We start from the raw sequence: 115,699 nt of genomic DNA, 5'->3' as shown, positions 1-115,699 counted from the left end.
ATATGAATTTTATTTGGTTTCAGCCTGAAGGCAAACTCTTACAAGAGTTTTTATCGTGTTTTTAATAATCTGTTGGGAGTCGCCCAGAGTGGCTGGGGAAAACCCAGCCAGATGGGCGAGGTATAAATAACAAATTATTATTATTATTATTATTATTATTATTATTATTATTATTATTATTATTATTATGGTCTCCACTGCGGGACTTTCAGCAATAGATATACAGTGTATTGAATGGGGTAAGCAGAGAGAAAGGACTTCCCCAACCATCTGTCCATGTTGTGGCCATATGGATAAAAGATATAGAAAATACTATCTATCTCAAACTACAGATAAATAGATATAGTGTAACAGGTAGAGTGTAATATTTACTAGATATTACTAGATATATAACAGACCTGGGCGGGGGGAAAGCAACCTCCCCTCCCTCCCATTTTGTGGCCATTTCTCCTGAGAGGCCTAGCTCGCTGCGCCCGCCCAACTCCCAGGCGCAGGAACGGGCTTCTCAGGGACGCCTCCCGGACCAGTACTTCCGCCCACTCGAGCCACAGAGAATGCCCCAGCGGCCTAGAGCGGGCAGCGCCGGAGCTACGTCTACACCTGCGCGATCCCTCCTCCGAACTCGGTGGAGAGCGAGGGGGGCGGTGGGGGGGAGGGAAACCAACAAGAACTCTATGGTGATTTTGCGGGCTTCGGAGCTGCTCTGGTCTCGCGCTCAGCTGCTGCTGCAACGGCGGCGCCTGCGGCAGGAGCAGCATCCCCGCGTCCACCCCGAAGGCGGCGGCGGCGGAAGCTGCAGCAGCAGAAGCAACGGCATGGACTCTCGCCCGGCCCCGCTGCCTCGCGCTACCCCCTGGCGCTCCCTGCCTTGCCCGCGCGCCCAACTCCGCCTCGACCTGGTGCTCTGTGGCGGGCAGACCTTCCGGTTAGTGCGCCCCCTGGCGGCTCCCGAGCGCAGAATGGGAGCCTGCTAGAAAGGGTGTCCCGTCCACCCCCCACCCCGCCAATCTCTTGCTCCCTCCCTTGTATTCCAAGGTGCCCCTCTCTTGCTGCCCCCCCCCAATGCCTGCTCGCCCTCCCTTGGGTTGCCGCCTTCTCTCTCTCCTCTTTCTGCAAGGCTCTTGTGCAGTGCAGCTTTTCCTCGTTGGCATGGAGATGGAGATGGAGATGAAGCTGCGCGTCCGAAAGGCACAAAAAAAGCCTCCATATATAAATATGGCCAACTCTGCCCTCTTGCCGATTGCTCTGCATTGCGCTTTCAGCAAAGCACCATTGTGTTTCCCCCACGGAACCTCAAGATCACCTGCCCGCCGCCTGCAAATTCTTTGCATCCTGGCCACAGGCTTGCAAAGGATGGGTTGCTTACTTATTATGGCAACTGCTCTCTTTTTTAATTATTCGGAAGGGGAGAGAGAATCCGCTTTGAAAAAGTGGACACTTATATAGACTGGTGGGCTACTGCACAATTCTAACCAGGGCTGTTTTTTTCTAGAAAAAGGTGCTGGAACTCACCATGAACACCTTTCTTAGAACAGCAATGGCAGCCACCTGAGAGGTGCTGGAACTGAGCTCCTGTGAGTCCCCCCTGGGGGAAAAGCCCTGATTCTAACAGTGTCTACTCAGAAGTACGTCCTATTGAATTCAGTGGGGCTTACTCCCGGATAGGTGAAGTTAGGATTGCAGCTTTAACTCCACTTCTCTCCTGCTCCCCACAACCATCTGCGGAAAGCAGCTGTGATCAGCGTTAGAACCTCATACAGCCGTACCTTGGTTTTCGAACAGAATGTGTTCCGGAAGTCCGTTCGATTAGTTTCCAATTGTGCAGGTGCGCCAGAAATGATAGTGGAAGCCTTATCAGATGTTCGGCTTCCGAAAAAATGTTCAGAAACCGAAACACTCACTTTCTGTTTTCAGTCGTTTAGGAACTGAAACGTATGAGTACCAAGGTGTTCGACAACCAAGGTACGACTATGTTGTTGTTTAGTCGTTTAGTCGTGTCCGACTCTTCGTGACCCCATGGACCATAGCACGCCAGGCACTCCTCTCTTGCACTGCCTCCCGCAGTTTGGTCAAACTCATGTTCGTAGCTTCGAGAACACTGTCCAACCATCTTGTCCTCTGTCGTCCCCTTCTCCTAGTGCCCTCAATCTTTCCCAACATCAGGGTCTTCTTCAAGGATTCTTCTCTTCTCATGAGGTGGCCAAAGTATTGGAGCCTCAGCTTCACGATCTGTCCTTCCAGGGAGCACTCAGGGCTGATTTCCTTAAGAATGGATAGGTTTGATCTTCTTGCAGTCCATGGGACTCTCAAGAGTCTCCTCCAGCACCATAATTCAAAAGCATCAATTCTTCAGCGATCAGCCTTCTTTATGGTCCAGCTCTCACTTCCATACATCGCTACTGGGAAAACCATAGCTTTAACTATACGGACCTTTGTCGGCAAGGTGATGTCTCTGCTTTTTAAGATGCTGTCTAGGTTTGTCATTGCTTTTCTCCCAAGAAGTAGGCGTCTTTTAATTTCGTGACTGCTGTCACCATCTGCAGTGATCAAGGAGCCCAAGAAAGTAAAATCTCTCACTGCCTCCATTTCTTCCCCTTCTATTTGCCAGGAGGTGATGGGACCAGTGGCCATGATCTTGGTTTTTTTGATGTTGAGCTTCAGACCATATTTTGCGCTCTCCTCTTTCACCCTCATTAAAAGATTCTTTAATTCCTCCTCGCTTTCTGCCATCAAGGTTGTGTCATCTGCATATCTGAGGTTGTTGATATTTCTTCCGGCAATCTTAATTCCGGCTTGGGATTCATCTAGTCCAGCCTTTCGCATGATGAATTCTGCATATAAGTTAAATAAGCAGGGAGACAATATACAACCTTGTCGTACTCCTTTCCCAATTTTGAACCAATCAGTTGTTCCATATCCAGTTCTAACTGTAGCTTCTTGTCCCACATAGAGATTTCTCAGGAGACAGATGAGGTGATCAGGCACTCCCATTTCTTTAAGAACTTGCCAAAGTTTGCTGTGGTCGACACAGTCAAAGGCTTTTGCATAGTCAATGAAGCAGAAGTAGACGTTTTTCTGGAACTCTCTAGCTTTCTCCATAATCCAGCGCATGTTTGCTATTTGGTCTCTGGTTCCTCTGCCCTTTCAAAATCCAGCTTGCACTTCTGGGAGTTCTCGGTCCACATACTGCCTAAGCCTGCCTTGTAGAATTTTAAGCATAACCTTGCTAGCGTGTGAAATGAGCGCAATTGTGCGGTAGTTGGAGCATTCTTTGGCACTGCCCTTCTTTGGAATTGGGATGTAGACTGATCTTCTCCAATCCTCTGGCCATTGCTGAGTTTTCCAAACTTGCTGGCATATTGGGTGTAGCACCTTAACAGCATCATCTTTTAAAATTTTAAATAGTTCAGCTGGAATATCATCACTTCCACTGGCCTTGTTATTAGCAGTGCTTTCTAAGGCCCATTTGACTTCACTCTCCAAGATGTCTGGCTCAAGGTCAGCAACCACACTACCTGGGGTGTACGAGACTTCCATATCTTTCTGGTATAATTCCTCTGTGTATTCTTGCCACCTCTTCTTGATGTCTTCTGCTTCTGTTAGGTCCTTACCACTTTTGTCCTTGATTATGGTATTCTTTGTACGAAATGTTCCTTTCATATCTCCAATTTTCTTGAACAGATCTCTGGTTTTCCCCATTCTATTGTTTTCCTCTATTTCTTTGCATTGCTCATTTAAGAAGACCCTCTTGTCTCTCCTTGCTGTTTTTTGGAAATCTGCATTCAGTTTCCTGTATCTTTCCCTATTTCCCTTGCATTTTGCTTGCCTCCTCTCCTCCGCTATTTGTAAGGCCTCGTTGGACAGCCATTTTGCTTTCTTGCATTTCCTTTTCCTTGGGATGGTTTTCGTTGCTGCCTCCTGTATAATGTTACGAGCCTCCATCCATAGTTCTTCAGGCACTCTGTCCACCAAATCTAAATCCTTAAACCTGTTCCTCACTTCCACTGTGTATTCATAAGGGATTTGATTCAGATTGTATGGCCCAGTGGTTTTTCCTACTTTCTTCAGTTTAAGCTGGAATTTTGCTATAAGAAGCTGATGATCTGAGTTACAGTCAGCTCCAGGTCTTGTTTTTGCTGACTGTATAGAGCTTCTCCATCTTTGGCTGCAGAGAATATAATCAATATAATCAATCTGATTTCGATGCTGCCCATTTGGTGATATCCATGTGTAGAGTCGTCTCTTGTGTTGTTGGAAGAGAGTGTTTGTGATGACCAGCTTGTTCTCTTGACAGAACTCTATTAGCCTTTGCCCTGCTTCATTTTGAACTCCAAGGCCAAACTTGCCAGTTGTTCCTTTTATCTCTTGATTCCCTTTTATCTCTTGATTCCCATCCAGCTTACCTCCATTCATGGTTCTTACATTCCAGGTTCCTATGCAATATTTTTCTTTACAGCATCGGACTTTCATCAGCTCTGAATCTACTTGTACTTGTCCTCCGCTCTTCCTCAGTAGCATGTTGGACGCCTTCCGACCTGAGGGGCTCATCTTCCAGCGTCATAACTTTTATATGCCTGTTGTCTTTGTCCATGGAGTTTTCTTGGCAGGGATACTGGAGTGGCTTGCCAGTTCCTTCTCCAGGTGGATCACGTTTAGTCAAAACTCTCCACTATGACCTGTCCATCTTGGGTGGCCCTGCATGGCATAGCTCATAGCTTCTCTGAGTTATTCAAGCCCCTTCGCCACGACAAGGCATTGATCCATGAAGGGGAGTTGTTGGGAATCACAAGTAGGAACAGTGCTCTTGTGCTAGGGACCTGCTTGTGGGCTTCCAGTGGACCTCTGGCTGTTAGTGGCAGCCCCACAACTTGAATGACTTGAAAGAGGATTAGAGAAATGCATGGAGTATAGGGCTATCGGCGGCTACTAGCTACAGTGGAAATGTTCCTCCTCCACTGCCAGGCAGTAATGCTTCTGAACACCAGTTGGTGGAAACCACAGGAGGGGAGAGTGCTTTTGCACTCAGGTCCTGCTTCCCTATTTCCCCCCAGGCATCTGCTTGGCCACTGTGTGAACAGGATGCTGGACTAGATGGGCCTTTGGCCTGATCCAACAGGCCTCTTGGTATGTTTTTATCCTCCAGCATCTCCAGGTAGGAGCTGGAAAAGGCTTTATTTGTGAATCTATGGGAAGCTACTGCCTACCACTACAGAGCCAGGTGGTCTGAGTACATAGCTTCCAAAAGTCTGCATTATTGATCAATAGTGTTTTGATTCAGTTCTTTTAAAAAAACCGCAAACCATAGAATCATAGAATCATAGAGTTGGAAGAGACCACAAGGGCCATCCAGTCCAACCCCCTGCCGAGCAGGAAACACCATCAAAGCATTCTTGACATATGCCTGTCAAGCCTCTGCTTAAAGACCTCCAAAGAAGGAGACTCCACCACACTCCTTGGTAGCAAATTCCACTGCCGAACAGCTCTTACTGTCAGGGAGTTCTTTCTAATGTTTAGGTGGAATCTTCTTTCTTGTAGTTTGAATCCATTGCTCCGTGTCCACTTCTCTGGAGCAGCAGAAAACAAATGTCCTGCTTCTAATCAAATACAGGTCTTCATGAAGTAGAATAAGCAAATCTTTCTCAGTTATTTGAATTCCTTTGTGAAGGATCACAGGACCCCAGAACATCACCTGCCTAGGATGTTATTATCCCTTTGGGCTGCTACAGAACTCGGAGGATACAATGCTGAATAGAAAGTTAATAAAGGAGCCATTTTTTGCAGCTTGGGGGGACGCATTTGGTGTCAGAAGAGTGTGCGTGTGAAACAAGGCACCGTGTAGTTGGCGGAAATGTACTGTAGGATAGCGTAGCATGGCTCTCTGATTCTGTGGCTGTGAGGTGGTGACGGGCCTTGTGACTCCAAAGACCCAGGTCTTGCCACCTTCTGGAGCGTGAAGGGAAAGGCGGAGGAAGGGCTGGGTTAGCTTCTCCAAACTGTAGTCGGTCTGTCCCTGCTGCTAACTAGCCTTGCGTTCCTCTCAGGTGGTCCGAAACCAGCCCTGGCTACTGGACTGGTGTGCTGGCAGGACGTGTCTGGACCCTCACCCAGTCCGAAGAACAGCTCTGGTACACGGTTCATGAAGAGGAGAAGGAGGACGGAAGCAGAGAAGAAGACAGCCTCTCTGAGCCACCGCTGAAGAAAGGCAGGAAGCAAGCGCAGCCCGAAGCCATCCGTGCTGGTACCAGCGAGCGCCCGGGCGGCCATTTGTCAGGAGAGCTGGTCCGGGGGACGGACGGGCTGACTCCCTCACAAATCCTCCAGGATTATTTCCAGCTGCATGTCAACTTGTCTGCGTTGTACCAGGGCTGGTCCTATGTGGACTCTCATTTCCGAGAAGTGGCCATCAAGTTCCCAGGTAGGTGAGGTTCAGGGTGCCATTGCAACTCGATTAACTGTGATGGCACGAGTGAAGGATAACTTACGTGATGGGGGAGAGAGAGAGAGGAGTGGGTGCGGTTTTCCCCAGTTAGTTAGTTCACCAGCACATCTCAGGAGACGGAGGCAGGTGGCCTTGGTCTTTTTGGTGTTTCCTTTACCTGGGACTACTAGAGCTACGTCAGGAGTGCATCGCACAATCCCAAATGCACACATTTTCACACAGAAGCAGGTGTGAGACTTGGACTCCCAATCATTTTAAGTTCATTTCCCCCTTCTTATTTTAAGGGAATAACATGCCTTGTCCTTCTGGCTGCAGCAAGGTCTTTGGATACATGCAGACAAGCAATGCTAAAGAAGGAGTCTATTGTTCTGATCGCTATATGTAGCCCTAGTGTTTGCAACGACGACTTTCTACTGCCACATTTGAAAAGTCCAGAAATCTGCTGCAAAGTCACCTCTATCCAGCACCAACAATAAGTTAAATCTCATTACAGTACTTGTATAAATAATGCCAACTAGGTACATTTGCTCAGTTTGCTAATTTTTGCTAATTTTTGCTAAAAGTCTTCTGCTTTTAATGGAAGATTTTGAGGAGGTCCTGGATTCCCCTTTCAGGCCAACAAACCACAAGCCTACTTGGCCTCTTCTTCCCTCTCCGCAAGGAATATGCTTCTTGTATTTCACAATCCAGGTGAAACTCGGGAAATTAGAATATCGCCGAAAAGTGCATTTATTTCAGTAATGCAACTTATTTTTTTCTCTCTTTTAATTTTTACAAATGCTTTCTTCTGGAAATTCCACAGTAATAAAACAAATAGTTACAAGAATACAAAAAGTAAACATCGCTATTACATTTCATTTATCATTGACCCGCCTAACGACAAATAATTACAATTACAAATAAAGGCTTGACATATCTTGCTTTGCATGTCATGCATCTACTGTATCTCATATATTGGTTTCACCTTTTAAGTTGCATTACTGAAATAAATGCACTTTTCGAAGATATTCTAATTTTCTGAGTTTCACCTGTATGTTGCCTACGTGTCTTCAACCCTGGTTTGCTGCCTCAGGGACTAGAAACTTTGTTTTTTTTTTGGGGGGGGGGTGTTTAAAACGCCCTGTACCTGATAATGAATGGCCCTTAGCCAGTGGCACTTAGCCACTGAGAGTCATCAATCTGGGGGCACTCTTTTCAGCTTATTTGAAAAGTGTGTGTGTGTGTGTGTTTCGAGCTCTATCAGTTAGGTGGGTGTTTGTTGCCTCCCTCCCACCCTCTTGTCAGCAAGAGTCAGCGTAGTGTGGTGGTTAAGAGCGGTGGGGCGGGGGGGGGAATGGTGGGAGGGTGCTGTATTGTATTATATTTTTTGTTTGTATTTCTTTGAAATATAGTGTATTTTCTTTGAAATCAATGTACAAGATGGATTGTATGGATTGTTTTAATCTAATAAAATTTTCTTTTCTATAATAATAATAATAATAATAATAATAGCGGTAGACTCGTAATCTGGGGAACTGGGTTCGCTTCCCTGCTCCTCCACATGCAGCTGCTGGATGACCTTGGGCTAGTCACACTTCTCTGAAGTCTCTCAGCCCCACTCGCCTCACAGAGTGTTTGTTGTGGGGGAGGAAGGGAAAGGAAAATGTTAGCCGCTTTGAGACTCCTTGGGTAGTGATAAAGAGGGATATCCAATCCAAACTCTTCTTCTTCTTGTCTTCTCAGGGGTACGGGTGCTGCGACAGGACCCCGTAGAATGCCTCTTCTCCTTCATCTGCACCTCCAACAACCATTTGTCGCGCATCACCAACATGATCCAGCATCTGTGCCAGGTCTTTGGGCGCCGCCTCTGTCAGCTGGACACCAAGACGTACCACGCATTCCCCTCGCTGCAGGCAATGGCAGGTAAGGATGCTCTTCCTGGGTGACCCAAGAGGAATCTGGACTCAAACTGCAGGGAGGTTACTGTCCCTTAACAACTGTGCATGGAATATGGCGACGTCCTATGAAATCTTTGCCTTGAGTAGCTTTTACCTGCTGCCTTTGTTGGCGCTGCTTCTCGAGTAAAGACGGCAAATTTATTGACCGTTGCAGAAACTGAGATCGCTGATGTATGGAATTATCCAAAGGGGCCTCCTGTGGAGGATTGGCTGACATTCTTTTGAGAGACTAAAAAGGGAGCGAGTGGCGCTATGGTCTAAACCACTGAGCCTCTTGGGCTTGCCGGTCTGAAGATTGGCAGTTCGAATCCTCATGACTGGGTGAGCTCCCGTTGCTCTGTCCGAGCTCCTGCCAGCCTAGCAGTTTGAAAGCACGCCAGTGCAAGTAGATAAATGGGTACTGCTGCGGCAGGAAGGAAGCAAGACAAGCACCACACCCATAGCTGCCAAGTACCCCGTTTTCCCCGGGAAACCCCCGTATTTTCTTACCGTTTCCCGCAGGTGTCCTGAATGGCAAAATACCCCGTATTCCCCCGGATTACGGAGCTCCTGCCAGCGGCCATGTTCTTCAGGTGCCGCGCCGGCACCAGAAGTCGCTTCTACGCACTTCCGGACATGCGTAGAAGTGACTTCCGATGCCGCTGTGCCCATTTCCAAAATGTTTGCAGCGCCAGAAGTCGCTTCTACACATGTCTGGAAGTACGTAGAAGCGACTTCTGGCACTGCGGACATTTTGGAAATGGGCACAGTGGCATCGGAAGTAGCTTCTACACATGTCCAGTGCGTAGAAGCTACTTCCGGTGCCGCGGCGCTGCTGATCCCAGATTTTTCAATCCTGAATTTGGCACCTATGACCACACCCCTAGTCGCCTTTGACTGGACATAACCGTCCAGGGGTCCTTTGCCTTTTTGCCTTAATGTTGGTTTAAGCAGGGTAAATCTCCCGAGGCTTAGGAAAGGATAGCCTATAACAAATTCCATTTGGATACACGGAATTAATTTTGTTTGTTTATTTGTGTTTTATTGAGAGTATTGCAGTGAGTTAAATTAAATAAGAAAGAGAAGAGAAAAAGAAAAAAAACATTAAAAGCATTAAAAAACAGGAAAACAATAACAAAATAACAAAAATATATAATTAAGGTTGCAGAACTATGTAGTACATATGTAAATAGATAAACTTATTTTCCCCCCCTCAAGTATACTTGGTTCATCAGTCATTATGGTGTCGATGAATAGGTTCCACATAGATACATGGGATTAATATATTTGTTTTTTGGCATGTGGAGCATGCGTGTTACAGTGGCATTGCTTCGTAGCTGACCTGCAAGCTGTGCGTTCTTCTTTTCTTTTAGAGGACTGGTTAATTGACCAATGTTGTGTTAGCCATTTCTTTTAGGAAATAATAATGGCTGCCAGACATACGTCTTAGAGTCTAGACGGCCGTAGCGTTTCTTCAAAAGGGTGCCATCCTTCTTTGGGTGTCCTGTTGCAGGAGCAGACACAGAAGCCCGGCTGCGGGACCTTGGTTTCGGATATCGGGCGAGGTTTGTTAGCGAGAGTGCCCGCGCTGTTCTGAAGACGCTTGGTGGTGCTGCCGGATTGCAGCAATTGAGAGCTGTTCCTTATGAACAGGCTCGACATGCCTTGTGTACGCTGCCTGGAGTGGGAGCCAAGGTGAGTACAAATTAGGTGCCTTATCCCTCTGTTATTGTTGCCCACCTGGCGCCTCTGTTAACATCTTTTGGGTGCCAGGTAAAGACTTGGGGTTGATGCTGTTTAGTTACTAAGCGTGCTACCCAACGTTCCTGTGGCTTTTACAGGGCTTGTTTCATTCTGCTTCTACGGCGTATTGTATTTTATGTTTTCAATGCGTTGAAAGTCAATTGGAGACCTTCATGTAACAAGCAAACTAACAAGTTTGAAGATGGTGTTGATAATTTTAACAATAGTTGTATTTTATTTTATTGTTCTTTCCGGGCTGAATGTTGTTCCTGATTTGTGTTATAGTAGGGTAGGAGGGGGGGGGACCACACATCTTGCAACCAATGTGCCCCTTTGATTTCACATAATACATGGGTAAAGGTAAAGGCGCCCTTGACCATCAGGTCCAGTCGTGTCCGACTCTGGGGTTGCGGCGCTCATCTTGCTCTATAGGCCGAGGGAGCCGATGTTTGTCCACAGACAGCTTCCGGGTCATGTGGCCAGCATGACAAAGCTGCTTCTGGCGAACCAGAGCAGCGCACAGAAACGCCATTTACCTTCCCGCCGGAGCGGTACCTATTTATCTACTTGCACTTTGATGTGCTTTCGAACTGCTAGGTGGGCAGGAGCTGGGACCGAGCAACGGGAGCTCACCCCATTGCAGGTATTCGAACCGCCAACCTTCTGATCAGCAAGCCCTAGACTCTGTGGTTTAACCCACAGCGCCACCTGGGTCCCTGGGTAGACAAGTCTAAAAAGCCCAGGACGCAAATTTTCACAGCCCTCTAACAGCTAAGGGGGCTCATTTACCAGAAGTAAATGGGACCCAGGTGGTGCTGTGGTTAAATCACTGAGCCTAGGGTTTGCTGATCAGAAGGTCGGCGGTTCGAATCCTTGTGACGGGGTGAGCTCCCGTTGCTTGGTCCCAGCTCCTGCCAACCTAGCAGTTCGAAAGCACGTCAAAATGCAATTAGATAAGAACCGCTACAGCGGGAAGGTAAACGGCGTTTCCATGTGCTGCTCTGGTTTGCCAGAAGCGGCTTTGTCATGCTGGCCACTTGACCTGGAAGCTATACGCCGGCTCCCTCGGCCAATAATGTGAGATGAGCGCGCAACCCCAGAGTCGGTCACGACTGGACCTAATGGTCAGGGGTCCCTTTACCTTTACCTTTAATGTATTTAGCGTTAATTCTGGAAGTGTATACTCAATTCTGACCAAATTAAGCCCCCCAGAGTTGAATATTAATGTATTTGAAATTTGCTTCTCATTCTTGTACTGATATATTAAAATGATAGTTAGGCCTTAAGGATGCCTCATTTCGCTGATTAAAGGGGAAGAGAATTAAGGTTTTATGGCCATATTTGGGCGAGTCGTACAGATGTATATTTTGGCATTGGTTGCCAGGTGTGAAATATGAAATATATTGGCATTATCTTCAAGCTCTCCTACCCCACTTAATACTGCTGGTTCTTGCTATGTGCTAATGTTGTTACATGGTTTTCAATTTATTATGAATGACACATTGTGAATTTATACGCTGGGAAACACCTCGGGCGGGTTTGATCCTAAAAGGCAGCTTACTACATTTTGAAGGAAATGAATGAATGAATACATAAATAAATAAATAAATATGGCACAAGGGCTGTAGTTGTGCTTTGAGAGAAGGGGGTGGTAGGGGAGGGGACTGTTTGAACTTTGACACATGGCTGCCTGTCTGTAGCTGTGTGTCCTCCAGCAATGGCAAACAAAGGCCGCTATCGTGGTGCAACTGTCTTCGCTTCCCTTCGCAGGTGGCCGACTGTGTGTGCCTCATGTCTCTGGACAAGGCGGAGGCCGTGCCGGTGGACACCCATATATGGCAGGTTGCCAAGCGGTACTACGGCCAAGAGCTCGGCATGGGGGCCCGCAGTGTGACCGAGCGGGTGCACAGAGAGATCGGTGAGGGCCAGTGGGGTCAGGAGCCTGCCTCTTGTGAACCAGAGCTGAGCACAGCCCCAACCCCTTCCTGGATTTCGGTTCAGAATGCAGCCTCAGACTTGCATTACACATTGGGACCCTTGCCACAGCGGGTGGCGCTGTGGTCTAAACCAGTGGTCCTCAACCTTGGGCCTCCAGCTGTTTTCGGACTACAATTCCCATCATCCCTGACCACTGATCTGCTAGCTAGGGAACATGGGAGTTGTAGGCCAAAAACATCTGGAGGCCCAAGGTTGAGGACCACTGGTCTAAACCACTGAGCCTCTTGGGCTTGCTGATCGGAAGGTTTGAATCCTCACGACGGAGTGAGCTCCCGTTGCTCTGTCTTAGCTCCTGCCAACCTAGCAGTTCGAAAGCACTCCAGTGCAAGTGGATAAACAGGTACCGCTGCGGCGGGAAGCTAAACAGCATTTCTGTGCGCTTTGGCTTCCATCACGGTGTCTCATTGCACCAGAAGCAGTTTAGTGCTTCTGGCCACATGACTCGGAAAGCTGTCTGTGGACAAATGCCGGCTCCCTCGGCCTGAAAAGCGAGATGAGTGCCGCAACCCCATAGTCTCCTTTGACTGGACTTAACCGTCCAGGGGTCCTTTAGGTCCCACTGCTTGCTGCTGTATACTGCCGGCATAACTTTAAAACAAGGTGACGATGACAAAGTGGGCAGCAATGCCCACTCCTTCAGAAAAGCGCCAGAAAATACACAGTTCATTTGCTTGAGGCTTCATCAAATAGGGGGGTTGATGGTTTGCTGAGATGCCACTCAACTGTGGCTGCTCAGTTGCAGCTTCTCAAACTCGCTCTCGCCTTCCTCCCAAAAAGCAGGGGGCAGCAGAGCCCTTTCAGTTATGGAACAAGTTAGAACCAGTCATTGCCAATTGCTGCAAGTGATTTGTCAGGGACCTCCTCTCCTAAATATCAAGAGATTAGGGCTCTAATCTCCAGAACGGGGGTGGGAACATCTGTGTAGGTAGATAGGAAGCATTCTGGCCAATGCAAGCCAAGGAAGAGACATCGCCATGTTTTGGCGGTAAAACACCTTCTTTGAGTACAGAAAGTCCCATGTTTTATCCAGTCCTGGAGAGGCAGGGCAGACAGTACACAGCTAGATGGACCCAACGGGTCTTGCTTGGTATAAGGGATCTTCCTTTGAAGAATTGGTTGTGTCAATCCACTCACTTGTCAAGGCAGCTTGTTGCCTTCCAGCTCACTAAGGCTGCCCTCTCGACTGCTCTGCCTTCAGGGAACTTCTTCCGGAGCCTGTGGGGGCCATATGCTGGATGGGCACAAGCGGTGAGTAAATGAGTGAAAAATCCTCTTCTTTTTTTCTTCTGCGGCTTTGTGCAAGGCCATGCGTAAGAAGGGAACGCACAAGAACAGCTAGATCGTCCAACTGCAGGAATTGGCTTGAGGGTAAAGTAATTCAGAATTGTAAGAATCTTAGCTTTCATTGATTTTGTTTTAAGGGCATCAGAGTGAATGGTCAGTGTCTGAGGATTATCTCAGAAGCAGAAACAAGTAAATCTGATCCAGCTTTTCTTGCCACAGCGACTTGTAGGGGAATATTTACTTCGTCTAGGCCAGACATAGGCAACCTTGGCTCTCCAGATGTTTTGGAACTACAACTCCCATGAACACTGGCCCTGTTAGCTAGGGATCATGGGAGTTGTAGTTCCAAAACACCTGGAGAGCCAAGGTTGCCTATGCCTGGTCTAGGCTATGTTAAAACGTAACAAGAGACCTGCTGGACCAGACCCAAAGCTCACCCGGTTTAGCATCTTCCTTCCCATAATGGCCAGCCAGGTGCTCCCAGGAAGCTCGCAAGCAGGGCTTGGAGGCGATAGCTCTCCCCACTCCTCCCCAGCACTGGCGGAGGAAGAGGGGTGCGGGGGGAGCGCACCGCCCCGGCAGCGTGATCCCGGTGGGGTGCCATTGCGGCTGCCCCCCGGCCGTGCTGGGCGCCACGCCCCCAGGACGCACGCCAGCTCCGTCCCTGCCTGCTCTCTACCCCCCCCCCCCGGTGCTGGAGCATGCTCCCCAGTCATTGGTATTTTTGTGGAATACTGTACTTCCTCTGAACATTAGCGCCAACGTGGAGAACAGCCTCAGTGTAAAATTGCCAATTTGTGTAGAATTGGCATTTGCTTCTTCTGACACAGCTGGCAAAACTCTACCTGGCTCACACAGAAACCTACTTCCTCCTCTCTAGGGGGCCTATTTCCAAACCACCTCTCGTGAAAACGTTTTGTTTCCCCCCGCAATTCTGACTCTCTGCCCTCCTTCGCCAGGTTCTTTTTTGCGCCGATCTACGAAAGTACCAGGAATCTTCCGATCCGGATGCCAAGCACCGCTGTGTCAAAGTTGCCAGGAGCACCCTGCCTACCTTGACATCGTAACCTCTCCCACAGCCTCCTGTTTTGTGTGCCTGGCTTGGGCAAGTAAGAAAAACCATTTCCTCTACAGGGCTGGAGATGCATAGAAACATCCACACCAAGGCTGCCAGAGAGAGGCAGACAGGTGTGCTGTGGAGCTCTCCCCTTAGTTAAACTGCTGTTGTTTTTCCACCAGGGGTCCCTTGTGGTGGTTGTAAGCTTGATGTGTAACCGCAATGTATTATAGAATAGAATCCTCTCTTTTTTTTCTTGTTTCTGTGGCTTTGGTCATTTGCTTTGGCTTTGGGGCACAGTATTAAGTGTCGCGTAGGCCAGTTTCTCTGTTCCGGGCATTGGGGGGGGGGGGTGTGGTTCAGTCCCTCCTTATCAGAACCAGGGTCTTGGTTCTGTCGACCTAGACCTAGGAGTTACCTCACTTCAATAAGTATTTCTACACATAATGGATGTGTGATAGGTAGACTTGAAGGCCAGCTGCTGAGGGCTGGAGCCTCATCGATATAGGCAATTTTGGTGGGCCCTATTAAACTTTAATCTAGGTGTGGTTTAAAAGTTAGGCTAGAATGTCCTTTGAAATGAGAAGATTTTAAGTCGTGTGTGTGTACAAGGGAGCAGAGGTCACGCTTTTAACTCCACGGCGCTCTCATTTTGTACGTAACTTGTAAATGTACATGTTTGTATATACATACAACGGTGTCTTTGTGCATGTGCTCTGCAACGGCAAAACCCTCGCCGCTGGTTGGATTAAGGAATCCCCACTGCTTGCCAGGCATCAGTTTGTGCAGCAAAATACACTTTCACCCTGCTGGGCCTGAGGAACAAGTTCGTAATTAACTCAAGTCCCCTTACTTTCAGAGGGACCAAGGCTGAAATTGCAGGCATGCTTACCCAGGAGTAAGCCCCATTGAACCCAGTGGGATTTACTTCTGAGTAGAATTGTGTGGCTTATCAGGACCACTTTTAATTGAACTTGGGTTATTGTGTTTTGCTGGTGATCAGTTTTCTCGGGAGAGAACTAGCCATCCGCTGTCAAGGTGGGGATAGTGGAGAACGCCAAGTTGTTTGCTGGTAGTCCAGACACTAAAAATGGCTGCCATTTGAGCTGAAGCCCATCCCAAGAAGTTCCCCTCTTGCCTCCCTCCTGGCTTGATATTATATTCCCTGTTCCAACCACTGAAGAAGTACCTTCTGGCCTTGACAAGCAGGCCGCCTTCCCCCTCCCAACCTATATGCATCCATAAACACCTACCAACACATTCTAATCATGGCTCACCCCTCTGGCTTTTGCATCAACATAGTCTCCATCTGAAGGTACGCTCGTCTTGTTCTTGACGGGCCCAAGTTGAGTTTTCTTGCTTTATTGTAGTCTGGGCTTTTAATTCACCTCATTTTTTTTTCTGCTCAGTGAACCTAAAACATCTTATTCTATTAAACATTATCATCCCTTTTCTCGTCCTTCTTCCACTAATATGGAAAGTTGTTCCTGAATACATTCACTGTAGCTCAATATGTTATCTCTTTTATCATCTTTGTTTTTCTTTCACAAGTGTCCTTTCCCCTCATTTTTCTTTTCTTTTCTTTCTTTCTGTCTTTCTTGGTAAAACATCCTCCATTTCTATAGTGGAATTTAAAATTATATTTTGTAACCTGTACCGTGAGAATGCTCTATGGTCAGAGCTAAGCCCTTTAAAATCCTGCTGATTTCAGTGGGAGAGACTTAAGCGTGCTTGTTTCTTCCCCATCAAAATCCATAGGATTTAAAAAGCTGGCTCACGGACCTGTGTGTTTTTTGTTTTTTTTAAATCATCCGGCGATTTGACCTACCGTTCCCTATACCCACCCCTGCCTTTTTTGTCTTGACTATTTCTAGATTGTAAGCTGCTTTGGGCAGAGACCTATTTATTTCTACCCTTTTATAAAGTGCTTAGCTGACTTCGAGGTGCTGTAACAATAACAATAAACAAGTTGTGTCCTCCTGAAACTTTCTTCTTCTAGCCTTCTTTCACCTTTAGAAACAGATCTAGACTCTACTGGGTGTATGCAGTGCCCCCCCCCTCGGTTGGTTGCTGGGGGGCATCAGTGGCAGCTTTTCTCCCACCCCTTTGCCCACAGATAGGGTAGATGAAGACATGTGCGCTTTCTTCCTTTTTAATACAAGAACAAGCAACAAAATAGAAACTTCCAAGTTAGAAAGTCCTCTTGGACCAAGAGAGTGCAGAGACAGAGAGAACATGGGCGCAAAATGTGGAGCTGTGAGCATCAAGAGCAGGCAGGAGAGCAAGAGGGGAGGGGGCCAAGCCAGTCTTCTCCAACCTGGTGCGCCTCCAAACGTCGTTGGCCCGTCAACCAGAACTCCCATGACCCCCTAAACATTGGCTGTGTTGGATGGGAGTTGTCGTCCAAAACATCTGGAAGGCCCCAGGTTGGGGAAGGCTAGACTCTTTACACATAGAATCATAGACTCAGAGTTGGAAGAGACCACAAGGGCCATCCAGTCCAACCCCCTGCCAAGCAGGAAACACCAAAACAGTGGGAAGTATCCTGGTTCTGCCAGTTGGGTGGTGCAAAGGCCAGCTTGGATGAAGACGGACCCAGCGCTTTAAGGGCTGCCTCAGTGGGAGCGTCATCTATGGTGTGAACTTCCCTTTTTTTTGCAACTGGCGTTGCAAACGCACCGGCCCAACATCAGCGAGTTGCTTCCCGTGCCGAAACGATGTTTCAACAACCACTCAATCTTGCCTTCCCCCCCTTCTACTCCAGACAGGCCGCCCCAACGTTCAACGTTGTTTCAGGAAAAACAAGAGGCGTACGTGTACTTCTGCAAGTGCGTTCCTTCTTCCCTGACCCCCTGCAAAAAGAAAAATGCAAAACACAAAAGCATTTTAAAAAACAGCTGCAGGATTGCTCTGGAGGCCGATGGTATGGTATGGTATGGGCCATGGGCAGTAACTGACAACGCACCCAAATACAGTTCCCTTTTCCCCATACAGTGGTACCTCGGTTTATGAACACAATTGGTTCCAGAAGTCTGTTCATAAACTGAAGCGTTCATAAACTGAAGCGAACTTTCCCATTGAAAGTAATGGAAAGTGAATTAATCCGTTCCAGGTGGGTCCGCGGCGTTCGTAAACCGAAAATCCGTAAACCGAGGTGTTCCTAAACCGAGGTTCCACTGTAGTTCAACCAGAGCCATACGGAAAATCAGCTAAACTGTTTCTCTCCCACCTCCGCCTATATACACACATATATATTTTAAAATGTACATCTGTGTCAAGGGTAGCTGTGGTTCTATCAAACCACCACTCTTAAAAAAAAATAACATGTCCTCGCCCATAGACAGCCAAATGACACCAGAAGATTGAAACAGCCTTTCAATCTAGCTTTATGTTTCTTGACAGTGGAAATGCATTCCCTCCTTTATCAGGAGGCGCCATCTCAAGATCTAATTGCAAAGGGTCCACAAGCAGCTTTCGTTATCGTTTGTGACATGATTAGGGCGATCTAGAGTTATAAGCGCTGCAGGCTCACTGTTTGTGAACCTGCTTGTTGGGGCTGGAGGTGCATGATTTGAGTGGGGGACTTGGTCAGGGTTTTTTTATTGGGTGGGGGGCTTAGGCATCCCCGAGCTCCACAGCTGGAGACCAACCTCCCCAACCTCCACCTTGACAGCTGCTGCAAAGGGCCTGAGCAGGCCATTGTGTGGTCTTTCGTAGACAACTCCACACGATTGGGCAAGGAGGAGGACGACATTGTCAGCTTGGGTGTGGGGGTCAGCACAGGGCACAGGTAGAGAGAAGAAGAAGAAAGAAGAAAGAAGAAAGAAGAAAGAAGAAAGAAGAAAGAAGAAAGAAGAAAGAAGAAAGAAGAAGAAGAAGAAGAAGAAGAAGAAGAAGAAGAAGAAGAAGAAGAAGAAGAAGAAGAAGAAGAAGAAGAAGAATCTCCAGGGAAGTGTGTGGCTCATGAAGGATCAGGCCCCATGTCCAGGTTCAGGAGGGCGTGGCTTAACAAGGGAAGTGTTCCCTGCGGTGGGGCTCAGCCACACTTCATTGGGAGGGGTGTGGGGGCAGTCCCAGACCCTCCCCTGGCTCCACTTGTGGTAGCACAGCAGAGTGGGGCTTTGGGCTGCCCACCCCACAATGGGTTGATCCTGACACCGCCATCCGTGTCCTCTGTCCACTGGGGAACGTTCAGTCCCGCGTCTGACGGTGAGAACCATTCCCCAAGGATTCCTCGCTGCTACTGGATGCTGAGCCTGCAGAAGAGAGAAGGGACTGTCATGACCGGGTTAACTGGTACTACAAACACAACACTATAGCACAAAGTCAGCGAGGCGAAGCTGCCTAGCTGCTATCTTCTGGTTAGCATACTATATAAAACAGGGGTCAGCAAACTTTTTCAGCAGGGGGCTGGTCCACCGTCCCTCAGACCTTGTGGGGGGCCAGACTATATTTTTTCGGGGAAAATGAGCGAATTCCTATGCCCCACAAATAACCAAGAGATGCATTTTAAATAAAAGGACACATTCTACTCATGTAAAAACACCAGGCAGGCCCCACAAATAACCCAGAGATGCATTTTAAATAAAAGGACACATTCTACTCATGTAAAAACATGCTGATTCCCGGACTGTCTGCGGGCCGTATTTAGAAGGCGATTGGGCCGCATCCAGCCCCCGGGCCTTAGTTTGGGGACCCTGATATAAAAGATAGGCTTTTGCACTAGGATATATATAGCACCTTAATACTTTTGTGTTTACACGGAATCCCAGCTGTGAGCAAAACCTCATTTTTTCAGCGATCGTAAAGGGAATCCCTAACAGACCATGCCTAAGTTGCTATTGCCATGCCACCCATATGGCTTCTCATTGACTCTGGCCAAACTGCAAGGTGAAGCAAGGGAGGGGGAACTGCCCCCAAAGGTCAATCAATATACCCAATTTAAGTGTGTGCATAGTGTTCAAAGCATGTAAACTTTTTTTTTTTAATAAAAAGAAGAAGTCTGTTTAGTTTTGATATAAAACGAACACACACAGGGGAAAATAACAGTTTAGTTTCAAAACAAGCTGTAACATCCTCCTTCACCCACATTCTACTCCCAAATCTCCCCCCGCCCATTCCTGGGATTGGGGTCAAAGGGGTACAAGTTTTCGTGTGTACAGGTGAAACTCGGAAAATTAGAATATAGTCGAAAAGTGCATTTGTTTCAGTAATGCAACTTACTACTTTTTATTTTAATTTTAATTTTTACAAACGCTTTCTTTTGGAAATTCCACAGTAATAAAACAAATAGTTACAATAATACAAAAATAAGCATCGCTGTTACATTTCATTAATTACATTCCATTTATAATTGACCCACCTAACGACAAATAATTACAATTACAACAAATAAAGGCTGGACATATCTTGCTGGAGAGCCAGCCTGGTGTAGTGGTTAAGAGCGGTAGACCTGTAATCTGGGGGACTGGGTTCGTGTCTCCGCTCCTCCACATGCAGCTGCTGGGCGACCTTGGGCTAGTCACACTTCTCTGAAGTCTCTCAGCCCCACTCACCTCACAGAGTGTTTGTTGTGGGGGAGGAAGGGAAAGGAGAATGTTAGCCGCTTTGAGACTCCTTAGGGTAGTGATAAAGCCGGATATCAAATCCAAACTCCTCTTCTTCTTCTTCTTCTTCTTCGTCTTCGTCTTCTTCTTCTTTGCATGTCATGCATCTATCTCCTATATTGGTTTCACCTTTTAAGTTGCATTACTGGAATAAATGCACTTTTTGACGATATTCTAATTTTCCAAGTTTCACCTGTATTTAATTCGACATCCCTCACTGCTTTCAATTTAGCCATCCAGGTTCCAAATGCAGAATGTCAAACCACACGTTCAACACTGAGGTGAAATGTTACCTCAGGATTTGTCAGTGTCTCCGGGGGGTGGGCTGGGGAATCAAATAGTAAGATCAAACCTTGGCAGATACCAAACACAAATATAAACACCAGCCAAGATTCACCGACGAGGGTCTTCAGGAGAAAATCTGTTTTGGCTCTCTACTGGTGTCACCACAGTACACAGAGGGGGATACCCTGTGGCACCAAAGGCCATTCCCAGCCTCTCACCATTGCTCTCCTGCATGGCTTGACCAGGTCCATCTTGGCTGGTTCCAAGCTGTAGCTTCCTCATATGCCTGACCACAGCAGTTGCATTGAAGGCTTGCTGTGTAGGACAAAAAGAAAAGCAGATTGCTGTCAAAGAGGTGGGAGATGCTGGCTGTGTACACCCTGTTCCCTTAAAGCAGCGGTTCCCAACCTTGGGCCGCCAGCTGTTTTTGGACTACAACTCCCATCATCCCTAGCTAGCAAGACCAGTGGTCAGGAATGATGGGAATTGTAGTCTGAAAACAGCTGGGGGCCCAAGGTTGGGAAACACTGCCTTAAAGCACATCATTTCCCCCCAAGAATCCTGGGAACTGTAGTTTACTGCTGCTGGAATTTGTAGCTCTGCGTGGGATAAAATTATGCACTTCCCAGAATTATTGGGGTGGGAGGAGTCATGTCTTTAAATGTATGGTGTGAATGCAGCCTGTGTGGCAAATGAGACAAACAAAACGAAAGCCTTTTTTTCTTTTCCCTAGCTGTTGGCACCAAGGAAACTCAATACTGCAAATATCTATTCTCAGCTGTGTCACTATAAAAGTATACCTGCACCATGGACCTAAACTAGTTCAATAAGTTGCTTCCTTCCTCCGGGGCATTCCTGGGATGGGGATAGCTAGGAATCTCAAAACAAAATTCTAAAGAGCTCCGAGTTCCTTGGAGACTTTGAGGGAGGTTACCATTCCCATCTGCTTAATTTGTATGCCACTTCCCCACAAAATTGTGCCAAAGTGGTTCACAACATAACAAATGATTCCATCTCTGCCGCATCAAGCAGTTGGTCCTTTACCTCTCTCGCCCCGATCTGGCCACTGTGATCCATGCGACGATCACCTCCAGGCTTGACTATTGTAACTCGCTCTACGCAGGGTTGCCCTTAAAGCTGACCCAGAAACTCCAGCGGGTGCAGAATGCCGCGGCGAGGCTCCTTACAGGGTCCCGGCCGCGGGATCACATTCATCCAGTGCTTTACCAGCTGCACTGGCTCCCGGTGGAGTACAGGATCAGGTTTAAGGTGCTGGTTTTGACCTTTAAAGCCCTATGCGACTTGGGACCCTCGTACCTACGGGACCGCCTCTCCTGGTATGCCCCACGGAGGACCTTAAGGTCCACAAATAATAATATTCTGGAGATCCCGAGTCATAAGATGGCTAGATTGGCCTCTACTAGAGCCAGGGCCTTTTCAGTACTGGCCCCAACCTGGTGGAACGCTCTTTCCCAGGAGACCAGGGCCCTGCGGGATCTGTCATCTTTCCGCAGGGCCTGCAAGACAGAGCTTTTCCGCCTGGCCTTTGGGTTAGACTCAGCCTGACCCCTGTGTTTTCCTCCCTCATGGCTTGGATTTATGGCCTACTTGAAATGAGGCTGCACTTTAAATTTTAATACTGTATTTTAATCTGTATTTTAATTAATTGTTTTTATGTTTTATTGTAATTCTGTTGGTGTCAGCCGCCCTGAGCCCGGTTTTTGACTGGGGAGGGCGAGGTATAAATAAAAATTTATTATTATTATTATTATTAACAGTAAGTATAATGATTTCCCCCCAAAAAAACTTAGCAGGAACAGTTAGCACTAATCATAAAATCAGTAATACAAAAAAAAATCAATCCATACAACTGTATATTAAATACAAAAAATAGGCAAGAGACACTTACATGCCACAAGTAAAGGTTATACTAAGGCAGGCATAGGCAACCTTGGCTCTCCAGATGTTTTGGAACTACAACTCCCATGATCCCTAGCTAACAGGGCCAGTGGTCAGGCATCATGGGAGTTGTAGTTTCAAAACATCTGGAGAGCCAAGGTTGCCTATGCCTGTACTAAGGCAAAGAACAAACATATATTCTGGCGGACAAAGGCTTTGCATTCACATCACAGTCTGATTTGAGCAGGGACAGATTTAAGGCACCCACCTACTGCTTCTCTGCAGGACATGCCCTTACCTTCCACTTGCTCTTGGCAAAATTCTTTTTGATCTGCTCGCTGACTGACTGGTGGATGTTCTTATCTAGTGCGGTGTCTCCGGCAATCCTGGGAGGAAGAGCAGATTGGTTCTTATTAACATGCCCCATAGGAGTGCTTTTGGCCTTTAAAGCCTTCCATGGTCCGGGACCCCTATACACCATATGAACCCACCAGGACCCCAAGATCAACATCTATACAAGGCATCTATACAACGCATTGAAATACCAATACCGGTAGATGCCTCCACCATTCCAAGCGATGCAAGTTGCTAAGAAGAAACAGGACCTAAGGGAGTTACAGGTGGGTAGCCAGCCGTGTTGGTCTGACGTAGTCGAAACAAAATAAAAAAATTCCTTCCAGCAGCACCTTAAAGACCAACTAAGTTTTTATTTTGGTATGAGCTTTCGTGTGCATGCACACTTCTTCAGTTAAAGACCAACTAAGTTTTTATTTTGGTATGAGCTTTCGTGTGCATGCACACTTCTTCAGTGTATCTGAAGAAGTGTGCATGCACACGAAAGCTCATACCAAAATAAAAACTTAGTTGGTCTTTAAGGTGCTCCTGGAAGGACCTAAGGGAATTCCTGTTCCAATCCAGTTCACCTTGTGCCAACTTTGAAAGCCTACAGGCCAACCTTCTCCAAACCAATGCCATCCAGATATCTGGGGCTACAACTCTCATCAGGGACGATGGGAGTACAGTGGTACTTTGGTTTACGAACTTAATCCGTTCCGGAAGTCCGTTCTTAAACCAAAGCATTCTTAAAGCAAGGCGTGCTTTCCCATAGCAGCGGGGGACTCGGTTTACAAATGGAACACACTCAACAGGAAGCAGAACATGTTCTTATTCCAAGGCAAAGTTCACAAACCAAAACACCTACTTCCGGCTTTGCAGCGTTCTTAATCCAAGTTGTTCATAAACTAAGCTGTTCTTAAACCAAGGTACCACTGTACAATGAGAGGCTTAGTCTCAAGTGGGTGCAAGATCACAGCAATATATTCCCGCTTTCTTCCAGTGTGTGTGTGTGTGTGTGTGTGTGTGTGTGTGTTTTTTTAATGCCACTTTTCATAGACAATTATCGTCTCCCATCAATAAGGAGGGGGAAAGAGAAGGCCTACCATCAGGCTTGCAAACTGAAAAGGAAGGAAAGGCGAGAGGAGGGAAAAGGCAGAGGGGAGAGATCGGTTCTGCAACGCTGGAATAAAATGGCGAGCTGCATTTACATCCAGTTCAGACCAGGCTCATCTTCCACGACTGGTGTTCCTGCTCAAATAGCAATTGGCATCCTTTGTTCCTTTGGCCAATGAATGGTGGCCAACGTGCCCTTGCTTCTTGCTTCTGCAGTCCTAGGGCACCAGACAGCTGGGGCTTTATGATCTTTCGGAGAGGGAGGAGGAAAGAAAAAGCAAACTTCCTGCAGCCGCTCCTTCTCTGGCCAGGCTGGTCTCCCCCTGACTTGCCTTTTACAACTGGACAACAGGAGCCAAGAGACCCCCGGCTTGCTCAAAGCCAGCCAAATGGATGATGGGGTGTGGATTCCTTGCCAGAGTGATGCATGCTCTAGTTATCTCCCACTTGGACTACTGCAATGCACTCTACATGGGGCTACCTTTGAAGGTGACCTGGAAACTACAACTAATACAGAATGTGGCAGCTAGACTTGTGACTGGGGGTGGCAAGACCTACATTGGCTCCCAGTACGTTTCCAAGCACAATTCAAAGTGTTGGTGTTGAGCTTTAAAGCCCTAAATGGCCTCGGCCTGGTATACCTGAAGGAGCGTCTCCACCCCCATCGTTCTGCCCGGACATTGAGGTCCAGTGCCAAGGGCCTTCTGGCGGTTCCCTCATGGTGAGAAGTGAGGTTACAGGGAACCAGGCAGAGGGCCTTCTCGGTGGTGGCACCCACCCCTGTGGAACGCCCTCCCATCAGATGTCAAGGAGATAAATAACTATCTGATATTTAGAAAACATCTGAAGGCAGCCCTGTTCAGGGAAGTTTTTAATGTGTGACATTTTAATGTATTTTTAATCTCTGTTGGAAGCCGCCGAGTGGCTGGGGAAACCCAGCCAGATGGGCGGGGTACAAATAATAAATTCTTCTTCTTATAAATTATTACTTACCACGGGTGTTGTAATGCCTGCTCACAGGTGAAGCGTTTCTTAGGATCTCTCTCCATTAAATGCTGGATGAAATCTTTGGCTGAGAGGAGAAAGGAAGTGAATGACGGCCTGACTTAGCAAGCCAGCCAGTGAGCGGTGCCACTGGCCTCCCACAGCACAGATCCATTTGATCCCGTTTATTATTATTTTTAATTAATGGGATATCGACCAATTTATTAATTTTTTAAAAAGCGCACTAAGCTGTTTAGATAAAGCGATCTAAAATATCTGCAAGGAAATACTGATAAAAAACCAAGCAATAAATTTCATCACATCAGCAGCAGTTGTTTTTTTAAAAAATATATACCGTGCATAATATATGCCTTGGTTCTAGCATTTGGCATTTAGAGAAGACACCATTTCCTTTCCTCACCTGATTCTGAAATGTCGTCCCAGTAAGGGGAGTCAAATTCATATTCGGCCTTCAGGATCTGCTCAAAGAGCTTCGTGTCGTTCTCATCGTAGAAGGGGGGATAGCCACACAGTCTGAGGGGAGAAAGTGGGGACGGCATGTGTGACACTCAGAAGGCATGTCGATATACAAACGGGGAGAGTCGGAAATAAATGCATAGGCTGGGAACGAGCAAAAGAGTGTGGGGGAACTGAGGTAAATGGACTGGAAAGTGAGGGGAGAGAAGAAGAAAAAAGACAGAAGGTTACTTCCCTTCTATTGAATGACACATTGCAAATTCCTTTTGTGTAATTGTTCTATATTTCTGGTGATGTTATTGCTGATTTCCTTTTGTTTGGAATTATGATATTCTGCATTGCTGGCTTTTTGCTGTAATAAAAATTGAACTTGAACTTCCTGACCAGGGGATTAGAGGGGTAGAATCGCTGTCAGGGCCGGCCCACCTATGAGGCAAGGTGAGGCGGCAACCACCTCAGGTGGCAAGGTTCACCTGGGCAGCAGAGCCCAAAGTTGATCTTTTCTTCCCCTCCATCTTCCTGAAGTTGACCTCCCCTGACCCCTTGTTCACTGGCGGGGAGAGGGGGAGCCATTTCTGGGTCCGCCTCAGGTGCCGAAATGTCTTTGCCTGGCCCCGATAACAGCAGTCGGACTGTTTTTGTTTGTTTTACGATGGCATCTCTCTTTGGGGGGGGGGCTTTTCTATTGTAAACCACCCTGCAATCTTCGGATGAAGGGTGGAACAGAAATTTAATAAATAAATAATAGTTGCAGAAAGAGAGAGGGGCGGGCTGCGTGATGCCCCTCACTGGCCAATTTTCTTACACAGTAGCAATGGGCAAACCAGTTTATTTTCATGTCATTTGCCTGTGTGTTTACCCGTAAGTCCACTCCAGCCCATTACCAACCGGCTTTTTAAAATGAAAAGTCTGCACGCAAATGTGTACATTTAAATATGTATTTTAAATGTGTCTTCTTTCAAAAAGCTCATTTATAAACCTAAGTTGATGATGATATCATCATCATCATTAATAATAAATTATATACCAGCCTTCATCTGAGGATCACGTTATTTGAGATGAGGAGATTCAGGAAGTGTAGAAGCAGGTGTACAACTTGAGTTCGAATCCTCTCAGTTTAAGTAGGAAATGTAGATACCTCCCGGAATTGGCAAAAAGCCAGTCCCCTCAAGCATCCCTTCCTCACAGTAGCACTACAGTTAAAGAAGCAGCACTTGGTGAACTACTCCTAACCTCATTTTTAATTAAAGATGCAGAAATGTACAGTCACACCTCTAGATACGAATGCTGTGGGTTGCGTACAACACAGGTTACGAACATGCCGAACCCGGAAGTAACAGAACGGGTTACTTCCAGGTTCGGCAATTCGCGCAGGCGCACCGAATGACGTCATGCACATGCGCAGATTCGGCGCTTCAGATTGAGTACTGCTCTGGATGCGTACGGGGCTCCGGAACGGATCCCATTGGCATCCAGAGGTACCACTGTATTTGGTGGCTGGAAGGAAGTAGTAATCCCTAAGAAATGACATACCATCTCTGTGGGTGTAAAGGCTTAGAGGTGGCTCTGATAGTTGAGTTGTAGGCCTTGGTGGGGGGCAATATTATAAAACTTTTCAAGCTGTCCGTAAAGGAGAAATGAGAGGCCCATAAATGAATGGGCAAAAGTAGCTGCGTGGCGTGCTGCGGAAGGAGAAGAGTGGAAGGCAGTGTCCAGCGTTTAGCTGAATAGGACTCCCTTTGCATATGTACATTCAGGAGCGATGGGAGGGAGGGCATCTGGGTCCAGGGCCCACTGCCATCTCAATTCAACTCAATACGTACAAAATGTAAGCGATGACTCCAATAGACCAGCAATCCACCGCTTTGCTGTAAGGCTTCTGTGCCAACACCTCAGGAGCTGGACCAGACCCAAGGGGGAAAAGAAAGAGGAAGAAAGCGACCATTAAAGATGGAAATTCCCTGTTGCCCAAATGTCGTTTGGGGGCAGAAGGGGAAATACAACCCTTGTACTAGGGATCCCAAAAGGGACGCGGGTGGCGCTGTGGGTTAAACCACTGAGCCTAGGGCTTGCTGATCAGAAGGTCGGCGGTTCGAATCCCCACAATGGGGTGAGCTCCCGTTGCTCGGTCCCAGCTCCTGCCAACCTAGCAGTTCGAAAGCACGTCAAAGTGCAAGTACAGTGGTAACTCTACTTACGAATGTTTCTGCTTACGAATGGAGCTCCGTCCGCCATCTTGGATGCAGTTTAGATAGGATTTTTTCTACTTACGTATTTTTAGATAGGGTTGCTTCGACTTACAATTTTTTTCTCCCAATGCATTCCTATGGGATTCGACTTACAATTTTTTTCGACTTACGAATGTGCGTTCGGAACACATTAAATTCGTAAGTAGAGGTACCACTGTAGATAAATAGGCACCGCTACAGCGGGAAGATAAACGGTGTTTCCGTGTGCTGCTCTGGTTCGCCAGAAGCGGCTTTGTCATGCTGGCCACATGACCTGGAAGCTGTACGCCGGCTCCCTCAGCCAATAACACGAGATGAGCGCCACAACCCCAGAGTCGGTCACGACTGGACCTAATGGTCAGGGGTCCCTTTTCCTTTACTAGGGATCACCTTCTAAAGACTTGCTCTCCCGGGAATTTCTATGCACAAACACACGCCATGCCAGCCATCTCTCCCTTGTAAATATTTCCCCCTTCCACAACCCCGACTTGTAAGCCTCCTCCAAACTTATTTCATCCCTAAGTGACATTCTCGCCAAAGTAGCTAAGTTACAGTCCAGGTTGATCCAATATACAACAGCATGGGCAACAAAACATTGGTGAAACAATTGACAATCGAGCCTTTCGCCACATGCTTGTTTCTTGTATTGTTAAAAAGAGGGCTGCCAGAGGAACTTTTCAGTGTATAGATGCAGAGCTGCAAACTCTCTCTCTCTCACACACACACACCCTTGGAATATGATATGGCAAGGGACAATCCTGATGGCGTAACTTTGAATTCCTGGCTGAGCTATCAGAAATTAGCTCCAAATGAAATAGGTAGCCCTCTCCCGAGAATCAAAATATATGCTAACACCGTTGAATGGGTTCCCACTGATAAGAGGAATGGAAGCTTTTTTTAAAGACGAAATTGGGTACCTGGACAAAGTGGAAATGACAAGCACAGAGCCTTAAAGGAACTGGAGCTAAAACTGATGTCATGGAACAAAGAAGGTTGGCGTTCAAAGCAGAATAATAAACAGCTATTTTTGAGCAATTTGGTATTATTCTGCTGCAAGAAACATGGCACAATGACTCTGTAATGCTTAACGCAGGCATCCCCAAACTGCGGCCCTCCAGATGTTTTGGCCTACAATTCCCATGATCCCTAGCTAACAGGACCAGTGGTCAGGGATGATGGGAATTGTAGTCCAAAACATCTGGAGGGCCGAAGTTTGGGGATGCCTGGCTTAACGGATACAAACGTCCAGTGTTTTTTTTTTCTTTTAAAAAAATGTTTAGGGGTACTCCCATTTTGACTCAAGAAAACCACCATTTTATAGTTCAAATCGGGGGGGAAATAAATACAGTAAATGGACAAAAGTACAAATATACACAAAATGTTTAGGGGTATGTGTACCCCTGCATCCCACCCCAGAAAAAAGCACTGCAAATGTCACTCACTGACAGCCACTCCCTCAATGAAAAATGGTAGGGCCATTGGGGTCTAGCATGTTTCATCTCTGCAAAGTTGAATGCAACTTATTTCATCCCACTCCAGGCTGCCATTCTGCCTATGAAATCCCCTGTCCTGTCAAGTCCCAGCAAAGGACTGTTTCAGATATTTCAGTTTATTATGTAACTAGTACATAAAGCATCAAATCCAAGAGTAGATCCTCGTGCATTTATTTTAAACATCCATCTATCTATTTAATCTGAATTTGCAACTATAACAGGAGTGGGGAAAGATATAAATATCTCCCTCTGACGTATGAAAATACTCCACCAATAGTAATTTAAACATATACATTAACGTAAGCAGTCCATATACAGTACAGTAGATCATGTACAATGAATGTACATGTTGGGAGGTTGTGGCCAATCATAATTGCACGTGGTGAAACACGTGAATAGTGCCCCTCTTACAACGTACAGTGGATTTACACTGAAGTGCTATCCATATTTAGAAAGCACTTAATACGCCCCTCCTATCAGGCAAGCTGGAGGCAAACCTCCTCATAAAAAACCCCTCATGGCACAGAGTGATTTTCTTTGCCAGCCAAATCCACTCTTCTCAATTGGGGTGGGGGGGTGGGGAATAAGAAACCTCTGCAGCTCACCCACATAACCTGGAGTCCCACATGCCGTAGACATGACACTTCCCGAGCCTTCAATCTTTGACAGCCCAAAGTCGCTAATCATGATCTTGGAATCTTCATCCAGACTGTAATAGAGCAGGTTCTCAGGCTAACAAGGGCGGAGAGCAGGGGGGAAAGAGGGAGATAAATTCTGTCAGACCAGAGCTCCAAGTAACAATTTATTTAAAGCATTTTTTTTAAAAAAAATCCCGTACTTCAGCACACACACACACACACACACAGCTCCTAGTGTGGCTTACAGAACAGTAAAAAACAAGACAGCTACTGCCCTCTATGCTTACAGTCTAAAAGGCACAACACAAAAGGGGAAAGGGATGAGGAGGGTAGAGGAAAACAACCAAACTCAGGCACCAGTTGTTAAAGTGCTCTTCTTATAATGACCACCAATTGGGACAATTCAGGTAGCATGGTGGAATGCACAAATAAATTATCCAGGCAGTAGGGGGGAAAAGACCATCCTAAGCATCTAAGAAAGAACCCCACACAAAACCAAATAATCAAGACAAGCTTGGTCCAAAAAAGAACATGGAACTGTCCTCCATTGGAGGTTTTTAAGCAGTGGTTGGATGGCCACCTGTCATGGATACTTTAGTTGAGATTCCTGCATTGCAGGGGGGGTTGGACTAGATGACCCTCATGGTCCCTTCCAACTCTACAATTCTATTATTCTATAGACATACAGTGGTACCTCGACTTACGAATGTAATCCGTTCCGAACGGACCTTCGTAAGTCGAAAAATCCGTAAGTAGAAGCCTATGGGAAATTTTTTATAAAAAATTCGTAAGTCGAAGCAACCCCTATTAAAAATTTGTAAGTCGAAAAAATCCTATTCGTGCCACATCCAAAATGGCGGACAGAGCTCTGTTCGTAACTTGAAACATTTGTACGTCGAGTCATTCGTAAGTCGAGGTACCACTGTAAGTAAATTAAATGTGCATAAGAAATGCATGGATTGATCTGTTAAACTTATTTCTAAGAGCTGATTAAACGTAGCCTAGTCTCAATAAGATAAACATATTTTTTTGGGGGGGGGGCGGACATTACACAATACATTATTTAAGATACCAATTCTTTTTCTCCTGGAGCTCATTAGCCCCTCACAGAACTAAAGTTCCCTAAGGGAAGAGGTCAAGCTTCAATAGTTAAATTGTAAGTGTGTAATGTTAAATGCCTGCCAACCATGAGACTTGAGATTCTTGAAATCTTACTGCTCATAATGGAATTAGCAATTATGATGTAAAGCGAAGGGGGAGGGGAAACCTCAGAGGTTAGGCCAAGCAACGGAAACATCAAAATGCCAAAACTAGATGTTTCTACCTTATTGCCTGAAAGCTTTTATCACTCTTAAAAGAAGCAGCTAAGAAAACACCGTTTCTACAAGAGAGAGCTGGAACAGTCCACACTCTCAAGTTATGTAAAATAATCCCAGACTAATTGCTCTGATCTGACGCCACTTGGCATCCACGACAATGACAAAGACTTCAGAGAAATCCTGAACTGGATTTCAAAACAGACTGCTAAACTTGGTGCATTCAAAGCTCAATGCAAAATAATAAAGAAGCCAATAGCAATTATTTCTGAAAAGAACACACAAGTAATTCTTTCTTTCTTTTATTATTTTACCACAACAGGGTGCGTATTTCCGTGGACAGCAAAAAAAATCTAAGAGAGCAAAAATTATATAGATGCATAACCAGAGACACACCCAAGTGATCCATTTACTCTTTGATCCCTCAGCATATACAGCAGGGGAGAGGAACTGGAAGTTTCCAACCCCCTGCGGTAAACTTGGACAGGCAAAGCCACACACCTGTCAGTCACCTGACATCATATGGTATCAGGCGACTGAAACTTCCACCCCTGGAAAGGAAGTATCAGGAGGGCATTCGTAAGTGTGCTTCTTATTCTTCCTCTGCAGATTTCAGCTTAAATTCTCACACTTGAAATTATCTGATGTTCAAAGAATTTACATATTTCTCAGAGCCAAAAAAATTGGCAAGTAGGATTGATGCTATCTGGACATCGAAAGAATTATCAGGAAGGATAGAGGAGGTAACAATTTTACCAAAGACGATCTCGGACCACAACCCAGTTTCGCTGAAAATAAAACCAAATTGGACAACCGGAATACGTAGATGGAAATTAAATGAATCACTATTAAAAGATAATAGAAGGGGGGGAAGGTATTAAAAGAGTATTTCGAATTGAATAATGGGAAACAAACAGATATTAAGACAATATGGGATGCGGGAAAAGCGGTCATTAGAGGCTATTTTATAAAACAAAATGCGATAGTGAAAAGCGTAAATGGAAATGGAAAAATTAAATTGCTAGAGGAAATGAGGAAAAAAGAAAAGGAATTAAACAAATAACCAACAAATGGAAAAATTAAAGAAGAAATCAAATTACTACGATCAGAATACACAACGAAGATAGAGCAAGAAATAGAAAGAAATATGAGATTGCATAAGCAAAACGATTTCGAATTTGCAAACAAACCAGGAAGGCATCCTCAAACTGTAGCCCTCCAGATGTTTTGGCCTACAACTCCCATGATCCCTAGCTAACAGGACCAGAGTTCGGGGAAGATGGGAATTGTAGTCCAAAACGTCTGGAGGGCCGAAGTTTGGGGGTGCCTGGTATATGGCATGGCAATTAAAAAGAAGATCTGGACCTCAGTGTCCGGGCAGAATGATGGAGGTGGAGACTTAGGGAATTCTTCTTTAGGCCAATTCTGAACACCTCAGATTGAAGTGAGTTAAGTATTAAAAAGAGAATAGGACACAGTGGGAATATTACAAACAATTGGATACTTATAATCCATGGATTTTAAATCTGTAGAAAGAATTCTATGGGAAAGGAGTGCAGAGTGTGGTTGTTTTCCAAGTCAAAAAGAGGACCCTCCTGGGAACAGTGACCACAACACCATCAAATTCAATATATGTATGTGAGTGGGAAATTGCCTAGAAAATGCAACACAGGCACATTTAATTGTTGGCCTGGGCATCTATACCTACCCAATGATTTAGGCTGGCACTGTTTTGAACGAAACTGTGCCAATAGATGATTGCTCTTTTGGATGTGTTTTGATTTCCCTGTGAGCTTGGCAATTGTGTGCTTACATATGTACATACATACTGCTTACAGGTAGGTAGCCGTGTTGGTCTGGATCGAAGTAAAATAAAAAAATTCCTTCAGTAGCACCTTAAAGACCAACTAAGTTTTTATTTTGGTATGAGCTTTCGTGTGCATGCACACTTCTTCAGAAGAAGTGTGCATGCACACGAAAGCTCATACCAAAATAAAAACTTAGTTGGTCTTTAAGGTGCTACTGAAGGAATTTTTTTATTTTACTTCGATCCAGACCAACACGGCTACCTACCTGTAACCAGAACTATGGAAGGCACCACATTGAGCCGCATGAAATGGAAGTCCATCAACCTCACCAAGAAACTTGCCCAGGTACAAACTGACATCCTCTTTCTATCTAAATGCAAAAACCTGGACATTGTACCTAAGGGTCTTAGAATTAAGAACCCTCTTCAATCAACTTATCCCACAGAATATGCCAGCAAACTATGCCATACATACTGCTGTTCACCTAATTTTATTTTACAGAATGCATGGCACAGTTTCGCTTCCTGTTTTCTTCCAGAAGTCGGGTCACAAACACAGTTCATGGCTCAATTGAGGAAGTCTCCTTCTTGACCTTACTTGCTCTTTGGCCTTTTGAGGCAGAACGTCGTTACCACCATATGTTGTTGCTAGCTCCAGCTATGAAAAATACAAATCGGGATGTTGTTGCAGCTAGCGAGTGGGGAGGAGAGAATGGCTCTTTTCACCTCGGCTGGCTCAGGACAAAGAGAGAACAATTCTTCCCAGTATAGCGCTCCTGGGGTCATTCAGCAAAAGAGGGATGAGCAACAAATTTGGTGGCTGTTCATCTCTGTGCTCCAGCACCTTGCTGTACTCTGTCCTACACTCTGCCTATTGGTAGGGCAGGCCATGTGGAGAATTCTAGGGTGCATGCTCAGTTCTTGCAATATGCCTGTCTGGGCCTCATTGAAGCCCCAAATGAACTAAGAGTGCACCCTAGAACACAATGTGTACTGCCCAATGCATGGCGCCACAAAGGAAGGCTGGCAGTGCCAAAGAAGCCAGCTTTCATAGAAGCTTGTTTGCCATTACTGATCTCATTTAGTAACCTCTCCTGGTCCTCTGCCAGTCCGTGCAGCAGATTTTGACCAATTGCCCGTTTAAAAACTTTCCAGTTTTGCATGTTTCTGTGTCCTGGGGAAATGGATGGGCTGCTTTTTTTCCTGTAGTACAGAGTGGCGTCTGAGAAGCTACTGCATAGACTCACATTTGAGTGTGAAACGGTGCCAAGTTGCCATCTGAGAAAAATAGTCTTTTAGCACAAGTCCACCCTTATTATAAATACCACCCTTATCTGTTTCCTTTGGACATTCAGACCTGTTTTGCAGCTTGAAAAATCTCAGCCTGTTTTGGTTCTGGGAGCTAATCCTTATCTAATCCTTTGTGGTTACATCCTTGTAGTTGTGCCAGCCATTGATATTTAAGTGTCGTACAGGGATAGGGCTTGAAGGCCAAAAAACTTCATCTGTTTTGGAATCTTCTGTTTAAAGCAACTGCTTCCTAGTAAAGCCAGTCTTGCGGTAAAGCCGGCCTTCTGGCGGTTCCCTCGTTGCGAGAAGCCAAGTTGCAGGGAACTAGGCAGAGGGCCTTCTCGGTGGCGGCGCCTGCCCTGTGGAATGCCCTCCCAACAGATGTCAAAGAGGAAAACAAGTACCAGACTTTTAGAAGACATCTGAAGGCAGCCCTGTTCAGGGAGGCTTTTAATGTTTAATAGGTTATTGTGTTTTATTTTTCTGTTGGAAGCCGCCCAGAGTGGCTAGGGAAACCCAGCCAGATGGGCGGGGTATAAATTATTATTATTATTATTATTATTATTATTATTATTATTATCCTTTAGGATTTTTCCTATGCTATTTTTGACTACTTGAACGGCTCTCCATTGTCTCTGCATGTTGATTTTTACAACTTGTATCCTGTCCTCAACTTGGAGGGCATAGAACCATTTCCACCATGGCCACGGGACCAGTTATCCCAGAATCAGAACTTCTCTGAGGGACAAAATCAACATGTTGCAAGAGCAGTGGACTCTTCTAATGTTTTTGGGAGTTTAACCCCACCTTCCTACATCAATTCTCTGGTACAAAATCACTCTCTCCACATAGCTTCCTGAAGTTGCTCTTGAACACAGGGCCCAGACTATGGGGGAGGGGTTGTGGGGTATTCTGTATTCTGAAATATGTCACTGACAAAATAACAGTGTACTTCCACTGGATTTATACTGGACCATCCACACATCATCCTGCTTTGTAAATTGTTATGCAACGCTTCCCTGGCGTTACCACGCTATTGCCATCTGGAGGGGCAATCCTGCGCTATAGGGCAAGAAAAGAGGGAAAGAATAAAGCCCAGGAAATTTGTGACATAAGAAGTTACAGGATATCAGCAGGACGTTACGCAACACGCACCGGCTGGAAATGAAGTGCTATGTCTGCCCCAAAACGTTTCCAGGCAGGTAATAACAGTATTGAAAGCAAGATCATGTATAACCACCCCAAAATCTGCAGAAGAAGAAGAGGCTCATAGGGTGAAATGCAGACAAGCACAATAAATGAATGTCCACTTGCCCCTCCACAGCTAGGAGAACTTTGTGGGGAGGAGGAATGATTTGCATCAGCGAATGGAGGTGGGGAAGGCGGCTATAATCTCCCTCCTCTTCATTGCAGCCCCAATTCAGTTTCCCCCCCTTGCCTCCAAGTCTGCATTCAAGGGACAGGAAAGAGATCGAATCAAAAGCGACTAGTGTTACATGTTGTTTAGGTCTTAAGCCACAAGACAGTGGAGGAAGTAAGCGCTTAATACTTGACAAGTAAATACAAAAGCTCTATTTCTAGTTTAAGGTATCTGAAGATGATTAGGGACAAGACTAGTCAAGATGCTCTTCACCCCAACTAGCAAATGAATAGCAGGTATGGGGTGCCCTCGTATCTTGGACTGAGGCTTTGGCACGGGGTAAGGGGGCCTTTGCCCCCTGCTGCGGTCCCAGTCCAGACTGGACATGGGATGGGATGGGAGGAGGCAAACAGAAGCTTTCCTTCCAACTCGTGGAGAGGGGGGGTATGGGGCCCCCAATCTGAATTGGAGCAGCAGCAAGAGACAAAGGATTAAAGCCCCCAAACTATGCCATACTTGGGACCCTCGTATCGGCTTGGGACCCTCTCTCCTGGTATGCCCCGCAGAGGACCTTAAGGTCCACAAACAACAATATCCTGGAGATCCCGAGCCATAAGGTGGCTAGATTGGCCTCTACTAGGGCCAGGGCCTTTTCAGTATTGGCCCCAACTTGGTGGAACGCTCTTTCACAGGAGACCAGGGCCCTGCGGGATTTGTCATCTTTCCGCAGGGCCTGCAAGACAGAGCTGTTCCGCCTGGCCTTTGGGTTGGACTCAGTCTGACCCCTGTGTTTTTCCTCCCTCATGGCTTGGATTTATGGACTACTTAAAATGAGGCTGCATTTTAAATTTTAATATTGTATTTTAATATGTATTTTAATTAATTGCTTTTTATGTTTTATTGTAATTTTATTGGTGTGAGCTGCCCTGAGCCCGGTTCTGACTGGGGAGGGCGGGGTATAAATAAAAATATTATTATTATTATTATTATTATTATTATTATTATTATTATTATATACCAAGGTCTTCGACCAGACTGCAGCAGAGGGAAAAGTGCCAGCTCTTTTTCTTTTGGAATGCCATCCAAGCAACTGCTAATAGGATGAATTGTCTAGTCCGGCCTTCAGCAATCAGACATCTGTGCAAATGCGCATCTTAACCCCGAGGCGGCTTCGACAGAAATCCCCGCACAGGTACATGCCCCTACCTTGAGGTCACGGTGTACGATGCCCATGTCATGCAGGTATTTGACAGCGTCAAGGATCTGCCGGATGAGTTGGCTGGCATCTCGCTCCGTGTAAAACCCCTTCTCCACAATCCTGTCAAAGAGCTCCCCGCCTGAGACCCTACATTGGGGTGGAACAACACAGGTGAGGCCTGCTCTCCTAAAGAGACCCCTTCAGGAAGAGGGTGGTCAGGGTGAGCTCTGCCCACAAGCTCCACCAATGCTGCCAGGCTGTGCCAAGAGGCTCCCCCCCCCCCCCGCCACCCATAGCTGGGTCTCCTCTAATTCCCAGCTTTCAACTCACAGCTGCATGATGAGGTAGAGATGTCCCCCGCTCTCATAGATGTCATCCAGAGCCACAATATTGGGGTGCTTGATCCTGCAAGAGAAAGAGAAGCTCCTTCAGCAAGAAAACAATGTGGAGGTCCGTGAATTAACATCACTCTGCCTTGTTTAGCCTGAAAGGCTTGTGTGAGGGACAAGGGATACAGGGAAGTCCCTCCCATCTTAAGTTCCAGCCCATCCCCAAGTGCTGGAGAGAGTAGGGAGAGCTCTGCCTCCAGCGGAGAGTCAGGAAGTGGTGTCCGAGGCTCAGGCAAGGTTGTGGAGCCCATGCCCCAGGTGGGACAGGAAGTTGGGCGCACGGGGGGAAGGCCAATCCCCCCAACTCCCGAATTGCGACGCAAACGTAGGGGGAAGAGGTTGGGTCTCCCAAAGCTTTTGTGCTGGAAGAAAACGCGCCAATCGCCATTCGGAGGTTCTGACACCTCACCTTAAGCATGTATATAGATCGTTCTGACCACTGTAAATAATCAGCACTTAATAAAAGCCTAAAAAGACTATGCTGGAGTCGTTACTCTAGAGTAGCCACATCAGGCCCTCTGACAGCAACCTCCGAATCTTTTTTTGGCTACTTTGGAGTGCCGCGATGAGCGCGCAAGAGGCTGAGCATTGGAGGCTGGAGGCCGAAGCGGCGAAGCAGGAGATACGGAACCTGACAGCGCAGGCCCAGCAGCAATTGCATGCCACTCAGGAGGAAGCACGCGGGGCGCAGGAGGAGCTGAACAAGCTGGTGGACCAGGTGAGGACAAAAGAGGAGACTGAGAAACAGCTAAGGGTGATGGTATTGGACCTGCAGAAAAAGTTGGAAGAGGAGAAAGCCGCTAGAGGTGGGGGGGCGCCCCAGCCGCAGCTAGTCCAAGTGAGAAGGGGACAGAGCCTAGTCACCAAGTTTAGCGGCGACCCTAGGGAGTACCTAGGATTTGAGACAGAAATAAATTATGCGCTGGAATTGCATGCAGCAGAATTCCCAGATGACGCGCACAGAGTCTCCTTTATCATAGAGCATTTGACGGGGGCCGCCCGAGAATGGGTAAGACCCTCATCGCGCAAAAAAATGATTGCATGAAGAACGCAAAACTATTTTTAGAAGCTTTAAAAATCATGTACGCGAGTGACTCTGAAATGGAAGCCACAAAAGAGGAGCTTCATAACTTAACACAAGGAAAATCGACAGTTAGAGACTACTGGGCGAGATTCACCATGCTGGTGCACAAACTGGGGTGGGATCTGCACAGTGAGCCAGTGAAATCAGCCTTCTACCTGGGTTTGCACTCAGACGTTAAGGATGAGCTGGCGAGAGGTCCTAAACCGCGGACTATGGATGAGTTAAGCAAAGCTGCGCTGGCGGTGGGGGTGAGACAGGAATCCAGATGGAATGACAAACAAACGACGCGCGCAGCAAAACCTTGGTTCCCACGCTCCCAGGACAGACCACATCACCAGACCCCACCCCAGGGCCCACCCCCAGCCCCGCCCAGACCAAGCCCAGAGCCGGAACCGATGGAGATCGGAGGAGCGCGCGCGCGGGCTTTTCAAACCCCGGCACCACAGAAACGCAAGGAGGGGAGGGGAGGAAACTGCTTTTTATGCCACTCCCCCAGTCACCTTGTCAGGAATTGTCCGCATCGCCGGGAATGGCAGGGAAGGGCGGGAACTGGTTATGCCCGCCCCCACAGACTCAACGCAACAGCAGGGAAACGAGACTGCCTGGCTGCAGGAGACAAGGGGCAGCAGCCAGGCGCAATCGACGGAAACCAGCCCCCTCCCTCCCTCCCTTCCACAGAGGGGCAGCACCAGCCCACACCCCCCAGAGCAGGGGTGGTTCTAGAAGTGACCCTGACACTCCCCAATGGGTACCCACTGACGGTTTTAGCGTTAATCGACTCGGGTGCCTCTGCCAACTTTTTTTCAAGAAATTTTGCGGAAGCACACCAGATCCAACTGCTGCAGCTGGACTTTCCCCTGCACGTCTCCACCATTGACGGCAGGGAGTTGCTGGGAGGGGCCATCACCCACCAGACCCCCCCCCATGAGAATGACAGTGGGAAGGCACTCAGAGACACTGGCTTTCAACGTCACCACCATCTCAGACCCCCCCATAGTGCTAGGAATGAGCTGGCTAGCACGCCACGACCCATCCATAAGCTGGCACCAGAGATGCATTACGTTTGGATCGGACTTTTGTCTGGAACATTGCATGCAGCGCCAGCCAGGGGAGGGGCCGCCGATAGCCACGGTGGCCACCATGCACGTTAAGGGGGGAGAGGCAATTCCCAAACAGTACTGGGACCTGCAGGAGGTCTTTAGCGAAGCGGAATCCGACCACCTGCCACCCCACAGGTCTTTTGATTGTCAGATAAACCTGATACCCGGGGCAACGCTACCCCCGGCCAAGCTGTACTCCATGTCAGACCGGGAACTGGAGGATCTGAGGGAGTTCATCGACAAGAACCTCAAGCGGGGGTTCATCAGAGAAAGCAAGGCAGCAGGGGGCAGCCCGGTATTCTGGGTGGACAAGGACACGCAACAGCGCCGTCTGGTGGTGGATTTTAGACGCCTGAACAGCATGACAGAACCAATGGCGTTCCCAATGCCCAGAGTGGACGATCTGTTGACAGCAGCGCGCAGGGGCAAGATCTTCACAAAGCTCGACCTGAGGGGGGCGTACAACTTGATCAGGATCCGGGAAGGCGATGAGTGGAAGACCACGATGTTCACGCCACTGGGCTCTTTTGAATATCTGGTGATGCCCTTTGGTTTGCAAGGGGGCTCAGCATGCTTCCAGGCCTTCATGCACCACGTCCTGGGGTCCCTCCTCTTCAAGAACTGCTTGGTCTTCCTAGATGACATCCTTATTTACTCCAATGACCCAGAGCAGCATGTGAAGGATGTCAGGGAGGTGTTGCAGCGCCTGAAGGAGCACCACCTGTATGTGAAGCTGGAGAAGTGCAAGTTTCACACCAAAGAGGTGGACTTCCTGGGCTACAAGCTGTCAGACAAGGGGCTAGCGATGGACAAGGACAAGGTGCAAACCATCCTGGACTGGCACAGCCCAAGGACGCGCAAAGATGCCCAACGCCTACTAGGCTTCGCCAACTTCTACAGGAAATTCATCAAGAACTTCTCTCGTGTTACGGCTCCCATCACTGACTGCCTGAGAGGCAAGCAGAAGTTCAGGTGGACACCGGAGGCGCAAGCAGCGTTCGAAAGCCTCAAAAAGGTGTTCGCCTCTGACCACAACCTGTTCCATGTGGTACAGCACGCGCCACTGCGCATCGAAACAGACGCTTCAGACCGCGCGGTGGGGGCCATTTTACTGCAACTGGATGCCAACAGAGAGTGGAGACCCTGTGCCTTTTTCTCCAGAAAACTGACCCAGCCAGAACGCAACTACACGGTGTTTGACAAGGAGCTTCTCGCGATCCATTCTGCGTTCCGGCACTGGAGACACTTCCTGGTGGGCGCCAAGCACCCCATCCAGGTGTGCACGGACCACAAGAACCTGGAGTTCTGGAGAACAGCCAGGGTGCTCAACCAGCGGCAGATACGGTGAGCAGAGTTCTTCTCACACTTCAACTTCTCCATCCACTACATACCGGGGGAGCAGAACGTCAGGGCGGATGCCCTCTCCCGTAAGCCAGAGTACATGGAGGAGGAGTTACCACCGGCGCCCCGACACGTGTTTCCCCCGTCGGCATGGTCCTGTGGAGCAGCAGTGGTGAGCGAGGCAGAACTCACAGCACTGACGGCAGCAGATGGGTTTGCCACCCGCATCTTCCAAGACCTGTGAGGGGGGAGGGAGCAGGCACGAGACTTTGAGGAAAGGAGGGGGTTGCTTTTTTACAGGGGAGCCCTGTACCTACCCACCACACAACTCAGAGGTAAGGTCCTCAAGCAGATGCACGACAACCCAACAACAGGGCACTTTGGAAGGGAGAAGACCACCCACTTAGTCATGAGACACTTCTGGTGGCCAGGGGTGTGGGAGGATGTCAGAGACTATGTAAGGGGCTGTGACACCTGCCAGCGAGCAAAGGTGGTCAGAGCAGCACCAGCAGGGTTGCTGGAGCCATTAGCCACACCGCACAGGCCGTGGGAAGTAGTGTCCATGGACTTCATCACAGACCTGCCTTCTTCCAGGGGCAAGACAGCAGTGTTGGTGGTGGTGGACCTCATGTCCAAAATGTGCCACTTTATACCGTGTGCCAGGGCGGTCTCTGCAGAAGAGACAGCCAAACTGTTCGTTGACCACGTATTCAGACTGCATGGGTTACCCTTGAGAGTTATTTCGGACCGAGGCCGCCAATTTGTTTCCAGATTCTGGAGGCGGCTCATGAACCTCCTGCAGGTGGAGGTCAGCTTGTCGACGGCTCGGCACCCGCAGACCAATGGACAGGCGGAGAGGGTCAACGCCATTCTGCAGCAGTACCTGAGATGCTACGTCAGCCAGAGACAAACGGACTGGGTGGATCGCCTGCCACTGGCAGAATTTGCCTACAACAATGCGGTGCACGTCTCCACAGGGGTGTCGCCCTTTAAGGCCAACTATGGGTGCGACCTCAGATCTTTCCCGGAGAGGGAGGGGGAGGAGGAGGAGGAGGGCCCACAGGCAGAGGATTGGGCAGAGGAACTGGAGACGGTGCACCAGCAGCTCAGAGAACACTTGGAGAGGGCCAAGGAAGCGTACATGAAGGGGGCAGATCGTCACAGGCGACCGGGGGAGGTCATCAGGGTAGGGGACAGGGTTTGGTTGTCCTCTGAAGGCCTTCCCACCAGGGGGCGATGCAAGAAGTTGGCGCCCAGGAGGCTGGGCCCCTTCACGGTCACGCAACAGGTCAATCCAGTAACCTTCAGGCTGGCACTGCCGGAGGACATGAGGGTGCACCCAGTGTTTCATAGATCGCTGCTGTCGCCGTACAGAGAAAGTACCAGGTTCAGGGACAGCGATCAGCCTCCAGAGGGAGGGGGGGAAAGGGGAGACACCCAACAACTCAATGAGGCAACTGAGATTTTAGACTCAAGGAGAGGGGTGAGAGGGCTGGAGTACCTCATGGCATGGGAGGACACTCCGCCGTCCCACAATGAGTGGATACCGGCCACGGAAGTACAAGAGGAATTTTTAGTGGAAGAGTTCCACGCCCTTTTCCCCCACAGGCCCAAGCCCTGGCACATGGAAAGGGAGGGAGAGGGGGAGGAGCGGGAGGAAGGGATCGCAGGCAGCAGCTCTCCATGGAGATGGGAAGCGGAATTTGAGGATACGGAAGAAGAGGTGTGGGTTTCACCGAGGTCGACTACGTCAGAGGCAGGAGAGGACTGGCAGAACATTTTTACTCCCACCAGCTCTGACGCCACAGACTTTTTGGGATTCCCGTCTTCTCAGGGGAGGGGGAAAGATCGCAGGATTGGGAGAAAATTTTTACACCCACAGGCTCTGATGCCACGGACTTCTTGGGGTTTCACTCGTCCCCAGCAAGCGGAGAGCCCCTAGGGAGGGGGGGAGAGGAGCCTGGGAGGGGGGTGGATGTGAGGGACAAGGGATACAGGGAAGTCCCTCCCATCTTAAGTTCCAGCCCATCCCCAAGTGCTGGAGAGAGTAGGGAGAGCTCTGCCTCCAGCGGAGAGTCAGGAAGTGGTGTCCGAGGCTCAGGCAAGGTTGTGGAGCCCATGCCCCAGGTGGGACAGGAAGTTGGGCGCACGGGGGGAAGGCCAATCCCCCCAACTCCCGAATTGCGACGCAAACGTAGGGGGAAGAGGTTGGGTCTCCCAAAGCTTTTGTGCTGGAAGAAAACGCGCCAATCGCCATTCGGAGGTTCTGACACCTCACCTTAAGCATGTATATAGATCGTTCTGACCACTGTAAATAATCAGCACTTAATAAAAGCCTAAAAAGACTATGCTGGAGTCGTTACTCTAGAGTAGCCACATCAGGCCCTCTGACAGCTTGCTTCCCAGCTTCTCTGCCAGGCAAGGCTATTTTCGCAGACCCCATGGCAGAGGCAACTTATGAAGGGTTTACTTTCCGCCCCGCCCATAAGCGATATGAGCATGTGGGGAGCACCCTCTAAACCAGGCATAGGCAAACTCTGCCCTCCAGATGTTTTGGGACTACAACTCCCATCATCCCTAGCTAACAGGACCCGTGGTCAGGAATGGTGAGAATTGTAATCCCAAAACATCTGGAGGGCAGAGTTTGACCGTGCCTGCTCTAAACACCTGTTTTTACATGCTCTTTTTCTTTTATTCAGTCCCTTTGCCTTCAGATCGCCAGAGAGGGCAAGGGAACAGCACATCCGAGCCCACTGCAATACAGCTTCCTGCCCAACAGCTATTGAGCAGGGTAGCAGCGAGAGTTCCCTGTGCCATTTTGCAGCCCATAAGTGTGGGTTGGTGGGTTTTTTAAAAAAAGCATTTTAAACATTTGTTTCTGGCCTTTGGCTCACTGACATCCTCTTTGGGCTCTGGGGAGGGTCTCCTCACGTGCCACAATAACTTTCCAGCTCTCTCCTGCCACTTCCAAGTTTGAGACGAATTATTTATTTCGCAGTGGTGCACGTGGTTGAGCACAAATAAATCATGCGCAAGTGGGGAGTTGCCTGTTCCTTCGTTTCAAAACCAAGGGGTAGGGGTCCAGGTGGCAACTCCCATCATAGCTGCCAAGTTCGGGCCTGAGAAATAAGGGACTGGACCAGAAGTAGCAGACCGGAAGTAGCACTGCCGCCATTTTGGAACTGGGTGGAGCATGCTCAGAAGCTACTTTTGATGCTGCTCTGCCCTGTTCCAAAATGGCCGCCGCACCAGAAGTCGCGCTGCAGCCATTTTGGAACTGGGCAAAGCAGCATCAAAAGTTGCTTCTGAGCATGCTCCGCCCAGTTCCAAAATGGCCACCGCGCCACAATAAACCGGGGGGAAACAAAAAATTCCGTTTTTTTGGCTGGGAACAGCTGGAAAAACGGGGGTTTCCCGGGGAATACGGGAGACTTGGCAGCTATGACTCCCATCCTTTTTATTCCTAGTGTTAGCCACAACCAGCACCGGCTGTGCAGTATCGCCTCTCCTAAGGGTCTCCACTGTACAACTTAGATGGGACACTTTTGGCCCTCCATATGTTGTTGGACTCAAACTTCCACCGCTCCCAGAGAGCACAGTCAATGGTCAGGGATGATAGGAGTTGTAGTCCAGCAATATTGGGAGGCCAAACAGAGGTTTCCTCATGCTGCTTGAGAGGAACAGGCTGACAAGTTACTTTAAAAAGAGAGAGAGAGATAATGTCCCCGTGATAAGCTAGTTGCTGTGCGACAGAGCTATGAAACAAACAGTCCCCGGAATCAAATCTTGCCTCTGCTGTGAACCCAGCAGGTGCCCTTAAGCAAACTACTGCTCTCAGCCTCAGGTCACTGCCCCACAAACACACACAGAGAGATCTACAATAAGGGAATAACAGCAAAATTGCAGGGTTGTTGTAAGGATTCCCGAGCTAATGTATGTGAAGTACTTGACTGAAGAAACGTATGGGAAGGGTTAAATAAATGCTACACACACACACACACACACACACACACACACACACAGTGGTACCTCTACTTACGAATGGAGCTCCATCCGCCATCTTGGATGCGGTTTAGATAGGATTTTTTCTACTTACGAATTTCTAGATAGGGTTGCTTCGACTTACAATTTTTTTCTCCCAATGCATTCCTATGGGATTCGACTTACAAATTTTTTCTACTTACAAATTTGCATTCGGAACACATTAAATTCGTAAGTAGAGGTACTACTGTGTGTATGTGTATATGTGTGTGTGTGTGTGTGTGTGTGTGTGTGTGTGTATATATATATATATATATATATATATATATATATATATATATATATATATATAAAATATATTACATACTGGAAAGAATGAGCACACAAGCCAGAAACAGCTATTTAAATATATATGGAAGAACGAAAGAAACAAGCGATATTTTTTTTAAAGAAATGCAGGGTATTGCCACACCACACAGACCAGTTTGCAGGCATGAGGTGGAGCTTTGTTTTAAGGGGGCTTAAAATGAGTGTTTCGGCTTCAGAAGATTTAAAAAACAAACAATTTTGTAAAGGTACGGATCTGCGTCACTCACTTGTGCTGTCACTGGTAGGAGTCAAGAAGAACCTATAGGTGGGGAGACTCGTGAAAATTCATAGGGGGTTGTGGGTGAGCTACACACTTAAATGTGCAGCCATTGTTTTTGGTGACAAAGGAAAGTCAAGTCCTCCTTCAGTGCTGAAATAATAATGTATAGCAATTTGGTATAAAAGAAGAAAGAAAGAAAGAAAGAAAGAAAGAAAGAAAGAAAGAAAGAAAGAAAGAAAGAAAGAAAGAAAGAAAGAGGAGGTGGAATTCAACATAGCGGTAAGTGGGGTTTACATGCATAGAACAAGGTCCATTAGTGCAATGAGAATTCCCTCCCTTTCAAGCAATCCCTAAACCTTCTCTGGGGTTCCCCCCACAGAGCAGCTTTGGGGGGGCACAAAGGAGGAGGAGGGACAGGGATTCCTGTTGTGCAAGTAGACCTCTTTCCTTGCACACAACAGCTTGGATGAATCTTGGATGAAGAGAAGGTTAAGGGGTGATATGATAACCATGTTCAAATATATAAAAGGATGCCATATAGAGGAGGGAGAAAGGTTGTTTTCTGCTGCTCCAGAGAAGCGGACACGGAGCAACGGATTCAAACTACAAGAAAGAAAATTCCACCTAAACATTAGGAAGAACTTCCTGACAGTAAGAGCTGTTCGGCAGTGGAATTTGCTGCCAAGGAGTGTGGTGGAGTCTCCTTCTTTGGAGGTCTTTAAGCAGAGGCTTGACAGCCATCTGTCAGGAATGCTTTGATGGTGTTTCCTGCTTGGCAGGGGGTTGGACTGGATGGCCCTTGTGGTCTCTTCCAACTCTATGATTCTATGATTCTATGAATCCCACCCAGAGGAAAATAATGAAAGGAAACCAGTAATCGAAGCCTCTCAACATCACACACAGACACACACACACACGGGCAAAAGCCGACATTAAGGCAGCAATTAAAGGACAAGGGAAAGTCATCAGTGATCCCACTGAGCCGTGCTCAAGAGGAAGTGGCGAAAGTAGCAGAAGTGATCAGCAGGAAGCTTTCAATTAAAGTCACCCCAAAAAGGCTCAACAGCACTGGTCAGGCTGTTGCTGGGGTTTTCGCTCTATATATACTATATTTGCACTAGTATTAAAAAACAAAGCAAGTCTGGGGAAAAAGAAAGCCATGGGACTGCAGCAATTGGGGAATGATGTCATCTGGAAGCTACCTTAACACCCATATCACATTCTAGAGCTGATTTTTATTAGTAGGAGACAGACGGTCACTTTTTATGTGTACAGGAGCTCTTTCCTTTAACCTCGCCTCTTCCCTACCCTTCCACCTTAAGCAGGAGAGTCACTATTGAAATGGGTTCTTTGAGAAATCACTCACTAGTTCCCGGAAAATATTTCCTTTAAGTGAGCTTCCCAGTTTCAATGGTCCACATTATGGTCATTGATCAGGCATCCCCAAACTTTGGCCCTCCAGATGTTTTGGACTACAATTCCCATCATCCCTGACCACTGGTCCTGTTAGCTAGGGATCATGGGAGTTGTAGGACAAAACATCTGGAGGGCCGCAGTTTGGGGATGCCTGGTCATTGATGTTGGGCTGGTTGGGAGAACCTGCCTTCGTTTCGTTGGACCCGACACCCCAGAACTCATAGCTTTGGACCCAGAAATCCTGTGGCCCAGGGTTGTTGCCAAGGCACAAATTTACATATAATTTGTATGTGCTCATGTATGTATATAATATGCCTCTGAGTAACTTAGAATGGCAGATAGCTGGGGGGGTCTCACGAGCATCGTGCCTTGCATTATATGCCCATCAACCCCAGCCAGCAAATGGTCAAGGATGATGGGCATCGGAGTTCAGCCACGTGTGGAGGGAACTCGGTTTTCCACCCCTGTACTAAGAGGATGGGAAGTGCAGGTTCCAACTCTGTAATGGAGACTCCAGATGTGGCAGCCACCTCTCCTGAATTTCCCTCTCCAATGCTCATGACAGAGGTCATAGATTAGTTGCCCTCGCTGAACATGAGAGAGTCGCAGGAACGAAAACGTGGCATGCTCTGGGCACAAGGAGACACTGCACAGTGCCAGCCAGCACTATTTTCAGAAAGGCTGATATCCCAGGCCCAGATATCAGTTGTAGGAAATTACGCGCCCATGCACGCAATGCAAAGAGCTGTTGTCACGTGATCAGGCTGGCAGGCCACATGTATGAGGGGAGAGATTCCCTGCACATAGGGCGCACACATGCGCAGACCTCTCTGCAGCTGAACTTACACAAACCAAGGCATGCAGCATTAGCTACTCCTATTGAGGTCACATTCAGATGAGCACTCACCTTATTTCTGCCAACAGACTTGGCTCACAGTCTCACTGGGCTTTTTTATTTTCAGCAGGCAGCAGCTATACCTTTTCAACCCTACCTATGCAGAACAGCTGGAAACTTGCTTACTTTAAAAAAAAACGGAAATTTTGGGATCCTGAATTCCAAGCCCAAGTTCATTGCTTTTGCAGAACAAACAGTGGTAGCTCAGTTTTCGAATATCTCCGCTGACGAACGTTTCGCTTTTCGAACGTCGTAAACCCCGGAAGGAAATGCTTCGGTTTTCAAACACACCTCGGAAGTCGAACATGCCACACAGCTTCCATATTGAGTTTTCAGATGTTTCAGGACTTGAACAGTCTTCCAGAACAGATTACGTTCGACACCTGAGGTACCACTGTATATACATTTTGCAAGAGCAAAGCAAATCCTGAGTTGTGCATGGCTATATGCATGACATCCAGAAATATGAAAAGTGTTGCGTTGGCACATGAAAACGGGACATGGATAAGCTATGGTCCCTTCCATGCATCTACAGCAGCTCCTTAGATTCAGGTTGAACCAATTTGGCCGCCTAGCCCAGAACTTTCAACACAGGATCTCTTAGTTCTGCTAACTGAGGACCAAGCTTATTGTGATGGAGTAGTTATGTGTATTCACTGAGGCCACTGGTCTATCTAGACGGCCATCTGTCATGGATGTTTTAGTTGAGATGCCTGCATTGCGGGGGGTCAGACTAGATGACCCTCAGGGTGCCTCCAACTGTGCGATTCTAGGATTCTATGAAATCAGTATACAGTGGTCCCTTGGTTCTCAAACTTAATCCATTACGGAAGTCCGTTCCAAAACCAAAGCGCGCTTTCCCATAGAAAGTAATGCAAAACGGATTAATCCATTCCAGACATTTGAAAACAACCCCTAAAACAGCAATTTAACATGAATTTTACTATCTAACGCAGTGATGGCGAACCTATGGCCCACGTGTCAGACATGACACGCAGAGCCCTCACTGCTGGCACATGCCCCATCGGCCCATTTGCGCTGCTGTTGTTGTTTCCCCCCCCCCATTTGTTCTCCCGCTCCTCCTCACGCTACAGCTTGTCTCTGCTGTTAAAAGCCGGATCCTTTTTGTTGTTGCTGCTGGTAGCCAGAGATTGGTTTTTTAACCCTTTCTGTGCTGGTTTTTCTGGCGCTTTGGCAGATGATGATTGGGTGTAACAGCGTTCATTTTTTAACTCGTTCTGTGCTGGTTTTTTTGGCGCTTTGGCAGATTATGTTGGTGCTGCGTGTTAGTTCCAGCGAAGGTATTATTCGTCATTTATTTCTGTTCTCTTCCCCCCCCCAAAAAAAGCGCAGCAGCTTTGGGGCAACCCCCCCAAAAGCAAAGCAACTTTTGCACCCCCCAAAAAACCTCCAAAACTTTGGTCAGCAGCTCCCCGCAAAAAGCTCAACAACTCTGGGCACTTTGTGATAAATAAGGGGTTTTTGGTTTGGTTTGGTTAAATAATTAGTTTTTGGTTTATTAAATACAGTTATATATTACAATTATACATTTTTGTTATTTAAACTATAAATATCGTGAAATTATGGGGTTTTTTTTCCTCAAAGTGACACACCACCCGTTATGCTTGGTTTTTTGGCGAATTTTGACACACCAAGCTCAAAAGGTTGCCCATCACTGATCTAACGAGACCATGGATCCATAAAAGGAAAGCAATAAACGATGTGCTGCAGTCACACAATCAACCCATCAGTAGCTGAACTGGGTTCCACACAGTCACACACAAAAAAGCCGCAAAAACAAAAAGAAAAAAATAAATAGCAAAAATAGACAGACCTCAGCGTAACACTCAAATTGGAAGCGTCACACCCAAAACGGATCACAATTGGCTTCCGAAAATTGTTCACAAACCGGAACACTTACTTCCGGGTTTGCAGTGTTTGAGTTCCAAGTTGTTTGAGAACCAAGGTACCACTGTACCCTGCACTGACTGGCACTAGCTACTCAGGGTTCAGATGGGGGTCTTTCACTGCCCTGCCTGGAGATGCCAGGGATTGAACCTGGGGCCTTCTGCATGCAGGCAGATGTTCTACCACTGAGCTATGGCCCCTGCCTTGCTCACATGTCAAGGTGGGGAGAGGTGATCTCTCCTAAGTCCTACAAGGGCTCGCCCAAACTTCTGCTTGTGTCGTGCCTAGAAAGCACATGTCCAAGCCATTCTCCACTTAACCACACACTTCCTAGGCATGGATCCGAGTGTCTTCCCCTTGCCCCACTTCATTTCCACAGAAACCCACTCTTTAGCTCTAAATCAGAACAAACAGCAATCCATGGGGAAACCCAAATTGCTGTTTACTCTGACTAAGCGCTAAAGAACGATTTCTCCAGCAGGTCAAGAGGAAGTGTGGCTAAGCCCTGAGACTAAGGGGGAGCTGGCTGGCTGGCTGACAATCAGTACCAGCAGAAGGTGGGCTGAGAGATTGGTGGGGGAACAGACAAGCAGCGCCACCCCCTGAACTGGTTGTCAGGAAGAAAGCAAGAGGTTGGGGGCTGGTTAAGGGTAGATTGAGGTTTGCAGGGCACTGCTTCATCCACTCTAATGGACCAGTCTCCACTAGGTTGCCATTGGCTACGCCAGTTGGGGCCGATGGGGTCTAACAACATGTGGAAGGCCAATGGTTTCTCATTCCTGATGCAAAAACCATATAGATTTCACCTTGGTCTGTTCCCCAACATTCCTGGTCATGCACATGAAAACAAAACAAAAAACTGAATGAGGAAGACACGGTAGGGGGATGCTTGCATGTGTCCGAATTTGATAAATATATTACATCAGGGTGCCGGATGAAAGCACAGAGAAAACTTTGGGTTTATTCCTCATGGTCAACAAAGCCATTCTAAGCATAGGTTTTGTTGTTGTTGTCGTTGTTTAGTCATTTAGTCGTGTCCGACTCTTTGTGACCCCATGGACCATAGCACGCCAGGCACTCCTGTCTTGCACTGCCTCCCGCAGTTTGGTCAAACTCATGTTCGTAGCTTCGAGAACACTGTCCAACCATCTTGTCTTCTGTCGTCCCCTTCTCCTAGTGCCTTCAATCTTTCCCAACATCAGGGTCTTTTCCAAGGATTCTTCTCTTCTCATGAGGTGGCCAAAGTATTGGAGCCTCAGCTTCACGATCTGTACTTCCAGGGAGCACTCAGGGCTGATTTCCTTAAGAATGGATAGGTTTGATCTTCTTGCAGTCCATGGGACTCTCAAGAGTCTCCTCCAGCACCATAATTCAAAAGCATCAATTCTTCAGTGATCAGCCTTCTTTATGGTCCAGCTCTCACTTCCATACATCACTACTGGGAAAACCATAGCTTTAACTATGCGGACCTTTGTCGGCAATGTGATGTCTCTGCTTTTTAAGATGCTGTCATAGGTTTTACAGGTGGCCAAGCTGCAGCCAAGAAGGTAACACCAGCCCTTGCTAGCTCATACAGTGGTACCTCAGTTTACAAACACAATTGGTTCCGGAAGTCTGTACTTAACCTGAAGCGTACTTAACCTGAAGCGAACTTTCCCATTGAAAGTAATGGAAAGTGGATTAATCCGTTCCAGACGGGTCCGCGGAATACTCAACCTGAAGCGTACTTAACCTGAGGTATGAGTGTAATTGGTTCCGGAAGTCCGTACTTAACCTGAAGCGTACTTAACCTGAAGCGAACTTTCCCATTGAAAGGAATGGAAAGTCGATTAATCCATTCCAGACAGGTCCACAGAGTACTTAAACTAAAAATACTCAAACCGAGGCGTACTTAAACCGAGGTATGACTGTACTGGTATTGACATTTGGAGAAGGAGCAGGAAGGAAGCAGAGCCTGCAAGGAAGTCGTGTAGTTTACCAACATGTAGCTACTAACAGAACAGGAATAAGGGAGAAGGAAGACCAAGTTGCCTTTCTGTCTATCACCCCACCCCAGTGGTTCAGGTAGCTTATTGCAAGCGCCATTGCTTTGTTCTCAATGCCACACATGTGTGCCCTGGGGGTGTGAGGGTCAGCAGGGAAGGGATGGCTGTTTCCACCTTGCTCCGCTTCCCAGGGACTGTTGGACTGGAACAGAGTGAAGGACTTTTGGTTTGACCCAGCAGTGGCTGTTCTTAAAGGGAGGGGTGGGGAACAAGAGGGAGGGCCACTCACTTGTGTAGCACAGCTATCTCATTCTCGATACTGCTCTCCTTCCCTTCCAACACCTTCTTGGCAATGCACTTGATGGCTACCAGCTTCTGAGTCGACCTCTCTTCGGCCAGGACCACCTCGGAGAAGGCACCTCTGGAAAACAGGAGGGAAGGGGAGGAAAATGAGACTGTGGAGCAGGCCAGCTCAGCTCAGCAGGCGTGTCCCATTCTTAGCCAGGTATGCAGGCCCCCTAGTTCAGACGGCCTGGGGGATTCAAGGTCATCTCATAGAAGACACTCTCCGGTAGATGCAGGTGTCTATCAATAGGGGTGACCCAAAGCTGATTATTGGGGTACACATGCCCACTTCCTTATTTATCATTTTCATCTGGGATCTGGGGTCAGCACACGTTTATGCTGTGTACAACCCAGAGATCTTTGGATGAAGGGTAGTATACAAATTTAATAAATAAAAATAATAAAGTCAAGTGTTTTGGCTGGAGAAAATGACTGCGGATCTTGAGACACACACACACACACACACACACGGTCACGATGCAGCAGACCCAAGCTTATTTCGGATCTCAGGAGCATCTAGTTCCTTAAGTTTTCTGACCGAGATGTGTTTTAAAGTCACGTGCAAAATAAGGAACTTGTAAGCAACTTCAACGTCGGGCACAGGAATACAGCATGAATGGAGCTCCAAACAGCGAAAGCTATGGGGCGAAGCCAACCCATAAACATAGAGGGGTGTGTGGGTGTGCGCAGGCAAGGCCCCTGTCATCCTCTGACCTGACATCCTGCGAGCACCAGGCCCTCCCCATCACACCCAGCTGGATCTCTCACCCAGCCGCTGTCACCACAGCAACCTGCAGAATCTCAGCTATTTATAGGAGAGCATGTGAGAGATGGCACCGGGCTGGCAGGAGAGAATGTGCCAGGAAGAAAGGGGTGAGAGGAGGAAGGGAGGAAGCACTGGGTAAAGAATTCGGGAGAATGCGCCAGGTAGGAAGAAGACAGAGACTGGGCACACTGTGTCCCAGCAAAGGGAGGAGGTGAGTTTAAAAGCAGAACCACACATGTTGCATCCGTGTAAAAGCAAACCTAGCCAAGTCCTCCAGGATCTACAGATGGATTAGAAAGGGAAAGGGATTCATAGCCTGGCACCCTGGCCACTGTCCATGCTGCCTGCAGATGATGGGAGTCGTAGTTCAGTGACATACTGGTTTCTTGGCTAGCCTTGGCTGTGCCACCTACAGAATAAGAACACAAGCTGGCAAACAAAGGGCACTATCTAGATTCCCCTCCCTGCTTATCGCTGGTTCTTGCGATTAGAGCCCTTTGGCTTTTCATCCCCATCTAGGGCAGGGGTAAAAGAGGGTGGGGAAATGGCACAGTTTCAGAGCCGAATGAGCTCCGTCTCTGGCAAGGAAGGAAAGGGTTTGTTATCTGTACAAAGCGGCACTCGGAGCCCGAGCCGAGGGAAGATGGGGAGAGGCAGGTTCTGCGAGGACAGACAGAGCTCACAACCTGCAGCCCCCCTCCCCTCCATGGCACCATATGCCACCTGGCACCATATGCCACCTGGCATTAGCCAGTGAGCCCTGTTGCCCTGCCAGAGAATCCGCCCTGCCAGCTGCTTTTTATGGTCCAGGAGAATTCGTAGGGGGATAAGGCTATCGGTGGGTACACATGATAGGTATCTACTTCCTCCACACAATCAGAGAAGGACCTGAATACCAGTTACATACATATTTGCCCATCCAACTCAGCACAATGACTAGCAGCAGCTCCCCAGCGCTTCAAACAAGTGTCTCTCCCCGCCCTACCTGGATTGGCCAGGGGTTGAATTTGGGACCTTCTGCATACAAGCAGATGCCCTACCCCCTGAACTATGGCCCTTCCCCGAGTTGCTAGAGGAGCATCTTCAAGAGCAGGCTTTTGCCCTCATGCCATGCTTGTGAGGTTCCCAGGCGCCTCTGACCGGCCACTGTAGGAAACGGGATGCTAGACTAGACCCTTCCTATGTCCTCGTGAAAAACAAAGTTACGCCACTTCATATGATGGCTTGTGAAACCTGCTGTCCAATCTGGCTACTCCCACTTCCTCCTACCATTAAGGGGCTGTGAAGCAGAGCCTGACTCTACTAGCTCATAAGTCAACACACACACACACGGCAGCTCGCCTAATTTAACAAACATAACAAAAATCTGACGCCACTGTTTTGCATTATCATTCCTCCCTAAGCATGCATTTTACCACTTTTTAAATGATCCTGGCTGAGAGTACCCCCTGCACACACACCCCCCCAAAAGGGTTGCTAAAATATATTCAGGAGCTGACTAATCTGATTTAGGGATAGAGACGCGGGTGGTGCTATGGGTTAAACCACAGAGCCTAGGGCTTGCCGATCAGAAGGTCGGCGGTTCAAATCCCCGTGACAGGGTTGCTCGGCCCCTGCTCCTGTCAACCTACGTAGCAGTTCGAAAGCACGTCAAAGTGCAAGTAGATAAATAGGTACCGCTACAGCGGGAAGGTAAACGGCGTTTCCGTGTGCTGCTCTGGTTTGCCAGAAGCAGCTTTGTCATGCTGGCCACATGACCCGGAAGCTGTACGCCGGCTCCCTCGGCCAGTAAAGCGAGATGAGCGCTGCAACCCCAGAGTCGGTCACGACTGGACCTAATGGTCATTGGTCCCTTTACCTTTACATAAAAGGAGGTTGTCACCCTGAAGTATTTGTTGTGCTAGCCCATTGCAGCAAAAGCAACTCAAGAGTTTTGTGGCACCAGAAAGATTAGCAAGTTTAGGATGGTAGAAGCTTTCCTGGACTAAATCCCACCATCAGATGTGGCGGGAAGGGCTGACCTCAGCTGGCAAGTGTGGATGCTTAGGAATGCAGATCAGGTGTAGAACAAGTGATGCTTTGCATGCAAAATTTCCCTGGATCAGCCCCTAGTGTCTCTAGGAGGGCTGGGAGAGACCCACTGCCTGAAACCCTGAAGAGCTGCTGCCAGTCAGTGCTGACAATATGGTGCTAGATGGCCTGGACTTTGTATGAAGCAGGTTCCTCTGTGTTTATGTATGTGTATACAGAGGGGTTGGTAGGTGATACATTAGAGCCAAACTGCCTTGAAATGCACGAGGCAGAATCATAGAATTGTAGACTTGGAGGGTTCCATGAGGGTCATCTACTCCAACCCCCTGCAATGCAGGAACATTTTGCCCAAAGTGGGACTTGAACCCACGACCCTGAGATTGAGGGTCTTGTGCTCTATTGACTAAGCTGCCAGAGCAGAAATGGCAGTCCGTGACAATTCCATAAAAGGGCCAAACCGCAGTTTTTAAAAAGGATGCTTAAGATGGCCTCTTAAGGAGAGGTTTGGTGGGGAACCCCATCCGGACAGAGAGCACATTCTGCTTCGGGACCCTGCACGGCTACTTTTCCTTCAAAACACAAGTGATCAGACTCCTCTTAAAGACACCTGAAGGTGTCATTTGGCCCTAAAATGGACGCAAGATAAAACACAGTGCCTGTCCATGGCAGCAGCAATCCAAACTGGTAAATAGGGAGGGTGGCATGACTTGCCACACAGAGGCCTGCAGGAGAAGAACCCTACCCTGCAGGGATTGTGAGGAACCAGAGAAGTTTTCCTCCAGAGATTGGACGAGGGTGACCTCTGCGAGAGCTCTCACCTTCTAATCCTTTCTGTAATTAACACATTAATCCCGCTTAGGTGTGTTAGCCACTCTCGGGTGCTGGCCTCATTTACTTTGCGAGCCAGCCAGTCTGAGCTCCTTTGCTGCCAGGCAGCTCCACCCGAGGTGTCAAACACAGTCCTTGACCACAGGGCTAAGGTTCATTGCCCTTTATGAAGGGGGGAGGTTGCTCTACGATTCTATGATCTCAGCCCTTTCTCCCTCTCTTACTCCACAACAGGCATCCCCAAACTGCGGCCCTCCAGATGTTTTGGCCTACAGCTCCCATGATCCCTAGCTAACAGGACCAGTGGTCGGGGAAGATGGGAATTGTAGTCCAAAACATCTGGAGGGCCGCAGTTTGGGGATGCCTGTTGTGGAGTAAGAGAGGGAGAAAGGACTGAGATCATAGAATCGTAGAGCGGGAAGGGCCCCTGAGTCTCACCTAGTCCAGCTCCCTGCAGTGCAGGAATACGCAGCTGTCCCAAACGGGGACCAAACCTGCGACCTTGGTGTTATCAACACCACGCTCTAACCAACAGAGCTACGCAGTGATATCAGTTCTGGTCCTGACAGCAAATTCCTGGACCAAGCGTGTGCTCTGTGGCATTTTAAATCTTGATTCGAAGATGCCCTGTGCGTGCCATCCTTTTGCATCCGCTCCTGGTTTGTAGATCTAGAAGTTCTTCCCTCTGCCCTACATGAACCATCACCACCAGTTGCCTTGAACATATGAAAGGGCTTACCTTTTTGCCCAGGGTTTTCCCCCAACCCATAAGATTGGACCCTGCTTTTTGTGCACAAATCTCTACTTGTTTTTATTCTTTTGCACTCTTTCATTGATATTATGCTGCATTGTTGTTTTAATGGATATGGCTGTTATATTGAGAATATAAAAGAGGCTACCAGATCCGGCCAATGGCCCTTCTAGCACAGCATCCTGTTCTCACAGTAGCTGACCTATGGGAAGCTTGCAAGCTGCAAATGAAGGTAACAGCGCTCTGCCCACCCGCAATTCCTAAGCAACTGGCATTCAGAGGTGTAATGCCTCTGACAGTGGAAGTAGAAGATTGTGCCCAGTAGCTGTTGATAGTCTTCAGTGAATTTGTCTACTTCTCTTTTAAAGGTAAAGGTAAAGGTAAAGGGGCCCCTGACCATTAGGTCCAGTCGTGACCGACTCTGCGGTTGCGACGCTCATCTCGCGTTATTGGCCGAGGGAGCCGGCGTACAGCTTCCAGGTCATGTGGCCAGCATGACAAAGCCGCTTCTGGCGAACCAGAGCAGCGCACGGAAACGCCGTTTACCTTCCCGCTGGAGCGGTACCTATTTATCTACATGCACTTTGGCGGGCTTTCGAACTGCTGTGTTGGCAGGAGCTGGGACCGAGTAACGGGAGCTCACCCCATCGCGGGGATTCGAACCACCGACTTTCTGATCGGTAAGCCCTAGGCTCTGTAGTTTAACCCACAGCGCCACCCACGTCCCACTTCTCTTTTAAAGCCATTCAAATTGGATGTATCTATTGTATACACAGCACATGCGCTGTGTATGTAAATGTATGTAAATGTAAAGCAATTTAAAAAGGCTTTTAAATAAATAAATAAAAAACACACACACACAATCCCCGATTAGATTCCTCAAGCACAAAGTCTTTCCATCCTTGCCTTATATCACAACCATGTTGGAAGAAAATATGGACACCTATAAGGAAGTTGGGGGGGGGGGGGAGAGAGAGAAAGGCTTTCGCTTTGTTTCTCGCCCAACAGAAAAGTTCATTCATTTCTTCTGCTGTTGCTCATGAAGACCCACACAGATAGCTGAGTTGCTTTGCATCCAATGGGTACTTGAGAAAGGAGAGGCTGAAAATAGCTATCTAGATAACAGACAGCCTTTGCCACTGCCAGACCTGAACCTTGAAAACCTTAAGGTAGCGCCTGTGAGCATGTGCTACCTGAGGCAAAATCCCCTCCTTGCAAAAAAGGGGGGGTACTATTGACTGGACACATACTTCAGCAGCAACCCAGGTCTCCTGTCAATATTGACTGAGCCCTGTGCTAATATTTGAAGCCACAGGTTTCCAAAGCGCATTCGCCACCTGTTGACCCACCCTTGGTACAAATTTGAGGTGGAGTGTGCCCAGCACTTTAGGAACGGGGCAGGGAAGAAGATTCTTGCCACTCACGGAGCCTGGAGCCTGCATCTCACCCTACACCTGGCTCCTACATTTTAGACCAGGTATCCCCAAACTGCGGCCCTCCAGGTGTTTTGGCCTACAACTCCCATGATCCCTAGCTAAGAGGACCAGTGGTCAGGGGTTTTGTTTCTACTACGTCAGACCAACACAGCTACCTACCTGTAACTACTTCAAGGGTGACATTTTTAAAAATGGAGGCAGTCAGTTCAGTGCACTGTTGTTGCAATTACAGGAGTTAGTCAACTTAACTATTATTATTATTAATCCTTATTTGTGGCTTACTGCAAAAAACAATTGCCTCAAAGTTGCCTCCTGTTTTTTTTAAAACAGACAGAAAAAGCATATTAATTTCAAATTAGAATACATCAAAAGATTTAAAAAGAGGTTAACTAGAATTGCTCATCGTGCAATAACGTAAAAAGAACAGACCCTACCCCACCCACCTAAAAGATGAACACCAATAAAGAGCAAAGTGTCTGGGCAAAAAAGAACCTCTTTGGGGAGACCAATGCCTCCTTATGCAGGTTGCAGCAACTAGAATAGAGTCAGGCATAAATGCTTCCCGGCTTTTAGAAATGTGTTCCTATTTGTTTATGATGGCGCCTGTGTTTTTTTTTTTTTTTGGTTTTTTTTTATTGTCAGTGTTCGCTCCTTTTTCTTTCTTTTTTTACATTAGTGATCTAAGCCATGCTTTCTGTCTGCAGGTCTGCGTATCTGTGGAGATGAAAGCCTGGCTTTAAAATAAATACTTTTAATAAATAAATGGGTGATTGATCGGGCGGGGGGCGGGCACATGAAAACTGAGTTGCAGCAGGGAGGAGAGGGGAATGTGCATCTTTTATAGATGGCAAAATGGAACTTCCATGTTTAGAGAGCGTATACCTGACTAAATGCGGCATATTGTTGTTGGCATCTATCTGTCTTGAGAGACAATGGAGGAGTGCGCCAACACGAGTAAGGTCAAAAACCTGTAGAATCCAGCCTCCTGCATTGTTTTTGCTACATTAGCAGCACCAAAGTGACTCCCTGGGGGCACAAGCCTGGGGAGTGCGTATGGTCGTCCTGGGCTACCCAAGTGACAAGACCCACCCACCCCTTGGCCTCACTGATATGGCCCAAAGGAAAGAAGATTCCACCTAAACATTAGGAAGAACTTCCTGACAGTAAGAGCTGTTCGGCAGTGGAATTTGCTACCAAGGAGTGTGGTGGAGTCTCCTTCTTTGGAGGTCTTTAAGCAGAGGCTTGACAGACATATGTCAATAATGCTTTGATGGTGTTTCCTGCTTGGCAGGGGGTTGGACTGGATGGCCCTTGTGGTCTTTTCCAACTCTATGATTCTGTGATTCTATGAAATGGAGTCGAGAGTGAATTTCATGCTCTTTATTCGGCTTGTAGTAGCAACTGAAGAATAAGAAAAGAATGGCTCTTTACCCCAAAGTCTGCGTCTGCTTATATACATTATTTACACAATGGCCCTTGCGTGATTGGCTACTTCGGGGCTGCACCTGTAGGCTAATCAGGTTGCAGATTCACTTCTGCCAGCAGCCTGATTGGCTGCTCCTGCAGGCCAATCACCTTGCTGATTCACTTCCACCTGGAGCTGGATTGGGTGGTTCCTGCGGACCAATCAGACTGCTGCATTCTGGATCCTATTGTTCTATGATTCAGCTTAGTACACAACACTAACACTCCCTGTTCTCTTCGTGTGCTCTCTTCCTCATCAAGCATAGCCAGGAGAAGACGAATGGAGGCCTCTAATTTCAATTAACCACAATCACTGTTATGCTCGAACCATAAACTGTGCTTAATCTTAACGATGGCTTGGTGAAACGAGACAGCTTCATAAGCTATTACTTGAAGTTGGCCGGTTTCAAAACAAACCATAGTTAAGGTTAAGCACAAGATGTGGTTCATACAGTAAAATTAAAAAGCAGAAGCAAAATATTCCAAGCCCCTTCTTGCAGCTGTGTCAAAGGAGAAGCATGTGGCCCCAAGGGAAGGTAGACTCCCTCCCACCACAGTAAACCATGGCAACCAGTGTGACTCTGAAACATTTTTTAATTCCCGTTTCATGTAGACAAGGTCAATTAGCTTAGGCTAACAGCCTTGGAATCTTGATGATAGAAACAAGCTCTTAGAACATCAGCTGGCAGAATGTCGAGCAGCATCTCCTGCTAGGAGATTTGCAGAAGATGTACAAGGGTCCCCCCAATTGTTTAATAACAGAAAGAACAACAAAGGCACCCTCTTCCCTAAACCGAAGAAAACTAAAATGAAGAAAAAAAGCTACTATTTTGAACCTGGCTCAAGTTGGTGGATCTTGAGGTTTTCATGAAAATAAAGTACTGTGAATCCCAAAAGTCTGGTGACCGCCCACCCCCCTGCCTTAGAGGAGCAGCCCTCACCCAGATATCCCTAATAACCACATGGCTGTGTGGTGTAGTGGTTAGGGTGCCAGACTAGGACCTCGGAGACCAAGAATCAAATCCCCACTCATTGCTGAAGATGGTGACCTTGGGACAGCCGCTGCCTATCAACCTAACCTACCTCACAGGGTTGTCGTGAGGATTAAATTGGGGGGGGGGGAGAACCACGAGCACCAGCTTAATCTCCTTGAAGAAAAAGCTGGGATGTAAATGCAATAAACAAACAACGAACTCACGTGCCCAGCACCTCCCGGAATTCATAGATCTCCCGGATATCTTCTGCTCGTTTCTTCCAACTGGGTTCCTCCTCTTCCAAGGGCATGGCTCTTATTGGGCTAAACCTCTGGGCTGCCCTGTGCCCAGCTGTCCCAGAGCAGAGGGGCAGGCAGGTGGAGCAAACTCAGGGCCTAGAGAGGAAGAGCAGGGATATCGGCATTAGAACAACAGGACCGCAAAGCCTGGCTGTGCCATCTTCCTGGAGCTAAGCACCGCCTAGGAGGAGAGCAAACGGGGGCCAACCTGAGTGTTGCAGGAGTGTTACATATTCAGTTTGGTTCTGCTCATCCCATGCCTATGAAGGAAGTGTGTTCACCTGACGCCTTCCAGCAGAAGGCTCTCACACTGTTCAGCTGCTCGGCATCAAAAAATCCAGGATCCGCAAGCCCAAGGTGTGCCACAGCCTTCCCCAGCCAGATGTTTCGGCCTACCGTTTTCCATCAGCCCCAGGAAACACTGCCGATGCTCAGGACTGATGCAGACTAAAACATCTGGAGGTCACCAGTGTCCAGGAAGGCTGCTATATCATCTTTGGTGAAGCAGCTCAGTTTAAAATTAAAGAGGTGCCCCGACTTACGAATTTAATCCGTTCCGAAGGCACCTTCGTAGGTCGAAAAATTCGTAAGTCGAAACGCGCCATTGGAAACGTGATTTCCCATAGGAATGCATTGGAAACGGAAAAATCCATAAGTCGAAGCAACCCCATCTAAAAATTGGTAAGTCGAAAAAACCCTATCTAAAACCACCGCGGTTTCCGTTCGGATGTTGAGAAATTCGTAAGCGTGCGGCCATTTGCCCCATTCGTAAGTCGAAAAATTCGGTTGTCGAGTCGTTCGTAAGTCGAGGTACCACTGTACAGTAGCTGGTTTATGGAGGGACCTCAGAATTCGGGTTATAGATTCCCCCCCTCCCCAAAGGCTTAGCCCAAGGGTCTGCAACGTAGTGCCCTCCCTCTGGATGTCTCCAGACTCCAGTTCTCATCATCACTGACCATGGGCCTTGCTGTCTCTAGGGCTGATGGGAGTTGATAATCCAGCAACATCTTGAGAGCGGCACCAAGTCTTTCAAGGAGGCGGCAGGGGGGTGGGGTGCATTGGCCAGGCCCAAGGGCTTCTTTTGCTTCAGCTTAGGTCGCCCTCCCTCTTCCCAATTCCTCTCCACTTTTGTGCCCTTCAGCATATTGCTCAGGCTTCTAAGCCTGTTTGGTAACATTGCAGTTGTCGCCATGACAACAGCTGTAGCTCCTGCAACACCGAAAACACAACTCCTTCCTCTGCCTCAACCTCCATCTCCCAAGGGGGCCAGGCTTGCCCCTACTTTTGCACACTCATGCACACCACACACACCCTCAAAGCAGCCTTCTCCAACCTGATGCCCTCTAGATATGTTTTGGACTGCAACTTCTTCTCCTCAGCCAACATCTAAGTTGGCAAAGGCTGGCTTACGGCCTAGCCTTCGTGCTGCGACGTGAGCAACCGTGTTCAAATGAACTTTAAAGTGAGCAGCATTGCAGGTTTCCGGAAAGGCTAAGCAGGAGGGTGTCCATTTCCCTTGAAAGCTTCGCTTTGGGCTCATCCAAACTCCCAGGACCCAGTGGAAATGTGGCAGTCTCTCCCAACGTGTGCATGTGTCCAATGTGCAAAAAGTCTGGGGGAAATGGATTTGTTGTACGAGGATGAAAGAGTGGTTTAAAGTTAAAAGTAAAGGTAAAGGGACCCCTGACAATTAGGTCCAGTCGTGACCGACTCTGGGGTTGCGGCGCTCATCTCGCTTTACTGGCCGAGGGAACCGGCGTACAGTTTCTGGGTCATGTGGCCAGCATGACAAAGCCGTTTACCTTCCCGCTTGGAATGGTACCTATTTATCTACTTGCCCTTTGATGTGCTTTCGAACTGCTAGGTTGGCAGGAGCTGGGACCGAGCAACGGGAGCTCACCCCATCACAGGGATTCGAACCACCGACCTTCTAATCGGCAAGCCCTAGGCTCTGTGGTTTAACCCACAGCTCCACCTGCGTTGTACTGGATTTGTTGTACTAGGATGAAAGAGTGGTTTACTTCGCTTTAATTGCACAAACCTAAGTTTTGGGTGGGCCATGGGTGCTGTTGCTCTGGTTCGCCAGAAGCGGCTTAGTCATGCTGGCCACCTGTCCCAGAAGCTGTACGCCGGCTCCCTCGGCCAGTAAAGCGAGATGAGCGTCGCAACTCGAGTGTCGTCCGCGACTGGACCTAATGGTCAGGGGTCCCTTTACCTTTTACACTCCCACTTGCCCTGTGCCCTGAGTGGTTTTCTGCTTTGACCACTCCTTTCCCACGGAAAACCCACCATTTAGTGCTAAATCGGAGCAAACATCAAACCTGGAGAAAACCCGAATTGCTGTTTGCTCTGACTGAGTGCTAAAGAGCAGTTTTCTCCGAGGGAAAGCGGCGGGAGCGGAGGAGGAAGTGTGGACAAAGCCTTTGATTTACTTCTGCTCCTTATGCCTGATGCTGAAGACAAGGGCTGCCTCCAGAAGGTCAGTCTTTTTAAGGAGGGATTTCCATTGCATAGCAGGCACTTGGGTTTGCGCACTTGAAGCAGACTAAAATGTTCCATGACTCTGGCACAATAAACTCACTTGCTAAAGATTGGCCTTTTTTTGCTGTTAGGAAAGTGATGGGAAAGACATTAATGGGAAGCCGCACAAGCAATTCAAGATGAAAATGGCTCCCTGCAAACAAATCAGCTCAATAAAGACAGCATTTTCTAACGTCTGCTTCGCACAAGCAAATCAGGATTAATGCTCAACGAACATGCTGCCTGGAGGAGCTCTAGGTTATCAGTCAAAACACAATAAAATCTACTGAGTTGCAGCCAACTGAGGCTGTGTACACACGAATACCTTAAAAGCACATTTAAAGTACATTCTTTACCTCAGAGAATTCTGGGCACTGTAGTTTACCCCTCACAGGGTTACAATTCCCAGCTGCCCTTAACAAACTACAGTACCCATAATTCTTCGAGGGGAAAGAATGTGCTTTGAATGTGCTATATTAGGCACCCCCAAACTCGGCCCTCCAGATATTTTGGGACTACAATTCCCCTGACCACTGGCCCTGTTAGCTAGGGATGATAGGAGTTGTAGTCCCAGAACATCTGGAGGGTTAGGTTTGGGGGTGCCTGTGCTACATTAAAAAAATATAGTGGGTAATGCAGCCTATGTTGTACTCGGAGGAAACCTACTGAAATTACTGGACCTAAATTAGTCATACCCACTCATTCCCAAGCGCCTACTCACAGTATGATTTAACACTGGATGTGATCTACCGTTCGCAAACATTTTAAGAAGAGAATTACGTAACGCTGTTCCCTTCCTCCAAAGGAAGGCCACATTCACCCGAGTCATGTGAGGCCACCTGAAGTTCCTCTTGGCTCTGTTTTCTGAAGTAAAAACAGCTCTGTTCACTGTAGCAGACAGAAGTACATGCGGGGGGCGGGCAGGGGGGGGAGAGGAAGTCAAATCTTATTTCTGTAGCATTCAACCAGTCAAATGGGGTTAGGATGTTCATCCTCTTTTTTTGTTTTCTTTTTTAAAGAGAACATTTGTACCCCTGTTCTCTTCCTCGTTTAGGTCGTATCTTCTCTCCCTCCCTGGAAAAGTTGGCACGTTAGGGATCGAGAGGGAGGGCGGTGCTATTTTATCCTTCTTCTCCAATTGTCAGAGCCTCTGAATATCAACTGAAAACAGTAAGAGGGGAGGGGGCTCCTGTGCTCAGGTTTTGCTTGTTGGCGTCCCAGAGGCATCTTGTTGTGAGAACAAGATGCTGGAACAGATGGGCCACTTGGCCTGATCCAGCAGGCCTGGTCTTGGGCCACTCTTGCCATATGATGCTGGGGTTGATGCGAGTGGCGGTCCAAAACGTCTATCTGGAAGGCACTAGGTTGGTGAAGGCTGTGCTATGTTATCTTTCCACGAGGGGGGGAAGAAAGGTTTGTTAAAAGCACAGGGAAGCATTCAAAACATGCAATTCTGAACTGGTACAGTGGAACCTCGGTTTTCAAGCATCTCAGAAGCCGAACGTTTAGGTTTCCAAATGGCGAAAACCTGGAAGTAATTGTTTCAGTTTTCGAACATTTGACCTCAGAAGTCAAACAGCTTCTGTGGCGCGTTTCTCAATTTTCTCAACTGAATTTTTCGACCACCCATTGCGCCTCAGGTGTCGAACGTTTCGGAAGTCGAATGGTCTTCCAGAACGGATTACGTTCGACAACCGAGGTTCCATTGTACCACTTCAGGGGGCCTGTACCTTCCTTTCTTTCTTTCTTTCTTTCTTTCTTTCTTTAATATGTTGTCTGGCTCTGGCTAGACAATACCGGTATTAAAGAAGCAATAGGACCCAAGGCAGCTCACAACATAAAACAAAACAGCTAAAACTAAGAACATACAGTGGTATAATAATAATAATATAATAATAATAATTTATTATTTATACCCTGCCCATCTGGCTGGGTTTCCCCAGCCACTCTGGGCGGCTTCCAACAGAAAAATGAAATAAAATAATCTATTAAACATTAAAAGCCATTAAACATTAAAAACAGGACTGCCTTCAGATGTCTTCTAAAAATCTGGTAGCTGTTTTTCTCTTTGACATCTGGTGGGAGGGCATTCCACAGGGCGGGCGCCACCACCGAGAAGGCCCTCTGCCTGGTTCCCTGCAACTTGGCTTCTCGCAACGAGGGAACCGCCAGAAGGCCCTCTGTACTGGACCTCAGTGGTACCTCAGTTTGCGACCGCAATCCGTTCCGCGGAGGTGGTCGCTCGCTGAAGGCACGCTTCTGTGAGTGTGCGAAGCGCCAATAGAGCGCTTCTGCGCATGCGCGAGCTGCGCAGATCGTGAGCTGCACATCCGATGCCGCAGAACCCGGATGCTCGCCGAGGTAGGCATATAAACCGAGGTTTGACTGTATACGAGAAATATGGATACTAAGAAGCAATTAAATAAGTAACCCTATTTAAAAGCACCGAGAACACTTATAACTTAAGAAAAATAAAAGTATAACACCCTGCGCCTCTGACCCTGCCACAACAGACAATTAGTGGCCAAAAGGCCTGTTGAAACAAAGGGGGTGGGGAAGAATTTCCTGGCCAGCAAAAGGAAAGCAGAGAGAGAGGGCCATGGAAGGTCATTGCACAATCAGAAAGCAGTTGCTAAGAAGGCCCTCTCTTGTGTCATAAATCCAAACAGGGTGTAACTGTCACCATGGCCAGAGCAGACATCTCCAGGAACAGGCGGAGCTGGCGCACTACTTTTAAATGTGCCCACATGCTCCTGGTAATCAGCTAAACTGATATAACTGCCTGTGAACTTCAAGGATTGGAGTCACTGCCTTTGCACACTACCCACAATCAGGTCAAGCTGTTCATTGATGGAGCTGCATCCACCATGTTTGTTGATGGAAGTGCTGAGGAATTCTAACAAACAAACAAACAAACAAACAAACAAACAAACAACAAAACCAGTGCAGTTTTGAAATCGATTGTTAAAAGCAGCACAGTTTTTGAAAGGTTCAGTCTGCCATCTTGTGACAAAATGGTATCCAATTGTATCCAAACCCAGACCCCAAAACTGCTCCCTGATCTCAGGAACCACCGTGGAAAATTTGATTAAGATACCCTTTGTTATATGAAAATTTAACAAAGGGGGGGGGCAGAGAGAAAGAGAGAGAGAAAAGCAGAACAATAAATAAATGAATAATAAGAGAAAGAAAAATAAATAATATATGAACAACAAAAACCATCAGCTCACATTAAGCGTGCAATAACCGTAATTGCGACCATCTTTAGTTAAACATATAGGTTAATATAAGCCCTCCAAAGGTTTAAACAGGTATTGACGTGAAACTGATGGGTACAAGAACTATGTTCAAATGTAGCCACAATATCTTAAGAGGCGTGCAAATGCACAGACAATCAACTCCAAAATATATTGTTATGAGTTTTTGAGTGCGAGACACCCTAAATTCCTGGATTCAGCAAATGTTAGAATTTAATCAATGCTTGGAGTGTTAAAACTGGATGCCAGACACTGGATTTAGCAGGTATTAAAATATAAGGCAGGACAGCTTCCCGTGGCAGGAAATTGCCTGGGAGACGAGCCATTAAGAAGGACAAAGGAAAGGTAACGAGCCATTCGGGAAGCCAAAGCAGAGTTCAAAAGTAGAGTTTCAGAGCTGGCTGTGAGCTGGCTTAGGGGGGAAAGATTGCAGTCTGTAAAAGTCGGCAAGCTGCAGAGAACCACAGCTGGTGTGTCTTTTTGAATCCAAGGCTACCAACTAGGGGAGAAGCAAGACTCTCTTGGAGTGTCAATGCTGGGAGGCCCTGCATTGTAGTATCAGGTTGCATCATATCATAAAGACACCACAGACACCGCTGTGCCTCGTTCCCAAAAAGAAACACGGACCCTGGAACCGCAGGAATCTCACACCACTCAGATATAGGCGTGGCATGCAACAATATCATAGAAAAGGGTACCAATGGCTACTAGCCATGATGCCTATGTGCTACCTCCTGTGTTGGAGGCATTATGCCTCCGAATAGCAAAGATGGGGTTCACAAGTGGGGAGAATGTTGTTGCACACCTGACCTGCTTGGGGGCTTCACAAGGGCACCTAGTTGCCCACTGTGATAGCAGAATGCTGAGCTAGATGGGGACATTGGTCTGATCCAGCAGTGCTCTGGATCTGCTTCCCAGCCAGATCCAGGCCCACACCAATGCTGTCCAAACTCCAGAGGGACACTCTGCCCTCTAGTAGCAGGGATGTGGAACTTTTTCCCACATGTTCTTGTTGGACTGCAACTCCCACCATGTCTAGCTAGCATGGTCAATAGTCAGGGGTAATTTTAGTGAGTCGTTCCTCATCTCTTCATCATATAGCCGGGTTTCTCCTGAAGGTAAAGGGACCCCTGACCATTAGGTCCAGTTGTGACCGACTCTGGGGTTGTGGTGCTCATCTCGTGTTATTGGCCGAGGGAGTCGGCATACAGCTTCCGGGTCATGTGGCCAGTATGACTAAGCCGCTTCTGGCGAACCAGAGCAGCACACCGAAATGCTGTTTACCTTCCCGCCGGAGCAGTACCTATTTATCTACTTGCAGTTTGACGTGCTTTCGATTCAAACCGCTGACCTTCTGATCGGCAAGCCCTAGGCTCCACAGCACCACCCATGTCCTACCTGGGCAGAAATACTTGCGTCATGGCCATCTTAAAAACGGCAACATTAACAGCCCATTTTACATCAGCTTGCATTTAGATGAATTGACACATGATGCCATCAAATGACACTTCCTCCTACCAGGAGAAAGAGCAGCACTATGCCCCAGGCAACCTAAGTGCGGAATCATCCAGCCGAGATAGCTAAGTGCCAAAATGCAACTCTGAAACGCAAGCCAAAGCTGAACATGGAAGGGCTGGGTCTAGTGTTCATGAGTCAGCGTTGTATAATTGCAGATTCCTCTTCACAAAACTGCCTGGAGTTGAAGCCTACATCCGTGGTCAAGGGCGTACCCACCATGCGGCAAGTTAGGGCAGCTGCCCTACTCTAGAAGCAGGGCTGGTGGGCAGAGGCGGAGCACAGCCCGGCGGAGCGCGAGTTCGCCATTCCCGCCGCACCGCGCCGCACCCTCCCTCCAGCTCCCCGGCGCGCCCTCAGGCAAGGCCAAGCGCGGCGGGGAACCAGGGAGCGCGGCGCGGTGGGCGGGAACGCCGAACTCGCGCTCCGCTGGGCTGGGCTCCGCCTCCGCCCACCAGCCCTGCTGCTAGGGAGGGGCACAGCCCGGCGGAGCGCGAGTTCGCTGTTCCCGCCCACTTTGTGGCCCCTCCCCTTCCGTGCCTTGGCCCCTCCCCTTGCCCCCCCCTAGTTTTGATCCTGGGTACGCCCATGTCCGTGGTCAGCATATTATTATTATTATTATTATTATTATTATTATTATTAGTCCCATGTTGACTTGGGCAAGTGCTGAAGGACCAACATACTGGTTCCAGTCCCATTACACAGTGGAAATGCGTCAGTCTCTCCCAATGGGTGCATGTGCCCATGTGCAAAAAAGTCTGGGGGGAAATGGATTTGTTGTACTAGGGTGAAAGAGTGGTTTACTTCGCTTTAATTGCACAAACCTAAGTTTTGGGGGTGAGCTTGAATGCCTCCTGCAAAACAGAGACAGCTTGAAGGCAGCCTGAATAGGATGCAGGCAAATCCAGGATGCTCTCATGGGGGGTGGGGTGGGGATATGTAATATGTTAAATCACCTGGTCCTGCCAAGCCAAGCCAAGGCACACGCAAAGGCAAGAGAGTTCTCCCCTTCTGCGAGATAGTTAATTACAACTGTTTTGCAAGTCTCTTGGCTTTCACATAACAGAGAGCAGTTGAGGTGCATAAGAAGGGGATAAGTCTGCAGCTCTCTGGATCAAACCTGTGTCTGCGTGTGTGCGTGTGTGTGTGTGTGTGTGTGTGTGAGAGAGAGAGAGAGAGAGAGAGAGAGAGAGAGCTTTTCAATTTTGTCGTTGATCACTCTGGGGAGGAAGAGGTTAAGGAGAAAACAGTACACATGCTCAGGGAATGCAGAGAGACACCATTGGGTCAGAGATCTTGCTGCAGGGGGCCGGAGGGGACAAATTGGGATCTCAGGCTGCCAGTTGACCAATGCTACCTTTAACCAAGAGTATTCCAGCACTTTAAAGACTAACAAGCTTTATTATGGTATAAACGACCATGGAGTAAAGTCCGCTTCATCAGGCTTTACATTAGGTAAAGTAGGAAAGACAAGGCAAGCCAGACAACCAGGGCTTGTTTTTTTTTCCAGCCAGAACTCACTGGAACTCAGTTCTGGCACCTCTCAGGTGGTGAGAGGGTTGCCACTATAAGAGAACGAGAGGAGTTCGTGGTGAGTTCCGGCACCTCTTTTTCTAGCCAAACAGCACCGCAGACAACTAAAGATAGATTTGCAAACGAAGAACTGGCAGGTGGGCAGCGACATCTGGTGAAAAAGGTGCCAGTCTTGAAGGTGTCACAGGACACTGTGTTTGGCTTTGCTCCAACAGACTAACACGGCTGCCTGCCTGGAAATTCATACCCTACAAGTTGCTACAAGTTTAAGAGACAAGGACCTGGCTTCTCTGAATGGCAGCCGCTCTGTAAGGTCTCAGGCGGAACCCCACTGCCTGACATTTTAAAAAAGAAAGAAACTGGAGATGCAGGGGGTTGAAGAACACAAGGACTTTAACATGGCACTACAGAACTAGCTACAGGTAGGTAGCCGTGTTGGCCTGACTCAGTCAAAACAAAATTAAAAAAATCCTTCCAGTAGCACCTTAGAGACCAACTAAGTTTGTCGTAGGTATGAGCTTTCGTGTGCATGCACACTTCTTCAGATACACTGAAACAGAAGCTTTTCCCTGCAAGACCAATTGCAGTCGTTACCAGTCATCAACAGGTTTACCACTCCTATCAGCCAATCACCCATTCCCACCACCCTTCTGAGTAATACCCCTCCCCACCCTCTCACTATGTATAAGGGGCCGGTGACTTCTGTTTCAGTGTATCTGAAGAAGTGTGCATGCACACGAAAGCTCATACCTATGACAAACTTAGTTGGTCTCTAAGGTGCTACTGGAAGGATTTTTTTATTTTGTTATGGCACTATAGACTCTGCTTCCCTTGTGGCTACTCTACTGCATCCCCATCCCAGGGATGTGGAACCTGTGGCCCCCCAGATGTTGTTGCACTTCCATGAGACACAGTAAACATGGACCACAGGGTGAAAACCGAGTCAGATCCCCCTGTATTTTCAGACCAAGCCACAGGGGAAGGCCAGAGACGTCAATAAGCTCTCCATCGAAACCTTTGTATCTGGTAAATGGACCACTGCATACGCAGAAGAGGCAGGAAGAGACTCAGCGCTACCAAACGCCATCATCACAGGGACATAAACAGATAGGCGCACACCCCTCTACAGAACCAGGCATAGGGTCACCTACACAGATATACACAGAGAGCCAGTGATAATGCAATATTCTAGACCAACACACACACCCCTCACGTGCCCCATTTGCATTTTCCCACCAACTGCAGCATTCGTGCTAATTGTTTGCAGCAGAAATTGCTGGCGGGCATGTTCCCCTTTAGGGGTAGGAGTGGGGTGGATAGGGGTGACTGCAGGGAGATACAATGCAAAAGTGCCATCCTGCTGTTTGCCTGTCTCCGGAGGAAGCAGAAAGGGATGCTGCAGCAGTGGCTTACAGGCTAGCCATGAATGGAAGCACGGAGTGGAATGGAGCAACAGGAAATCTGCCTGATTCTTATTATTTTTTAATCTCGCCAGATGAATCATCTGTGCTGGCATTAAAAAAAACACAGGTACCCAATTATTATTCCCCCCCCCCCAAAAGGAAGTCAGGGGTAGTTTTGAAAATGGTATATGGTGGGGGAGCATGTGTGTGTAAGGAGAAAACACGACAGCAGCACAGTCCAATCAGTGCCCATGATGAGTGTGCAATTACAACAGATTATCCATAATAATGCTACAAAGCGGAAGAATCCTGTTTTCACCAAACACCCAAAGTAGTGTCATTTGCATATTGAGGAAATGAGTAAAAAAGAAGAAGCAATGCAGGTACTTGGATGGAAAAGGCTGGCTTGCTCAAAGAGAGACTAAATGGGCTTCCCTCCCTTATTATTGGTAGTATGTGTCCTTTTTATATATTAATTTTAAAAACTCCCACTTTCTCAGCTCTCCCTTTTACAACAAGTGTCGCTCCCCCACTTGTTCCACAACACTGTTCCACAAGAGGTATTAAAAGGAAATATATATATTATGTATGTATGAAAGGCTGTATGCATGGGCTAGAGCTATGCATAAGTAGAGTGTTACAGAATCATTTGGAAAGATCCCAGATTCACCCATATGAGGACAACCGCTACATGGAAACAGGCACCAACAGAAACAAATATGTTCAACAAGTAGGCAAAGAGACAGCCACACGGGTAGCATCACATATACACTTGTACCTTCCCATGGAAGAACTACAATAGACCTACCCATAGAGACATGCCTACAAAACAATTGCATAACATCACAGACAGATGCAGGCAGCTGACAGTGATAACCACATGCTTAGCAACACAATGCACATTTGCATGGAGATAAGCGTACATCAAAGCACAGGGAAGAGCAAGATCTATGCCCATTTCTCTACTCAGACATGCATCATTTATCATTTTTCTTTTTAAAGAAAAAGATTGTGCAGACGGAGAGCCGGGGCAGAGGCAGGCATATTTAGCAACCTGTCTCTTCCTCCCCAGGTGCAGAGAGGCAAAGAAAGGCATGTGCCACTTTTTACGCAGCCGTTCCAGACATGGCATCCTGCTCCAAGGCATGCACAGTGCACAAGTATGTGCATGGAGAGCAGGGTCAGATACAATCACAGGCAGGCAGATATGGCCGCGGCGACTCAGGCACACCTGTGCACCCATTCATACAGTGAGCCATTCATACCCTCTCCACGCACCGGACACACATTCGCACAGGAGATTATGCAGATCCCTTTTGGAGAGAGAGACAGAGAGAGGATTGCACAACACTGATCCTGCTATGCATGTTTACACTCCTCCCCCTCGGGCCAGCATGCCGAGGACTGGGAGCCTCAAGCAGGTGCAGAGAAACGGCTAAGTGCCGAGATGATGTGCTGCGGAGTGAGAGGCAGGCAAGGCATACGAGCTACGCCAGCTCCCCATAGGAGAAAGGAAAAGGAGGAGGAAGGAAGGAAGGAAGGACCCTCCTCACAGGAGAAGTAGTAAATCGCACGGGCGAGTGCAGACAGCCAAGGCTCACACAGCGCAAATCTGACGCGGTGCAGGTCGAGATCCACGCCGACCTCCCAATCCGCACCCGGGCGAGCGTGCATGCTCAGGAGCGGTAGAGGCAGCCCTACAGCAAGCGCTGGCAGAGGCGCGCGGGCGCAGCAGGCAGAGAAAGGCGCACGGCTGCAGCCAGGGAGACAGACAACGCCGCCGCCGCCGCTGCCGCCCGCCCATTCATCCGTCTCCAATCTGTCCTCGGCCGGCGCAGTCCCGAGATGCCCTCCTTCGCCTTACTTACATGGAGGGATCTGCGGTGGCGGTGGTTCTGCCGGGGCTGTCCCGCTTCTCGAGCTGAGCGCACGGCAGCGGCCCCCTCGGGTCCTCCGCGCCCCACCGCCGCCAGCAGAGATAGGGGGAAAGCGTCCGCCGTCGCGCCCCTCTCCGCCTTCTCCTCCCAAGCTCTGTGCGCGCTCGCCCTCCAGCCACCGGCGATGTCACCGCGAGAGGGCGGAGCTGGCGCCCGCAGGAAGCCAATCCGAGGCTCGGGAGGCGGGAGCTGCCTGGCGACGGGATTAAACCGAAATGAAACGGGGCTGGATGGAGAAGGCGCCGCCGCTCCATTCATAAATACGGAGCGCAAGAAGAGCGCGCACGCTCACACACCGCGGCGCTCTTGGCTACCAGTTTTACAGGCAGGGCCTCGGAGAGGAATTTTATCCGGGGAGTGGTGGTAAAAGAGGGGGGGGGGGCTTCCCTTCTCCAGGAGTCGTTTAGTTTTTATCCGCTACGGTTTGTAACGCCATGAGCTGCAGCCCGTAAGGTCAACATTAGGGTACTATGGAAGACGAGACGGGGTGGAGTAGAGCGCCCTGTTAATTGTCTGCTCTTATTCTCTCTCCAGGATAAAAATAAATAAATGTATATGAGATAAGGAAGCACATTTGATTTAAACATCTTCCTTTATGCTACAATGCACGTAAGAAGGAATTCGCATCGGAACATCCTTTCCTGTTGCAACCCAGATGAGATCCTCAGAAACAAATAATGATAATTGCTTTTTACTCTTTTGAAAAGAGCTTTTCTGCACCTGCTTGAGGTTCCCAATCCTCTGCATGCTGACCTGAGTGGGGTGGGCTTCTGAGTAAAAACAGGCATAGCAGGAAAGGTGACGAAGTGCAGGTCGAGATCCCAGCATCTTAGGGGGCAGTGTGTGTGTGTGTGTGCGTGTGTGTGATCCAATTGCTATTCCAGCAAGATGTTTTTCTCTGCTTCCCACCAAAATACCTCTGTACCTTAATCGCATTGAGATCCAGTTTTGCCCATTAAGGCATCAGAGAACATGTCTTTGACCTCATCTATGTGACAGCTCCCTCGGCCTATAGAGCAAGATGAATGCCGCAACCCCAGAGTCGTCCACGACTGGACCTAACAGTCAGGTGTACCTTTACCCTTTACCTTTATGTGACAGCACTTCCAAATATTTGAAGAGCGTTGTGGTGTCTGTCAGTCTCCTGTATGCTAAATATACCCAGCTCTTCCAACCTTGTCTCAGAGGACTTTCTCGAAGCAGGCTACCTCGAAAGGACTAGTATACTGGAGGAATTTGAAACATTAGCCCAGATATCAAAGGCACAAAGGCATGTACAAGGTGTACAACCGTCCCAAACACTTTAGGATTAACACCCACCCACACCTGCTTGAAACCCACTTGAAACCTGCTCCATCAGATCCCGGGGACAAGACGACCATCACATACATAGGCCGCACAATATTCTAAAACAAACTTTTAACAAAACAAAACAAAAAAGTGCTATAAAAATCTGATCTAATTCATCTAAACTCTGTAACAATTTTATAAAAATACAGGACTTCCAATGAAAAGAAAGCAGGGCTACCTGCCACTGGGTTTTTTCTCTGGCATAAATTATTACATGCTTCTTCTGTTTAAGATTGACAGTGTTTCCCTTAAGGGAGAAGACAGGGAAAACAGTTGAGCAGCTCTGTTCACATTTCACTATCCATACTGAGCAGCAGGGATTGAACCATTGCTCCAAGTGCACATGAAAACAGCCCTTTTCCATTGCTCTTTGCATTGTTTACCAGTCTTGGCTTGTTCTGAGCTTTTAGCTTTCCTGACACTGGCCCTACAGGCCAGGCTTTTCACCTGGTTACTTGGTTACCTGTCCTTCCTTACACTTCTCAAACATGTGCTATTTCCAGCTTCTCATTAAGCTGCGAGGGGCCACCCTGGCTTTCTTCTCTCATTTCTCTCTCATTGGAATGGTTTGAGATTGTGCCTTTAGTACCGGTAACTCCTCCTCCAGAAGATGCCGTCCAACTTTAACTCCTTTCCCTGTCAGTATATCTAGCTGCAGAATGTATATATTGCATTAATATCCGGCTTTTTCCCTCTGACAACCTCAAGGTGGTGAACATTGTTCTGTCCCACCCCCCCAATTAATTCTTACAACAACCCTGTGAAGTAGGGTAGACTGAGAGGCAGTGAGCTTCATGGCCAAGTGGATATTTGAACCCTGGTCTCCCAGGTCCTAGTCCGACACTCTGACCACTACACCACATTGGCACTCAAATCCTATGTAGTATTTTCCTGAGTTTGTTAAACAAAAATCAGCTTTCCCAAAATCCATTTGATCCTTAGCTTTGGCTTTACACGAAATGACAAGTTCCATCATTACTTGTGGCCACTTTCCCCCCAAATCTCCTGCCACTCGCATCTCATTGACCAGGCATCCCCAAACTGCGGCCCTCCAGATGTCAGGCAAGGCTATTTTCGCAGACCCCATGGCAGAGGCAACTTATGCAGGGATTACTTTCCGCCCCGCCCATAAACGATATGAGCATGTGGGGAGAACCCTTGACTAAATCTTCCCTATTAATTCAGACAGTCGCCCCCCCCCCCCTAATTCATTCCTCCACCTTCTGGAAGAGGAAGTTTTTGTCAGCAAGGTCTGGCAGGAATTTGTTGGGCGATTCCCTGATTAGTAGAGCTTGAAGCCTAGCAGATATCAGAGCAGTTGAAGTCAATTAAAGTCTTGCTTCCTTGAAACATTTCCTTGTAATTTGTTTCACCATCCCCATCCTTTCCTTGGTTCAGTGGGCTGTGAAAGCCACAATGTGGCTTTTATTTAGTTCTCTCTAATTCTTTTTTAACAGTTCCTCTTTACAGGCTACCCTGCTCATCTTTCCCTGCAGGCGGTACACTTAAAAAACAAACATACCTCCCCCTTTTTTCTGCTGCATCAATGCTTTTTGAATTAGTTTTATCCTCCAGCTGCTCTAATCTGATCATGGGAGTTGTATCCACCAGTTATATAGTATTGACCTTTCCGTCCTAGGAGTCCAGGCTCACCTGGTTGTATTTCAAGAATACAGTACATCCAAAGCCTTGACTAGCCTGCTCCAAAGTCTCCCGTGCTATTTTAGGGTGGGGTTTGCTAGATCCCCTTCAACTTCTGTCAGTTTCTCCTACAGCACCCAAATTTATCAGTAACATCCTCTTGGGTCCTATCCAAACCCTCGGATCCTTGACAAAGTTTACACCCAAACACACCAGCTGCTCTCGTAGTCATGGGTTTATTGACACTCTGGAAGAATTTCTAGTGAGGCACCATGTTGACACAAACTGGAAGAGACCGCAGCGTGTGAAGAACTCATTCGATCCTTTCCCAAATGCCAGATCTTCCTCCTGGCTTCTCCGCCGCTGCCCTTTCCAGCCCCCAATACCATCTGTTCCCAGAGTCGCCTCACGTCGGAGACCAATGAGGCTTGAAGCCTCCTCTAGGCAGGCACAGCAGGAAGTGTTTGAAAGTTGCTGGTACGTGAAAGGAGTGGGGTGAGGGCAGAAAACAGGTCCCAAGTGTGTTTTTAAACACAGGCATTGTATGCTTAATTAAGACAAGTCGTCAGCTGCCCGTCAAACTTTCAGAAGGAGGTAAAGTCAGCGGAGGTGGAAGAAGTCTGCAGGTGCAGCCGGTGAAGTGTGTGCAAGAGGAAGCCCACAGCCTTGCTTCAATCTCCTCCTACTGCTGTGTTGAAATTGTGCTATGGCGGCTCTGACGCCAACCGGAGATTGAGGTTCCCTTGTGCAGCGCTGCAATATGGCATGACTACAGTAAGGGTAAGCACACACTCACAGCCAGTTGCGTAAAGCTGGGAGCAGGGCGCTGGGTCCTCAGCTTCCTGGCTCCCTGCCTGTCAATCACCTGACAACCCAATGCCATATAAAGGGAGCAAGAAGCAGGAAGGTGAAACTTAGGCAAAGCGGGCAGGAGCATTCCAACCGCTCTTGGCAGGCAAATGTACCCCAACGGAGGAAGAAAAGGCAGCGCTGGCCTTGCCTGACCTGTCTGCCCCCCGAAGCCTGGCTAGATATTATGCAGTTGGCAGGGTTGAGAATTCTCTACATGGGTTCGGCCCATCTCAGGCCACTCAGGCGATCTCTGCCCTGCCCATTCCCTTTCCCCCTCCCTGTGGATCTGAGAAGTCTGCTCATAAGGCAGCTCCTGCTTGTTTCTCTTTCCCATAGGGGATGGAGAAAGAGAACCTGATGTTTTACTTCTTCCCCGCTCGCTTTCTTAGGTCTGGCCCTCTCTTCCCAGGCTGATGCCAGGAGAGCGAACACACAGGTTCAGAGAGAACGGAAGGTGACTCTCCATACCCAGCCCCTTCCCCCACCGCAGGTTCCAGCTGCTATTCCCATTAGTGATTTTCTTGTGGGGCTGGGATAGGTGCAGGCCCAGCCAAGGCCACTCAGCCCAAATGCCAAATCCCACCTGCCCCTACGGCCTCTTCCAATCAGGCCTTGCATCGTAGAACCCAAGGGCACCCCTTTGCTCAATTTCCCACACCAAGGCCAACCCCTCGGTAGGTACTTTAGACAATCAGAGAAAGGGGAAGCTGGGAGAAAAGACATCACACCACCAGAGGAAGAGGCTGAGCAGGACAGGGATCAGAGGAAAGCCGTCAGGGCTGCCTCTCAGGCTCACAAGCACCCACAATCTTCCACAGCGCAGGGACCTTCACTATTTGTCCCAGGCCAACAGTGAACAGTCTGACTGAGACCCTACGAGAGACAAGCAGCTCCCTCTACTGCCCAACGCCAGACACTTCAGGCACCTATTTACACCGCCTAGGGGTCAGGTAGTCCAGTTTCTGAGCTTCACTGGCCATTTTAACTTGGGTCTGTCCCAGATTAGGGCCCCGGAGTGTTGTGGCAAATTGTTCCCAGCCGAATGCCACTCAGGCGCTTGGGGAATTCCGGCCGCCGCCTGCAAGGTTTCACTGTCTCTGCAGCCTCGCATGCAGCGTGGAGAAAGCGGGGCAGAAAACATGAAACGGAATCCGAAGCCATCCGCCTCCACAAGTTTATACGGCTGCAGGCAGAGTCCTGGCAGCTTCTGTGCCATGCTCAGGCCCGACTCGTAGGTTCTGTCCTGTTCCCCGTTTCCAATGCCGCAAGCCGGCTCTGCCGATGTCCGAGGAGGGACTGCCAACTTTAGCAGCAATCAAGGCTTCCCCTGCCCCAGCTCACACACAGGGAGGAGTCCCTCCTAGCCACACGCAGGAAGGAGGGGTGGCAAGCAGGCCAAGTCCAGCCTGCCCAGATCCCTGGCTGCAACAGGATGCTGGTGAGCTGAATGGAGGGAGCTGCTGCAGTAGTCCATATTTGCAGCTGTCACCTCCCTTAAAGCTGGAGCCTACACCGCGGTTCAAAATGGAGGCGCTTGGGCCAAGGGGCTCCCAATTAACACTCCCCATGGGATGCGAGGGCTTAGCCATCAAGCAGTTTCAGGATGCTCTCGCGCTCCTTGAGGCTCTTCCAGGCCTGGTCTTTCTCCTTCTTCGTCGGGGTGCGCTTCTTCTGGCGGGCGGCCATGATCTTGCGGAAGGCGTCCATCACCTCGTTGTCAGCCATGCGCACCCGGTGGCGCAGCTCCTGCCTGTGCAGCTCCTCCTTGGCCAGCCTGCAAAGGGTTTGCAAAGGGGTTAGGCGGTTTGCGCCTACCTTCCAAGTCCCAGACTGCAGAATCTGGGTGTGACACCGGAAGTTGCATCAACGTAACTTCCGTTGTCGCTCTGCCTATCTATGGGCACCAAAAATGGCCGCCGCGGACACCGGAAGTCACAGCTATGCACTTCCGGACATGCGTAGATGAGACTTTTGAAGCCGGCAGCGGCCATTTTTGGCGCCCATAGAAGGGCAAATCAGAAAAAAAATGGCCGCCGGCAGGAGAAAATAACGGAGAAAAACGGGAGACGAAGTGATACGGGGGACCACCGGGAAAAGGTAAGTAAAAACGGGGGTTTCCCAGGGAAAACGGGGTACTTGGCAGCTATGGGTTTGCGGGATCTGCGGGTTGCTTTTCAGCAATGGGAAGCAGCTCCCGAAGCAGATTTGCAACAGGAATATAACACGGTAATTAAAGAAAAAAAACTTATTTCTATTTGACACACAGCAGTATTCAAATAATTCGGTCACTGGTGCCATTCACATGCCCAGGAAAACAAAACCATATTCGCCTGGGACTGAAATGAGGGCAAATAATAATAATAATAATAATAATAATAATAATAATAATAATAATACAAGTTGCCACCAGGCAGGCCTTCCCGAGGAGAGCATCCCACAGACAGGAGGCTAAGGAAAGGTCTCTTTCTGACACCCTCCAGGTCTCCCTAGAAGGTGGCATGCAGAGAATGGCCTCTGATGATGATCTGAGGGTCCGGACAAGCTCCTATGGGGAAAGGTGGTCCTTAACATAAAGGGGCCTCAAACTGGATAAAACACGGGGAGGTTTCAACCACACCATGGAAACCCTAAGCTGCGGCAATCTGCGCTTCCATCTCTAACCAGCTCTGGTCTGGAACACCAACCCCCAAGGAAGAGGAGGGGAATAAAAATGAAACAAAAAACATCTGCATGGCCAAAAAGGTAAAGCGATGAGGCCATTAGATTCTCCACCCACATCTGTGTTTTTTTTTTATTAAAAAAAAAGGCAAATTATTCTAACCGGTTTCAACCTTGCATTTTTACAACGTTGCCACCCACCCTGGGGGCCAGGGGTGAAGGGGGGGCAAGAAATCATTATCCTCCTCTTCCCACCTGAGCAGCTCGACTTTCTTGGCCCGGTTGTGTGCGCTCAGAGCTTTGAGTTCAGCCTGCCTCTTCCGCAGCTCGGCCAGCACCTCGTCCTCCGAGTCCTCAGCAGGCCGGTCCTCCGACTCCAGCAGGCCTTGAGCAATCAGCTCTTCTTTGATGCGGCCTTCCAGAGACTTGGTGTGGGGCACACTGCGAGAGGACACAAGAAGGGTGCCAGGGTGAGGGAAACCTCGGCACTCAGAGAGGTCTGGTGGCGGGGAGCAGAGCCTAAGGTCTAGGCCGGTGTTTCCCAACATCTGGTCTCCTGCTGTTTTCAGACTACAATTCCCATCATCCATGGCCACCACTGGTCTTGCTACCTAGGGATGATGGGAGTTGTAGTCCAAAAACAGCTGGAGACCCAAGGTTGGGAAACACTGGTCTAGACCTATAGGTGAGGAGCCTTCCAGTAAACTGGAACACCGGGCAAGCTTTGGCTGAGTCATTCGTTCTCAGCCTCGGTTTCCCAAGAGCCGTTTTCCCCTTCCGTATAGTCGGAACTTTAGCGGTATGCAAAATTAGCATCATTTTGTAGTTTGTGTTTTCACCGGGTTCCACTCATGCAGCAGATTTCCTCTTCGTCTCCTCTCCCAAAATCCACTCCAGAGGGGCCCCAATCCCCCATTTTTGGGAGCGTGCAGTGTGTGTGTGTGTGCGCATGTGCGAGCGCAGGGGAGTGGAGGGGGAAGAGACAGTGTTGGATAAAGCCCATTGTGTTTCATGGTTTCCATTGATATTATCATTTGTAAGCCGTCTCAAGGTCACCTGTGACAGAAAAGGGTATATAAAAGCTGTAAAGAAAGGGGGCGCCAGTGGCTAGTCCAGCGTTGCTTTTTTGGGGTGGGGTGGGGTGGGGGGAATGGCACCAACAGCTTTCCCAGAGTTACCCCACCACCTGGCAGTGCCACCTCTCCCATGAAGCTGTCACCAACATTTGAGCTGAAAGGTTAATCTTTTTCTCTGTTTTTAAGTCCTGTTTTTTTACACGCCTCCGATGGCAAATAACTTGGACTGCTTGTTAGTTTTCACAGCTGCCCTTTTACGCACCTCGGATTTGGAACCCATTTTTAGAGTTTGGTCATGATTTACACTTTGATTTACAGTCAAACCTCGGTTGTCGAACGTCAACCGTTCCGGAAGACCATTCAACTTCCGAAGCGTTCGACAACCGAGGATCAAAGGGCGGTCGGCAAAGTCAATGGAGATAAAAGGAAAAAACTCCCCGGAAGCTGTTTCCGAAAATGGTTTGAAAACCGGAGCAGTTACTTCCGAGTTTTCGGTGCTTGGGAGCCAAAACATACAATAACGGAGGAATTCGGGAGCCAAGGTTTGACTATATTAGGAACTTCCCCCAGCCTCCACTCCAAAAAGAGCCAATGAGGGAAAAGGAAGGGTAGATTTCTAGAAGGCTGATTTAAAAGGAACAATAATCTACTGCAATGCGCTCTACGTGGAGCTACCTTTGAAGGTGACTCGGAAACTGCAATTAATCCAGAATGCGGCAGCTAGACTGGTGACTGGGAGTGGCCGCCGAGACCATAAAACACCGGTCCTGAGAGACCTGCATTGGCTCCCAGTACGTTTCCAAGCACAATTCAAAGTGTTGGTGCTGACCTTTAAAGCCTTAAACGGCCTTGGTCCTGTACTGTATACCCGAAGAAGTGTCTCCACCCCCATCGTTCTGCCCGGACACTGAGGTCCAGCGCCGAGGGCCTTCTGGCAGTTCCCTCCCTGTGAGAAGTGAGGTTACAGGAAACCAGGCAAGAAGGCCTTCTCGGTAGTGGCGCCTGCCCTGTGGAACGCCCTCCCATCAGATGTCAAGGAAACAAACAACTATCTGACTTTCAGAAGACATCTGAAGACAGCCCTGTTTAGGGAAGTTTTTAATGTTTAATGCTGTATTGTGTTCTTAACATTCGGTTGGGAGCCGCCCAGAATTGCTGGGGAAACCCAGTCAGATGGGTGGGGTATAAATAATAAATTATTATTAATTATTCATTATCATTAATTATCATCTTATGAAGCGCTCACCTGAAGGGCTTGTTTTGGCTGCGGGGGGAAGTGCTGGCCCCATCAGCTGTGGAGTCCTTGCCTGCTATCTCGGGAATAGGCGAGTCTTCGATGGGGGAGATTATGTTCTCCTACACAGAGAGAGAGAGAGGGCAGATGGGAGAGGTGAGATTTACGGGGTCTTCCAGGCTGCCACCTCCTCTCCCTGAGAAATCAGGGCCTGCTGAAGCCAAAGGAGGCTCCAATCTGGATTGTGTCCGCTTACTTCTACTAACGCCTGCAGAAGCCGCTGGGTCAGAGGTCCAAAGGGGCAGCCGTCCTCAGGCTGTTCATGCTGGGACTCGGACTTCTTTAGCAAAGCGTCAACATCTGGAAAGGGTGGGAACAAAGGAGCAGTTGAGTAGTGGCTTGGCAACTTAGGCAAAAGTGGGCACCCTTAGGCAGACGCCCAGACGCGTAGGAATGTTCTGTTGTGGGAAGATTTTGGGCTTTCCCATAATAACCACACCGCCGTAGGGGAAACCAAACCCGTGGGTGCGCCACAAGTCAATGGGAAGAACTTTATACCAACCTAGACGAGCAGTTCATCAAGCCAAGGGCCATCAAACCTTAAAGGCACTGCCAGCCTAGGGGAATAGCTCAGTTGGCTAGTGCGTGGTGCTGTTAATGCCAAGGTTGCAGGTTCAATCCCCGTACGGGACAGCTGCCTATTCCTGCATTGCAGGGGATTGGACTAGATTAGGGTTTCCCAAACTTGGGTCTCCAGCTATTTTCGAACTACAGTTCCCATCATCCCCTAGCTAGCAGGACCAGTGGTCAGGGATGATGGGAACTGCAGTCCAAAAGCAGCTGGTGGCCCAAGTTTGGGAAACTCTAGTCCCTTCAAACTCTATAGAGTTCTATGATTCTATCCAAAGACTTCCACCCGATAATCCTTAGTTAACTGAGAGTCAAACCTGCAGGCTGATCTGTGTAAAGGAAGGGTGGGCAAGCTTTCAATGGCTATATACAATGGTGGATCAAAGACCACATAGCGGGGTCAGGGCTGGCAGTAGGTGTGGTCAGGGCCTGGGTCCTCCCCGTCTCTCTCGCCCTCTTCCCCGCTCTCACTCACTCCTTGCCTCCCTGCCCACAAATACCCTGCCTACTTTCCCCTCCATCTCTCTCCAATGACACTGATCAACTGCACGCTGCATGCCTCTCCAACTGATTAGAGCTGGGAAGAGTTGAGTGGTGCTACCGTGCCAACTGCAGCAGGAAGGCAAACGGCGGGATCTCAGTGATCCTGCCATGTGCCTCCCACCCACTTGGCTGTCCGGAAATGGCTAAGAAGCACCCCCATGAGAGCCCTTCTCAGCTATTCCTAGGGCAAAACAGCTCAGGTGTGGCGGGGAAAGAGCCCTGCAGGGCAACACAGAGTTTGACTCAGGGCTTACATGTCAACATATAAAGTGTGTGCCGTATTGGTGACATATACAGGTGAAACTCAGAAAATTAGAATACAGTATCGTCGAAAAGTGCATTTATTTCAGTAACGCAACTTAAAAGGTGAAAACAATATATGAGATAGATGCATGACATGCAAAGCGAGATATGTCAAGCCTTTATTTGTTGTAACTATTTGTCGTTAGGCGGGTCAATTATAAATGGAATGTAATTAATGAAATGTAATAGCGATGTTTATTTTTGCATTATTGTAACTATTTGTTTTATTATTGTGGAATTTCCAAAAGAAAGCATTTGCAAAAATTAAAAGAAAAATTTAAAATAATAAGTTGCATTACTGAAATAAATGCACTTTTCGATGATATTCTAATTTTCCGAGTTTCACCTGTAAAGCATGGCCTGTATTGGTGAGCTGCAAACTCCCCCAGAAAAGATGGCACACTCCGTTGCGCACAAGATTCTGCAGAGTAGCTCTCGGGTACCTTTAGTGTCCAGCTCTGTCAGGGGCCCCAAAATGCCTTTCTTCTTGTCAGCAGTAACGGCGGCCCGAGCCCCATCCTTCTGCTCCTCCAGCATGTCTTCTTGGGCCCAGCGCTGGGAGTAATGCTTTCCCAGAGGTGGGATCTACAGGGGCAGGACAACCATGCATTCAAATTGTGCAATAGCAGGGCGGAATGGCAAGTCTAACTCTGCCTGCACTCATCAATGTCCAGATGTTTTGCTCCCTCCCCGGATGTAGCTCCACACAAATCCCACTGCCCTACCTTCTACCGTTTCCTCCTCCTGCCTGCTGAGCCTCCTGCTAGTCCTTGCCTCCATTCCACAATGTGCACTACGTTATTCCCTCCCCCAACAAACCTGTTCCATACTGAATTCCGTTGGGCCCCTCAATGTGTCATTGTGTTCCCATCACCTTCAGCTAGGCAACTGAAACAGGCATCGTAGCTAAATTCAGTGGTCAACAGGCAAAGAAGGGAAGAGGAGCACAAACTGTCTGCTTGGCACCTAGGACAGTTATCCAACACGCCCAATGGCAGGTGCAGCACGCTGAGCAGGCAAAACTACGGAGGAGAACCACATTAAGCAGGGGCAGAAGTAACACTTCCCATGCTCAAATGAAATACTGATGCAAGATGGATGCAGAGGAAAGTTCTTTCATCTTGCCAATGCCAGGTGTTACTGAGAAGAGAGGGTATGTGTGAAGTTTTATCTCCATTTAGTAAGAGCTGCATGACAGTGGGACCGGCTCCCTCGAGAAGTTGTGGATTCTCCTTCCTTGGAGGTTTTTAAGCAGAGGTTGGATGGCCATCTGTCTTGGATGCTTTAGCTGAGATTTCTGCACTGCAGAGGGTTGGACTAGATGCCCCTTGGGGGGGTCTCTTCCACCTCTACAATTCTGTGATTCTGTGGCTCTCTGATGTTCATTATACACCTTTAGGCACCGGGCAAAAACGATCCTTTTAAACCAGGCCTTTGGTTGACCCGATTTACATCCTATGCCCTTTTAAAATGTGTTTTTGGGGGGTGGGGTGGGGGGCTATTGGGTTGTTGTTTTTATTTTTATTGGGTATTTTGTGGTTTTATATCTTGATTTTATTCTGGCTGAGTGGAGATTTGAACTGCAGTGCAACCCTCTAACTATTGTACCATGGTGGCTGGCGCACACAATTTGTGTGCTGAGATCCCCGAGTATAGGGTGGTATATAAATTCAATAAATAATAATAATAATGTGACAGCTGTTGTTTAAGCTGGCTTTGGTATTTTATATAATCCCAGCTGTTGCATCTTTTCTTCTTCCAATCTTATGGCAGTAGGCCATGTTGAACTCTTGGGTAGCTTGAAAGTTTTTCAAGGCAAAATATATAAACAAAGAAGAGGTGTTTCACGAAGCAGGGGAATGTCCAAGGTCAAGAAAGGGAATGTGAGCAAGAGGCTGGTTGCATTATCTGGGAAGCATCAACATGTGACCTTGCCGATAAAGATAAGTGAGGTGGCCTGGGTGGGGAGGCTCCCTTCACTTTGGCACCCGCTGGCTCACATATCTGGCTGGTGGTTAAGGCTATAAAAGTTCCATATCCAGCAATAGCCAAGTCTCAAAGATAAGAAGAGAGTTGCAGCAACTTCTCCCAATGAGAAAGCCACTGTGGTACAATAGTTAGAGGGTTGCACTACAAATCTGGGAGACCACAGTTCAAATCCCCACTCAGCCAGAACAGATAACAGATAACCTTAAAATCTGGGCTGGCAGAGCTGGAGAAGACGCAGAACAGGACAGCTAAAAACAAGCAGGAAGAGCTTAAAAGGTCAGAGCAGCAGGAATGCCAGGTCACAACGCAAAGAACGATCCTCTTTAACAACCTCTCAGCAGCAAAGGTGGACAGAACCACAATCTCTCCTGCTTTACTAACCTCACCCCCCCCAACTTTACTCTCTCGCCTCCAGCCAGTTGGAGCAAATAGGAGTCTTGTGTTGTCCTACAGCAGAGAGGAGGAGATCGCAGTGGGACTTGCAGGGAGGAAACCACAGTTTCTCCCAGCTTTTGCAACTAACTGAGGGGCATCTCTAGCTAGAGCTGGGAAGCTTCCCCATCTGAAATCCTGGAGAACCACTGCCAGCCAGTATAGAAAATTCTGAAATTGACATGACTCTGTATGAGGCAGCTTCTCCTGCTTCAGTTCCTCTGAGGGACTGTTAAAGAAATACAGGTGAAACTTGGAAAATTAGAATATCGTCAAAAAGTGCCTTTCTTTCAGTAACGCAACTTAAAAGGTGAAACCAATATATGAGATAGATGCATGACATGCAAAGCAAGATATGTCAAGCCTTTATTTGTTGTAACTGTAATTATTTGTCGTTAGGCGGGTCAATTATAAATGGAATGTAATTCATGAAATGTAATAGCGATGTTTATTTTTGTATTATTGTAACTATTTGTTTTATTACTGTGGAATTTCCAAAAGAAAGCATTTGTAAAAATTAAAAGAAAAATACAAAATAATAAGTTGCATTACTGAAATAAATGTACTTTTCGACGATATTCTAATTTTCCGAGTTTCACCTGTAAGTAGGTTCCTTAGGTTGTGGCCTGGCAACACTACTTAAAACATTCCCACCATAGTGCACACAGCTAGCACCATGTGCTGAGCTGTGGGAAATGTTAAGAGAAGCCAGCAGGAAAGATGGTCCTGGACCAGGCACCCCCAAACTTCAGCCCTCCAGATGTTTTGGACTACATTTCCCATCTTCCCGAACCACTGGTCCTGTTAGCGAGGTATCATGGGAGTTGTAGGCCAAAACATCTGGAGGGCCGCAGTTTGGGGATGCCTGTGGACCTGGACATTTACATTACAAGAGAGGTTAGCCTGCGAGTCCTGCTTTACAACAAACCCAGGAGTTAATAGGAAGGATGCATTCAGTGCATCCCGAGTCTGTCCCTGGCCCAACACAACAGCTCAATAAAAAGGGCTACTTAAAGAGAATGTTATGAAAATGATGTATAGATGGTATTTAACACCAGCTAAATTGGCTAAAATGTACAAGACAAGAACTAATGAGTGCTGGAAATGTAAAGAAAGGGAAGGTATCTTCTACCACAGGTACCACTGAGGTACCACTTTAGCTAATGGGGCCTCCCACCGCTGCCGCACGATTTCTGTTCTCATCCTAAGGTAAAGTTCTTAACCCGAGATACTACTTCCGAGTTAGCAGAGTCTGTAACCCGAGGTGTCTGTAACCCGAGGTACCACTGTACTTGGTGGACATCAGAAAACTTGGCTGAGAAGGGGCAGGCAGGCAGGCTGAATCAAGTGTCTCCATCAAGCTGATTTTTATTTACCTTGTAGTGTTCTGCTTCGTCTTCGGGAGGCTTGAGGAGCTCTTCTAAGGTACGCACCTCCTCACTGGTGAGGTCAGCACAGTATGGCTCCACCGAGGCCCAGAACCTGCAAACGAGAGCAGGACACTGAGAAACATACACACCTGTAGCTCAGGTACTTTGGCCGGGCGACAAGAGGAAAAGACAACCTGAATTCCTCAGTGGAGTACACTAAAGTACAGTGGTACCTTGGTTTGCAACCATTTTGGATTACAACTGTTTTGGATTACAACTATGTCAAACCCGGAAGTGCGTGTTCCTTTTTTTTATTTATTACAACCCTTTCTTTTTTTGAGGCCCCATTGGCGAATGCGCGCCTTGGGTTACAACCTGTTTTGGTTTACAACCAGACCTCCAGAACGGATTATGGTTGTAAACCAAGGTACCACTGTAATATAAAACCGATTATCCAGCAATATTCCAACCATATCTTGTGGGGTTTTGTGCGGAGACAAAATACGTAATGCAACTCGTTTCCTTTGATCTGCATACAGTGGGCAAAACAATGGGTCACATTTTCAAATTGGCCACTTCCAAAAATACATTTTCATTGCTGCAGAGGTATATCTGTTTCAAGTAGGTGCCTTCGCTGTATTCTTTTGGGCGCCTGCTAAAAACAGTCTTGTTTATACAAGCCTACTCAGATGCTTATAAAGCTCATGCAAATTTTAATTGGTTGTAGTATCTTAACTTTATGTACGTTTTAAAGTATTATTGTAAACTTTTCTTTATTTTCTTGTTTTCTTTTTGTAAACTGCTTTGAGTGTTTTGGGGGTTTTTGCAGTCCAACAGGGTAACAAACAGTGTTTGTTTAGATAGATAAATTCTCCCTTCAAGATATGCAGATGATATTGTAACAAAGTATTTTTCATTATTACTGCTGCAGTGGAAATCCCTCTCCCACATACCTATTAGGTGCATCATTTTTGGGGATACGGGGCACATCAATTGGGTCATCTGGGAATTCATACTCCTGGATTTTGGGCTGTAAGTTCTTGGATTTGGGCCGGCCGGGACCCTGCCCTGTGCTGTGACCTCCTTTCCCTTCCAGCTTCTGTTTCTTGGGTTTGCCATGTTTGACAGGAGTGCCCAACTCATGCTCTTTTTTTTCCAGCTTCAGAAACCTCCTGTCCCCTTTCTTGTCTTGCCAATCTGTCAGGATCTGGAAAAACAAAACAGCTGCTTTTGTTAGTCCCTGTTAGGGAAAAAGGTGGTACTGTACTGTATATTCATTCATTCATTCATTCATTAAAAGGCTGCTAGGTCACTGCTCCAAAACTGCTCCCATCTCCTTGGCCCCAGTGACTCCTTCACTTCATTCTTCTTTTCATAGCACATCTGAGCTGGGGGCAGGAATTCAGGGGCTGGAAAGAGGTTAGGAGCAGGGAGTGCAGCAGGCATGTGAAAAAGACTTTCTAGATGCTGTCCAGCTTCTTTGCACCCATCTCCCACTTCTGCACATCTAGGAGTTGAATTGAGCAAACTAACTGGTGCAAGTGGGAGAACTTCTGGTTGCAAAACAGAACTTGCCCTCCCTCTGCAGGCCTCCCTGGGCAGATTTGGGGTGTGTATTTTGCAGTGTACATCTGGGGATAATGTATGGGGGAAATTCTATTGCAGGTGCATCTTGGATACAGCCTTAGGACTCTTGCAAGGCCTTGCCCAACCTAGCTCCATCAATTGCTACATTGCTTGCACTGGTGGAAGAGCCCACAAACAGGACCTGAGTACAAAGTGTCCTCAATACTTGTGATTCCCAGCAAGTGTTATTCAGAAGCATACGGCCTCTGACAGAAGAGGGAGAACATTTGCTTAATCCCCTTTTGAAACCATCTAAGTCAGTGGCTGTCGTTACATCTTGTGGGAGCAAATTCCATAGCTTAACTATGTGGTGTGTGAAGAACCACTTCCTTTTGTCTCTCCTGAAACATTCCGCATCATTGGATGTCTCAGGCTTTTAGTATTAGGAGAGAGAAATTTCTCTATTTGCTTTCTCCACGCCATGTATTCTACACCTCTCTCATTTCCCTCTTAACAAAAATAATAATAATCCCCAAACATTGTCACCTTTCTCCATAGTGGAGTTGCTCCAACACCCCTTGATTAATTAGATTGCCATTTTCTGAATGAGATATAGGAGGGGTACCCAACCTACGGTCCACAGACCACCAGTGGACCGCAATCATCATTCAGGTGGTCTGCAACACGTTTGTGGATTTGTGGCTGAAGACAGGAGATGCCACAACCACTGTGATAAATATTCGTATCAATTTTTAATTCTATTTTAACTGCTTATACTGTTTTACAATATGCTTTCTATAAAAAACTGCATTCGAGATGAATTAAACAATGCAATTTAAAGATACAATTAAATCCAATTAAAAATCATACAGCATCTAGCACAGCACATTAGAATTGCTACACCAGGCAGCCCCTCAGCAATTTTCAAATGATCCACAAGTGGGGGAAGTTTGGGAACCACTGAAATAAAGCATCTCCCTTCTATGGAGCAGCTTGATTTCCATCTGACCTGGGTCTCAGTCTCCAGCACCCGAAGCCGGCGGCTGGCAGAAGACAGCAGCGTTTCAAGCTCCAGCTGCAGGGTGTCGAGTTCTTCAATGCCGATGCCATCATCTTCCGAACGGGCCAGCACAGCTGTGTAGCGAGGGCACACCTTCAGGTGGTCCACAGACTTGAAATCGTGGAACTGAAGGGGACAGTCCTTTAGCTCAGACATGGTGCGGCTAGCTGGGTCTGCGAGAAGAGAAAGTGACATGAAGGAACGGAACAGCAACAAGTGCAGGTGCCAACAGGGAGGATCAAAACAAGCAGGGGTTAAAAGCAAAACAAAATACAAAAACGATAACGGTTAACTGGCCAAGTGACACAGGTTAGCACAGAGAACTCTTACCCTATGGATAACCGGAGACAGGGGAGCGGCTCACTGCCAAGAAACCTGCATCGATGGAGACACAGTGATAGGTATCACCAGCCGGCAGGCAAGGAGCCACAGTGAGGGGCAAGTGTTAAAGGGATGGGAGCAAGCAAGTTGCAGGTGGAGGGAAAAGAGAAGGAAAAGAGAACGAGAAGGCAAGGCTAGTCGACAGAACATCAGCAGCTGGGAAAGGGACCGCAGAATGGGCAGTGGGAGGGCAGACCCTCTGCAGGGTTAAGGCACAAACGTGCAAGGAAAGAAAAGCACAAAGCAATGAGGGTTTGGAAGGTGGGATGAGCAGCATTGGAAATAAGGACCCAAAGCGCTGGGGCTTGTGCAGGATGAAGAAACAGGTGATGAATGAGCTGTGGGAAGGGGGGGGGGAAGAGGCCAGGAGGGGGCGCTGGAGGAAGGAGGGGGGAGATTGCTGGGGTAGCTTCCGGTTTCAGGGGCTCCTTCCGGGTTACACTCACCCACGGCCCGCGCATGCGCGCAAGGATGGGGAGAAGCAGCGCCGCGGGTGGGGCGCCTTGCGAGGCTGGGGAGGGAGAAGGCTATACTGAATAGATAGAGACCGAGCTCTCCCCCGCAGAACTGCTTCCTCCTCCTCAGCTCCGCTCACTTCCTTCCTGGGCCAGCGCCTCCCCGTTGGCTGGACGCTCCCTCCGCCGCCCCGCCCCTATTGGCCGAGAGTCAAGTTCTACGGGGCTTTTTTTTTTCTTCCCTCTCCACCTTCCTCAGCTTCCTGGATTTTTCCCCCCTTCCCTCTCCACCTTCCTCAGCTTCCTGCTATTGGCCCGTGTCCCCTTCGGCCACGCCCACACCTCTCTTGTTCCCAAATATGGAGACGGGGAGGCTTCGGTCGTACCAATTGAGAAACAGGGGTGGGTCAGGAGGGACAGAGCGAGGAAAGCAAACGATAAAAGACCAAAAAGTGCTGGCTGCGTTCTTTTCCGACGCTGTATTAGAAACCCCGACCTCACCTAATTCTAGAAACTCGGAGGGAGCGAAAGGAGCCGGTATTGAGCGCGTGCACCCACCTATCCACCCCCTCCGCGAAAGGTTTTGGAGCGATCCAGAAACGAGGATATCTCTCTCCCCCTCCCCTGCGCGCCGCCTCCGCGTCTTGGCGGGGGTCACTTCCGCTTCCGTTCCTGGGACCAAGACCCTCGGCTGTTGCCGCCGCCTTTGCTGCCATGGTGAGGGAGTTGGAGTGGGGTGGGTGGGAGAGGGGGTGACAGGGTGGGCCTGGCTGGGGCAGCGCGAGGCCCTCCGAAAGGGGAAGGGGGGGAGGGTTGTCCGTTGGCGGTAACCGGTCAGGGCAGGAGCTGCCGGGACCGTGGAGGGAGTTAAGGGGGCTCCGAAGGGAAGCTGCTCCTTGGCGCTGAGGGGAGACGCCTCTCTCAGGCCCGGCTGACAGGCTCCCTGCTGCCCAAAGGAGGGTGGGCGGTGACGTCACGAGCCGCGGTTTTAAAGGTGCGACGTAATTTTGAGGGGGAACCTGTCGAATCTCCTTCCTTGCAGACTGCCACCCTTCGCCCCTATCTCAATGCTGTGCGCGCTACCCTGCAGGCCGCCCTGTGCCTGGAGAACTTCTCGTCCCAGGTGGTGGAGCGGCATAACAAGCCGGAGGTGGAAGTCAGGTGGGTGTCTGTGGTGGTGGGTATTGGGGGAGGATGGGGCTGCATAATAAATATTGCTCGTAATAATAATGAGCTTTATTTGGAGCGAGGGGGAAAGGTCTCCTTCGGCCTTGTCGATACTCCCTGCTTTTTCTTTTCAGATGGCCATGAATTGGTGTCGATTGATGAATGGGTGTTGTTGTTTTTAAATGCCGGGGATTAAAGCAATGTGCGCGAAGCGAAAGGGCAGCTGATGGAAACGGTCCTTGAATGCTTCTTCAAGGGCTCATTGCGGGAACCAGAGGCAACAGATGCGGGCAAGAGGCTGGGGGATAAAAGCCGCATACGGAAGTGCGGAAAACTAGGAGGTGGAGTCGTGGGAGAATGAATGGAAGGGCCTGAAGGTTGCCATGGGGACTGAAAAGTTTCCACATTGCAATGCACTCCAAAGTGAAATGATAGCTGTCAGGATAGGTTGCTGGTGGAGATATTGTGTGCATTTTAATTCTGCTACCTTTCTCTCCCCACCCATTGTTCAAGGTTTCCCATACCCTAAATACTTTTTTTAAAAAAAGAGTGGTCTACATTGTGGTAATCTGTTTTATCTGTTATTTGAAATCCTAGAGTTTCAATGTGTTTTGCTGACTTGTAAGCCACCTTGGAAGGGTATAGACCCTAAAAGATAGAATAAAAAAATCAAATAAATTAAAAAGGCTGTAATCCCATTAAAAAAACAACTTTTATTTGTGGAAGATTTAAGGCTGCAGTCCTACCTCATTTACCAGGGAGTAAGCACTACTGAATTAAGTAGAACTTATTTATGAGTAGACCTCATGTGCACTGTTAATTGGTCAATACAAAAGTTCTTCTTGGTTTTCCAGGGGCCTGCATTTTTAGATTCATCTTTTTGCTGTTTGTATTTTCTCCCAGCAGTCATGGCACTAGTGCCCTCTACCTTCTCATTTCTTGACTTCTGCTTATTATTCCCCTTCATTGTATCATATTTTTATGACTACAGTAACCTCCTTCTTAATTTCCATGGCCCAAGTATCTGACCATCCTGCTATGGATAGTGTTGATCAGTTGGTGCTTATTATTATATCTTTTGTTTTATTTTTGTCTTGTTCCTATTCTGCATGTCAACTGTCATGCCACCTCTTCATTCCAAGTGGACCATGGTGACTGCAGTTACACAAATCCAATCTTCCATATATACTGTTCCTCATACTTTTTGAAATTGTGGGTGGCCCATTTTTAATGTTCTCTAATTTCAGCACAGGGTTTGATTCAAAGAGCTATGCATGGACGACTGCAGCATTCAGATAACTCCATTCCTTCTGCATCCTCTTGGGTGCTCTAACCAAAGACTTCCCTAACCTCCTGGGTCATCTCTGAATGAGTAGCCACTGGCTTGCCTTGACTTCCTTTTTGTACTGTCTTGGGCGGGGAGCAAAAGAAAGAAGGCCGTATGAATAGTAGTAGCAAGGAAAGGAGCATTTTGCTATCTCCCTGTAGTTCCTCAGCTGGAAAGTCTGGTTAGCGGCTGAGGGAAAACTGCAGCTGCTTAGATACTCATGGTAAACTGAGACAGTCCTTCCTGACCTCCCACTTGAGGGTTTTCCTTCACTAAGAGGGGCCTGGCCCAGGAATCATTCTGGTAGAAATCAGTGGAGTAAATGCCACTCTACTGACTTTTATTAAGTATGGGAAAGAGGTGGCATGGCCACCAATGTGTGAGGTCTATGCTTAGTCTCTGCTTGCCTCCTCCTGCTGTTTATTCCCTCCCCACTGCCATAAAATCTATGTGAAAGTGTGTAAAGGGAGCCATCTAATTCTGAGCATTAGGAGTCCCTGCAGATATTGCCCAAGTCAAAATGTTACTGAATCATGTGAGTAATCAGTTTAGAGAAATATTTGAACAAGGTCTCAGCTGTGAAACAAATGGATAATCTTATATTTGCTCAGAAGGCAAATATGACTAATGCACCATGGTTCATATGGATGCATTAGTTGGCCTGAAATGTACAGGTGTAAAATCAATACAGTACATTTTCTTGTGCCTGTCTTGCAAGCTCCTGGTCCTCATTCTTATGTCACTATCTTTACAACAATTGTATTCTGTGTATTGTATGTAGTTTACATCAGTACTCTGCAGAAAGGTACTGCGGTGATGTTAGAAGTCTGGCTGAACCTCACCTTGCAGAAAGGGGTTTGCATGGACTTGGTACAGATAGAGTAAGGAACCTCCACATTCCTAGACTATCTTTGACTTCTATGCTGACCTCTCTATCCTTTGAAGTCTAGACTGCTTAGGCTGCATCCTCTTCAACTTCCATCTCATACTCCTCATTCAAGATGAGAGGTCATCTTGGATCTATCCTCTGAGAACAAAAGAGCAAGCATGGCTTGCCCGGACGTCTCCACCACCATCATTCTGCCCGGACTCGGAAACTACAACTAATCCAGAATGCGGCAGCTAGACTGGTGACTGGGAGCAGCTGCCAAGACCACATAACACCGGTCTTAAAAGATCTACATTGGCTCCCAGTACGTTTCCGAGCACAATTCAAAGTGTTGGTGCTGACCTTTAAAGCCCTAAATGGCCTTGGTCCAATATACCTGAAGGAGCGTCTCCACCTCCATCATTCTGCCTGGACACTGAGGTCCAGCACCAAGGGCCTTCTGGCGGTTCCCTTGTTGCGGGAAGCCAAATTGCAGGGAACCAGGCAGAGGGCCTTCTCGGTGGTGGCGCCTGCCCTGTGGAACGCCCTCCCAACAGATGTCAAAGAGGAAAACAACTACCAGACTTTTAGAAGACATCTGAAGGCAGCCCTGTTCAGGGAGGCTTTTAATGTTTATTAGATTACTGTGTTTTATTTATACCCAGATGGGCAGGGTATAAATAATAATTATTATTATTATTATTATTATTATTATTATTATTATTATTAGTGTTCTCTAGAATGATTACTTAACTTGGATAGAAAACTTTCTCTTTCTAAGTTATGTAACTCCTGTAATAAATGATTTTATTGTTTTTACTCTACAAATACCTCTTGTATGTGTGGGATTACAACAAGTAAGATCTACTTTCTAACTAGAATCACAAGCTACATTCCACATACCAAATTTCAATAGGTGGGCTGTGGTGGTGAGTCTATATTGGATAAACAGGCTTGATATGTGGTGACCCCTGTCCCAACGCTCCTGTCTGCCCTTTTGCACTCTGAGTTAATGGATTTCTCGTCCCTTTTAGAAATACTGGGATGGCAATAGTTTAGGTGCATGGTTCTACTCTCCCGCTGCTTCTTACTGAATCCAATATCTTCTGTGTGAGCTAAAGTGCAGTTACACAAGAGGAAGTGCTTGTGGTCTGACTAATGCCAGAAAGGCATTTGCCCACAACTGCCAGAGTTGGATCTTCTTCGGTCTTCTGGCAGACTAGCTGCAGGAACAAATTCTAGAGCTGCCTGGCTCATAGACATTGGAATGAACAAGATGGTTAACTAGGTTAAAGGGTCTCCCTAAAATTTGGAAAATGAATATTATGGAACTTGGGGAGGCACTTCTAATGATGTTTTGTGTAAAGAGTCTTAGCAACTCCCTCTGATTGTGCTCATTTACATGTTCTACCTCAATTCCTCTGGTCAAGTAGTTGAATGAATCCCTTGTACAGGGCCCCCGGGACAGTGATTGTCAGTGTACAGCCCCTGCTCTGTATCTGGGATGTACCTTCCCCAGAACAGCTCTCCGATGGCTGAGTTATCACATATCAGCTGCTGGAGGGATGGGCATCAGACGGCAGATTGCAACCAGCAGTCTATATGTTATCTACATCTGCCAGGCAAAGGTATAGGTATAGGCACCGGAAGCTAACTTAACACAGTTGTCTTGGTCCAAAGAAGAATTGTTTATATGATTTCTTATTCACCCTTCACCATGAAGTCCCAGGGCAGGTTACAAGAAATTAAAGAGACAATGTTAAACATAGTTAAAACAACTAACAATCAGTATAATAGGATGGACTCTAAAAAATGTATCTCGGATGTCAAATGGCTTAGGTTACAGAGGTGTGTCTTCAGTATATGATGACAACAGTACAATGAAGGTGCCAGATGCACCTCTGTGGAGAAGGAATTCCACAACTTTTGGGCACCGCCTCCTGAATTTTAAAAAGTGGTGAAAACTTGCAAAGCTTGCATTTAGGATTACAAGTTCAATGGTTGGGGAGAAGAGAGAACATTAAATTGTGCTATGGCTGGAATCCTTCCAAAGGAGAGACAAAATGTGCCTCCCTGTGGTCCCTGACATAGATTTTCCTCTGTGGGTTTGCAGAAGCAGCAAGGAGTTACTGCTGCAGCCAGTGATCATCAGCAGGAATGAGAAAGAAAAAGTCCTAATTGAAGGGTCAATCAACTCTGTGCGAGTCAGCATTGCAGTGAAGCAGGTAAGCCAAGCATGGATGGGAGATGAGGGGTGGGGTGGTCATTGCAACTCAACCTGAAAAACACTAATGGCTGCCCCTTTTCCCTTCCGCAGGCCGATGAGATTGAGAAGATCCTGTGTCACAAATTTATGCGCTTCATGATGATGAGAGCAGAGAACTTCTTCATTTTACGTCGGAAACCAGTTGAGGTAAGGAGACATGACCCAGGGTCAATGGCATGGTACAAATGGCTTTTTCTGTTGTCTCTTAGCCAAAGCAACAGCATGCGACACAAGCCATTTCTTTGACAGCTGTTGTAGCATATCCCACACCTCACTGCTCTCAGTAATGTGAAGCTCTCTCAGGAGATAAGATGTCTGACTGAGTGGCTTTTATTTTCAAGATGTTGCTTGACTGCCAACATCTTCCACAGTAGCATTAGCAGTGACAATGGCTAACAGTGAGCTTGCCTCTTGCAGCACTGGTATGACTCAAAAAAAGGGTGTGGTTTCAGCCCTGTGTTGAGCTTGGTCGCTAGAGTCCAAATGACTTGAGTTGATTTGAATACCAAAGCCTTGATTTGCATTTTCTTACAGGAGATATGCATGTGTGTGCTGCTATACACTGATGGGTGTTAAAATGGCTCTCTCCATAATTGGTGTTGCAGTATCTGCAGACAACAGGGATTAGGTCCATTACTCCAATGTGGTCTGTGTGTTCTCCTGATTCTTCTCAGCTGTTGGATTTATTATCATAGAATCTCAGCATTGTAGAGTAGGAAGGGACCCCGAGGGCCATCTAGTCTAACTCTCTGCAATGCAAGAATCTCAACCAAAACATCCCATGACAGATGACCATCCAACTTCTGCTCAAAATATCTAATGAAGGAGAGTCCACCGCCTTCCAAGAGTGTCCATTCCACTGTTGAATAGCTCTTAACCTCATAAAGTTCTTCCTAACGTTTAGTTGGATTCTCCTTTCTTGTAATTTGAATCCATTGGTTTGAGTTCTACCCTCCAGAGCAGGAGAAAACAAGGTTGTTCCATCTTCCATGTGACAGCTCTTTAGATATTTGAAGATGGCTATCATATCTCCCCTCAGTCTCCTCTTGTTCATGCTAAACATATGCAACTCCTTCAACTGTACCTCATAAAACTTGGCTTTATTGACTGGGTGTTGGCAGGCAGCCCACTTAGCCCCAGGGCTGACAGAGGTCCAGTAGAGAGAGACATGCACGACCTGCGTGTGCACCTCCCCTCCTGCCTGAGACGTCTGGGAGATTCCGATCTTGCCCGGTTGTCCATCAGTGACTAACACCAAAGGTGTTAGCACACTAGAAACAGCAGAGTCTCGCTGCAGCAGTGACCAGACATCCAGGCATCACGTAGATAAGCTAATCTACTTTATTTACACACACAGAGAGAGAAAGAGAGAGAGCACTGCACTGCACTGCACTGCAAAATGGCTCCTCTCTATCTAGCATCAGACAGCAAAGAGAGCGAAACAAAGGACAGTAGTCCAATATCACGGAACACAGTAACACAAACATCCTGTTTCTGTCACTTCCCACTCTGTGGAATGAAAACATACACTGTCATGTGATAGACAACAATCCCATGACTGCAGACACAGGGAATGAATCTCCAACAGTTAGTATAGATCTCACTGTTGCATGTAGCCAAGCCCACTACATATATCTGCAAACTGTTTATGGAAGGAAGTAAAAAGCAAGATAATTCATTTCTCCCCATGCTGAGTTGGTGTCAGAGTGAGTAGGAGGTGTGATTGTTGAGTCTTTGCTTAATAGATGCTAATTACATGCTGCTTTCCTTTTATCCCAGGGCTATGACATTAGCTTCCTGATCACAAACTTCCATACAGAGCAGATGTACAAGCACAAGCTGGTGGACTTTGTCATTCATTTCATGGAGGAAATTGACAAGGAAATCAGCGAGATGAAGCTTTCCGTCAATGCCAGAGCTCGCATTGTGGCAGAGGAGTTCCTGAAGAATGTAAGGGTCTGTTAGGCAGAAGTGAAACAAAAATGGTATGCCAAAATTCACCAGTGGTTTGTGAGAGCTTGGTTGGTAAGTCATGTGACTGCCAGTGCCATCTGTAGAAGAGCAATACCTTCTAAACAAAAACAAAATCATGTACATTTTTTCATGTTGCAGGCCACCTTGAGCATGGTTTTAACTATGGAAAGCCGGCATATGAATAAAATGATGTATGCATGTAAAATTATTTAGAGATGAAAATGGGGAACTTTATCACAAGTGTTTATGAAATGTTTTAGAAACAGCGGGAGGCCTATGTGATACAAAATTGTCTGTGGGCATAGAAGCCCTAGGTTCAGATATCTTCTTGACTATATAGAGTTCATCACATAGCCTTGAGTAGTAGTAATTGCTACTTACATTTGCTTGGTACTCGGGAGCACAAAACCCCCAGTATGGACTGTTCCAATGGGAATCAAATAAGAGATTGTTTGGATTCCAAGTTCCAAGAGAAGTGATCTAAATGACTTGTTACATGATGCTAATAGCAATAAAAATGCAAACAAGCCCTTGAAAGTGATAGCAAAAAGGTTGGTAGCAACCTCTTCCAGATGCCTTCCCTTGTAAAGTTCTCGATAGAGAAGTGAATCGTTCCAGGTTGTTGAATTAATTGACTTCTCTTTCTCTCTTTCTCCCCACAGTTCTAGACTAAGGGCTGGAATCCACAGCTTGGCTTTCTCATTCTCTCTGCACAGCCACCTTGCTGCGGCTTCAGAGAGGGCCACAGTTTGGGAGCGAGATGAGAAGCAGCCAGACCTGCGGGGGCTGTCCCAGCTAAATGTACACCATGCTCGCCAGCGTGCCCAGGGGAGGGGAGGGTGCTTTTTTAATAATTTTGGAACAAAACTGTGCTTGTTTAAGACTGTGTCAACTTGATATCCTTTTCTCTTTTTTTTAATGACTGATACTTGCTGTTATTTGTCTACTCGAGTCTCTTAGTGGCCAAGTCCTTGTGGGGGAAGCGGGGGGTGGGATCGACTGTTCCAGCAGCCCTCAGAAAGAGTTGTTGCGGGAGTTCATCTCAGTGCTGTGCATGCAAAAACAAAACAAAAAACCTCTGACAGATAACACACAAAAGCTGCCTTTATCTATAAGGTTGGCCCCAGTAAATGAGGCCTGAAGCATCTTTTTAGACAAACTGGCAGCCTGTCTTGGAACGTACTAGGGTACAAGGTGTGACTAACTTGGTCCACCTCCCAAACGGAATCATGAGTTTGCAGGCAAGCCAGGTGCTGAAGATGGCAATCCTCCCCTGTGCCAAGTCATTCCCATCTCTAGAGAGATCGCCCTCCCTGTAGCCCGCTTTCCCTTACTCCCACAGCAATCAGAGCATTCTGAGCACAGCACTGCCTCCTGTTCATTTCCTTTGTATTTCCTTCCACATCTGTGCCAGAGGGAGCTGTGATGGGAGGGGCCAGGCGTCAGCAAAACGCGACGGAGCTGGAATCTGTAACTCTTGGTTCTTTTTGCTATGGCACTTGCTGTAACTTTCTTACTCTGGGACCTTCCCTATTAAAGCCTTTTTCCCCCTTCTTGCCTCCTGAAGTTAAGCGGTGGTTGCATGGTTTCTCTGTGGTGTGCTAAGTCCTCCCTTACCGAGTCCGGTTATGCTGCCTGGGAAGCACATGGAATTTCTTGTCGTGTCCTAGCAACTAGGATTGACCAATCTTCTTTGTTTGCCCGAAAGCAGGCCCTCCAGATGTTTTGGAACTACAACTCCCATGATCCCTAGCTAACAGGACCAGTGGTCAGGGATGATGGGAATTGTAGTCCCAAAACATCTGGAGGGCCGAGTTTGCCTATGCCTGCCCTAAAGGATGTTTTCAGAGTAGGTGCTCTTTCCGCACCTTAGTGGACTGTAGGCTCCATTCTCCCAAGCCAAGGCAAACCAAATTACCATGCTCCCTACAAAGAACATGTTCTATTATGTTATGAGGGTATCTCACTGATTTGTAAAGAACAGCTAATCCTCCCTGAAGTGAAGATAATATTCTTGCTGGGTAGATTTGCTCCACCTGTTCTAAAGCTCACATGTACCTATTTTGAAAGGTTTTGATACAAGAGGCATTTATTTATTAGGTGTGCATATTGTAGGATGTGCACCCATGGCAGGGGTGGCTAACATGTGGACCTCCATACATTTTATTACATTGGTCCATCTACAACATTGCTGTCTATCCACACTGTCTGGCACCTGCTCTCCAAGGTTGGGGGCACAAGTCTCTCCCAGCCTTCCCTGGAGATGCCAGGGTTTGGAGCTGGGACCTTCTGTATACGAAGTGTGAGCTCCAACACTGAGCTTCCCCAGAGGTCCAGTCATTCCTAACGTTGGTGCTGATGGGAGTTGGTTAGCTATTCCTTTCCTAAAGCACTGAGGCAGTGTATTGGGTATTGAAGGTTTTATAAAAGGAAGCGACAGTTTGCTTAAATATGACATTAAATCCTACACTCAAATCCTTTTCCTCTAGTGAAAGTTGGCGAAATATTATCAGCCTCAAAGCGAAACATTAATGCCGCTTCATTAATTGGCAAAAGGAGAAGAATGGTGTATATCAATAACTAAATTTCACAGTTTCTCCTGTCCTTCCCCCTGCACCAACGCAATGTGTCTGCTTTCTTTTTTAGAAGTTATAAAGGGCTATTTTAAGCAATTCCCTTTTTCTTAAGGAGAACTACCATTGCTGGTTCCTCAAGCTCAGCTTCTGCCGTTGTGGGCAAGAGCCTTGTAGCCTATAAATGGATTTGCGGGCTGCTTCCTGTGGGGTGATTTGACGTTCTTGTGCAGCATAGCAAATCCTCATGCTCTATATGCAGTCATGCACGCACATTTGTCTACACCAAGACTCGGGAGGACGAGGAGTATTGAAATGGTCCTGAAGCCTAGCAGCAAGAGATATAAAGCAGCTGCCAACAGTGGCAAAGACTTGCAAGGCAAAAGGCGATCCGGCAGCTTGGCTATTGCACAGCAAGCACAAACTGCGGAACCATATGATTGTGGGGAAGCAATGAATGACACTAGATTTTAGAAGACTGCATGGTTCTGAGGACAAAATGTATTTGCAGTGGGGCTGTTGGTTGCTACCTACTGGACTTGAAACCTAGATAGACCTGACTTGCTAAATCCAGTTTGTCATGTCAAAGAAACCTAAAGAGGCAGGTTCGTTGTCCCTTCTGAACATTGTAGCCAATGAACATGAAGCCCCTTACCTCATGCACCGGCCAAACTCAAGTGTTGCTCATCTGTTCCTGTGTTGATAGCAGCACTCCACTGCTGAATAATTCCTAGTTTAGCTAGCTTGTCTTTCAGAGAGTGGTGGGAGGTTTTTCTTTCCTGCAGTTGATCCCCTGGGATGGACAAAAAAACAATTCAGATAGCATACACTCCTCCATACAGTCTGTTTTAGAGAAAGGCAACGAAAGAGGGGCATTACCCCCATCAGCTGTCTCGCTATCCTTCTCAGCCAGGGGTGGTTGGTGTGTGACCCTTAAGAAGCCAAGCCAATGGGAGGAAGGAACAGAATCCTGGAATACGATGGTAGTTCCGCTGCCCTTTGATGTCACAGGTGCGACATCCTGAACATTCTCTGCAGGTCTCAACAGGTGATATAATACAATGCCATTGGCCTGCTCTTGCAAGGTAGGCCTCAATCCTAGGGAGGTTGTTTGCTTCTGAGCCACAAACCCTCCCACTGTGCCAAGTCTGGGCTTCGTATACCTGCAGCCGGAAGTAGGCTTTTGCCAACACGTGAATTTTACAGGGTCAAGTGGACACCAAGCACGGGGGGCAAGCCACAAATGTGGATGAGTCATCAGAGGTAGCAGGGAGACAGTATGAGCCGCAACTAAGGTAAATTAGGAATAAGGTAAAGGGTAAAGGGACCCCTGACCATTAGGTCCAGTCGTGACCGACTTCGGGGATGTGCGCTCATCTCGCATTATTGGCCGAGGGAGCCGGCGTACAGCTTCCAGGTCATGTGGCCAGCATGACAAAGGCGCTTCTGGCAAACCAGAGCAGCACATGGAAACACCGTTTACCTTCCCGCTGTCGCGGTTCCTATTTATCTACTTGCATTTTGACTTGCTTTCGAACTGCTAGGTTGGCAGGAGCTGGAACCAAGCAACGGGAGCTCACCCCGTCACAGGGATTCAAACCGCCGACCTGATCAGCAAGCCCTAGGCTCAGTGGTTTAACCCACAGCGCCACCTGGGTCCCAAATTAGGAATAGTATGTCCCGTTGGGTAGAGCCCATGTAGATGTGTGCCCCTCAGGCTAAGGATACTCGCACCTACAACAATCTGTTTTGTGCTGTTTGTTGCTCAACATGTTGGTCCTTGAACCCTGCTGCCAAAGCCTTACTTCAACCCCCTCTGGAGTCTTATCCTTGATGTAATCCCCCCCCCCATTTGCAGCTTGATGACCTCTCTTGCGCCCCCTGCCTGGCTGGTTCCTGCTGTTGCCCACATCGCCTTCGATCTTGGATGACTACATCCCTCTATCCAATCAGCCAGAAGTGGTCACCTGCTGCCACCACCCCCTTAATTCAGGGAAAGGGAAATTGGGGCCGTCCAGATGTTGCCGAAATACAACTCCCATCAGCGCTAGCCAGCATGGACTACTACATCCATCCATGTGCCTGATGGCCGACAGGCACGAGGAACATTTGACCCTTCAGATGTGGCTGAACCTACAACATCCACCATCCCTGGCCACTGGCCATGCTTGCTGGGGCTGATGGGAGTTGCAGTTTGGCAACGTTTAGGCGGCTAAAAGTTCCCCACACCTGATTTTGAGGGGCACAAGATAGCCCGGCCGCCCAATATCCTTAAGGCAGGGGCAGCCGAAGTGGTGGCCCCAAGATGCATGTTGGACTACGGTGCCCATCCTCCATGACCATTGGCCCAGCTGGCCGAGGCTAATGGGAGTTGTACGTAGCTCAGTCAGGAACTGGTTAGCAATTTCTGCTTTAAGCCATGCACTGATGACAGTGCCCTATTTAACAGAGAGAGAGAGAGAGAGAGAGAGAGAGAGAGAGAGAGAGAGAGAGAGAGAGAGAGAGAGAGAGAGAGGGGGAGAGAGAAGGATGGATATACCGGTAGTAGGCAAGGAGGGTTTGGCAAACCACCTCTGCCGATCTGTTAACATCCCTGGTTTTGATTCAGAAAGAAGTTCCTGCTGGAGAGCAGCTTAAAACAGAGGTGCATGGCTTTTGAGATCTCATTTCTAATTATCCTTATTGTGGCAATTATCTAGCTAGCAAGCTTCAGTTGCTCTGGGACAGAATTAATTCTCCTCAAAATATCTTTTGCAAAATATCTTTCTGAAAGGCCGGGGTGGGGGAGGGGGTACGTGTTTTAACCAAGCAAAACGAAAAGGCCTCTCCTGGAGCACCGGCTGCCGCTCTCCCTGGTTTCCATAGAAACGCCAAACAGCCGCATGGGAGTCTTGCGGAGGAGCTGGGCCCTCGCCGGCGGCGGGAGCGGGAGCCTCAGCTTTTCAGGGGCGGGGAAGGGACTCGGAAACTGGGGGGGGGGATGCTGGTTGGGGCAGCCGGCCGTGGAGACAAGGCTGTGGGGTAGTAACTTTGTGGGTGGGGAGAGAAGAGGAGGTCCCCATGGAAGAGGAGGGACGTGGTTCGTTTGCCGCGGCTCCTGATGGCCTCATTACCGCTCGGTGAGAGGAATGTCCTTTGCACATGCACAGAGGTGCTCTCGTCTTCAGTGCAAGCGCAGGAGCGCCAACTTGGCCCCGCGACCGTGGGTGCCCCCGGGGGGGGGGACGTGGGTGCCATGCAGCGTGCAATGACCCTGTGGGTGCCTGGCACCTTCATGGGGAATTTTGTGGGTGCTCAGGGAGTTGGCATCTATGTTGCGGTGCCAGGTTTTTCGGAGCTCAAAGACCTGTTTCTTATAGGGTTATGTTTACATGGGAATGCTGTGCTTGGTTGGAGGGTGGATAGCGAGGGGAAGCAGTTGGGGGGGGGGTATGGGAACTGTTGGTTTAGATTTTAGAAGGGGAAAGGTGCCGAATGGCTTGAATGTGTGTGTGTGTGTGTGTATTGATGTGATCAAGCAGTGCTTCCCTGTCTAATGACTTTAGCTGCTTTGTGCCTGGCAGTGAAGGGAAAAAACGAAAACGAAAAGCCCATTTTAAGTTGGCAAAAAGAGCAGAAACACAGTACAGCAGCAACTTTGGGTCAGCTCAGCTTTTACTGCTCTGTCCGAACCCAAGCGAGCATCTCTGAAAAGCTTCTGGGAAAAGCTAGGTTTATCAAAGGACTCCAGGGTTTCCACACAACATGAATAAGCAGTATTGGGTGCAGATTAGGGTGAGGACTTTTTTTACAACCTCATTTCCCTGTATCATAATTTGATGAGCTTTCATTAAAGATTAGATAAAATCTTACTTTCAAAGAGATTTGATATAAAAAAAACACCTCACGCACAAAATGATTTTTAAAAATTTATTTATCAGTTTTTTGACCATTTTTGAAGTCACTGTAAGCAGATATAAAACTGAACCCAAGCTTTAGAGTCACATATATACAACATTATATAGGGCCATCAAACATACAAGGAAGCTTTTTTTAGCTGCAGTAACAGTATAGACGCCGCTAGAGGACGATGTTTTGCTACCTCTCCTGTAGGTTCTTTTCCCAGCATGTCCGGCAGGGTCTGCTGGCTGAGTAAATACATAGCTAACTGAGGTTCTGCTCCCTAACAAAAGGCCTGCCCCCCCCAAAAAAATTCTGGCTATGTCCAATAATAGAAAGTGGACAGCTGCTGTAGGTTGTATGATGTGGATGTCTGTCTGCGGATTATATTCTGTCATAAGCTCCTATATGGGATATTGATGTGGAGAGGAAGGATCTCTAGCTTAGCTGCAACAGTGAGCTTGTCACCTTATCCCTGCAGGTGGCTGTGCGGTGCGCCATGACTGACATACCTGTTCACTGTGAGTCGCTGGACAGGCAGTGGAGCTGGCACCAAGAATATGCAGGTGACTGACCGCGGAGCTGCTTATTGGGACAGCCAAGATCCAAATTCTCTGGGAATGTACTGCGTTGCACAAATATATTGTTTCAGCGATCAATATTTTGAAAGGATTTGGAATTCATGTCCCTGACTTGAGGGAATTAAAAGAGGGCAGGATCTGAGGGGTAGATGAACTTGTAGGGTACTATAAAAAGCTAACTAAAGTAGTAACACCTTGCCTCTCTGTTTGTAAGCCCTGCTCACTTCCTCACCAGACTCTGGTAACCACACATTTGCAAGGTTTTCCCCCAAAAGCTATATGGGCTGGGTTTCGAGAAATAGAAGCCGAGTTTGCCAGGACACCAAATATTCTTCTCAGCATACAATGCTTGTATAGCAGCCCCCCCCCCAAAAATACATGGGATATATGTTCAGTTCAGTTTTGAAGAGGTTGTAGTGACCCATAAATGGTGGGCATGTTTACTCCAAATTCTCAAATGGTTGCAGACACCACACAGTGGGCAAAGGCTACAGTGACCCCAAAAGGGTGTTTGGGATAGGGTGGCAGTCAAAGGATGAGATGCTCTCTCACTTCATTACAAGCTCACACCTCTCCTGTCCCAAAGATAAATCCAGTCTTAAAGAAGAGCAAGACCTAGAACAGGAGTGGGGAACCTCATTATGCCCATTCTATTATGCCCTCCCTATTTGGCCGACCAGGCACACCCACCTGCTCTACGACACCTGATGTCATATATGAAGTCACTTGTGAGGTGTGTAAGGTTGAGGCTTTGTCAAAAGGGTGTTTGCTGGCCTGCAAAGCCGTTTTCAAAGCACAGGGCGAGATAGTGCTTTGAGTGGGGCTTCTGAAAACACACTCTTTTCTGCAGCTCTTTGAACAGAGCTTCTGAAGACCCAAGAACAAGCTAATTGTCCTAGAAGAAACAGTGGTCATGGGAGTTGCAGATTCGTCAGTGTTAATAATAATAATAATAATAATAATAACAATAATAACAATAACAATAACAATAATTTATTTATTTATACATACATACATACATACATACATACATACACCGCCCATCTGCCTGAGTTTCCCTAGCCACTCTGGGCAGCTCCCAACAGAATATTAAAAGCATGATAAAACATCAAACATTAAAAACTTCCCTAAACAGGGCTGCCTTCAGATGTCTTCTGAAAGTCAGATAGTTGTTTGTTTCCTTGACATCTGATGGGGGGGCGTTCCACAGGGCAGGCACCACTACCGAGAAGGCCCTCTGCCTGGTTCCCTGTAACCTCACTTATCACAGTGAGGGAACTGCCAGAAGGCCCTTAGAGCTGGACCTCAGAGTCTGGGCTGAACAATGGGGGTGGAGACGCTTCTTCAGGAATACTGGGGACGAGGCCGTTTAGGGCTTTAAAGGTCAGCACCAACACTATGAATTGTGTTCGGAAATGTGCTGGGAGCCAATGTACCGTGTTTCTCCTAAAATAAGACGGTCCTCAAAAATAAGCCATGTCAGGCTTTTAATTACTAGAATAAATATAAGACATCCCCCGAAAATAAGCCGGGGGTGGGAGCCGCTTCGAGGAGCGCAGCGCAGTGCGAAGAGCCTAGTGAGAGGCAGCTGCGGCTGCAGGTGAAGCCCGGGATCTGCGTGGGCGACTGGGGGCGAACGCCCTGAGCGCTGCGGCGGTGGAGAAGAGGCGCCCGATCAGCTGAGAAGCGGGCTGATCGGGCGCCTCTTCGCTACCGCCACAGCGCACAGGGCGCTCGTCCCCAGTCGCCCACGCAGATCCCGGGCTTCACCTGCAGCCGCAGAGCCTGGTGAGAGGCAGCTGCGGCTGCAGGTGAAGCCCGGGATCTGCGTGGGCTTAGCAAAACTGCACACCCCGCTCCCGCTCGAAAAAATAAGACATCCACCGAAAATAAGCCATGGTGTGTTTTTTTTTGGAGGAAAAATAAATATAAGACGTGTCTTATTTTAGGAGAAACACGGTAGGTCTTTATATGGTCTTGGCAGCCACTCGCAGTCACCAGTCTAGCTGCCACATTCTGTTTGGCCTTTGTTAGGTCATTTTTGCTGCATTTGCCTTGGGAGTAGGGCAATTCCCTGGAAGTCTTGTGGGGCTGCATTCCTTTTAGAGTCATAGGATCTTTTAACAATCTCACTGAGAGTTTCTTTTGGTCTCTTGCAGTTGGGCCCAAAGTGTAAAGCAGGAGGGGACAGCGACGCTGGAGGGGGCAGAAGGACCAGCAGAGGAGGTAAGGTAGCTACTCCAAGATTTCTACTCCGCGAGGTGCCTTCAGGGCAAAAGGCTGCCTGCAGCAGCCTTTCCCAACCTCGTGCCCTTCTTCTCACAGTGTACAATTAAACTATGGAACTCCTTCCCACAGGAAGCAGTGATGGCCACCAATTGATTTAAAAGAAGATAGGGCAAATTTGTGGAGGAATAGGCTCTCAATGGCTGCTGGTCGTGATGACTTTGCCCTACCTTCATGGGGGAAGGCGCAGTAATGCTTCTGAATGCCAGTTGCTGGAAACCACAGGAGGGGTGACTGCCAATCCAGTCAGTACTGGGGCTGGGACATTATCTTAATATTGCCCTTTGTTTCAGGCAGCAAAATGTTTTAGGTTAGCCTTAAAGAGCAAGCGAGGTTGCCCATGCTTAGTACATACTGACAAATATTGCACCAACAAGGTTCCACTGACACATTGGGGACTTCTGCTTCCTTTCTTCCTCCTGCGTGCCCCAAAATTTGCTCCGGAGGCTTCTCCAACGCTCTGGAACTAATTTTGAGGGTGCACCGGGGGGGGGGGGCGGAGCAGGGGACAAGAGAAAAAGAGGAGGCTCTAGATCAGGGGTCAACAACCTTTTTTCAGCCAGACTATATTTCGAAGGGGGCAAAAATGAACGAATTCCTATGCCCCACAAATAACCCAGAGATGCATTTTAAATAAAAGGATGTATTCTACTCATGTAAAAACATGCTGATTCCCAGACCGTCCGTGGGCCGCATCCGCCCCCTGGGCCTTAGGTTGCCTACCCCTGCTCTAGATCATGTGCAGAAATCACAATCACAACACCTTTATTGGCATATATGTGCAGAAATCTGTTGCACCAACAAAGCTGCAGTGTTGGATACGGCCCTGAGAGATCCGTTATCTCCTGCCTCTTCCATTCTGAAATCACAGCAGGAACAAGTCCTGCTTCTTCAGGTGCGTTTTTCCGTATCACAATACAGTATGTCTTAGACTAGCCATGTAGTCCCCTAATGTGCCATTTGAACCCTTGTTCTTTTAAATGTTCCTCATCCAACTGTGCTCAGTTGGCAGATTGAAGCCTGACGGAGATGCCCCCTCCAATGTCGAACGTCCGCAACTGCACCCCACTCGCCGCCATCCATCCACCGCTCCCAATACCAGCAGGTATAGACCAGAAGGTGAGTTGCCAAGATGCTGCCAGGGGTTCTGTGCTGTGGGTTGATGTTCATGTGATTTGCTAACCCCTCTAGATTTGTTTTATGATTTTTATTTTGTTTGTTGATCCTCTTTGTATTATTTTCCCTTCTTATTTTTGAAGTTTCTAAGCAGTGCATATTAAAAAAATAAAAAAGTATACAATGGGCAAGTTCAATTAAAATTAAACATGAAAACAAAACTTCCTTAAAATGGTTGCTGAAGTAGAAAGGTCTTTGTTACATGCCTGACATTCAACAGGGAGAAGGCCTGTCTGATTTCAGCTGGGAGGGAATTCTACAGAATCAGGCCCACAACACCAAATTCATAACTCCTGGTGGATATGAGTTGTGTGTCCAAGCCATGTTCCCATCAGGCTTCTACAGGTCCTTTAGCATTGACAGTGTGAGCTGGCTGTTAATCCTTGCCTAATTGGACATCCTGGTTGCCAGCTGGTACAAAGGATGGTGGCACACTGGGCAATAAATATAGGACACAATACAGTGGTACCTCGGTTTAAGAACAGTCCTGTTTACGAACGATGCGGTTTACGAACTCCGCAAAATTGGAAGTAGTATCCCGGCTTGTGAACTTTACCTCGGTCTAAGAACGGAATCCAAACGGTGGAAGGGCATTGGTGGTGGGAGGCCTCATTGCGGAAAGCATGCCTCAGTTTAAGAACGGACTTCTGGAACAGATTAATCTGTGTAAATAAGTTTGGATGTATGTAATGATGGAAAACTGATTGGTATAGTTTTTGTAAAATATGCAGGGATATAAGATATAAGTGAGATATAAGTGAGAGCTGGACCATAAAGAAGGCTGATCGCTGAAGAATTGATGCTTTTGAATTATGGTGCTGGAGGAGACTCTTGAGAGTCCCATGGACTCCAAAAAGATCAAACCTCTCCATTCTGAAGGAAATCAACCCTGAGTGCTCACTGGAAGGACAGATCCTGAAGCTGAGGCTCCAATACTTTGGCCACCTCATGAGAAGAGAAGACTCCTTTCCTGATGTTGGGAAAGATGGAGGACACAAGGAGAAGGGGACGACAGAAGACGAGATGGTTGGACAGTGTTCTCGAAGCTACAAACATGAGTCTGACCAAACTGCGGGAGGCAGTGGAAGACAGGAGTGCCTGGCGTGCTATGGTCCATGGGGTCACGAAGAGTCGGACACGACTAAACAACAACAACAATAAGATATGCAAAATGAACCACGGAAAGAGAAGAAGGGAAGTCCTTGATATCTTAAGTACATAAAATGTGTATCTGAAATTGTAAAATGGAAAATTTAATGAAAATCATATTTTTTTAAAAAAAGTTTCACAATGTCCCTTGTGTGAGGTAGGTGCTAGAGGTCACAAAGGTTGGAAAGCCTAGCTAGCCCCCCCTTTTTTTTCGTTCCAGGAGATGCAGCCGGTCTGATAGAGGGACGCTCACCTCGCAGCATCAGCTTCAACTCTTCCTTCAACCCAGACCGCCTCAAGCAGGCCAGGCAATTTGTGGAGAGAGCCATCAAGGTGAATGGCCTTGGCTCACCTGGTGTCTGCCTTTTTAGCCTTCGTCCTGCCTGTTTCCTCCTCTTCTGTAGCCTTGGTTGGATGGGTCAACCCAGGCCAATGAGGATGATGTTGTTGTTGTGGTGGTGGTGGTGGTTATCACTGAGGGGAGAGTTCTTGCCTCACCTTCCCACAGCAGGGTAAAGTTGATAAGCCTCTCCTGTTGCCCCCATAGCAAAGGAAGATCTTCATGGTGAACGGCCCTTACCCCGTGATTCGGAGACGGCTGCTTGGCAGGGGTTGGGTGGAGAGGAAGTTTCCCAAGGTGGCTAAAGTAGTGAATAAGCGAGAACGTCCGCCTGATGGGGAGCAGGATGAAGATGGTGATGACAGTGAAGGGCCTGAGGACGGTAAGGCCACCAGCCTCTTGGAACTTCTCTTTTAATTTTATTGAACAAAATTTATATACTGCCTGACTGTATGTATACATGTATGTATGTATGTATGTATGTATACAAAAGAGGAAACCCTCTAGGCGATTTACAAAAATGTTAAATGAAACATTGAGATTCTCAATTAGAACCACGTAAAAAGAGGTGTTTCATAGAATCATATCACTGTAGCGTTGGAAGGGACCTCAAGGAGCATCTAGCCCAAGTCTCTGCAATGGTATTTAAAAACATTCGAAAGTTTGTTTTGAATTTTTGGAAGAATCTCAGGTGTAAACGCACCAGATACGTTCATCTGTTCCTGCTCCAAATAAATCCTTGCACGCTATAAAAACAGGTGCAAAGCTACTCCCTGAATAGAGACACATAGGTTTGGCATGGCATGGGCACTAGCCAATAGGTGCCCATCTCAACTGGCTTTCATTTGTTCAGTGTGAAACACTGAAAAGCCAAGCTATATTTTGTCCTAGGATTGGAAATGTGTGTGTATGTGTGTTGAGGGCACCAATAGTACTTTCAAACTACCTTCACCTTTCTTAAAATGTCATCTCTGACTTTACACTGTTCCCCATGGGTTACTCAACCTTCTCAAATGGCCATTGTTTGGACCTAAAAGAGTTTGCAGTGAACTGTGTAAAAGTGGTACAAGGAAACACAGGATGGTATAACTATGTTTTCCTAAACATGAGGTTTGCGTTGGCAACACAGCAAGGGAAAACACAGCAAAATAGCTACGTTTGTGAAGACTGAATAAAATAATATAAAACTTGCAGTAAAAATGGACTATATTAGGTTGGGTGGAAAAAACGCTCTTAGATTTCACTTGGCATTTTTTTGTAACAAGAAAAAGATATAACTGATGTAAATATTGCTCCAGGTTTTGGAAGGAAACCACTGGCAACCCAAGATCTGTATACATTTGCTAATAAAATAGCACTCTGCACTATTTTCCTAATTTAGCCTCTTCAGAGAGTGCATTCTACAACTTAAATTTATAAAATTAAGTGCGAATAAGTATCATTAGGTGTGTGTTTGCGATTCTGCTTTTAACATTTAAGTGTGTGTATAGATCTATAAAATTAAAACCCATGCTGCCTTTCTATCAATGATTTGAAGGTGGTTATCAATTTCAAAGTGGTTTACAAAAATAACAAAATAATTAAATACTGTATGTGGATGAGCACCCATCTTTTTATGGACTTACCCACAGTAATAAGCACTTTAAATACAGTTTCAGCGTGTCCAAGAAGGATACTGCTCCCTGGTAATGACTGTGAGTGACCCTTGTCTCCGCTGTTTTCCATTTCCTTCACAGATGAGGAGGAAGAGGGGGAAGAGGAACAAGATGATGCCATTGATAGTACCTATAGCCTCATGGTTAGTTTGATGTGATGGTGAACTCCCCCTTAAATGCTTCCTTCAATCAGCGAAACCTTTCCCTCCACAATTCTGGTTCCTGCAAAAGCCCACTGAGGTAGCTAAGGCTGCACAAATGCACAGGGCAGTTTAAAGTGGATTTGATGCATCCCAGGTGTGCATGCTTTTCATGCCTTCCGCACCATCTTGTCCTCATCCGGGTTGCAGCCCACATTCCCCCCACCTCCATCTAATTCAGATTTCCCCCATATCAGTAGATCCATACTAAGGCAATAGAGGCCAACCAAATGTGACAAAGCAGTGTGCAAGCTTTCCAGGTTCTATCGTTAATAGCATGCACACTATTCTGTGACGTTTTGGTTGGCCTTATACAGTGGTACCTCAGTTTTCTAGCGTCTCGGAAGCTGAACGATTCGGAAGCCGAACACTGAAAACCCGGAAGCAATTGTTTCCATATTCAAACGCGCCTCAGAAGTGGAATGGCTTCTGCGGAATGTTTCTCCATTTATTCAATGTATTTTGCCGACCGCCCATTGATCTTGGTTTTCAAACGTTTTGGAAGTCGAACGGTCTTCCAGAACAGATTACGTTCAAAATCCGAGGTTCCACAATTTAAAACACTCATGTGTTGTTGTTCATGGACAAAAACACACATGGAAGAATTGGATATGTGTTACCCACATGCACTTTTATACTCTGGTTTTGTACCCAGCCATAGGCTAGTAGCTAGTGACTGGACCAATGAGGTATATGGCTTTGTAGAGATGTGAATCTGGGTCTCCTCAATCATAATCGGACTTTCTAACCACTGCTCTCTGTTTGATCATCATAGACCCTCTCCTTCTGTTCTTCAGCATCACCTAGATTTATTCAGGATTTAGGTTTTTTCCATTTATACATCACTTCTCAAATAGAAAGAGATCCTTAAGTGATTCACAGTCAAATGAAAACAAAAAACAAAAACATTAATATGAACATTATTTTAAAAATATTTAACAGTGCAACACCATATTGTTAGGGCTCTGGGGGGAAATGTTTTCACCTGGCGCCAAAAAAGATCACAAGGTTAGTACCAGGTGGGCCTCCTTAGAGAGAATATTCCATAAATGGGAGCTACTACAGAAAAGACCTGTCTGGCCATTGGCACCCTCCAGACTTCCCTTGGAGGTGGCATTCAGAGAAGAGCTTCAGATGATGATCTAAGGGTGCCAGTTTTTAGCTATCATGGTCCTGAACCATATAACAGTCAAAACCAGCACTTTGAATTGGGTCTGGACAAAAATTGGAAGCCAGTGCTGTTGGGCCACCATCATGCCACCTTCTTCCAGTCCATAATTTAGCTGCCTGTTCTTATTTCACCTTCCCCAACAGCAGATCTGTCACCTGCACCCAGTTCCCCCCCCACCTACCTTGTCCTTGTTGTTGTTGTTGTTGTTGTTGTTGTTGTTGTTGTTGTTGTTGTTTTAACCAGCTCCTGTGCTGTTTCACTAGGCTTCCACGTTTACTTTTCACCGTTCCTCTTTCCCTGGCAGTCAAGGTTGGTTCGCAATCAGATCCCCTATTTCATCTGGACCAACCGGCGTGATGTCATTGACTGCCGCCTCCTGCGAAAAGATCAGATGATGAACCACTATGCCAAGGCGGGCACCTTCACCACCAAGGTGGGCAGAGTTTTTGCTTCTTGAACGCCAGGGCCATGCTAGCAGAGTGCGAATAGCGCTCTGAGTTGGGGAAATGAATCTGCAGGATCTGGGCCCAGCTGGCTTGTGTATGTGTGCTGTGGGGACTTGGGAAATTAAGCCGCTGCAAAGGCATCCATCCCTTCTTTCTCAGGTAGGGCTGTGTCTTAACCTGCGAAACCTGCCATGGTTTGACCAGGCTGATGCCGATACCTTTTTCCCACGTTGTTACCGCCTTGGAGCTGAAGATGAAAAGCATGCCTTTATTGGTGAGAACTGTTCACAATGCTCTCCTTCGGTGGGGTGGGGAAGAGAAAGAAACTCCTTGACTCTAGCACAATGGGCTCCTTGCTTGCCCTACCTTTGGGGTAAGAGATGCCTTATCCCAGAGTAAAGGACCACCATGTTTTCGGATATACTTTCTACTTTGGCGCTTGGCTCGGGGGACTGGCAGCGGCAGCGACACTTGCCTTCCCTGAGCAAGCGCCGTTGCCACCATCAGTCCCCTGAGCCAAGTGCCCTTCCCCGAGCCAAGCGCCCGCTGCACTTCGGCTTGGGAGACTGGGCGGCGGCAGCAGCACTTGCTCTCTTGGTTCAGGGAAGGCAGGCAGGCAGGCGGCAGCAGCCCCAGAGCCGAAGTGCAACAGGCGCTGCTTGCCGGGGCTGTTGCCGCCTGCCTGCCTGCCTGCCTTCCCCGAGCCAAGCGAGCAAGCGCCGCCGCCCCCGCCAGTCCCCCGGAGCCCATAGGAACGCATTGATTAAGTTTCAGTGCATTCCTATGGGAAACCGTGACTCGCAAGACAAACTTTTCGTAGGACGAATTGACTCCTGCAACGAATTAAATTCGTCTTGTGAGGTACCACTGTAGGTTATTCAAGCTAACACACATCAAGTTGCTTCTGTTGTTGCTGTTACTATACGTGCCACTTTTCAGCGTGTCTTAAGAAAAAACCCACCCAGTCCTCATGGGGCTTACAATCTAAATGTTGACAGGACAGGAAACTAAGGGGAGGGGAGGCAAGTAAAGAAAGGGCAGTACCTACCACCATAGTGTAGGATCTTGCCCAGGGAAATGGCTCCCATGCCATTAGTAGAAAGTGTGAGTGGATCATGAATGGGCATTTCCCCAGAAACATTGCAAGTTCTTGTTTGGCCTACTTTTAAATGAGTAAGATTAATCCCTGTGGATGAGTCTTTAATAAGCTTGTAAAAAAAAGAAAAGTGTGTTATTCAGCTCTGTGTAAATTATGTCCCATTTAAATGGTTACCCATCCTGAGTCCTTAGGATGGGGTGAAATAGAAATGAAAACAAATACTTCCGTAGGCACAGACCATTCATTCATTCATTCATTCATTCATTTCTTTTCAAGCACATGTACCCCACCCTTCAGCCAAAAAAGATTTCCGAAGCAGATTACATACAATCAAAACAGAACAGTCCCTACCTGTAGGCTTATATTTAAAAAAAAACAGGCGCGCGCACACACACCACGCAAGGGAAAAAGACAGGGAGGGAAGAGGGAAATCAAAATTCAGGCATCAATTTCTAAATATGATGACCAGCTGGCACAAATCAGGGCCAGGAGACACCCGATGGAACTGGGCCTCCAGCAAAGCTAATGAAAAGAGCCCTTGCTTCCCATCTCCTCCACTGAGGCAGCTGGATTGAATGGGTGCCCTCAAATGACAGTTATGGGGGGAGGATAGTTTAGGGGTTCCTTCCCCCCCCTGGATTCTCACCAGAGAATTATGTGTCCTTCCTCCCTTTTATGGCAGAGGATTTCCAGCTCACTGCGGCCAGGAGCCTTCTCAAAGTGGTGGTGAAACGATACTGGAATGAACCTCCCGACATGACAAGACTGGATGCTAATCAGAATGAGCCCCCAAATTTCCCAGAGACTCCAGGTAAGCGGTAGGAGCTGTGTTTTCAAAAAAGGAACAGCCACAGAGATTTCTCTATTGCTGTCTCCAGCGAGTACCTGGAAAAGGTCTGGATGGGAGAGCAGAATGTGTGATAAATTGCCTTTCTCTTGAAATTTTTGCTAATGCCACCAGTTGTGTTCTAGGGGAGACTATTGAGAAGTGGCTATGGGTTACCTCCCAAAGTGTAACCCCGTGGCTTTTTCTCTGAGATATTTTTCTCAGCTAAGTGATCCTTCTCTTGTCTATGGTTGGGCAGGCCTCCTTTGTGTAAGAAGAGAGAATGGAGTAGAGGTGTTTGGCATGCAAATTAACTTTCTTTCCAGTGGAGATTAGATCAAAATAATTGAAGCATGAGCTTGCTTCAAGTCTTCCATGTGAAAATGTCCTAAGAAAGAAGTGTTATGGAGTTTCTTTATCTGAAGTGAGCTGGGTGGGTGGGTGGGTGGGTGTAGCTTTTAGGCTCCCCCAGATCACTGATCACTTTTTCCAAGTCAGTTTCCAACCACCACTCCTCAGTGTCCAGCCAGACCCTGACAACTGGGAATCTGTTTAAGTTGTTTGTAAAAAAAGACCTAGGTTTCTGTTTGTGACGTGTGTGTGTGTGTGTGTGTGTGTGTGTGTGTACAGCTTGCTTTCATTTCAGACACTTCAAGTGTCCCTATTTTTCAGGGACAGTCCTGGATTTATGGAAACCATCCATGTTTCTGATTTGATCCTGAAATGTACCACTTTTCTTTAGGACGTCCCTATTTTATCGGAGAAATGTTGGAGGATATGGAGTTATGTGACTCCTGAGCTATCTGATGGCAGCCCTGTATAGGGAAGTTTGTGTGTGTGTGTGTGTGTGTGTGTGTGTGTGTGTGTGTGTGTGTATGCATATGTATATAAATGTTGGAAGCCACCCAGAGTGGCTTGGGCAACCCTTATTATAATTGAATAGAATGTCCCTATTTTCATGG

At 47.7% G+C, this 115,699-nt stretch overlaps 5 protein-coding genes across 9 annotated transcripts; 3 read left to right on the top strand and 2 right to left on the bottom strand.

Annotated features, from left to right (window-relative positions):
* Positions 1–452: 452 nt before the first annotated feature.
* Positions 453–16,422, top strand: OGG1 (8-oxoguanine DNA glycosylase). Its single transcript, XM_035106894.3, has 7 exons — positions 453–925; positions 6,042–6,415; positions 8,162–8,341; positions 9,869–10,050; positions 11,869–12,016; positions 13,295–13,344; positions 14,340–16,422. The coding sequence occupies exons 1-7, from the start codon at positions 555–557 to the stop codon at positions 14,445–14,447; spliced, it is 1,413 nt and encodes a 470-aa protein (XP_034962785.2). The 5' UTR covers positions 453–554; the 3' UTR covers positions 14,448–16,422.
* A 151-nt stretch (positions 16,423–16,573) lies between these two features.
* On the bottom strand, positions 16,574–72,312 carry CAMK1 (calcium/calmodulin dependent protein kinase I). Of its 2 annotated transcripts, none has more exons than XM_060271243.2 (12): positions 72,146–72,312; positions 59,975–60,145; positions 51,445–51,576; positions 36,798–36,872; positions 36,476–36,614; positions 29,464–29,590; positions 26,961–27,036; positions 25,082–25,194; positions 24,670–24,748; positions 22,526–22,613; positions 20,547–20,643; positions 16,574–18,693 (listed from the first exon to the last, which is right to left on the bottom strand). In XM_060271243.2, exons 2-12 carry the CDS (start codon positions 60,058–60,060, stop codon positions 18,629–18,631), a joined length of 1,077 nt encoding a protein of 358 aa, XP_060127226.1. In that variant the 5' UTR covers positions 60,061–60,145; positions 72,146–72,312; the 3' UTR covers positions 16,574–18,628. The 2 variants fall into 2 exon arrangements, with proteins under 2 accessions (XP_060127226.1, XP_060127227.1); XM_060271244.2 differs by lacking the exon at positions 72,146–72,312 and adding an exon at positions 61,006–61,205.
* A 3,113-nt stretch (positions 72,313–75,425) lies between these two features.
* Positions 75,426–90,082, bottom strand: TADA3 (transcriptional adaptor 3). 4 transcript variants are annotated; one of them, XM_060271249.2, is made up of 10 exons: positions 89,746–90,040; positions 89,249–89,293; positions 88,868–89,091; positions 87,246–87,499; positions 86,299–86,404; positions 82,945–83,086; positions 81,282–81,385; positions 81,038–81,147; positions 78,971–79,156; positions 75,426–77,831 (listed from the first exon to the last, which is right to left on the bottom strand). In XM_060271249.2, exons 3-10 carry the CDS (start codon positions 89,072–89,074, stop codon positions 77,639–77,641), a joined length of 1,302 nt encoding a protein of 433 aa, XP_060127232.1. In that variant the 5' UTR covers positions 89,075–89,091; positions 89,249–89,293; positions 89,746–90,040; the 3' UTR covers positions 75,426–77,638. The 4 variants fall into 4 exon arrangements, with proteins under 4 accessions (XP_060127232.1, XP_034962781.1, XP_088518779.1 ...); XM_035106890.3 differs by lacking the exon at positions 89,249–89,293 and having other exon boundaries at positions 89,746–90,082; XM_088662653.1 differs by lacking the exon at positions 89,249–89,293 and having other exon boundaries at positions 89,848–89,967.
* A 322-nt stretch (positions 90,083–90,404) lies between these two features.
* ARPC4 (actin related protein 2/3 complex subunit 4) lies at positions 90,405–98,922 on the top strand. Its single transcript, XM_035106888.3, has 6 exons — positions 90,405–90,471; positions 90,797–90,915; positions 95,230–95,341; positions 95,434–95,529; positions 97,162–97,332; positions 98,019–98,922. The coding sequence occupies exons 1-6, from the start codon at positions 90,469–90,471 to the stop codon at positions 98,022–98,024; spliced, it is 507 nt and encodes a 168-aa protein (XP_034962779.1). The 5' UTR covers positions 90,405–90,468; the 3' UTR covers positions 98,025–98,922.
* A 3,988-nt stretch (positions 98,923–102,910) lies between these two features.
* On the top strand, positions 102,911–114,751 carry LOC148686992 (tubulin tyrosine ligase 3-like). The gene is made up of 10 exons (XM_088662654.1): positions 102,911–103,048; positions 104,290–104,374; positions 106,549–106,615; positions 107,681–107,794; positions 109,221–109,333; positions 109,548–109,722; positions 111,077–111,138; positions 112,671–112,799; positions 112,972–113,086; positions 114,594–114,751. Exons 2-10 carry the CDS (start codon positions 104,369–104,371, stop codon positions 114,731–114,733), a joined length of 921 nt encoding a protein of 306 aa, XP_088518780.1. The 5' UTR covers positions 102,911–103,048; positions 104,290–104,368; the 3' UTR covers positions 114,734–114,751.
* The last annotated feature ends 948 nt before the right edge of the window (positions 114,752–115,699 follow it).

This window comes from Zootoca vivipara, chromosome 2 (genome assembly GCF_965207765.1).
Source record: "Zootoca vivipara chromosome 2, rZooViv2.hap1.1, whole genome shotgun sequence".
NCBI classification, from domain to species: domain Eukaryota; kingdom Metazoa; phylum Chordata; class Lepidosauria; order Squamata; family Lacertidae; genus Zootoca; species Zootoca vivipara.
The sequence above is the reverse complement of the archived record's forward strand: the minus strand, read 5'-3'. Positions and strand labels throughout refer to the sequence as shown.

Excerpts from the sequence above, each read along its gene's own strand:
- OGG1 (XM_035106894.3), top strand. The coding sequence starts at position 555 with ATGCCCCAGCGGCCTAGAGCGGGCAGCGCCGGAGCTACGTCTACACCT. Across the intron at positions 6,416-8,161 it reads AGTGGCCATCAAGTTCCCAG|GGGTACGGGTGCTGCGACAG; the intron begins GTAGGTGAGGTT and ends TTGTCTTCTCAG. Across the intron at positions 10,051-11,868 it reads TGCCTGGAGTGGGAGCCAAG|GTGGCCGACTGTGTGTGCCT; the intron begins GTGAGTACAAAT and ends TTCCCTTCGCAG.
- CAMK1 (XM_060271243.2), bottom strand. The coding sequence starts at position 60,060 with ATGCCCTTGGAAGAGGAGGAACCCAGTTGGAAGAAACGAGCAGAAGAT. Across the intron at positions 24,749-25,081 it reads GGACGACATTTCAGAATCAG|CCAAAGATTTCATCCAGCAT; the intron begins GTGAGGAAAGGA and ends TTCTCCTCTCAG. Across the intron at positions 18,694-20,546 it reads AGCCATGCAGGAGAGCAATG|GCTCAGCATCCAGTAGCAGC; the intron begins GTGAGAGGCTGG and ends TCTCTTCTGCAG.
- TADA3 (XM_035106890.3), bottom strand. The coding sequence starts at position 89,074 with ATGTCTGAGCTAAAGGACTGTCCCCTTCAGTTCCACGATTTCAAGTCT. Across the intron at positions 83,087-86,298 it reads ACGAAGCAGAACACTACAAG|ATCCCACCTCTGGGAAAGCA; the intron begins GTAAATAAAAAT and ends CTGCCCCTGTAG. Across the intron at positions 79,157-81,037 it reads AGCCAAAACAAGCCCTTCAG|TGTGCCCCACACCAAGTCTC; the intron begins GTGAGCGCTTCA and ends GTCCTCTCGCAG.
- ARPC4 (XM_035106888.3), top strand. Across the intron at positions 90,916-95,229 it reads AAGCCGGAGGTGGAAGTCAG|AAGCAGCAAGGAGTTACTGC; the intron begins GTGGGTGTCTGT and ends GTGGGTTTGCAG. Across the intron at positions 95,342-95,433 it reads TCAGCATTGCAGTGAAGCAG|GCCGATGAGATTGAGAAGAT; the intron begins GTAAGCCAAGCA and ends TCCCTTCCGCAG.
- LOC148686992 (XM_088662654.1), top strand. Across the intron at positions 107,795-109,220 it reads CAGCAGGTATAGACCAGAAG|GAGATGCAGCCGGTCTGATA; the intron begins GTGAGTTGCCAA and ends TTTTCGTTCCAG. Across the intron at positions 113,087-114,593 it reads TGAAAAGCATGCCTTTATTG|AGGATTTCCAGCTCACTGCG; the intron begins GTGAGAACTGTT and ends CTTTTATGGCAG.